Here is a 144,179-nt window from a genome sequence, read left to right as displayed (position 1 = left end):
TATTTACTCATGACGTTTACTATTGTTTGCACAACTTTATGCTAAAAACCACATGTTTAATGCAACATACTTTACAAAGCTAGTTTCTTGTATAATATTTCTCAAAAAAATCTAATATTGTTTTATGAGGGTATATGAGATGCCTTGAATATATCATAAATAGTAAATTAATTTGCCATCAATGTACTATTTTTTTTAGGTAATCTTGCATCAATATACTAATCTTCAACTTAAGTGTTTTTCAGCCAGTACCTTTAAGTTAATCCATGCATAAGGCAATCTAGTGGGTGTATGAAATGCAGGTAAAAAACGTCGCCTAAATCTTCAGCTAGAATAAGTTGCTCATTCTTGTAAGTTCCTTGAACTAACCTATTTCTAGAATCAGTTGGAAGAATATCAGCAGAAACAAGTCCTCCAAGAACTCTTATGTTGCACTACACCATAGCGATCAAGTGGAAAGGAGAAGCATTAAAAAATTTCAGATGTGAACTGATTAACATTTTCACAATAAATAACACTTTTAGAAAGAGACTAATAAGTAAAAAGTGCAGCCACCACACCTATCAAAATTTAAGAAAACTGAAGCTTTGAAGCCACACAAACTGAAATAACTATCTGATTTGCATGAAGTTGTTGAATTAGATACCTCAAAAAGATTTTTCCTCACATCAACATCAAATGAGAGTTTTTCAAAAAGCAAATGAGCTACCTTTTCAAATTCTGTGTTATTACCCAAGATAACAAGGCTAATAGAGGGAGAGAGAAATTGTGTATCAGAACAATGACCATAGAAATTAAGCAGCAGCATTAAGGAAACACAAAATAAATATTACAACTAGTAGCAGCAAAAAAGGGAAATGAGCAAGCAATTTTTTCAAAAGCAGTTCAAATCCTTCAAGATAGGTAGCCTTGTACACACTTGTACAGTTAGCACATTTGGATTGTACACTTAGTGTAAATGCCTTGTACAATACCGAAATCCAACATGTGTACGATCGAACGCATGCATATGGGTGGGTAAACAATGTTTCCATTCTCATGGATTAGGGAAAATGAGCAAAAGTTCACCCTCATTTCGATTCATATTCATCATTAGTAGGGGAGCTAATAGAATTAATTAACATGGTAGACATCAACTAAAATTCATGCAATGAGTGTGTAGTCAAGCAATATGTGTGAGGAATGTCCCCCACGATTGGAAAAAGTAAATGAGTAAGTTTTTCAAAATCACGTGAAATCCCTTAATATACACATCCTTGTACACCCTTGTACATTTAGTACATTGGCCTTATACACTTGGTGTAAATGCCTTGTACAGTTGGACAAATTTGACCTACATACACTGAATGAGTGCATATGGGTGGGTTAACCACATTCCAATGAAATGGCTGAGTGAACAGGGGAAAATCAAACCCAATTTAGGTTCCTATTCATCATAAGTGCGCTAGTAGATTCCAATGAATGTGTACGAAAGGAAATGAGGAATGACTATGAAGAATGTCCCCCTTAGAAAAAAGAAGTGAGCAAGCAATTTTTTCAAAATCAATTCAAATCCTTCAAGATAGGTACCCTTGTATACACTTGTACAATTAGCACATTTGCATTGTACACTTAGTGTAAATGCCTTGTATAGTACCAAAATCCAAGATAGCTACAACCGAACGCGTGCATATGGGTGGGTAAACAATGTTTTCATTCTCATGGATTAAGGACAAAGAGGAAAAGCTAATAGAATGAATTAACATGGTAGACATCAAATAAAATTCATGCAATGAGTGTGTAGTCAAGCAATATGTGTGAGGAATGTCCCCCATGATTGGAAAAAGTAAATGAGTAAGTTTTTCAAAATCACGTGAAATCCCTTAAGATACACACCCTTGTACATTTAATACATTAGCCTTGTACACTTTATGTAAATGCCTTGTACAGTTGCAGGAATTTGACCTATCTACAACTTAACGAGTGCATATGGGCGGGTTAACCACATTCCAATGCCATGGCTGAGTGAAAATGGGGAAAATGAAACCTAATTTAGTTTCCTATTCATCATAAGTGCGCTAGCTCATCCTCAAAGCTCACCGTCTAGATGATACCCATTTCTTCTCTAGACTATAAACCCAACAAGCAAATTATAAAGTGAATAATTTTCAGACAGGTGAAATGCCATTTTTGAGGAGATCTTTTCCATAAGATTCTATGTAAGTTTCTTGAATTTACTTAGGTTGTGCTACATTCCTATGAGCCAAGATGGATATGATCAAAGCCTTATTTATACCCCACCCTGCTCCCAAAAACACTCTGTTATCAAGTTCAAAATTTTTTAAGAACACCCCAACACGAAATCAAAATGGATGTCTTTCTTCAAACCTTGCACTGACCAAACTTCCACCACATCATCAAAGGAACCAACATGATCAAATCAAAAAGTGAGAAAATAATGCACACCCACCGTCATTTGGATTTGGGAATGATGATGATAAAATACATGCAAAGGCTTTTCTGAGTTGCTCACAATCCTCGGCTACTGAAGAAACCGAATGGGGGACATTCACAATTGGCATCATCTTTGAGCATGATGTTTACGAAGGGAGAGAAAGGGGTAGGAGGATAGTGACCCTTTATGCCCTTTATGTTAGATTTTTCAGTTAGGTGACATGGCATTTCAAGTTTACCACTTGTGAAACCCATTAATTTACAACCATCTAACTTGGAAATTTGAAGGGTATATTGGTCAAATAATATCTCATATCCTTTCTATTAATTATGTGAGATATATGGACCAGATCTTAATTTTTGGGCCCAAAACACAATTCTCCCAATAATAAACTCATTAACCCTAGAATTTTATGCATAAAAATTGGTTTATAATAGCTTTATTATTATTATTTTGCATATAATTATATTTTTATAAAAAAATTTCATTATAAAAATGACATTCAAATCAAGTGACACTTTGTATTGAATTTATTAATGAGTTTAACAATTTTTAAAAATAATTTGAAACTAAAAAAATATATCTAATCATTAAAAAAAAAAAAGATCAAAATCGATATTTTATGAATTATAAATTTACTATTTCTGCTATACATACAAATACATATTTTGAATTTAGGTAAATAAATTATAAATTAAGACATAATTAATAATTTAAAATTTTTAAATGATTTTAAATATTTTTAAGAATAATTTTGAATTAAAAAAACTAACCTAATTAATTGCATATTAAATAAAAATGATCTAGAACATTATTTTTGTAATTCAATACTAAATATGTACATGAAATGATAACATGACTCATTTACATGTTAAAAAAGTTAAATATGATTCAATATGATTCAATATTCATTTTAAATAAAATATTGTTAAAATTTATTATTTTAAATTATTATTATTTATTTTTAACCAAAAAAAATTATGAAGATGTTAATATCCTTATGTTTCCAACATACAATAAAATAACATTTTTTTATAAAAAAAATATATATATAATTTATGATTTTATTATAATATTATCATTCATATTTTACTATAAAATTTTTATTTTTATTTTATTTTTAATTATAAAACCATTTTTATTTTTAATAAAACTTGAATTAAATTTAGTTTATATTATATAAATTGAATTTTCAATGTTTTTACAAAGCTTAAAAAAAAAAAAACTTTTCCAAAATAGTTTTTTTTTTTTTAAAATAATCTATTTTTAAAAATAACTTGCTAAACACCCTTGTTTTTATAAAATACTAAAAAACTATTTTTTGTTCTTCAACTTCAAAAAAAAAATTCATAAAACATTAATTGTGGAGATAAAAAACCACGGGGTCTAAGATCTCAAATCTAAATTCATTATATGAGACCAAGTCACATAGATTTACTTAACTACTTTATCCTAAAAACTTACTCTCTAGAACTTACAACTTAATCCACGTCTATAATGCAACAATCTTCAATTGCTTTAGTAAATACACCTCAGCGTAGCTGAAGGGATGCAAGTCTTCAAACAACCCAAGATTCAACACTTTGAATCATTCTTGAGAGATTAGGAATGGTATGACAAGTTAGGTTAAACCTCTCGGTGAATATCTTTGCAAGTGTCCAACCCTAAAATGATTATAATAAGGTTTACATAGGCCTCCAAGCCCTAGGGAATCAGCATCCTAAAGTTTCCAAATTCAATATGCATGATTATCCAAAAAAATATTCAACCATATTCTAGCAAATTCTACACAAGCTCTCAAGCGCATTTACCCATTGCTCAAGTACCTCGATCACTTGAACGCTAGATAAGTGCTTGAGCAATCCCGAAACTTGAGTGTTGTTTCCATTGCTCAAGCAACCTTGACTTTTTAAAAATAGTAATTTAAGCTTTTTAAATTGAATAAAAAAATACCAATCAACTTTTAACTCATTGAACACCTAACTTGCCACTATCCAAACCTTTTTCAGAGAAAGACTCAGGTTGTTGTTCGAGGAAAAATCAGTCTGTGTTTTGGAGGTAATTCAGGCTGCTGTTCGAGGTAAAAATCAGTCCGGTTTTGGAAGAGATTCGGGCTACTGTTCGGGGTTTTATCAATCCAGTTTTTGGAGGAGATTTGAGTTTCTGTTCAGGGTGAAATTAGTTCGATTTTTTTAGGCGATTCAGGCTGTTGTTCGAGGTAAAAATTAGTACAGTTTTTGGAAGAGACTCAGCCTTCTGTTCGGGGAAAAATCACTCTATGTTTTGGAGGCAATTCAGGCTGCTGTTCGAGGTAAAAATCAGTACGATTTTGGAAGAGATTTTAGTTGTTGTGCGTGGTGAAATAAGTCCATGTTTTCGAAGAGATTCAGGCTAGTATTCGGGGTGAAATCAATCCGTGTTTTGGAAGAGATTCAGGTTACTATTCAGGGTGAAATTAGTCCGTGTTTTGAAAGAGATTCGGGTTGTTGTTCAAGGTGAAATTAGTCTGTGTTTGGAAGAGATTTAGGCTAGTGTTCAGGGTGAAACCAGTCCGTGTTTTGGAAGAGATTCAGGTTGTTGGGTTTCTCTTTCTCCATGTTACACAACCACAGACAGTTCACCTAGACTGCCACTCATCCAGTCTTCATTCGCACATCTACCACTTTGAGAAAGACACAATCCACGCCATTGCTCGGAAAGGTAAGTTGGAATTTTGTTCTATTTAAATCTTGATTTATTACATTAAAAAAATGTGTTGATCGTCATTGGGTTGAGGCTTCGATTTATTGTGTCAGTTTGATAGAGTTGGCCTGGCTTAGTTTCAGTTTCGAATTTGTTAGATTAAATTGGAGAGGTTTGAGTTTAAATAAAAAAAGTTTGGGTCTAGTTTAGTTTCAGTTTTGGCCCTATTCATGTACATGTGTTCTTTAGAATGTTGATAAATTTTATTGTGGGTGCTTTCATTTAATTCTTAAGATTTTCAACTTTAAATTTTCATTTTAGTAAAATCCTTGACATGTCATTAAATTGATAAATTGTTGATCTGATTGGTTCCTATTAATTACTAAATTATAATTATGGGTTTTAGATAAAATCCAAGCCATGTTCTCAATTGTTTTTTTTGTTAGTTTGGATAATTTTATTCAATCCCTCAGTTTTAGATTATTCTGTTATAAATTTAATCCACATAGTTGCCTTAGTTGTTAATGTTCTTAATTGGCTCATGTCTTTAATATCTTATGTTCTATTTTTTTTAAACTCAAGTGATGTCTTTAGGATTAATTTATTAGTTTGATTTATTCTTGCCAATTGTTAAGGTTGTCTACAATTTTAATTTTAGCCAAAAATCCATAATTATTAAGTTATTTAGAATTTTTGTCTTAGCTAAAATCTAGACCTATTCTAAGTTATTAAGTTGATAGTTCGATCTACCTTGCTATTATTTAGTGTTTAGAATTTTAGTTTTAGTTAAATCCTTGCATGTTCAAGTTGATAATTTTATTTAGTTTGATTGGTTCTTATTTAATTCCTTACTTTCCAAAGTTTAATACATAATTGTTGATGTTGGCTTCCTTATATTTGATTGAATTGTTAGTTTCTTATCTTTGACACTTATTTTATAGGCACCTTAGGGAATTCTTAAGTTTGAACTTTCTTTTAGAAAATGTTTTCTTTATTAAATTGACATTTTGAGTTGAATCAAATTTTCTTTTTCCATCATAAGTTTGGCTCCTTGATCCCAAATGAAAGGTAGCCAAAAAGAGGATCCAATTTAGTTTTTCTCTTATTTTCAAAACCCTCTCAAGTTAGAAATCAAAAATCTCTATTTTGTGTCTATTGTATGGGATTTAACAAACCATTGGGTCTTTTTTTTTTTTTACTTCCCTTTAAGTCATTTTCAAAAGCATTTAAATCACCAATAAAAGGTTTTAGAAAACATTCATTCTAGCTTTAGGCAAAGAACACCCTTTCTATTAAAATAATGTAACTAATTTCATTTAAGTTGCATTTCTCCTTTGTTGGTTTTTCAAAAATTTGGTTTTTATCCACATAGGTTTGGACTTGTGCTCCCAAACTAATGGGGATACATAGGTAAAACTTACGGAAATTGAATGGGGACTTGATGGAACCCCTATATAAGACAATTTTTCAAAACTCTTCATTGCTGCCAGTTTTCACTCAACCACTGACCCTTTAGATTTAAAATTCGTTTTAGCAACTTTAGAATGTTTTAAAATTTTTCTAAAACTTGTATGATTTTCCTCACTTCTTGAACTTGAATTTAAAATTTCGTTTGAGTTAGAAAGCAATTCTGGAATAGAAGATATAAACAAGTTTTTGGGGGGGCTTCGTTTTCACCCAATTCTAGACACCCGAGAACTTTTTGCAAAAATAAAATACCATACGACTTTTTAAATATGATTAAATATTTTTTGCTTAATTCTAGGCTTCTTGAAATTGATATTAGACACATAAAATATTGAAAAATGTGCCTTTTTGAGGGAGATTATATTCATACCTACTGTGCATGATGGAATTTGGATATCTGATTAGTTGGAGCGTTTTTTGAGTATTATCCGACCCTGAATTTATTTTTCCCGGTTATATAGACACCTTGAACAATGTATGTGATTTTTTGTATGATTTTATGTTATGTAATATTATTTTTTTTTAAATTTATGCATGCCACTATTTTTTATCTAATCTGGACCTTCTGGAACTTTTGGGCGTCTTTGCTACAATTTGACATTTGAATGAGTGTTTGGATTTTGGTATCTTGTTCTAGATGTGTAGGAGTTGTTTCCAGAAATTTTTTGTGATTAAATTCCACTCCAAGTCCTTTTTTAGAAATTATTTTTGTGATCCTCTCTTTACTATATGCATGCTGATGACTCAGTACTTGCTTGAATTGGTATTCTTTTTGGAGTCATTTGATTTATCTTAGCTTGATTTTGGCTTTGGCACTACATATTAAACATAATAAAGGTGTTATATAATATATACTTGTCCTAACCACTCTAGCCTTTTTTTTTTTAGGAATCTTATAAATTATGCATGTTATCCAGGTATGCTCTCTATCACTACTTTTCGGGATTCCATGAACATGCATGTTCTTGTTAGCTTTATTTATGCTTGATGTGATCCTTAGGTGCTTAGATGTATGCTTGATTCGCTATAATTAAATACATGTTGTGTGCTATATTTTTATATTTCTATATTAACTCTGATGTTTTATGATAGCGCTTGAGAATTAGTTCGGGTACACATCCTAATTCTCATTTATTGTGATTTAATCTTGTTTGGCATGCTATTTTTTTAAATCACCTTAGTCTACCTAGGTATCTTCAATTGATCAATTAATTGCCACATTTCCCTCAACTTAGTCAATAGAGACCTTTGTAGGGCTTAGAAAGGTGCTACCTTTTAGAGGTACTTTCCCAATAGGTAACTTGATCCCTGGAGTGAGACTCGGGTTTTTCAAAGACACGCTTTTCCAAAAACTATGGAGTCACTTCTTTAGGGTTTTCTTTCTTGTTTTATTTTCTCTTTTAAAATAAAATAAAATAAGTGGTGACTCCGACTTTTTCGAAACTAATTTTTCACCAAAATAAAAAGCGAGTCTCGTCGATTGAGTGGGGGCGCAAGTGAAAGATGCGGGTCCACAAATTGGCGACTCCACTGGGGATTTTGAGGATCAAGCTTGAACACTAGTTGAGGAAAATGTGGCATTTAATTGGTCGATTAGAGGGTACCTCATTTTTAAGACAAGGTGATCTAATCTACTTGCTTGTTTGGGTTGCTATCTTAACATGTTTGATTGCCTTGAATGATCACTTGATTGCTTGCTCACTTCAGCATGATTCACTCTCACATATGCTAGATAAGACTTTGTTTGTATGATACCTATCTGCTTGGTATGACTGCTTGTTGCATGAAAACCCTTGCTCCTACATGATTGTATGATTGCTTGTCTCTGTTTACCTTCTCACTTTAGATCTTAGGTTTTTCGGATGCACCCACATCCTTCACTGTGCACTTTAGATTATCCCTGAGCGTTGAGAGATGAGAGAGCCTTTGCCATTAAGAAACCCCCTGGGAACATGAGGAAGTGCATGTGTGGAGGTGATAACCACCTTGCACGGAAGCACCCCATTTCCTTGGAAGTGTGCAGAGGGTTGCGTACTGCCAGAGGGTACAATCGTTTCTGCTAGGGATCCTTTAACCCACCCATTTTATTTTATAGAGTCATCTCAACCTTGTAGGTTAGCTTATACCCAATTAGGATTTCATTCCTACACGTGGGTGCATCTGTGGACCTTCAGAGCTGCCTAAGTTACAGTTGGGTTCGGTTACCCTCTCTATAGTCTCATTTTGGTATGATGAAATACGAGTATCAGTTTGAGTATACATAGGTTGTATGCTTGATTACTTTTTAGTTAGTTCCTACAGAGCTGTTCTCCTGTACAGCATCTCACCCAGTGTTTCCCTGTTTATAGGAGTATTTTCGTGCCCAATCTGGATTCGCCTTCATGGAATGGGGTTAGAGGCAGGTTGACTAGAGCATCAGATCAACCAGACCAGAGAGTAGATCAGAGAGATATGGACTCACAGGTAGTCATTGTTGACCAGTTTGTCGTGACCATGGCTTCGATTTAGGAGGCTAGAGCCAGCCTCAGCCAGAGGATAGATGGGCAGCAGACCCAATAGATCCCGCCTCAGGATAGCGCACAGTATGACTCTGCAATACCACCACCACCTCCACTCAATTAGTAGGTTCCACACCCTCCACAGTATGTTTTGCATAGTCAAACTAATGTTACTCCACCTCCTATTGTAGCGATCATTCCAGCCTCAGAGGATGCACATGCTCGTATGGATAGACTTGAGCAGAGGATGAGACATATGAGGGTTTCAGATGGAGCTATCAGTTGGAATGATTTTGATGGAGCACTGGTGGCCAGTTTACCGGCCCAGTTCAAGATGCCAGAGATTGAGAGGTATACAGGCATAGGTTGCCCTAAGATTCATTTAAGGCTATATAGTAGTGTGATGAGGGCCTACGAGTTGGATGAGGCCCACTTGATCATGTTTTTCCCCATGTCCTTGAGTGGTGCAGCACAGCATTGGTTTGCTTCCTTAGATTCATCGCGCTGTAGGACTTGGGATGATTTGGACCAAGAGTTTTTGAGACAATTTGCATTTAATACTGTCATTAACATCTCGAGGAGAGAACTAGAGGCCTTGAGACAAGGACCAGAGGAGTCGGTGACTTCGTTTATTTCCCGATGGAGGGAGAAGATTGCACAGATTGTTGATCGTCTTTTAGAGAAGGACCAGACTAGTATGATTTTGAGGAGCTTACAACCCAGATTTGTCAGACATTTGATGGGATCTCCTCATACGGATTTTGGATTCTTGGTACATGCTCTATATGGTATAGAAGAGGGCATTGCTTGAGGATTGTGGCCCGAGTCTTTCCCTTCTAACTCGAGGGGAAGAAGCCCTCAGAAGGACAGAGACCAGGAGATGTGGGTACTATTAGTTCAGCAAGATCGATATCTTCTAGGCGCTATCAGACATTTGGGTAGACTTCAGGAGCCTATTACCCACAGCGTTATGTTCAGTATAGACCGCCTAGGCCCATGGCTCCTACATATTTACACCCAACCCTAGAGCTTTTTTTTGTTGCACAAGTCTTAAAGAGACCTATCTTATACCCTCGGCCCCGAGCCCCATAGACTACTATTCCTCTTGTACAGAGGTTGACATGATAGTTCTCCCAGCTAGGTATGCCTTTGAGTCAAGCTTTCCAAAAGCTCATGGAGGGTGGTTTGTTGACTCAGTTAGCTCTTAGGCCTGTACCCCAGCCCGTGCCACCGCGCTTCAAGATGGACATGCATTGTTCCTACCATCAGGGTCCAAGGCATGGCACGAATCATTGTTCCGCCTTAAGACATGCTATACAGGACTTGATAGATCAGGGTCTGGTTAACTTGGGGCAGCCAAGTGTAACCACAAACCCTCTATCGACTCACTCTACGCATGCAGTGCCACCACCTCCAGGCAGTATCCATCACATAGATTTTGAAGAGGATGACAACATACACATGATGAGTTGGGATGATGGATTTCCAAAGTCGATTGTTTTGGATGATGGTTATGAGGTTGACACAATGGGTTCTCAGACTTCAACTCCATTCAGTTTGATTTCAAATTGGGTACCATTTGAGTTGACCCCTTGATTACTACCAAAAAGTGCTATTTTGTAGACCTAATTATAATGGTTTTAAGCACCTTTGAGTAGTAATCATATTCATTTAACCCAATTAATTCATTAAGGTCCTTAGTAATTGGTTTTAACCATTTTGTGGCAAGTTTACATGTTTATATCAGCTTATGAATCAATTCAAGCATGCCAAATGATGGAGGAGCTACTTGGATAAGTTAAAGCAAGCTTTTAGCTACACCAAAGCAAGCCAACAAAAGGAGAAAAGCAAAGAGAAGCAAAAAGAAGCAAAGAGGAAAATAGAGGACAACAGCTGCAGTCTTCTTTGGCACTTTTGGAGCACTTCCCGAATTCCATTTTCTACATGCTATATACCATTTCAAAGCTCAGGAAGTCAAGAATCCAACGCTTCAAACCGTGTACGATTTGGAGCTGAAATGAGGAAGATATGGCCTTCGGAAGACAACTGCTCCAGGCTTATGCGAAAATTTCGCAAAACACCTTCCAAATTCGCACAGCCCATGCGTGGTGCGAATTTTCCTCTATTTTTGCCGACTCCACACGAGATCTTTTCTTTTGGATATTTTTGTATAAATTTCCATTCTTCTCCTTGTAATCCACCAATCATAAGATTTCTTAGCTAAGAAGGTTGGAAAAACTTCTCTATTTATATCCCCTTGCATCCGTTGTAACATATATTGATATATAAATATATAAATATAGAACATGCGTGTTACGTTTTACAGAGAGCTCTCTCGTTTCTCTTTTCTCTTTACTATTTTATTTTCTTAGTAGCCAAACAGCCTCTGAGGGCTTTTCCTCAGAGGATGATTGGCTAAAACTTTTAGTTTCTCAAAGTATGGATGTTATGTGATGGCTTGGATGCACTCCCATGGAAATTTCTCGCACCTGGAAGGTAAGGTAGTCGTTTTTCATTAAAGGTTCATTAATGCAAAGTTTGGTTTTTATTTCCTTTGGACAACTTCCAACGGCCAATACTTGATAAGCTTTTGGATTTCTATCCATTAGTTATCTCCTACGAGCTATTGGAAGGTGAGGTTTTCAATTCCAAGTTTTGCATTAATCCGTTAGAACCAATTTCAATGGCCATTGAAAGGTGAGTTTATCACCTGGAATGACTTTGAGTTGCCAATATTTGGTAAGCTTTTGGCTTTAGACCATTAGTTATCTCTTACGAGCCATTCAAAGGAAGTCTAAGGTGAATAACCATTGATGAAATTCACTACCATCTGTTTTGCCATTTTAAAGGATTAAAACTTGATTTGCTAAATCCATACCGGTTCGGGAAGCAAGCATCACCATAGTTGCAACCCCAACGCGAGGAGTCTATCCTGAGATTTCCAATTTGCATAAGAGCCAGAGCATAGCTATCCTATCTTTGAGAAACTTGTTTTTACACCCTTTCATTTTAGTCTTTAATGTTAGCTTAGATTAGTTTAAATCTTTCTAAAACATTTACATCTTCTTTTAAAGCTAACATCCATAAGAAAATCACCTATTTTCCTAATTTGAATATCACTTGTGTTTGCGAAAACCCTTCCCAGTGAACGATCCTAGAACCACTATGCTATAGTAGCTTGGCTACTTTAGTAATAGTATTCAAGGTATAAATTTTGTTGATACGCCTTTAAAGCTAAGCTACCATGAGTCGAATCACCCCTACTACACCTTTGGCTACAGCACGTCAAGGCTCATCAGTCTCATTTATCCTACGACCAGATGATGATGATTCAGAGGGGAGAGATGTACAAATTGTGACCCACAGCGGGAGAGTAGCTCAACCCCCTCCTCTAGTAGCCAGACCATTTGATGGTGCAGTTTCTCATGAGAAGGTCAGGAGAGAGGATGATGAGCTACTAAGGTAGTTACAGAGTACACAAGCCCGCATATATATTTGGAGTTTGCTAACATCTTCTAGTACTCATAGAGATGCATTGATTCGGGCTTTGACCCAGATCCGCATGGAGACCACCACTACCCCGGAGGGATTGATTCATATGATGACGGTCGACAGGACCACATGTATTGTGTTTTCAGATGATGACTTTCCACTAGAGGGTTTAGACCATACACTCCCTCTATATATTACAGTTGGTTGTTCAAGCCACAGAGTTCCATCCGTCCTATTGGACAATGGTTCGACTTGAATGTCTTCCCATTGGCTATTGTTATTGCCCTTGGTTATGCATCTTAAGACTTTGGTGTCTCTACCCAGACGGTCAGATCATATGATAGTACTAAGAGGGAAGTCATGGGTACTTTGATGATAGAGTTGTTGATTGGTCCAGCTATATTCCCTATACTATTCCAGGTTTTGAGGATTCACACATTCTTTAACCTACTTCTAGGTCGACCATGGATTCATAGGGTCGGGGCTATTCCATTTTCCCTTCATCAGAAGGTGAAGTTTATACATGATAGGTAGGTCATCACAGTACAGTCTCCTAGAGATATGTTTGCCTCTTCCGAGCCGGTGCTTCAGATTGGTCATAGTGAGGATGACCTATTTCTGATCGGGTTTACATTTGATGAAATGCTGACTCTTGAGGTTGAGGACTTCTACAGAGATTTTGTAGCTATGTCATTTGATCAGCATAGCAGTACGGTGGTACTCGACATGATGAGAGGTATGTCTTTTATGCCTAGTTTAGGGTTGGGACGACGTCAGCATGGACCCATGGATTTTGTGGTTACTATCGATCATGATACACCATTTGGGCTTAGGTTTGTTCTTATTGAGGCTGACTATAGATACATGGCACGACTGCACAAAAAAAGAGTGAGAGCCCGTTTGGCTGCACACTATTCGATTATCCTGTTCATCCTTATAGAAGTAGTTTGGCAGACCACTTCGTTAGGGGATCAGAGGTTCATCCATATATGAGGGATTTTGGCGTTGTGACTGATATAGAGAAAATGGATGAGCTTCAGCATCAATTTCACCATTTGCAGTTAGGAAATGAGACTTCTGGCGCACCAGTTTCAGTGATGATTGCTCATTCGTCACCAGATCGAGCCAACTTCTTATCTTTGTGCTTTCTAGAGTAGACTACTGATTGTGGAGTAGATGTTGAGCCTACTGGACTAATTGATGGAGTTGTTCCTCGTGATGAGTATCAGGATGAGATGGATATGACAAGTATGAGTCAGATCGTCGAGAGGGTTCAACTTGAGTTTGTTTCACCATTCAACCTATTTGGGGTGTCTGCTATCGAGGTTGCTGAGGAGCTCCGGAAAGTCCTTGCTCTAAAGCTTATGGAGGATGTTGTAGTTGGTGATGATTTGTTTGAGGACACTTTTAGCTCTATTGAGGGAGCGTCCAACTTTGTGGACACATCTCTCTCATTTGACATTTTATCGGGATTCATTTCCCGTCCTGACGATGTTTATGATTTCGCATCTATGGATTTGAGTGTTTTTGAGTATTTGCCTATCTTTTGTGATAGTATTTGTATATCTGCACCCTACTCACTCACTCCACAGATACTTGATATAGATGATGAGATCTCACAGCCTGATTCAAATATAGACTCTTTTAATCATGGCTCAAATCCCATAGATGAGAGAGTTTCACCTGCTACAGGGGATGTTGAGATTGTTGATTTTGGCACAAAGGATCAGCCTAGAGAGTTGAAGATTGGTTCACCCATGTCTATAAATGAGAATGATAGACTTATTCATTTACTCAGGTCATACTTGGATGTTTTTGCATGGTCTTATGAGGACATGTCGAGTCTTGATCCCTCTATAGTCCTACACCATTTGCCTATTTTGCCACATGTTAGACCAGTTAAGCAGAAATTGAGGCGATTGCACCCACGTTGGAGTCTACAAGTGAAAGAGGAAATTCAAAAACAACTTAGTGTTGGATTTATATCAGTGGTTGAGTATCTAGAATGGTTGGCTAATGTCGTCCCTATTCCCAAAAAGGATGGCAAAGTTAGAGTTTGTGTTGATTTCAGAGACCTTAATAAAGCTAGCCCTAAGGATGACTTTCCTCTCCCACATATTGATTTGCTGGTTGATAGCATTGAAAGTCATTCGATGTTGTCTTTCATGGATGGATTTTCGGGGTATAATCAGATTTTGATGGCTCTAGAGGATATGGAGAAGACAACTTTCATTACCAAGTGGGGTACCTACTGTTACAGAGTTATGCCATTTGGGTTGAAGAATGCAAGTACTACTTATCAGAGAGTCTCTAGCACTTTGTTTCATGACATGATGCATAGGGATGTGGAAGTTTATGTGGATGATATGATTGTGAAATCTCGAGGCAAAACATATCACCTAGCTGCTCTAGAGGGATTCTTTGAGAGGATTTAGAAATTTAGGTTGAGGCTAAACCCCAAGAAATGCACTTTTGGAGTGACTTCTAGGAAATTGTTGGGGCATATGGTTAGTGAGCGGGGTATAGAGGTTGACCCAGATAAGATCAAAGCCATACTTGACATGCCTGTGTCAAGGACTGAGAAAGAGATCAAGGGTTTTTAGGCAGGTTATAGTACATCAGTTGTTTCATAGCCAGATTGACAAACATATGTGAGCCCATTTTTTGTCTTTTGAAAAAGAATCAACCAACAATTTGGAATGATGATTGCCAGATTGCATTCGAGAAGATTAAGGAGTACTTGTTTTCTCCTCTTGTTTTAGTGTCTCCTAGTTAGGACGCCCACTTCTTCTATATTTGCCAGTTTCATACATGGCCCTGGGATGTATGCTAGCTCGGCTTGATGATTCAGGGAAGGAACGAGCTATTTACTATCTGAGTAAGAGGATACTGGAGTATGAGATGAGATATGTTATGATTGAGCGTATTTTCTTAGCATTAGTTTAGTCTACCAGGAGATTGAGACATTACATGACTGAGTATTCAATGTGTTTGATTTCTCCACTAAATCCGTTGAGGTATTTGTTTGACAGACCTGCATTGACTGGTAGATTGATGAGATGGCTCGTACTTTTGACAGAGTTTGATATTCAGTATGTTTCTTAGAAGTCTATTAAGGGAAGCATTGTCTCCGATCACTTAGCCTCATTACCGATATCTGAGGATAGACCGATTGATGATGATTTCCCAGATGAGGAGTTCATTGCTATGACTAGCTTATCAAGTTAGCACATGTATTTTGATGGTCTAGTTACCTAATCAGGGTTTGGGATAGGCGTTTTGCTGATATTCCCTCAGAGTGATCATATTTCGAGGTCAGTTCATTTGGTGTTCTTTGATCGACATCCCTCCACGAACAACATAGTTGAGTACGAAGCTTGTATCCTTGGTCTAGAGACTGCATTGGAGTTGGGCATTAGACAAATTGAGGTATTCGATGACTCCAATCTGATACTCAGACAAATTCAGAGTGATTGGAGGACTAGGGATGTAAAGCTTAGTTCATATCATGCTTATTTAGAGTTACTGGTTGGAAGATTTGATGACTTGAGATACACTCATCTACCTAGAGTATAAAAACCAGTTTGTTGATACCTTAGCTACCTTAGTTTCTTCTGTAGACATTCTGACTGATGTGGTTATACGTCCATAACTGATTGAGTCGAGGTTTGCACCTGTTTACTATTGTTTGATTGGAGAAACAGAGGTTTAGGATGATCTACCTTGGTATCATGACGTTTATCAGCTTCTTAGATCTAACACATAACCAGAGGTTGCCACAGCCAAGAATCGGAGGGCATTGAGGCAGTTGACCACTAGATTTGTGATTTGTGGAGAGACTCTATATAGGTGATCGACTGATGGTATGCTTTTATTATGTTTAGATCGAGCCTCTATAGATTGAGTGATGAGAAAGGTTGTGGTTCACACATGAGAGGACACATGTTGGCCCGTAAGATTATGAGGACAGGTTACTTTTGGTTGACTATGGAGACAGATTGTTGTAAGTTTGTTTAGATATGCCCAGAGTTCCAGATTCATGGTGATCTCATTCATGCACCGCTATTAGAGTTACACGTTTTAACCTCGCCATGGTCGTTTTCAATATGGGGTATCGATATTATTAGGAAGATTTCACTGAAATCTTCCAGTGGTCATGAGTTTATCCTAGTTACCATAGATTATTTCACCAAGTGGGTGGAAGCTGCATCACATGCAAGGTTGACATCTACTAGAGTCGCCAATTTCATCAGATCACACATCATATGTCGTTATGAGTTGCCACATGAGTTGATTTCCGACAGAGGGGTACACTTTCGAGCTGAGGTTGACACTTTGCTGCAGAAGTATGGCATCCGACATCATAGATCTTCTGCATATAGGTCATAGACTAATGGGGCAGTAGAGGCCACAAATAAGAACATTAAGAAGATTTTGAGGAAGATGGTTGAAACCTCTCGAGATTGGTCAAAGAAACTCCCTTTTGCGTTGTGGGCATACCGTACCTCTTTTCGCACCTCTACAGGAGCTACACCTTATTCTCTAGTGTATGGTATGGAGGTTGTTTTGCCAGTCGAAACAAAGATGGGTTCACTAAGAGTAGCTCTCGAGCAGCAGATTTCTGAGACAAAGTGGACTCAGGCTAGATTTGATCAACTTAACCTTTTAGATGAGAAGAGATTGAGAGCAGCAGATCATGTTCAGGCATATCAAAGAAAGATGGCCCATGCCTTTAGGAAATGGGTTAAGCTTAGACCATTACAGAAAGGAGATTTGGTTTTAAGGATTCTCAGAGGCTTAGTTGGGGACCCCAGAGGGAAGTTCAGACCTAGTTGGAGTGGGCCTTATGTTATTCGAGAGTTGACTATAGAAGGGATTGCATGGTTGACCGACTTAGATGGAAACCAGTTTTTAGAGCCTACCAATGTGGATCAACTGAAGAAGTATTACATTTGAGACCATGGTTGCAGGATCGATGGCCATCATTTAGGTTAGCCTTACACTTTATCACCCCTATTTATATATTAGACTGTTGCTAGCCCATCGAGCCTCACGTGGTATGTTATAGCCTTTTTCTTTTCTATAGCCCTGCTTATTATTTCTACGCCCAGGTTAGGGCCCTTTCATGTATAGTCATGCTTTGCTAGGAAAGTCTTACAAGCTTTAGACTTATAGGCTTATCTTTCTCACATTTTCTATTACCACCTCACCACCTTGTTTGTTATGTTCCACTATTTTCATATTTTCATCTCTATCTTAGCTTTCGTTATTGGTCGTTACACTTCATATTCTCTTCATTGGGAATGTTGATTCTTCACATATTGATGCATATAGGGTAGTCGTATCACTCTCTTCATTCCATCATGTGGCATTGATTCGAAGACTTTAGTTTGAGAGGTTGTCTCATGGGATAGGGTTTCGTGTGTTCATCAGTGATTTGAGAGAGTTTATTCATTCTTTTTTTTTCTCATTAGAGTACGATTTATTGATGACCAGGATATGCGCAAAAAAAAACGCAGTGATGTGTTTGTACTTGATATCCTACTTCATCGAGCATGTGTTGTTATTTGAGGGTTGTTTACTGGGTTTATCATTGAGGGTTTGTGTGAGTTTTCCATGAGGACTTTTTCACTCCTTAAGTCACTTTCATTATGTAGTTTGAGGTATGAGAGTTTTTTGTGAGTTTTTTTTTTTTTTTTTTAGTTTTATGAGATCCCTTGTTTTCGGGATCAGAGTTGTTGCACTTTATAGGTATGAGAGTTGAGTAACCTTTCACTAAGGTCTCCAAATCACTGTCTTCTTTACTACTCCATCATGAGTAATACGATTTACCTTATTATACTAATATGCATTGCTCATTATTCTTTTTTACTTTCTCACTACCTTGATTTGATTTTCCATCACTGCTTTCCCACTATTTATTCTTTTTTTCATGCCATTCCAACACCTATATACTTTCCCAATTCGACACCTTTCTTCACGTCATTTACATGACTTGTTGATGGCTTGACCACTTCTCATCCTTTCTCATTTCACCATCGATATTCCCATCGACCCCTTTTAAGTTCACACGCTCATGAGATTTTCCTATGCGTTGTACATTATACACGAGGGTATGGGTTTGATCATTGGGTATTTGATCCTTGTTTTCTTTTGTTTCTTTGTCTTCTCACCCTGGCTTGCATTACGTCCCGTGTCTTAAGACCACCCTGAGCCCATGAGATCAAACGTTATCTTTGGACAAATTTTTGTAGATTGGTTGAAGTATAGTCGTTACTATGCTTTCTCTTTTAGGAGATACTTTTGGAAGCATTTGGTTGCTCTCTCTTGTTGGGCATATCGATGTTTGATGGATTTTTAAGTTTGGAGACAGTTCATTGATGATATTGGATTCATCATTTTGTTATGCATCAGATATCCACATTGGGGCATATTTCCCCTTTGCTTTGAGATCCTTAGTCGTGGTTAGGTTGGGTGGCTATCCTTGATCTTGATCATTGAGTTGTTTGATTGATGTTATCAGGAGATTGATTGATGTTGACAAATGTTTGGTTAACGATGTCATGTTCTTTATTGTGTACTAGATATCCATACTGGGGCATATTCCCTTTTCCTTGATGAGATTGTGCATAGATGGATGATTATTGTTGGTTGTTTACCTTATGATTTCGACATCATATATCCATATTGGGGCATATTCCCCTCTCCTCGATGAGATTGTGTTTGGGCAGTGATACGAGAATGGATGATTAGTGTTGGTTGTTTACCTCACGACTTCGACATCATACATTATATTGGGGCATATTATCCTCTCTTTGATGAGATTTTGTTTGCACGGTGGTATAACGATGGATAATAGGTGTTGTTTATTTACTTCATGACCTTGACATCAGATCTTATATTGGGGCATATTTCCCCATTTTCTTTAAGTATCCTTGAGATTGGGACAATGGCCAACTTGGTTTTAGATTGAGTACTAGTAAGGGGCTTTCGATGATTGACTATATCAGGACCTCCATACATGGATTTGTTAAGATAGAGATAGATCACATCAGGTTTCACCCCGAGAAGTATAGGTGGATCTTTTAGCTAGATGCTCATGAGATAGATTGTTTTTGTCATTGATTACCTTGCAGATTGGGTTATCCAGATGAGCAGTATTTTTTATGCACTTTGAGATGTGCTTTTAGATGAGTTGTGATACACACTTCGAGATTTAAATTTTGAGGTTTGTCGCCAGAGCTACTTGTGAGACATAGAGAGTTCTTTTAGTTCAGATTTTTGAAAGGTTTGTCATGATGCATTGGTTTCTGACTCATTGATTTCAACGGATGATTAGTTTATTGGTTGTTTCAGCAACGTGAGCACCTTGGATACTAGGGCATATTTCTCTTCCTAAGTTTAGTAGTCCGACCCTCGATATTTTGAGCATATGGCTTTAAGCCCTTTTGCTTCCTATCCACTTTCAACTTGGTCTTCATTTCTTTTTCATTTAGAGCCTAGAGCTCTCGACCCAAAGTCATTTTTCATTTATGACCCAGAGTCGTTTCTTTTCCATTTAGAGCCCGGAGCTCTCAACTCAGAGTCGTTTTTCATTTATGACCCAAAGTCATTTATTTTTCATTTTGAGTCCAGAGCTCTCGACCTAGAGTCGTTTTTCATTTATGACCCAAATTCATTTATTTTCCATTTAGAGCCCAAAACTCTCGACCTAGAGTCATTTTTCATTTATGACCCAGAGTCGTTTATTTTTCATTTCAAGCCTAGAGCTCTCGACCTAGAGTTTTTTTTCATTTATGACCTAGAGTCATTTCTTTTCCATTTAAAGCCCAAAGCTCATGACCCAGAGTCATTTTTCATTTATGACCTAGAGTCATTCTTTTCCATTTCCAGCCTAGAGCTCTCGACCCAGAGTCAATTTTCATTTATGATCCAAAGTCATTTCTTTTTCATTAAGAGCCCAAAGCTCTTGACCCAAAGTCGTTTTTAATTTATGACCCAGAGTCATTTCTTTTCCATTTAGAGCCTAAAGCTCTCGACCTAGAGTCGTTTTTCATTTATGACCTAGAGTCATTTCTTTTTCATTTATAGCCCAGAGCTCTCGACCTAGAGTCGTTTTTCATTTATGACCTAGAGTCATTTATTTCTCATTTTGAGCCCAGAGCTCTCAACCCAGAGTCGTTTTTCATTTATGACCCAAAGTCATTTCTTTTCCATTTAGAGCCTAGAGCTCTCAACCTAGAGTCATTTTTCATTTATGACCCAGAGTCATTTCTTTTCCATTTAGTGTCTAGAGCTCTCGACCAAGAGTCATTTTTCATTTATGACCCAGAGTCATTTCTTTTCCATTTAGAGCCTAGAGCTCTCGACCTAGAGTCGTTTTTCATTTATGACCTAAAGTCATTTCTTTTTCATTTAGAGCCTAAAGCTCTCGACCTAGAGTCGATTTTCATTTATAACCCAGAGTCAATTTTCATTTACGACCCAAAGTCATTTCTTTTTCATTTAGAGCCTAGAGCTCTCAACCTAGAGTTGTTTTTCATTTATGACCCAAAGTAATTTCTTTTTCATTTAGAGCCTGGAGTTCTCGACCCAAAGTCGATTTTCATTTATAACCCAGAGTCATTTCTTTTCCACTTAGAGCCCAGAGCTCTCGACCTAGAGTCGTTTTTCATTTATGACCCAGAGTCATTTCTTTTTTTCATTTGAAACCTAAAGCTCACGACCCAAAGTCGTTTTTCTCTTTTATGACCCAAAGTCATTTCTTTTCCATTTGGAGCCTAGAGCTCACGACCTAGAATCGTTTTTTTCATCTATGACCCAAAGTCATTCTTTTCCATGTAGAGCCTTAAGCTCACGACAGAGAGTTGTTCCATATTTGTGATTGCAACCCTATGTTCCGAGCTTACTCTCGTCATGTGCTAGGACAAAATCTCTAGTCCTTTTCTTTTAGTTATTCAATATAGTTCACTTCATTCAGCTCATTATTCGTATTTTTACTCACATTCCCTACACTCGTGATCTCTACCGAAGAGGGGCATATTTGTAGACCCTCTATTTTGTTCTCCTAGCACATGTCCTATTAGGTATTTATTTGATACTTTACAGCAATTTCCTAGTGGCCCATTACTACTCGTGTAGCCTATCTTTTCTATGCCACCTTGGAGACTTTGGTTGAGGGATTTACCTAACCTCATCGTGACTCTTGGTAGCCTTATTTAGACTAGATCACTTAGGCACCTTAAGTCCATTTTTAGTCCATTTAGACACCTTAGGCCCATTTAGCCACCCTAAGCCCATTTAGACACCCTAGGCCCAATTAGGCACACTTGGCCCATTAGGCACACTTGGCCCATTAGGCACCCTAGGCCCACTTAGGCACCCTAGGCCTTCTTAGGCCCATTAGGCACCACCCTAGGCCCACTTAGGCACTCTAGACCCACTTAGGCACCTTAGGCCCATTAGGCACCACCCTAGGCCCATTCAGGCACACTTGACCCATTAAGTACCATCCTAAGCCCACATAGGCATCCTAGACCCATTTAGACACCTTAGGCCCATTTAGGCACCTTAGGCCAGTTAGGCTCATTTAGGTCCACTTAGGTATCCTAGGCCCATTTAGGCACCTGAGGCCCACTTTGGCACCCTAGGCCCATTCAAATTTTTTTTTGCATGGATGCATGGTTGCATGACTCGTATGGCTTGCATGTGCTTGATTTTTTATTTTTTTTATCTCTCTCAATTTATTAGTTTTATTCATTTATTTACTTATTTTTAGAAAATTGCATAAGCTTAATGATTATATTAATTTTGTTTTTATTTGTCTATTTATTAATTTATTTTGATAGAAAGTTGCTTAAGTTGGTAATTCATTTTAGTTTTGCATGTGATCTATGTTTTTAATTTCATTTAAAATTGCATATTTTGGATTTTTTTTTAATTCTTAGTTACATATTTTTTTTTTATTATTCTAACCCTTAGTTTTTCTTTTATTTGTATTTTTATTTCCCTTTTATTATTTTTATTATTGGTTTTGCATAGGATTCCACATGCTCCATATGGGAAAGAAAGAGAGTATGCATGGGAAAGGAATGGATCATTTTGGAAAAGAAAATTGGGACAGTCGGCTGGTGATTGGAGAGAGAGAAGAAGAGAGAAAAGAAAAACTCACCAGAAAAGGAAGATGGAGCGTGAGTGAGTGGGATTGAGTTGAAAAGGAAAATGGTGGTCTGAAAGAAAAGGAAAAATGCACCATTAAGGGAGGGTTTGTAGCTGCACATAAGGAAACGTTGACAAACACACATCCAGAAAGAAAGTAGGGGACAGCACCAAAATGGGAAGAAGATTGACAGCAAAAAAAATAAAAATAAAAATAAAAAGATAGGATGAGCAGTCGGCTACATGAAATGAAGGAAATGAGAAGAAAATGAAAGAGATGAGAGGAAAAGGTAAGAGGGTTGACTAGTTTTTTTTTTTTTTTTTTTTGGAAGGGAGGAATCATGTTGGTCTAAAAAAAGATATTAAAGAAAAAAAAAATGAGTTCGTGTGAAAGAAAAGGCATCTAAAGATTTTTTTTAGAGGTGAGGTTGTGTTTTTCAGAGAGAGACTCAGGCTGCTGTTCAGGAAAAAATCAATCTGTGTTTTGGAGGCAATTTAGGCTGTTGTTCGGGGTAAAAATTAGTCTGGTTTTCGAAGAGATTCAAGTTACTATTCGGGGTAGAATCAGCCCAGTTTTTTTAGGTTATTCAGGTTGTTGTTCAGGGTGAAATTAGTCCGATTTTTTGAGGCAATTCAGGTTGCTATTTGGGGTAAAAATCAGTACGGTTTTTGGAAGAGACTTAGGTTGTTGTTCTGGGAAGAATCAGTCCATGGTTTGGAGGATATTTAGGCTGTTATTTGGGACAAAAATCAGTACGATTTTGGAATAGATTCAGGTTGATGTTCGGGGTAAAATCAGTCTGGTTTTTTAAGGCGATTTCGGCTGCTATTTGGGGTAAAAATCAGTACGGTTTTTGGAAGAGATTTGAGTTGCTATTTGAGGTGAAATTAGTCCATGTTTTCAAAGAAATTCAGGCTAGTGTTCAGAGTGAAATCAGTCCGTGTTTTGGAAGAGATTCAGGCTACTGTTCGAGGTGAAATTAGTCCATGTTTTGAAAGAGATTCTGGCTAGTGTTCGGGGTGAAACCAATTTGTGTTTTGGAAGAGATTCAAGCTAGTGTTCGGGGTGAAACTAGTCCATGTTTTGGAAGAGATTCAGGCTGCTAGGTTTCTCTTTCTCCATGTTACACAGCCATGGACAATTCACCTAGATTGTCACTCATCCAGTCTTCATCCGCACAACTGCAACTTTGAGAAAGACACAATCAATGCCATTGCTCGGAAAGGTGAATTGGAATTTTGTTCTATTTAAATCTTGATTTATTACATAAAAAAAATGTGTTGATCGTCATTGGGTTGAGGCTTTGATTTATTGTGTCAATTTGATAGAGTTTGGTTGGCTTAGTTTCAATTTCAAATTTGTTAGATTAAATTGGAGAGGTTTGAGTTTAAATCGAAAAAGTTTGGGTCTAGTTTAGTTTCGATTTTGGCCCTATTCATGCACATGTGTTCTTTCAAATGTTGATAAATTTTATTTTGGGTGCTTCCATTTAATTCTTAAGATTTTTGGAATTTTAAATTTTCATTTTAGTAAAATCCTTGACATGTTATTAAATTGATAAATTGTTGATCTGATTGGTTCCTATTAATTACTAAATTATAATTATGGGTTTTAGATAAAATCCAAGTCATGTTCTCAATTGTTTTTTTGTTAGTTCGGATAATTTTATTCAATCCCTCAGTTTTAGATTATTCTGTTATAAATTTAATCCACACAGTTACCTTAGTTGTTAATGTTCTTAATTGGCTCATGTCTTTAATATCTTATGTTCTATTTTTTTTTTAACTCAAGTGATGTCTTTAGGATTAATTTATTAGTTTGATTTATTCTTGCCAATTGTTAAGGTTGTCTATAATTTTAATTTTAGCCAAAAATCCATAATTATTAAGTTATTTAGAATTTTTGTCTTAGCTAAAATCTAGACCTATTCTAAGTTATTAAGTTGATAGTTCGATCTACCTTGCTATTATTTAGTGTTTAGAATTTCAATTTTAGTTAAATCCTTGCATGTTCAAGTTGATAATTTTATTTAGTTTGATTGGTTCTTACTTAATTCCTTACTTTCCAAAGTTTAATACATAATTGTTGATGTTAGCTTCCTTATATTAGATTGAATTGTTAGTTTTTTATCTTTGACACTTATTTTATAGGCACCTTAGGGAATTCTTGAGTTTGAACTTTCTTTTAGAAAATGTTTTCTTTATTAAATTGGCATTTTAAGTTGAATCAAATTTTCTTTTTCCATCATAAGTTTGGCTCCTTGATCCCAAATGAAAGGTAGCCAAAAAGAGGATCCAATTTAGCTTTTCTCTTATTTTCAAAACCCTCTCAAGTTAGAAATCAAAAATCTCTATTTTGTGTCTATTGTATGGGATTTAACAAACCATTGGGTCCTTTTTTTTTTTACTTCTCTTTAAGTCATTTTCAAAATCATTTAAATCAGCAATAAAAGGTTTTAGAAAACATTCATTCTAGCTTTAGGCAAAGAACACCCTTTCTATTAAAATAATATAACTAATTTCATTTAAGTTGCATTTCTCCTTTATTGGTTTTTCAAAAATTTGGTTTTCATAGGATTGGACTTGTGCTCCCAAACTAATGGGGATACATAGGTAAAACTTATGAAAATTGAATAGGGACTTGATGGAACCCCTACATAAGAAAATTTTTCAAAGCTCTTCCTTGCTGCCAGTTTTCACTCAACCACCAACCCTTTAGATTTAAAATTCGTTTTAGCAACTTTAGAATGTTTTAAAAATTTTCTGAAACTTGCATGATTTTCCTCACTTCTTGAACTTGAATTTAAAATTTCGTTTGAGTTAGAAAGCAATTTTAGAATAGAAGATATAAACGAGTCTTTAGGGGGGCTCCGTTTTCACCCAACTCTAGACACCCGAGATCTTTTTACAAAAATAAAATACCATACACCTTTTTAAATTTGGTGAAATAATTTTCCTCAATTATAGGCTTCTTGAAATTGATATTAGATGTATAAAATATTGAAAAATGTGCCTGTTTGAGGAAGATATGATTTTTTAAATTCGTACCTACTATGCATGATGGAATCTAGATATCTGATTAGTTGGAGCGTTTTAAAAAATTTTTTGAGTACTATCCGACCCTGAATTTATTTTTCCTAAGATATAGACACCTTGAAAAATGTATGTGATTTTTTGTACTATTTTATGTGATGTCTTATTATTTTGAAAAAAAAAAAATTGTTTATGCATGCCACTATTTTTTTACCTAATCTGGACGTTCTAGAACTTTTGGGTGTTTTTGCTACAATTTGACATTTGAATAAGTGTTTGGATTTTGGTATCTTGTTCTAGATGTGGAGTGTTTCCAACAATTGTTTGTGATTAAATTCCACTCCAAGACATTTTTTAGAAATTATTTTTGTGATGTTCCCTTTACTATATGCATACTGATGACTCAGTACTTCCTTGAATTGTTATTATTTTTGGAGTCATTTGATTTATCTTAGCTCGATTTTGGCTTTGGCACTATATATTAGACATAATAAAGGTGCTATATAATATATACTTGTCCTAACCACTCTAGCTTTTTTTTTTTTAGGAATCTTATAAATTATGCATGCTATCTAAGTACACTCTCTATCACTACTTTTTGGGATTCCATGAACATGCATGTTGTTGTGAGCTTCATTTGTGCTTGATGTGATCCTTAGGTGCTTAGATGTATGCCTGATTTGCTAAAATTAAATACATGTTGTGTGCTATATTTCTATATTAACTCTGATGTTTTATGATAGTGCTTAAGAAACAGTTCGGGTATGCATCCTAACTCTCCTTTATTGTGATTTGATCTTGTTTAGCATGCTATTTTTTGAAATCACCTTAGTCTACCTAGGTACCTTCAATTAATCAATTAATTGCCACATTTCCCTCAACTTAGTTAATATAGACCTTTGTAGGGCTTAGAGGGGTGCTATCTTTTAGAAGTACCTTCCCAATAGGTAACTTGATCCCCGGACCTACACTCGGGTTTTTCAAAGACACATTTTTCCAAAAACTATGGAGTTACTTCTTTAAGGTTTTCTTTCTTATTTTATTTGCCCTTTTAAAATAAAATAAAATAAGTGGCGACTTCGACTTTTCCGAAACTAATTTTTCACCAAAATAAAAAGTGAGTCTCACCGATTGAGTGGGGGTATACGTGAAAGATGTGGGTCCACACATGAAAACCCATGAAAATTTTGAAAAACTCACCTCTACTATCCATCTCTTCTATATGTGGTGTGTCATAAAAATAGAGAAAGTAGAGAACAAGAAACAGAGAAAGTAAAAGTTCTCTTATATTTTTTGTATTGATGAGAAATAGTAGATTAGTTTGTTTTAGGAATACAATTGCTCTTTATATAAGGTTGTGGAAAGAGTAGAACATAAAGTTGTTATACCTACATAACTACTTAACTTCTCTAACAACTTATTCTAACAACTCAACCTCTCTAACTCTCTTCCTTAAATTGATGTTGAATCTCTGACTATCTCCCTTGTGTTTCCTCTTACTGACTCAGTTGTGCAATTGTTCAGTGTGCTATTTGAATTATTTGCTTTATCAACTATTGTGTTGTTGTGTTGCTCCATCAACAATATTGTATTCATCCACCAACTTCAATCTCCATACAACCATCGAAATCCATTTCAAAGTCTTTGAAATTTAAGCTAACCATAACTATTGAGGAGGAGACTATTGACTTATCTTTAAGTCTTTCAAATAATTAAGATGAGAAAGACTTTGTGAATATGTATGCAACTTAGTCAATAGAAGGAATATGATTGACAACCAATTCCTTATGCAATACCTTTTCTTAAACAAAGTATAAATTTAATTCCATGTGTTTAGTTCTTAAGTGAAGAATAGGGTTAGCTAACAAAGCTACAGTGTTAAGATTGTCACACCACACAACTAGAAGAGCATTTTGCTTGATTTTCAATTCTATAAGGAGGAACTGAATCCATATCAATTCAAAAGCAACATTTGCTAAACTCCTGTATTCGACTTCAATGGTGGATCTTGAAATTGTATATTGCTTCCTAGAGCACCAAGACACATTGTTATTACTAAGAAAGATACAAAAACTAGTAGTTGATCAACGATCATCAATATCATTTCCCTAGTCTGCATAAAAAAAACAGGTGAGATTGAGAGTGTTTAACCTCTTAAAGATAATTCTTTGGTCAATGGTTCCTTTTAAATATCTTAAAATCCTCTTGACAACTTTCCAATTTGTATCCAATGGTTTTTGCATAAATTGACATACTTTGTTAACACTAAAAACAATTTTTTGGTCTAGTGACAGTGATGTATAAGAGAGCTTCTACCACATTCTTATACTCATGAGCATTTTTTATAGGATCACCCTTTTAAGATGAAAGTTGGAGACCACTTACCATTGGCGTGAGTAGAAGATTAGCATTGTTCATCTTCATTTTCTTAAGGAGGTCATTGATATATTTTCTTTGAGATAAGTGGAATCTTTCTACAACTCACTTCACTTTAATACCAAGGAAGTAATTTAAATCTCTAAGATCTTTAAGAGAAAATGACTTGTTTAGATGAAAAATAAGCTACTCTAACTCTTTATTGCTACTCCCCATTATGATAATATTGACTACATAAACTAGGATAAAGACATATGATATGGTTGTGATATTTAAGAAAAAAGACCGATCTGCTTCAAATGAGGTGAATCCAAGTGAAAATAAAGAATCTTTTAATTTCTTGAACCAAGCTTTTGGTGCTTGCTTAAGACCGTATTAGCTTTATGTAACTTGAAAGCTAGATATTTCCCATAGTCAAACCTTGGTGGTTGGTTCACATATACTTCCTCTTGAAGACCTGCATTTAAAAATGCATTATTAACAACTAATTGCCTTAATTTCCATCCACGAGCGAAAGCTATAGTCAAGATAATTTTGATAGACGTAGCTTTCATAACAGGTGAGAATATTTCAGTGAAATTAAAACCAATAGTTTGGAGATACCCTTTGGCAACAAGGCATGCCTTGTATCTATCAACCAAACCATCTAGATTTTTTTTAAGCTTAAAAACCCATTTGTAGCCCATTGATTTCCTATGTGGAGGAAAAAACACTAAATACCAAGTTTTAACTTTCAAAAAGGCCTCATTTTCTTCAATCATTACTTTCTTCCAATTTTCCTTTTGAAGAGCTTCTATGAAATAAGATAGTTCCTGCATTGATAGGTTGGTAATTAGAGCATTGGGTTTAAAAATATCATTCTTGGATCTTGTGACCATAGGATGAGAATTTAATAGGGGTATAGGAGCAAGTTTAGTCATACCAGTAATATTGATATCAGTTATAAGTTGTGATGATATAAGATAAGAAGAATTAGGTTGAATGTGTTAATTGTGAAGTGGATTATTTTGTCCAACAAGTGTATGACCTGTTGCAAAATTATCTTCTGGTAAAAGTCCAGATAGATTTGAATTGATGGAAACTACTAGTGGATGACCAGAAGTTGTAGGTTGTAAATGATGTAGGATTGGGATTTGTAGAATTGCAACATTTGTGATTACAGAAAAGGGTTTTGTTAAGTTCTTTCTCTTAGCATATGGAAAAACAAATTCATTAAACACAACTTGTCTTGAGATAAGAAGTTTTGGTTTATCATCAAGGCATTTTTAACCCTTATGGTTTGGGTTATAGCTAAGAAATGTATAAGGAAGGGATCTAAAATCAAGTTTGTTAGTGTTGAAAGGTCGAAAATGAGGAAAACAAAAACAACTAAATACTTTAAGGGTGGAATAATCTAGTTTAACTTTGTAGAGTACCTCAATTGGAGATTTCTACATCAAGACTGGTGTTGGTAACCTATTTATTAAAAAGACAACAGTAGAGAATGCATTTGACTAAAATTTGAAAGGAAATGATGCTTGAGCTAACAAGGTAAGTCCTAACTCTACAACATGTCTATGTTTATGTTCAACTATCCCATTTTGTTTTAAAGTATGGGAGTAGGAAACTCGATGAATGATGCCACAAGAATCTAAGAAAGGTGTGAGAGTTCTAAATTCTCCACCCCAATCTAACTGAAAATCTCAAGCTTAGCATTTAATTGATTTTCAACTTGAGTTTTGAAGTGCACAAATGACTTATGAGCTTGGATTTGTTTTTAAGAAAACAAATCAAAGTAAATCTAGAGTATACATCAAAAAAGCTCACATAATACTTATAACCATGTTTTGAAAATATAGGAAAAGGACCCCAAAGATCATACTCAACCAATTGTAATGGTTCTCTATAAGTAGTATTAGAATTTGGAAATGACAATTTATGGTTTTCCCAATTGACAAGTTGTGCAAAAGAAAAGAGTCTTATTTGATGAATATGGTATGTTATATTGCTTTAGGATTTGAGTTACAATTTTTGAAGAGGGATGACCTAATCTTTGATGGCATACATCAAAAGATGAATTAAAAGATCATAAATATACATTCCTAACAGAAGAAGGACAATAATGTGAAAAGATCCTAATCTTCGAAGCTTCTATTACAAAAATATTGGATGAATGATCAAATGCATTACCAGTCTATTGCTTTGTTAGGTTGAATTGATAAAGTCTATTATGTAGATTTTCCCACAAGAGTATATTTCTGGTGACTTGGTCTTTCACAAAACAATAATCATGGTGAAACTCAAAGAAGACTTTGTTATCTTTAGGAATATGAGATTTTTAGTAATTGAAGGGACATGTAAAATATTTTTAAGGTATAGGATTCGAGAAGAAAAAAACTAAATGACCAATATGTGATATGTTGAGACCTTCTTTGTTACCTATGTGGATTTTATTGTTTATATGGTATTCAAGGCCAAATGCCAGATTGTTGAGATCACTTGTGACTAGATATCCATCTCATGGATGTCATTACTTCATATGTATATAGATCTTTAGATAATGACAATGAAAATCCTTAAAGGATTTCAAACACTTCAAACAAATATTTTAAAATCTTGTAGCATATACTTAATTAAGTTACAACGATCATTATATTGATTAAAACAATTTGAATGCATATAATATAATGATCTCAATGAACATTTATTGAAAGAAGGATATGAAAATAATCTTATTAACCTATGTATATTCATTAAGAAATCAATAACTAGATTCACAACTATTGCAATGTATGTAGACAATATAAGGTGGTGTTTGCTTTTTTAACTTTAATGCTAAATGCAATTTTCTTTCAAACTTTAAGTGTTTGTATTTAACTTTTCTTTTAATTATTACTTATTTTTTAAAATTTTCTAATTGAATAGAAAATGTCAAAATATTTGGCTTCTTACTGAATACTAAAAATAACTTTTTGAAACAATCAAAACACAATCTCAACATTACCTCATCCTACTAATACTTAATAAATAATATAAATAAAATAATAGAAAAATAAATAATTTAATACTTAATACTATTAAGTTATATTTAGAGTTAAGTTAAATTAAGTTCTATTTAAATTTAAGTGAAAAAACAAATGCCACTTAAATCCTGTTAGAACTCTTGAAGAGTTCACAATAATAGTTAATTATCTAACAAGTGAATTTAAAATAAAAGGTTTAGGTTTGTAGATTAAGGACTTTCCAAATAGAGTGTTAGTCCATCAATCAACATATATAGAAAAAGTCTTGAAGTTATTTCATATGAATAAATCACTCCCATTAAGTGCTCTCATGTTTTTCATTCACTTGAAATGAATAAGAACTCGTTTTGTCGTAAAGAAGACAATAAAGAATTGTTTGGTCTAGAAATACCAAATCTCATTGCAATTAGTGTATTAATATATCTAACAAATTGTACATAACCAAATATAACGTTATTTGTGAATTTACTCATAGGATATAGTTTTGCACCTACTTCAAGACATTGGAATGAGATTAAGCATATACTATATCATCTTCATGGAACCACTGATATGAGTTTGTTTTATTTAAAAGGAACATAATCATAATTACTTGGATACGCAAATATTGGTTACCTTTTAGATCCTCACAAACTAGATCTTAAACATGATCTGTATTTACTTGTGGTAATACTACAATATCATGGCAACTAATGAAGTAGACAATGGTAGTTGTTTTCATAAATCATTTACAAATATTAGCAATTCATGAAACAAACTGAAGATATATGGTTGATATCTGTGATCCAATATATTTGATAATCATATGGATCATCTTCCATTAAATATAATCCAATAACACTACTTGAAGTTAATGTTGCCTTCAATGTATATATTAAAGGAGGATACATTAAGGGTGATAGGACTAAACATATATACCTAAGTTTTTTACTCTCATGAGCTCCAAAAAGAGCAGTGAAACAATGTTTAACAATTAAGATCAAACGATAATTTAGTAGATCTATTCATAAAAGCATTGCTAATTGTCATACTTAAGAAGCTCATAAATAACATTGGAATGGGTCACCTCAAAGATCTTCATGTTGAGCTACATGATGAAGTGTAATCATGTCAACATGAGAGGAGTAGATTAATAAGTATGTTACTACACTATATAATTTTTTTTTTCTTTCTAGTTATGTCGCATTGGTTTTTACTAGTAAGGTTTTTAAAAAGGCGATGATATTAGTTCAAAAGCACTAAAAAACAATTCTACACTTTTTTTCTTACTAAGGTTTTTCCTACTTAATTTTTTCTCCTAGGGTTTTAATAAGACAAAAAATTGTGCATGTCATTATTTCCCACAATAAACTTTTTAAAGATCCCTGCAATTTTCACAATTATTACATAGACATTAATTATATGATTATGATTGTAACTCCATAAATAAAGCTAAGGTTACTAAAAATTTATAAGTTTATAGTTCATTGTTCACTTCCTTTGAATTTTGTATTTTAATTCTTCTTCTTCTTCTTATTATTATTATTTACTTTTATGACATTAAGGGTCTTTTTATTTATTTATTTTTGTTTACTTATCTAATTTTTTGAACACTAATAACATCAACTCATGAGATTAGTAAAAAATTATATTAATTTCACTTAATTAATCAAAGAAGCAAAATATTGTTAATATGTTAGTATTCATTTGAATATACTTCTTGCTTTTTATTTTTTAAAATAATTTTTTTTATAAAATATAATAACTTTAACATAAAGAAAAGTAAGAATTTGCCTTATCCTAAAAAAATACTTCAATTTTTTTTTTTCGGGTAAATCTTTAGAAGTTTCTATATTTTATATAAAAACTATTATATTTTTTATTTTTTAAAAATAAAAACAAAAAATGTCAATGTTTTCATAACCGGATCGGTCATTGAACTGGAAAAGTTACCGGTTCACGGTTTACTGGTCGGACCGGTGGTCGAACCGCGGTTGAACCGGTGACGTCATAAATATATATTTTTATATATTATTAAAATTTTTTAAAAATATAATTTATAATATTATTTTTTATATTTTTATTAATAGATTAAAAATAGTTTAAAATAAAATAATTAAAATTAGATTTTTTTTAATGATGAACCTTAACAAATTTAAATTAAATATATATTATCAAAGACTAGTCCAATGTAGCATGCATTGAACTCAAGCACGGTTTTGATTTAATAAAAATTAAGATGAATTATTAATAATTAATAATTATTTATACGGAGGAATTCTCTCACTCGAGGCAAAGAAGCCATTTTCAGTTTTCTGTGAAGGTGCCCTCCAGACGACACAATCCCTAAAAGTAAAAGGTAAACCTACTTTCCTCTGCCACTCTCAATCCTCGCAGTTACTAATCTAATCATGTTTTTGATTTTTTTCTTTGCAACCCCTGTTTGATTCCCAAGAAAATCCATCCCCCATTTGATTTCCGGGAAAATTCATCCTCGTTTGATTTCCGAGAAAATCCGTTCAAAACCCCCAAGGAAAACCAACAAAATTGCTATTTTTTTTGCTCCTTGTGTTTTCCGGATCTGTTCTAGGGGTCTCTTTGCTTTTATGCCAATGGATTTAAATTTCACAAACCCTAACTCCACGATTTTTGAGAAATATCGCCAAATTTTTTCGATATTTCATAATTGGGGTGTTAGGGTTTTGGAATTATTTTGATTTCAATCTGTGATTTGGTTGCTGAGGAAAAAGAAGAAAAACAGAAAAATGAAAATTAGGATTTTACTATTTGATGTTTCGCTTTGGTGTTCTGATCGCTTAGGAAGGTGGGAACCTTCGTCTGGTCCTCCTGAAAGTGAAGTGAAAGGAAGAGAATAACTTTGTTTTAGTTTCGTTTCTTTTTTTTTTTTTTTTTTTGGTGTTTGGATTGCTGATAAGTTTGGGGAATTTATTTGGTTGCCTAGAAAGTGGAGGACAGAAAGATATTTAGGGTGCTGAGGAAGTTGGGTATTTCGTTTGGGTACTGCTGCTGAGAGGGGAGCGAGGGAAAAGAACAGAGTTGTTTTTTTTTTCCATGCTGCATTGGTGTTTGGTTTGCTAGAAAAGTTGGGAATTTTTGTTTAGCCAAGTGGAGGAAAGTAAGAGATAATGGCTTTATTATTATTGTTCTATTTTTTTTTTTTTTTTTTTATGTTTCTTTTCCTAGTTCAGGTCTAAGAAGTTTTGGTTTCTGAAGAAGTTGGAGGTTTTTGTTTGATCATCCATTAATTGGAGGAAAGGAAAACAAATGGAGGGTTTTAATTTTTGTTATAATTGGAGGAAAGGAAGAGGAACCTTAGTCATCTCTCCACATCTTTGTATACATTTGCTTCGTATTCCCGTTACGTTGTTAGGGTTTTCTAAACTTGGTCTGGTGGCTGGACAGTTTTCTGTTATTCTACCCACTGTTTGGCTTTTTTGGAAAACTTAGAAAAAGAAAATAACAGCAGAAAACTTTATCTCATGGTTTATTTATTTATCTTTTTTGGATTTCAAGAAAATAAAGTGAAATATCACAGGTAATAGATGTGTCTGGTTAAGATGAATTGAAAGTTTTTGTTTTCTTAACTGTCTTGCAAGTTACAACTACAAGTTTTAAATATGTCTATCCTCTTATCTCTTCTCCAGAGCCACAGCATTGCTATGTTTCTTCAAATTTTAATTTTTGTTTTGAAATTCAGGCATCATGTGCTTGATGCATTGTATTACTAGATTTATTAAAAACTTAGATATGCCAAGCTTGTCAATATATACTCTTTGTTTGCCCACAAAAAATAAAAATAAAAAACCGAAATATGCCAACTTATGTCTCTAGGAGAGAAGATTTTCTGAATGAAGCTTGTTTCAAACTCAAGCTTGACATTTTTAAGACCATTAGACCATATATTATGCCTGTTTCTACTTCTTAAGAAAAAAAATAAGACTAATGTTTTATGCTTGTCAATTTCAGGTGAGGAATTTAATGAATCTTTGAGACATTATCAACCAGTGCTCAGTTGGACATACATCAAAGCTAGGGTCTCTTGTCCTTTTTGAGGTTGGCATTTGTTCTGTTTACAATGGACATGGACTGGTCAGAACCGAAGCCCGAAAGAAGTGATGAACTTAGAGATCGAGATGACTCTCCAACAAGAGACTACCACGATGGAGCTTATGATGATTTGGAGGAAAATGGCATTGAAAAATCAAGCAAGCATCGGAGCAAGGATAGGAAAAAGAGCCGAAGAGAAGAGAAGGATCATAGAGGTAAAGACCGAGAACGATCCAAAGCTGGTGATGGTTTGAAGGAGAGAGAGAAAGAGACTAAAGATTCGGAAAAAGATCGGGTAACAAGTAGAGAACGAAGGAAGGAAGATAGAGATGAACGTGAGAAGGATAGGAATAGGGACAAAGTAAGGGAGAAGGATTATGATAGGGAGAAATATAGAGATAAAGAGCGTGAAAGGGATAAAGATCGGAAAGATCGAGGAAAGGAAAAGGAGCGTGAGAGAGAGAGAGAGGTGGATAAGGAGAGCGACCGAGGACGAGATAAAGAGAGAGGAAAAGAGAAGAATAGGGATAGGGATAAAGAAAGGGAAAAAGAAAGGGACAGGACAAAGGACAGAGACAGGGAAAAGGAGAAGGAGAAAAGTAAAGATAGAGAAAAAGAGAGGGAAAATGACAAGGACAGAGACAGGGATGCAATTGACAAAGAGAAGGGAAAAGAGAGAATAAGGGATAAGGAGAGGGAGGCAGACCAAGATAGGGATAGGTATAAGGATAGAGACAAAGGGAGTCGGAAAAATCGTGACGAAGGTCATGATAGAAGCAAGGATGGGGGGAAGGATGATAAATTGAAATTAGATGGTGGAGATAATAGGGATAGGGATGTAACCAAGCAAGGGAGGGGCTCTCATCATGATGAGGATGACAGTAGGGCAATTGAGCATGAGAAAAATGCTGAGGGTGCTTCAGGACCACAGTCTTCAACAGCACAGCTCCAGGAACGCATTTTGAGGTAAGTAAATCTCCATTGGTGATTCCTGTGCTGCTTATTTTTGGGAGGTACTAAAATAAATTTGGTATTGTTAGAACTGTTGCTGTTTTGTTATGCATTGTACTTGTATTGGAAATATCATAATACTTATGTGCTGTACATCATCTTGAACACAACAAACATTAAAGATTGGATGAAAAACATTGTTTTGTGCTTTTGAACTTTACTGTGTACTGGTAACATTTTACAGTCTCTTAACAAATAGTTTGATTAGAAAAATTGTTGAATCCCACATGAGATGAAAAGATCAATATGGCTATCCTTTGTTTTTGTGTTCTGACTAATGCTATGGCTATCCTTTGTTTTTGTGTTCTGACTAATGCTATGGCTATCCTTTGTTTTTGTGTTCTGTCTCATGCTTTGCTGTTTTATTTATCTGAAGGATCCTAAACCTTCCTCTTAACTGTTTTTGGTTGTTGATAGTTCTTTATCGAAGGACCTGTAAGCTTTTTCTTGTTAAAGCTTTCTATAACCTTTTTTTCCTTCAGAATAATCTATTAGACTACAATCTCATTTAGATCATGGACAGGATTAAACCTTCTACTTTCATCTCAACTAGGGTTTCTGAGTCTCTTTTAAACTTTGGATGCTTCTGTACATCTTGTTTGGTTGTTGTTTCACATAATTTAGTTCTATCTGATCTGCAGCTTGGATTTGCTGATCTTGCCAAATTACTTAACAATTACGGCCTCATCCTTGTCAGATTAAGCATTGACCCCTCTTTTTTTTTTGGTGGGGGGGAGGATGGTTGTTAGATTGAGTATTTATTTAATTTTCATGTTGAGCCTCTCTAACAATCAATGTATGTATGCAAGCTTCTTGTTTCTGCTGTTTATTGGTAGTTTGATTCCTTGGCATGTTGTTGGGTAAAGAGCTTAGCTCAGGTACCCATCGTATGGCTTGCAGACCTGCAGTGGGTAGTTATAAAAAAAAAGGTTCTTATGTGAACTAATTATTGATTTTCATTCTTATGATTGTGGTATCTTGAAATGATCTTTGATAGGAAGTGAGCTTTTCTATCATCAGAATATTAATTAATATAAGTAATTGATTATTTTCTGACCATTCTGGTTTGTCCAAACTCTTACCCTGCAGCTGTGTGGTAATGGCTCTACATTATATATACTTTTGGATGCTCATGTTTTTCTCCTTTTTGCCTGGATTTCGTGATGTTAGCATATGATTAAATGGTAGTTGCAGAGGACCTTTCTTCCCATGTGTGTGTGTATGTGATTGTGTACATACACACACACATGTACATACACACACACATGTTTATGCATGTCATATAAGTTTTTTTTATGTATTCTATCAATCATGAGCAGTTTACTGCTGATATGTGATTATTCTTCTAAGATACTTTACCATATTCAAGCCCTTGCTCCTGGAAATAGCATACAGCATATTTTTGAAGGATTTATATAAATGTGAATATTTTTCTTTATTGCTGTCCTTTCCTCAGAATGAAAGAAGAAAGAGTAAAGAGAAAATCTGAAGGCAGTTCTGAGGTCTTGGCATGGGTTAATAGGAGCCGCAAGGTTGAGGAACAGAGGAATGCTGAAAAGGAGAAAGCCTTGCAGCTTTCAAAGATTTTTGAGGAGCAGGTTATTTGTGTCTCAATAGTGCTCCCTTAAATTTTTTTCTTAAAACATGATTGAGCTTTAATGTTCCAAGATTATATTGAAAGCTCTTTGGGACCAACATGAATTATATACTCAATTTTATTGTATGAATTCTTTCAGGACAATATTGATCAAGGAGAAAGTGATGATGAGAAGCCAACCCGGCATAGTTCGCGTATGGTTCCTTTTACTCTCTAAATTATGATTCCCTAACAATTGTTGGTTATTTTTTTAGGAGCTGCATGAGAGTAACCTGTAACTTGTCTTTGTCCATTGTGTTTGCCTAGCCATCTGAGTGCAGAAGTTGGTTCTGCAATATGGAGTCACTGACATACCAAAATGATATATAAATGAAATTATTTATTGAAATTGTAAAATGTCATATTTTAAGCAAGTGTTGAGAATACACATAAACATATCTATTTATTTATAATAATCAAAGTTTTTGATTGAAGTGCTTCATCAGATTGTGGACTAATTTGAATTTAATTTTTGCTTCGAAAGTCATATGTAGAACACAACTAATCCATTTCCCTCAAGACTTAAAATACCAAATGCTAGAATATGAGTCAGAGCATTTATATTTTTTTATCAGAGTAGGAACATATATTCAAGGGTTGGGTCATTGTTCTCAATGAAAAAGAACATATTCTTGTTTTTTCCCTGCAATAAACATGCTGGAATTCTGAACAGTGAACCTGTGTTGAGATTGATGGAACCTAGTTGAGGAATATATTCACATTTCTTTGATTTCCATTCTTTACATTGTGTTGTGGTTTTGAGTTTCAAGTTGAAGTGAATGCATTATCAACCATGTTTTGTAGAAGGATCCTTGGCCATATAGATCTCACTTTTATTTTGAACACCTGATACCAGAAGATCTAGCAGGGGTTAAAGTTCTTCACGGCCTTGACAAAGTAATTGAAGGTGGGGCAGTTGTCTTGACACTCAAAGATCAGGACATACTTGCTAATGGTGACATTAATGAAGGTAAAACTTATTTAATTTCAATCTTCTGTATTTTCTAGGACCATTGTCACTAAAATACCATTGTATTTTTGGTATTAGTTATCACCCTAAATTGCCATATATTTCATGTAACAGATGTTGATATGCTTGAAAATGTGGAGATTGGAGAGCAGAAGCGACGTGATGAGGCTTACAAGGCTGCCAAAAAGAAAACAGGGATTTATGAAGATAAGTAAGTCCACTTGTCTGTAATCAGCATTTCTGTGTGATCATTATTCCATGAATATCTCTGACTGCTCTTTTGTTCTCATCTTTAGGTTTAATGATGAACCTGGTTCAGAAAAGAAAATACTTCCGCAGTATGATGATCCTGTTACAGATGAGGTTAAGCTCTTTGTTGTTATTGGTGGAACTTATGGCTTAGTAGTCTATTGTAGATTTCTGTACCAACCTTTTAATTGATTTCAGGGGCTAGCTCTGGATGCAAGTGGGCGCTTCACTGGTGAAGCAGAGAAGAAACTGGAAGAGGTATTCGTTCATTCTCATGCAGTGTGTTATAGTGTCAATAGGGAATTTAACCATCCTTATCGTGTAATAATATACATTGTTCCTATTTTCAGCTCCGTAGAAGACTCCAGGGTGTTTCCACAAACAACCGCTTTGAAGATCTTAATACATATGGGAAAAACTCCTCAGATTACTATACTCATGAAGAAATGCTCCAATTTAAAAAGCCTAAAAAGAAAAAATCCTTAAGGAAAAAAGAGAAGCTAAATATTGATGCCCTTGAAGCAGAAGCAGTCTCTGCAGGGTTGGGTGTTGGGGATCTTGGCTCTAGGAATGATGGGAAGAGGCAGTCCATCAGAGAGGAGCAAGAAAGGTCTGAGGCTGAAATGAGAAATAGTGCATACCAGTTAGCATATGCAAAAGCGGATGAGGCATCTAAAGCACTCCGACTGGATCAAACTCTTCCTGTTCAATTGGAGGAAAATGAAAATCAGGTTTTTGGAGAGGATGATGAAGAGCTTCAAAAATCATTGCAAAGAGCAAGGAAATTAGTACTTCAAAAGCAAGATGAGGCAGCAACCTCTGGTCCTCAGGCAATTGCACTTCTTGCCTCCACTACTACCAGCAGTCAGAATGTGGACAATCAAAACCCCATTTCCGGAGAATCACAAGAAAACAGAGTTGTATTCACAGAGATGGAAGAATTTGTTTGGGGTCTTCAGCTTGAGGACGGTATGTTCCACCAACCCTAGCTGTTGAAAGTGTGGTGTCGAAATGTATGCCTTAAGTTTTATTTGCTCAAGATCAGGTTTAGGGGTCACATGAGTAAACCATGCAACAATGTCCTTCTTGAGTCATTGGCTCCTCTGATGCCTATTTGTCTCTGGCATGCCATCCTTTAGTTTATTTGGTCATTTCATGGTCACTTTCGTATGTCATTCTTGACAATGATTAGAGATTATACAGTATGGTACACATAGTGTTGATGCATTATGTTTCTCTCATTGAAAAACACATGATTTCAATTATGTGGATCAAATCAAACACAACTTGATTAATAATCATATTGGATATGTAAATATGAACACAACCCAATTATTAAACAGGTGAGACTACAATCATACTGAACCAACTGACCAAGCTATTTTACAGTCTTTTTTGTACATGTTTTTGGGTTCGGTCAAGGTTAATGTTGGCTCTAGCTCGTGGTCTTTACTTGATTTCATTGATTGGTTGGGGTGTAAGTAAGTTGGTGGTTTTTTGTGTTTTCCTTCTCTTTTTTAGCCTTTTAGCCTTGTATACATCGTGTATGCTTTTAGGTGTAATTTTTTGCTTTCTTAATAAAATTGCATTTACTTATCAAAAAAAAAAAAAGAAAAAAAAAAGACTACAATCATACCATACATAATCCATTTACTAATTTAATGTCCAACAAGTGTAATTTGTGTTGGATAAGCTTGGAAGACACTTATGACCCAACTTTTCTTTTCCTCCCTTATGTAGGACAACCCGAGGATGATTGTCTATAATCAAGTAGGTAGGCCAGAACTTCAATCTTTCAGAATTTGAGTAGATGAACGACAACAAGAAAAGTAAAATAAAAGATAGAAAAAGAAAAGATAGGAACTTTTCCTTTCCTCCCTTATGTAGGACAATCCTAAGATGATTGTCTATAATCAAGTAGGTAGACCAAGGCTTCAACCTTTGAGGATTTGAGTAGATGAACAACAATAGGAAAAAGTAAAATAAAAGATAGAAAACCGAAGATAGGAAAGAGAGAGAAAGCCTTGGAATCTCATTAAGACCTTCTAGAAGTTTCATTTAGAAGAAAGGTAATGGAGTCTCACCATTGAAAATTGTAAGGTATATAGAAAACTTAATATCATTATTCATCGGTCATTAATCCCATTTTACATCAATTAGTCTTATTTATAGACTTTAGAAAACCTAAAAATTGAATGAAATTATGAAAAAGTAAGCCTAACCTATCACCTATGTAGTACTTAGTAGGAATCTTATTTCTTTCAATTAAATCTTCTAAGAAGATTAAAAGAAATCAAAATTATAGAAATTTCTTGTAATGAATTTTTTAACAAAGAAAACTTCTAGATTCTAAGAAGAGAATTTTAGACTAAAAAGATTATTTAAGAAATTAAAAATATTAAAAACTTATTTTAAGGAGAATTCTAAAGCTTCCTAAATTCTAAAACTTTCACCCTTTTTTTTTTTTTTTTTTTTTTACTTCTGTTGAAAACACCTTGAGGGGCCCATCCCCATTATCCTTTAATGTCCAACCAATTCCAAATTTGTTCTTGCTTCCTCTTTCCCCAAAACCAAAATGTGTTTACTATTTTTTTTTTTTTTCATGATAAGTAATTGAGGAATATATATATATACACAATTTTCACGATAAGTAATCAAGGAATATATATATTTTAGATAGATAAGAAGGTAAATATATTAAAAAGGGCCACCAAAAGAGCGACCCACGGTATGCATAACATTTACACCAAACACTAAGTGGCAACAACAAAAGCCAAAGCTACAAAACAATAGTGGTTAAAACAACATCACCTTCAACAAGATCCCAACCAATAAAAAAAAACTAAAAAGAGTTGGAGGAGCATCATTTATAAACATTTTAGTCTTTGACTACAAAAAACAAACAAAAGAAATTGTTAGTCTTTAGAGGGAAAGCTTGTTCCTATCAAAGGCAATTCTATTCCTTACCTTCCAAATTGCCCAAAAGATGCATAAAGGATCCGCTCTCCAAACCTTTCTATGCTTTTTGTCCACAAAATAACCATGGCAACCTAGAAGTGTTTCTCTAACAGACGAGGGAAGCACCCAAGACACTCCTAAAAGGGCAAAAAGCAACTCCCATAATAGCCTTATCTTTACATGGTGGATAAGGAGATGACTTGTGGATTCTTCCTCAATATGGCATAGAAAACATCTATTTGCCAAAGACCTTCCTCTTTTTTGAACTTGATCCAAGGTTAAAACTTTTTCCTAAGTTGCCTCCTAAGTAAAGAACTTGTTGAAAATGAAACTGACCTGGATGAGACTAGAGTGGTGTAAAGACTTCATTGTAAAGTTGCCACTCTTTGTTCTATCCAAAGCACCCTATCTTGCTCATCCCTACACACCCTCAAACCATGCAAATGCGACAAAAACCTTTCCACACATCCCACCTTTCAATGCTTGAAAGGTCTAGAGAAACAAGTGTTACACCCCTCCTTCCCTTGATCATAAGAATTCTAAACATCCTCTACCCAAGCCTCCTTAGAAACTACTAAGGCAAATAAAGATGGAAAGGAGCTACACAAAGGTGCAGTCCCAAACCACTTATTCTTCCAAAACTTGACCTTCTGGCCATTGCCCGCCAAGAAGGAGATCCTACTACTCACAAGATCCCAATCCTTGCTTAGGATTTTCCAAAAACCAACACCATACCCCTTCCTCACCTCTTGAGAACACCATCCGCATCCTTCCCCATACTTCCCATTGATAACTTCATTCTCCCTCCCCCCCTCCCCCCCCCCCCCCCCCCCCCCCCCCTCCTCTTTCATTTGCAAAACTTCAATTCCATTTGCAAAGTAAAGCCTTATTGAGTGTAGAGAGACGCCCCCCTCCCCCTCTTTCATTTGCAAAACTTCAATTCCATTTGCAAAGTAAAGCCTTATTGAGTGTAGAGAGACGCTTCACACCCAATCCTCCTTTCCTTTTGTCTAAGCAAATAATCTCCCATCTTGCTAGATGTGGTTTCCACTCGACCACCACCACCCCATAGAAAGTCCTTATGAGTCTGCTCTAGCCTCAATCTAACCTACCTTGGGATGCACAACAAGGACATAAAGTAAATAGGCAAACAAGATAAGGTACTTTGAATCAGGGTAATTCTCCCTCCTTTGGAGATGTATAGTTTCTTCCACATGGCCAAGCTTTTATGAAACCTCTCTTCCACTCCATCCCAAGCTACCATAGATTTAAATAGGACACCTAACAAAAGACCCAAATAATAGGGAAGGGAGGCTACCCACCTTACAACCAAATTTTGAAGCCAAATCATCTATATCATCTACCCTTCCCACTGGAATTAACTTGCTCTTATCCAAATTTATTTTAAATCCCAAGATGGCCTCAAACCACATAAGCAACTAGCATAAGTAAGTGATTTGATCTTGAGAGGCTGCACAAAAGACAAGGGTGTCATATGCAAACAACAAATGGGAAATTTTAACCCTGTATCCGCCCAACCCCTCTCTCGGTGTTTCATAAAAAGAAAACCCCCACTAACTGTCCTCTTTAACAGACAATTGAGCGCCTCCATAGCAACAACAAATAAATAGGGTGAAAGGGGATTCCCTCGTCTCAAACCTCTAGAGCTTTGAAAAAAGTCAACGCTTTGGAAAAAGCTAAAGTATATAAAGTATGTGGATTAAATGGGTTATATTGATTTATGCCCTAATCGTTTTAGATTGGCTTGTTGACTAAATGGTTCAAAATGGATTAAAGTCCCTAATCCAGGTGCGAGTTTAATAATTGGATTACACAGATCAACATGATTGTAGCTGGAATGTCATTATACTCAACCTAGTCCTTCCAACTTTTGAGTAATGAGTCTTGTTCATGCGTCATGTCAGAAATTTCCACCCTTAAGGTATACACTGGACATGATTCAATATAAAAAGATATGGAGATGATAAAACAAATTATTGGAAAATAGGACAAAAACAAATCAAGAGCATATTAAAAATATTAGCTCCTTCCTCTTCCTAGTAGTACCTGATCTGGTTCTCTGGTCTTCTTCTCAAGCCCTTTTGTAAAATTTGTAGATAGCACAAGTCTCTCTCTCTCTCTCTCTCTCTCTCTCTCTCTATTAATTCCTTTTATTAATCATCTTTGTGAACATCCTACCATGGTTTCTTCTTTAAAAATTATAGTTTTTTTCTACATTAAAATAAAATAGTCATGTTTCATCAGTCAACCATGTGTCCAATGTATCAACCAGTTGTTGGTCATGTTTCCAAAGTCAAAATTTACTGCAAAATTCCAGGCACATCCAAAAGTGCCTGACCTGTGTCCGGTGCAATCAGTCTTAGTCATGTTCCCTTATATATGTCCATGTTATTCCTATTTTTTTTAATTAAATTATAATTTTTTAGTATGCTATAAACATCTTGAAGATTCTTGTATTGCGTTGTATACCCTGAAGTTACAATATTTTCTGTTTATTTTGCCTTTTCAGAAGCCCATAAGCCTGATGGTGAAGATGTTTTCATGGATGAAGATGAAGCACCAAAAGCTTCTGATCAAGAAAGGAAGGATGAGGCTGGTGGTTGGACAGAGGTAAAAGATACTGATAAAGATGAACTTCCTGTTAATGAGAACAAAGAGGAGATGGTCCCTGATGACACTATTCATGAAGTGGCAGTTGGGAAAGGATTATCAGGTGCACTTCAGCTGCTTAAAGAGCGAGGAACACTTAAAGAAGGTATTGAATGGGGTGGGAGAAACATGGACAAGAAAAAGAGCAAGCTTGTGGGCATCTATGATAACACTGGAACCAAGGAAATACGTATTGAGAGGACAGATGAGTTTGGGCGGATTGTAAGTGCTTTTTTCCTTGATAGAGTAATCACTTTATAACCTTTTATTATTATTATTATTATTATTATTTATGAGAAAATAAATTTTATCAACAATAAGAAAAAGGAAGGATGAGATGTCTTTGGAAACAGAAAGAAAAAAAGAGGAAAAAGGTCAAATCTATGTATTAAGAGGACAGATGAATTTGGGCGGATTGTAAGTGCTTTTTTTCCTTGATATAGCAATCACTTTATAACCTTTTATTATTATTGTTTATGAGAAAAGAAATTTTATCAACAATAAGAACAAGGATGAGATGCCATTGGTAACAGAGAAAAGAGGAAAAAGGTCAAATCTGCTAAGCAGCCTACAAAAACCACAAGACCAACAAGCATCTAAAAAATTCAAGTAGTTGGGGTTCCCAATATGAACCTTCAGTGATGTAGCAGTTTACTTAGCCAAATTGTCAGCCACCTGGTAAACTACCCCTTCAGAAAGAGCATGAATCCTCCTTGCTTGAGGGAGTATTCTCCAACATACCCTGCTTCCTGAGGAATGAAATGTAATAATGACCAAGGAGTCTGCTTGTGCAAGAATTCCTGACACCCAAAGTGCAAGCCACTTTTAAACCTTCCTAGGCAGCTAAGTCTAGCCTAGTACATTGCACTATAATTCTGTTATATATTCTAACAAATTTTACATCCTGCATGAGGAGTTGTTAACCAGTTAATATCTTGTATATTACTTTTTTTTCCCCATATTAGAAACAATCATTCAATTGTATCATAATCAGAAGTCATAATATGAGGATTTTATCACATTAATGGAGAACATGTCTTGTTCATCCTACAGGAATGTAATAATTCCAAATTTCCTGGATTGGAGCTATTAGGTAAATGAGTCTGACGTCCATTGTTGAGCTATAAATAGAATAGGAGAATTTTTTTTCTATTATGTTAGTTTCCTATTTCTGTAAATAGATAGGTTTATTAGTTTCCTATTTCTGTAAATAGATAGTTTTATGATTTAGAAATATGCTAGTTTAGGAATAAGTTAGTTTCCTATTATATCTCTTATTTCCTATTTCTTCTCTTGTAATCTCCTATATAAACCGTGTGTATAGTCGATCTAATAGAGAGAGAACTTATTATTTTTCATCCCATATTTCGTGTCATGGTATCAGAGCTGTAGGTTTTTAAGACCTGGGCATCATTCTGGCCTTCATCGCCATTTTTCTGGCCTTCATAGCTGGATTTTTTATTTATTCACGTGTTCATTTACCAGCCTTCATTGCTATTGATTTTTTTGTTTCACGATCTGCCTTAATTCCAAGAGATCAGGTTTTTTTGTGGAAGATGTTGGAAAATTCAGGTACACCTTCATTCTCTTTTTGCATAAATGTCTCACACAAAGTTTATGATGATTCTTGGATAATAGACTCCGGTGCCACAGACCATATGACCTCCAAATCTCAACTTTTCAATATCTATACCCCAAGCCCAAGTAACAAGAAAATTGTAGTGGCGAATGGCTCTTTAGTTACCGTTGCAGGTTTCGGAGACATATACATCACACCTACCTTTATTCTTAAAAATGTCCTCCATGTACCAAAATTGTCGACCAACCTTGTTTCCATTCAAAAGCTTACCCATGATCTTAAATGTTATGCTATTTTTTTCCGTTCTTATTGTGTTCTTCAAGAACAAGGCTTGGGGAGGAGGATTGGACTTGCTAAGGAAATGAGCGGTCTTTACCACCTTGAATCATCTCAGAAAACTAGTAATAATTTGTCGTTATCTCTTCTCAGTTCCTCAAATAAAGATACCATTTGGTTGTATCACCTACGTCTAGGTCATCCATCTTTTAGGGTTTTAAAGGTCATGTTTCCTCATTTGTTCCAAGGATTAGATATTTCTGAGTTTCATTGTGAAACTTGTGAATTGGCAAAACATACTCGTATATCTTTTCCTATTAGCAATAAAAGAAGTTCTCATCCTTTTCATTTGATTCATAGTGACATATGGGGTCCTTCGATTATACCTAATGTTTCTGGGGCTCGTTGGTTTGTATCCTTAATTGATGACTGCACTCGGGTTACATGGATCTTTCTTCTTAAACAAAAATCTGATGTTAGCATTGTTATACCTAATTTCCACTCAATGGTTCAAAACCAATTTGGGGTTAAAATAAAAAGCTTTAGTTTAAACAATGCTAGAGATTACTTCAACCAGATTTTGTCACCCTATTTTCAATTACAGGGCATTCTCCATGACTCATTATGTGTTAACACACCCCAACAAAATGGGGTAATCGAGAGGAAAAATGAGCATTTACTCAACACAACCCGAGCCTTACTCTTTCAAGGGAATGTTCCTAAGTCCTATTGGGGGGAAGTTGTTCTTACTGCCACATACATGATAAATAGAATTCCCTCACGAGTATTAGACAATAAAAGCCCCGTCGAGATACTTAAAAGTTTCTATCCACACTTCAGAACCTCAAATGGGCTCACTTCTAGGGTATTTGGGTGCACTGCATTTGTTCATGTCCACAGCCAACATAGAGACAAGCTAGACCCCTGAGCCATAAAATGTGTCTTCCTTGGTTACTCATCCACTCAAAAAGGATACAAGTGTTACAATCCCTCAGCTAGAAAATTTTACATCTCTGCAGATGTCACCTTCACAGAAAATAAACCTTTTTTCCACAAGTCCTCTCTTCAGGGGGAGATTTCAATGATGGAAGATAGTCCTTATGAGTCCTTTGAACCTCTTGATCTTCCTCATGTCTCAACCCATGGTGATGAAGAACCTGTGTCATCCTCTGTTCCAGCCAGTGTCACTCACAATTTTCCACAGTTTCCTAAGGTGTATTCAAGGGAAAAGGCCATTCCAGAACAAAAGCAGGTCCAAGAATCCAACTCAAACATTGGGAATGAAATCACGGTAAGATCAGACCCACCTTTACATACACAACCTGGTGAAACTTCCACTGACTCGACAGACAACCTAGACCTAGACCTTCCCATTGTTGTCAGAAAAGGCACTAGAGAATGCACTAACCGACCACTTTATCCACTATCACACTATGTGTCTCTTAAGCACCTATCACCAGCCCACAAGAATTTTATTGTGAGTCTAAACACCACTATCATTCCTAACATTGTTTTTGAGGCATTGACAAAAAGGGAATGAAAGGATGCTATGAGAGAGGAGATGAGTGTATTAGAAAAGAATAAAACATGGGAGATTGTTGAACGACCGAAAGGGAAAAACATTGTTGATTGCAAGTGGATTTTCACATTGAAATATAAGACTGATGGATCTCTAGAGAGACATAAAGCAAGATTGGTAGCTAAAGGGTACACTCAAACTTATGGAGTTGATTATTAGGAGACGTTTGCTCCAGTTGCAAAAATGAATACTGTAAGAATCCTGTTGTCACTGGCTGCCCACTACAATTGGCAACTCCTACAGTATGATGTTAAGAATGCATTTCTTCATGGTGATTTAGATGAAGAGATTTACATGAACATCCCACCAGGATTTGAGGAAAACACAGGTAACAAGGTGTGCAAGCTAAAGAAGGCCCTGTATGGGCTAAAACAATCTTCCAGGGCTTGGTTTGGGAGATTTGCAAAAGTCATGAAAGAGTCTGGGTACAAACAAAGCCAAGGTGACCACACTCTCTTCATCAAGCACTCGACTACAGGGGGAGTAACTGCCCTTCTAGTCTATGTTGACGACATCATAGTGACTGGAAATGATGAAAGAGAAAAACATGAAGTGAAGCAGAGATTAGCAACAGAGTTTGAGATAAAGGAACTAGGGAAACTAAAGTACTTCTTCGGTATTGAGGTGGCAAATTCCACACAAGGGATCTTCATCTCTCAACAAAACTATGTGACTGATTTATTGGCAGAAATAGGGAAGATTGGGTGTAAACCAGTCTCTATCCCAAAGGATCCAAACCACAAGTTGGGAGAAGCTAAAGAGGAACCAATGGTGGATAAAAGAATGTACCAGAGGCTAGTTGGTAGACTCATATACCTTGCTCACACTCGGCCAGACATCGCATACTCGGTGAGCGTGATTAGTCAATTCATGCATGATCCAAGAGAACCTCATCTTCAAACTGCTTACAAGGTGCTACATTACTTGAAAGGCAACCCCGGGAAAGGAATTTTGTTCAAGAAGAACAATACTCTTGCTCTAGAAGCATACACTAATGCTGACTATGTAGGTTCCCTAGTGGATCGAAGATCAACTACAGGGTATTGTACTTTTCTTGGAGGAAATCTGGTAACATGGAGAAGTAAAAAGCAGAATGTGGTAGCAAGATCGTCTGTAAAATCAGAGTTTAGGGTCATTGCTCAAGGGTTGTGTGAACTACTTTGGCTGAAGATTATTCTAGATGATTTGAGAATCAAGTGGGATGGTCCTATGAAGCTCTATTGTGACAAGTCAGCTATCAATATTGCTCATAACCCTATACAACACGATAGGACAAAATATATTGAGATTGATAGACATTTCATCAAAGAAAAATTGGAGGAAGGAGTAGTGTGTATGTCCTATGTTCCATCAGAACATCAATTAGCTGATATTCTAACAAAAGGGCTGAATAGTTCAATGTTTCACAATCTTGTATTCAAGCTGGGAATGGAAGACATCTATTCCTCAGCTTGAGGGGGAGTGTTGAGCTATAAATAGAATAGGAGAATTTTTTTTTCTATTATGTTAGTTTCCTATTTCTATAAATAGATAGGTTTATTAGTTTCCTATTTCTATAAATAGATAGTTTTATGATTTAGAAATAGGTTAGTTTAGGAATAAGTTAGTTTCCTATTATGTCTCTTGTTTCCTATTTCTTCTCTTGTAATCTCCTATATAAATCGTGTGTATAGTCAATCTAATAGAGAGAAAACTTATTATTTTTCATCCCATATTTCGTGCCATCCATCAATGATACTAAAAGATTGAAAACAAGTAATTTCTTGCTAGATCTTATCTTCAGCATGTAGATGTGGGTTTGTGTATTCACTTATTGGAATTAAACTTGGAACCCCCTTGTAGATGATCTTGTAATAAATTATATTTTTATTCATGTTAGAGTCACAATTGAAAGTGTTTCCTAAAGGTCAAAATAAAGGAGAGTTGTGTGTGTGTGTGTGTGTGTGTGGCTCCAAAAAACCTGAAATGCATTATATTATGTTCCTTTAGCTCATACATACTTTAGTTTCGACTTTAAACTGGATATGAAGGGTCAACCTGATCTCATCCTCTAAAAATTGAAAGAAGGGGGGAAAATAAAATGGATTCAAACAATCCAAAATGCATTAACTTTTGACCATGTCAATTTTAATGACTTGCAAAAATGGTGAAATGCAAAATCAAGCAGCAGTTAGTATTGGCATGGATCAAGAGCCAATACATCTTTATTACATAGTTTGTTTCACAATACTGAAAGATTTTGAAGCCTTGGAGGGGCCTGACAGTTTTATTCCTTCACGAATTATTTCCAAGAGTCTCCCAGTTTGGTCCCATTTATGATCTTGCCTTTAATATATGGAATTCTGTGCCTTTCTATAGTCCATATTGGTAACATATGTAAGACTATGTTACAAAATATAGTGAAGCATTACTTTGTAAAATAATGAGTTTCTTGGCTTGCTTTAATAGATGACCCCCAAGGAAGCCTTTCGGATGATTTCTCATAAATTTCATGGGAAAGGGCCCGGCAAAATGAAGCAAGAAAAGCGCATGAAGCAATACCAGGAAGAATTGAAGTTGAAGCAAATGAAGAATTCAGACACCCCATCACAGTCTGTTGAGCGGATGAGGGAAGCTCAAGCTCGGTTGAAGACACCCTATCTTGTTCTTAGTGGGCATGTTAAACCAGGGTATGCTTTTTGAACCCTTCATGCTTCATTTTTTTATATTTATTTATGATTCATCAAAGTGGCATGAAAGTGGTTCGAGAGAAGGAAAAAAGTTTTCTGGTAAGATTTTCAGTTGTTGAGGTATAGGATAGCCCTTTATTGGGATGAAGTCTTCATAACTCTTGTTTTTCTGCAAGTTGTCCCATACACTCCTTAGTGTATATCTGTTTTAAGATAGCTCTTTGGAGCACTGCATGGCTTCTTGCAACATCCGCATTTTGGGTTTAGGCATCAAATTTTATGCGCCTCTTGTTGTGCAATGAACTGATCTTCTATATATTGTTCTTATCTGACAAAACTTACTATTGCATCTGGGTTGGCCGTAAGGAATCTTTCTTACAATTACAGCTTTTTGTTTTCCCTTGTTGAATGGCCCTGATTAGTGATGCCAGTGATGGACCTTCTTTCATTTGGTCTAATTTAAAAAATCTATTATGATACTCATTGGGATTATGGTAATGATCTGATCTTATCTTGTTGGAGACATTCATATTGTATCATGATACATTCCATGTCAATGTCATAAATTGGGTATTTGAGATTTGAGAAACTGAATCAAGCTACAGGCTGTGAGATCCCTGTGAAGGGATTTATTGAATTCTAGCCCTGGGATGCACCTTTGCATTATGATGTCTTCCTAATATATGATCGTCATAGTGTATAGTCTGAATGTTTGGAATTCCTTCTGTATTTTTATCTTTTGAAAAACAATCTTGTATACATCTCTGCTAAGCTTGGGTCCACTGATCCTATGAATTCTAATTTATTGCCAAAACTATCAAATAATAAAAGATGATCAAGTCATATAAAAAAATCTTAGGATTATGGCCTGTTGTTACATAATTTGCTTTCCTGTATTAATGTACTCGAATTTGTTTGCTCATCCTTTTCATATGTTCTGTTGGTTCCAGCCAAACTAGTGATCCCAGAAGTGGTTTTGCTACAGTTGAGAAGGATGTCCCTGGGAGCTTAACACCCATGCTTGGCGATAGAAAGGTCAGTCTACTTTTTATTGTGTGTTTACTCTTCCCTCATCATGTTTGCAAGTACATGGGTTTCTATAATATTATATCCACAGAATGGCGGCACACATGTCGCTTGGATGCATTCCGGTTTGTTTATAAACCAATGCACTTTACTGAATCTTCCTAGACTTGAATTTGCTTCTTGTGATAATAGTTTTGATTTGGTTTGAATTTATTGCCCTCATTACAGTGGGGTTAGATTCAGGAGGGTTTGAATTTATTGCCCTCATTACAGAGGGGTTAGATTTAGGAGGAGGGAGAGAAGGGGGGAACCCTTAAATTTTTTATTTTTCAGGGGGGAGCACGTTAATCCGTCAGTGGTAGTGAGGACCATTAGTCTTGTGTTAAAAGTGTATTGTACCATGGCAGTTGGTTCAAACTCCTCAAAGCCCTAGCTTGTGAGTTATTAGACTTTTTTTATTTATTTGTTTCTTTTTTTGTTAGCCTGTTGGATCCTCCTATCTGTTTAACATGGATTGCTGGTGATGTTAAATATACACTACTGGATAAACTTTGGCTCAAAGGAATTCTGGACCTGGGGCATTTTAACCCTCTCAAAGAACCTCATCTGATATAGAGTTCAATTTTATATTTGTCTTTTAGGTGGAGCATTTCTTGGGGATAAAACGCAAGGCTGAACCAAGCAACATGGGCCCACCAAAGAAACCAAAAACCTGAAATTGCATCCGCCGCATTACAGGAGTTGATAGAAGTGGCTGTGAGCTCTGAGGCATTCTGTCTTGAAGAGAGATTGGCTGCTGCTAGCATTCTTAACAGTTCATCTTTGCCCTTAAACTGCAGTGAGTGATTGGACAGTGCAAGTGGCTGATCTTGTTTCTTCTGGGAGCACACTGACCATATTTTTCTGCCATTTGTCCCTCTAAAGAAAGTCCATAGTGGGCAAGACTATGGCTTTATATTTTTTATAACTGTATTTGGGTCTTGGAGAAAATTGAAGATAAGCTATAGAGCTTATTCTATAAATGCAATGCAAAAGTCAGGAGTTGCAAGTTTGTCTGAACCTAGATAAGTCGGTGATTTTTAACATGGTAGATAAGGTCACAGCTGGTAAATTTTATGAATTAATCTTACAAAATGGTATGTTGATGTAAGTACATCCTGATACAATTTTTCAGGACGAACAGAAGTGTTTGTTTGTATTGGCCAAAGCAATTGTTCAACCGGGATTCTAGAAACTGGATTGAGTGCTTTTAACCATCTCTTATAGGCTTATAGAAGGAACTATGATAGATACTTGCACGATCATGGGGTCACACGCTAACAGTTTAAAATAATTTGAGTGATATCAGCCAGCATTTTTAGCTGCGGTTTTGCCCGAACTTACGGTTGTCAAATTAAATGTTCTATTTTTGAATTTTATGTATGTTTTCAATTAAACATAATTGCTTAGGGAAGTGATTCGGTTGTTTTGAAATCAGTAGCTAGAACAGGGTGTTTTCCATGCTTAGTTGACATTGAGTTGATGCAGCTTGTGCTGAGGTTGAGAGTGTTATGCAGTACTTCCGTTTTATGCACATGTTCCCCTTCATGTTAATGTAAGTATGGTTTTTCCACTGGTTTATAATGAATTTTTTTTGAGTTTAGTGTCTAAAGTTCACGTGTAAGGAATTGAGATGAGATGTGCTCGATTCTATAACCTTTAGTTTGTGTAATACATGCAACATTATCTCTATATAATATTATTGCATCATCTTTAATCAAACATAATCATCAATTTATTAGGTGACGAACCATGATTGCATCCATCATGAGAAAATGTGTTTTCGTATAGTTAATACCAACTTTATGTGAGAGACCTCATGTCAACTCGCACGTTATACTGTCACCTCATGTTTCTCATTTTGCCTTCTTATAAATGCCATTTTTGCCTAACAGGATTTATGCCTTTAAGTCTTTAGACTACAAGTTCAAGTATTTCTCATTTTGCTAAGAGTATACCTTTGTATTGATTGCTTCTTTCCATTTTAGTCAATCATTTCAGTATCCATACTCTTCCACTTTTTTGGTTCAAGATCTTCATCATTGCTAATGATATCAATTGCCACTTGAAAAAAGAAAAATTATCAATCACAATGTTATTTTGATCCTATATAAGGTAAAAGGATATTTGTAAGCTATATATATATATAGCATACAAATATCCTTTTACCTTAAAGGATAACTTTTTCAATCTATCTCTTTTGAGCTTATTTTTGTTTTCACCTCTTCAAGGGTAACCATCTCAACTTTAGATTGCTTCGTTATTTTTATTGTCCCTTTTGTAATTCTAAATTCTTCTTGAGTTTCATATGTTCTTCCTTATGTTTTCGTCTTCTAGAGAATTATCATTTGAGTTGACAAATTTATCATGTTTTAGGCATGTCTTGGATTTATTTGTTAACCATACTGTAGAGATATCAATTTATGCTAAAATACTTATAGTTAGGATGTGACATTGTCATTTTCTTTATATCAATGAATACATTTAGTAATTAATTTTCAAGACTTTGCAAGTGAATGCTTCTACAAACTTCTAGTTCACACTGATTTATATAAGGATTAAGATGAGACAAAGTTGATGTATTTCAAGCAACTAATCATCTTTTGCCTAGAACAACCTTTTCTCTCCCTAAAGGCGGGAAAACAATCTCATTAAAATGGCAATTCATAATTTTTTTTCATAACAAACATCAACTATTAGGAGTTCAAGATACCCTATAGTAGATGAAAAAATAAAACTTGTACAAATCTCAAGTCTTCTTGGGGACCCATTTTAATGTGTTGTGTTGGTGCAATTAGTACATATATTGCATAATCAAAATTCATAAGTGAGACATATTTGGTTGTTTTCTAAGTATAAGTTCTGAAGGGGAGTATTTGTGGTAAGTTGTAGGTCAAATGTGGATTAAAGCCATAACATGCATGATAACATTTCTTTGTATGAAAGTAGGTAATTTGATTTTTATTAGTAAGGAACAATCAATCGAAGGTGTTTGATGAGGGATTTTGCCAAACTATTATAAGTCCGAGTGTGAGCAACAAGATGCTCAATACGATTCCAATTGAAATATAATAATAAAAAGTTATTTTGAGTGTAAATTCACTTGCATTATGAATATGTATTGTATTGATTCCTTAATTTGGGGACTTAGATCATAATCGGATTATTTGTGCAAAGAGTCCATCAAATGCAATATGTCAAGTAGAAAATAGGCAAACATGTGACCGCCTAGTGAAAACATCTATTAAAATCATAAAATACCAAAATGACCCACAATATAAGTGAATAGGCCCACACATGTCTCCTTTAAATTCATTTTAAAAACACTGATGACTTAGAGTTGACTTTAGTAAAAGATGGTTTAGTAGTTAACTTGAATAACACATTCAATCATGCCATAACATAAACATTTCTAAGTCTAAGAACTTATGGCTCGTGATTGTATGGGTTTCAATATGCATAATAATGGCGTGATATAACCTAGAGAATAGAGAAATTCTTTTTTATTTTTTATTTTTTTATGATATTCTTTATTTGAAATTATGGTTTAATTTAAAAATCTAAGTTCAATCCACAATTTCAGCACTTGAATTGTGAATTAATGGAAATGATATAATTTTTGTAGTATAATATACTTACTAATGATTTAATGCCACATTTAGGAATTTTAATTCTAGTCTTCAATTTTTATCATAAAAGATCCCTAGTATATCTTGTATAACCAAATAGGCTATACTTAAAAATTTTAAATATAAAAATATGATTTTTTTTCTTCTAGGGATAACTTGTGAGATGTTAGAAATAATCAAAACTTTCTATTATAGACAATCCAAATAGAATACTAATTAAAAAGATATAAGCAATGAGACACAAAGATTTTTACATGCTCCACACTAACTGTAGAGATAAAAAAACTACAAGGTCTAAGGCCCACTAATCTAAATCCACTATATGAAATCAAATTACATAGATTTACCTGACCATTTTACACTAAAGATTGACTCTCTAGTACCTACAATTTGATTCACGTCTACGACACAACAACCCTTTATTGCTTCAGTGGATCACTTTAGCCTCGTTGAAGGGATGAAAGTCTTCAACCTAAGATTCAAAGATCAAATCCTTGAATGAGAGATCAAAAATGGTGTGACACTATAGGCTCACTCCAAAAGATCCTTTCTAAAGAATGAAAGGTCTCTAAACAATCTCAATGTGATTTATCTGCAAGTTCTCCAATCTCTATCCTTAAGGGGTTAATAGAGAGGTATTTATAGGCAAAAACGAGAAAAGTCTCAATTTTGGAAGAATTATAAATCAAATTTGTGTGAAAAATCTTAGTAGAATCTACATGATCACTCGAGCTAACTCACCCACCGCTTGAGCGCCTTGGACGCTTGAGTGGTGAGAATGGCTTGAGCGGTATTTGAGCGCTTGAGAGCCTCAGGCCACTTAAGTGGTCTTGCTATTTTCAAAAAGTCAATTTTAAATCATTTTAAGTTTAAAACAAAACTGATTTTCTTTATACCTCAACAAAGCTTAAATTATCACAAGTCAAATCTTCTTAGACATACTTGTGACTTCTTGGTTGGACGAACAACAACTCTTGATCTTCAATAGAGAGCAAGTCACTATCTAAAAAGACTTCTATAGCCAAACATTAAAAATAACAAAATTTCCAACATATAAACAAGATTTAATGTCCTGGCAATCTCCTTATTTGGCAATTTTGTGACAAAACGTTATTACATAAACCCAACCAAACTCTCATAATGGAGTTTACATAACACACATTAGCACTCAATTAAAATAAACTAAGGAAATATTTTGCATCACTTTGTAGTACTTATCTTCCAACCTTGTAACCCGCACTCATATAGAAAACTATACCAAAGGTAAAGTAGTACGAGAGATAAAATAATGTCAAGAAAACAAAACAGAATAGTTGGAGATTTTGCTTGATGCATTGTGAAAGCATGATTGAGGAAAAGATCTTTGTAGTGACACCAAGGTACAAAACAAAGCTTGAAAGGAACATAATAGAAGCTAAATAAGACACGGTAGATCAGTTATGATGCCTAAAGGTTTATCTCTAGCCAAAAACTAGGCAGTGAAAATCATGGGAAGAAGCTTCTGTGACTTAGAATGGATCTAGAGAGATAGACAATTCAAACAAAAATATCTTGCAAGAAACATCTGTGTGAGGTATTTCTCTAAACTTTCTAAGTTTTCAACATTTGATTTAATTTCCTCCAATATTTCAATTAATTTCCTTTAAGAATTAAAGAATTAAAAGAATATAAAAAATTATTAACCCCCCTGAGAAAATAAAGGCTAATCTTAAAAGAGAAAAACACCCAAGAAGGGGGAAAAGGAGAGGAGGGGTGGGAGGGGGGGTTTAATTAGGTTTTTAGAAAAATTCTTTTTAAACACAACAAATTTAAGCACAAGATAAGAAAATATTAATAGATAGAGTTAGAGAAATCAAACTCAGATTTTATAGTGGTTTAACACTTCCTTACCTATGTCTACTCTCCTCAAGCTCCTAACCGAGTGAGGGGTCCACTAACTTGAAGCTTCAACCAAGCTTCTAATCACCTTTACACTTGGATTCCGGCTCTAATGGGCTTTTACACAATCTCTTCAAGTTTCAACTCACATGAAGGCTTTAACACTCAATTAACAAGTATGAATATCTCAACCTAGCTCAACAAAGGCTCAAATACAACTCAAGGCTAGGATGAATCACAAAGGTGCACTAAAGGATATGCAAATGTAGATTTAATGCTCCAAGAAAAGAAATGAGAGCTTTTAAGGTAAGAACAAGTAGGTAAACAAATAAATGCAGGTGTTCTCTTGCTCATAAATGAAATGGAGCTCTCTATCTATAGGTTTCTAACCTCAGGAGCCAAGAAAACCAAAAAGCAGCCTCAACCGATCGAGCTGGGGGTCGACCAGTTCACTAGCCGTTGGAGCTTTTAATGCTTGGTAGGTGACTGTTACCCTCGACTGGGAAGACAGATCCCTCGACCAGGAAAGAAAGGCTACTAGAAGAGAGAGAGTGTTTTTTGCACCTCTTAATCGAACCTCAACTGAGAAGAGGGAACCAGTCGACTAGTTTCCTAGCCGGTTGAGTCGATTTGGACAAAGCCTTGACCGGTTCACTATTTTTGGCCCGAAAACCTATCTTTTTATGGTTTTTTTTTCTTGTAACACTTAGGCAAGGTCTTTAGGTAAAATTATGTGCCAATTTTGAAACGTTTTGCCTAAGGTTCATTTGATAGAACTCGGATTTTTATGAAAATGTAACTTTAAAGCATAAACTGAGTTTTTCAAAGATGCATGAAATGATATGTAAATCCTAAGTGCACCCATGCATTCATCTTACATAAGTTTCCTATGATTAAAGGTCTTTCAAAAGTCTAGATTTTGCATTCATTAGGTCCTTTGATGAATTTCCAAATTAACACCTGAAATTTTTTATAATTCAAACCAATTAGTAACTTAACCATGGTCTGTTATCATCAAAACATGATTAGGAGAACCCTTGGGCTAATAGTTTTCCTCTTTTTGATGATGACAAACCTTGGCTATCTAGGAGAAGAAGAATCTCCCTCTCAAACCGATCATGGGTCAATAATCAAAATTTACAAAGATAGAACCAAGATAATCAAGACATGCTAGAAAGAATTTGCAATAAGAAACAATGTAAGTCATGAAACATATAGGCATATCATATATAAGTCAAATGTATCACAATTCAATATGTACGATCCAAACAATGATATGCATGTAAGTCTCCTATAGACTCCTAGATCCTAAATATCTCCCCCTTTTGGCAACATAAAAAATGAATAAAGGGAGTCTCTACGAAATCAAGGCTGAGAAGGTGGAGGTGGAAACATAGAACGCAGATAAGCCATCATATCCTCATGCTGACTCTCCAAGCGATCCTCAATACGCTTAATCCTCTGCTGAAGATACTCAAACTGTGAAGTGAAGCCAGCTTGATACTGATCCATGCGATCCTCCATGGAGTAGAACCGTGTATCACTAATTACAACAAACTCCTCCATACGAGTGCCTAGAGAGCTAATCTGAGTAGATAAATCCATCCATGGAGCATGGTCAGGAGCAAGAGGTGCCCGAGAATGTGGTATCTCAGTGTGAGGAGGCTTAGTGAATGACGGCTGAGTAGATGGACCCGTTGTATAAGTCGGCTCAGACATCATCGGCTTAGAGACGGTAGCCTTAAACTAAACACCCTTTGAATGAAGTGGAGGAATTTCAAGCTTGATCTCTCTCTACTAATAACCACTTTGAGGGTCTACTCCACCCTCCATTTCTCGTATCTCGGCCTCCTCCTCAACTCAGGGATGAGCCTGTCCTTATCCCCGAGCCTGTGCTGGTGTTCTCTTTACTCTCCTTACCCAAGAACCATCTGGGGCCTTATCATCCTTCCCATTGACTGATCATCATACGTATCATAAGTGTTAGGGGCCTCAAAGTCTATCTCTCTGCTCAAGTTAACACTGACATCCTTGAATACTTTGGTAAGGAAGCAACCATAGCGGAATACACGAATAGTGCTCTCGTAACATCAAATCATGTGCATCATCATCAAGTACCCCAAATGAATCTATCTTCCTATTAGAATTGAGTCAATAAGGAATGCCTCATAATAAGAGACCTCATCTTAGTGTCTGCCTTGTGGTAGAAAGATAGAGCACAATATATGGTGTAACACTATGCTGATGAGCGCCATGTTGTGTGTCAAGGGTTTGCCTATCCCCTGGGCATCAAGAAGTCCAAAAATCCTCTGAATGGCCTCTCTAGACTCAAAATCCTAGCATAGTGGGCCACATCTTGGACTCGTATACTCTGAGTCCAACCAAAGCAATATCGAAAATATGGTAGATGCTCTCCGGGTCGAGACGGATCTTGACTCCTCTAATAGTAGAAATGATCAGGCTACCTATGCTATAAGCCGTCCTTGAGTAAAAAGCTCACACCAAGGTTAGGAAAATCGGCTCTGAAATAGTGACCACAGGCAACCAACCCATCCTAGTGAATAGACCCTCGAATCTGAAATGTTGAAGTTGGGAAAAATTAATATTTCTTCCGGGAACTACTCGTCTCTGAGCAAAGTGCTGCTTGTACCGCTAGTAGTCCTCCACGAAAATGAATAAAGCGGTGTCAAACCTCGCCTTTCGACGTGCCTTTGGCTGAGACGACTCAGTTGGGTGCTTGCCATGTGCCCTAGAGGCAGCGAACTTTTGCTTAGGAGCCATGTGGAAGAAAAAGAGAGTAGTGGTTGGTAGAGAGAGAGACACTCACAATTGAAACCCTAGGCGTGCAGAAATGGAGAGAGAACGGTGCTGAAGTTGACTATGACGCGTAGGAGGAAGAGAAGGCGGCCCAAATCCGAAACCCTAACCTCCAATCTTCCTAAAATCCAATCCAAAAGGCTTCAGTCGGTCCAAAATGCACTCAAATCAGTTTCTATAAGCCAAAATCAGAGAAACCCTAAAGAAATGGAGGAGAATGGTGTAGAAACTGAAGCATGAGAGTCTCTTAAAAACCCTAAATCTCAACGAACCGGTCGACCACCTAGTCAATGTAGTCAACGTTTTGACTTTTCAATTTTTGTGCACTTTCTCATTTTGTGATCCTCTCATTGCCCTTTTCAGTTGAAATCCCCAATTTTTTATGCCCAATGCCAAGGGAATTTTGATTTTTGGTCGAAATTTGACCATTATCTAAGTATATGCCTATATAATGCATATGACATGAAATTCATGCAATCAGAAGGTATATTCATCAATAATTCATTAAGCAAACATTATATCATAAAGAAATCACCCCTAGTTGTCTTCTAATATCAACAAATTGTTCTTCATTTAGAGGTTTTGTAAAAATATCAGCAAGTTGATATTTTGTGCTAACAAATTCAAGTGCCATGTCACCCTTTTGTGCATGATTTCTAAGAAAATGATGTCTAATCTCTATATGCTTAGTCTCAGAGTGTTGCACAGGATTTTTTGATATACTTATGGCACTAGTATTATCACATTTAATAAAAACATGCTCAAAAGATAAATCAAAACCACTAAGTGTTTGTTTCATCCAAAGGATTTATGCATAACATAAACCGGCTGCTATGTATTCGACTTCATCGTTGACAAAGCTACCGAATTTTGCTTCTTACTATGCCATGAGACAAGTGAGTGTCCTAAGAAATGACAAGTGCCACAAATGTTTTTTCTTTCAACCCTACAACTGGAAAAATCGGCAACTGGAAAAATCGGCATCCAAAAACCCAATTAATTCAAAGTTATCACTCTTAGGATACCATAAGCCTATATCCATTGTCCATTTCAAATATTTGAGGATTATTTTTATGACACTTAAGTGAGATTCTTTAGGATAAGATTGAAATCTAGCACACAAGCATACACTATACATAATGTCGGGTCTACTAGCGGTCAAATATAGCAAATAACCTATTATGCCTCTATACATAGTAGAGTCAATGGATTTACCTTTCTCATCCTTATCAAGCTTGATGGATGAGCTCATTAGAGTCTTCATTGTTTTGGTTTCTTCCATGTTGAACCTTTTGAGAAGATCTCTTATATACTTTGCTTGATTGATGAAGGTTCATTCCTTTAGTTGCTTGATTTGAAGTCCAAGGAAGAAGTTGAGTTCTCCCATCATGCTCATTTCAAACTCACTATGCATGCACTTAGAAAATTATTCACAAAAAGAGACATTAGTAGCACCAAAAATGATATTATCAACTAATATTTGAACTAAGAGCATATCATTTTCTTTGGTTGTTATAAAAAGAGTTGTGTCAATTTTTCCCATTTTAAAACCCTTTTTCCAAAAGAAATTTACTCAATTTTTCATACCATACTCTAGGTGCTTGCTTCAAACCATAAAATGCATTTTTAAGTTTAAAAACATGGTTAGGAAAGTTGAAACTTTGAAAGCCGGGTGGTTGTTCAACATATACTTCTTCATTTATAAAACCATTTAAAAAAGCACTTTTCACATCCATTTGATATAAAACAAAGTCTTTAAAACATGCAAACGCAAGTAGCATTCTAATGGCTTCCAACCTAGCTACGGGGGCAAAGGTTTCTTCATAATCTATCCCTTCTTCTTGATTAAAACCTTGGACTACTAATCTTGCTTTATTTCTAACAATTATGTCATTTTCATCCATTTTATTTCTAAAAACCCATCTAGTTCCTATAACACTTTGATTTGAAGGTCTTGGTATTAATTCTCATACTTCACTTCTTTCAAATTGATTTAACTCTTCTTGCATTGCAATCATCCAATTTTCATCATCTAAAATATCATTTATATTTTTAGGCTCAATTTGAGAGATAAAAGTTAGATTATTGCAAATGTTTCTAAGAGAGGATCTAGTTCTTATCTCACTAGATGGATTACCTATAATTTGATCTTGTGGGTGATTGATGACAAACTTCCATTCTTTAGGAAAGTCTTGGCATGATTCACCTTGCACTTGTTGAGGAGGGGGTAGTGTCAATGATGATCCTTCTTTCTTGGGATCCTTTCCATTTTCTTCTTGTTGTCTTCTACCTTCAATTTGCAATCTTCCCATGGAGGTCTCCAAACCTAAATCATCATCAATACTCTCTCTTTATTGGAGAGAATTGTTAGATTCATAAAAAAATAACATGGATGAACTCCTCTACAACCATGGTTCTTTTGTTAAAAACTTTAAAAGCTTTACTTGAAGTTGAGTAACCAAGGAAAATTCCAACATTTGATTTTGCATCAAATTTTCCAAGATTGTCTTTGGTGTTTAATATAAAAAATTTTCATTCAAAGACTTTGAAATATCTAATGTTGGGTTTCTTGTTTTTCCAAAGTTCATAGGGAGTTTTCTTAAGAATGGGCCTCAATAATACTCTATTTAAAACATAACAAGAAATGTTAACCGCTTCGACCCAAAAATATTTTGGTAAGTTGTTTTCATTTAGCATGGTTCTTGTCATCTCTTGAATAGTTCTATTTTTCCTTTCAACTACCCCATTTTGTTGAGGAGTTCTAGGAGCCAAAAAATTGTGGTCAATTCCATACTCATTGCAATACTATTCAAAATCAATATTTTCGAATTCTCTCCCATGATCACTTCTTATACAAGTAATTGCAAAATCTTATTCATTTTGAACCTTATTGCAAAACTTTGAAAACTTATAAAAGGCTTCATTATTTTGACTTAAAAACAAGACTCATGTGTATCTAGAGAAGTCGTCCATAATAACATATGCATAAGACTTTCCTGCAAAACTTAGTGTCATAGAAGGACCAAATAAATCCATATGTAACAACTCAAGTGGCCTAGATGTGGAAATGAAGTTTTTATTTTTAAAAGAGTTTTTTATTTGCTTTCCCACTTGACAAGCTTCACAAACTTTATCTTTTTGAAAATTTATTTTGGGAAGGCCTCTAACAAGTTCACCTTTGTTGAGTTGGGAAATGAGGTCCATGTTAGCATGTCCTAACCTCCTATGCCACAACCAACTTTGATCATGCATGCTTGAAAAGCATCTATCATGGCCATCATATTTTGAAATATTTATTGCATAAACATTATCACATCTATGGCCCATGAAGATGGTTTTATCATTTTGAATATCTTTGATGATGCAATGAGATGCTTCAAAAATCACTTTAAAACCTTTGTCACAAAGTTGACTTATGCTCAAAAGATTATGTTTTAAACCATCTACTAATAAAACACTTTCAATGAGAGAGGATGTGTCATTACCAATGTTGCATTGACCAATGATCCTTCCTTTTGCATTGTTTCCAAAGGTAACATTTCCTCCATTTTTCTTTGTAAGAAAAGCAAACTTAGATTCATCTCCGGTCATGTGTCTTGAGCATCCACTATCTAAGAACCACTTATCCTTCTTTGAACCCTACAACATAAAACTCAAGTTGATTTAGGTACCCATATTTTTTTGGGTCTTTAAGGGTTAGTGACCTTGGATTTTCAATCCAATTTTTTTTCAGTTTTTGCATTTGAATTATTTTGAGAACCATTTCTTAAAGGGCATGTACTACTAATGTGCCCTCCTCTTCCACAAAATTTGCAAGTAGTGGAAGGACTTGCACTTGTGGATTCCTTTACAAAATAGTTTTTAAAATACTTTTGATTTTTTTAAGATTTGAATCATAACCCTTGTTTGTCAAAAACACATTTTTGGCTAGCTAGAATCATTTCAAAAGATTTTTATCCACAAGAAAAGATTGAAAGAGAGGAGGTCAACCATTCATTTTTCTTTCTTAGAATCTCATTTTCTTTTTCAAGATGAGTTTTAGAAACTTCAACAGTTGAAAATTTTTCTTTTACTTCTCCAAGTTCTTTTTCAAGTTGTTGAACTTTCTTTTCAAGAGAAATATTTTTCAAACTAAGTTTTTCAAAATCCTCATACAATTCTTCAAATGCATCATGTATATCCTCATAACTAAGGTTAGAGTTTACCTCATCAAGTTCATCTAATTGCCATGAAGCACATGTTTTCCACTTCTTTCTCATTTTCTTCTTCAGATGATTCATCTTCACTTTTGTAGAGAGGACAATCATATTTAATGTGTCTCAGTTTCTTGCACTTGAAACACACCAAATCTCTTTTCTCTTCTCATTTCTCCTTGTCACCATGAGAGGAAGATTCCTTTTTAGAAAAGTCTCTTCTAGAAGTGAACCTTCTTCCTTTAAACCTTTCACCCCTCATGAATTTGTTGAACTTTCTTATGATGAGGGTTAGATCTTCATCTTCTTCAACTTCTTCTTCCTTAGTTGTAGCTTTGAGAGCTATGTTCTTCTTCTTTTTGTCTTCACCTTCTTGTTGTTTTTTTTTTTTTTCCAAATTGATCTCATATGATATCAATGACCCTATGAGCTCCTCCAAAGGTAGCTTGGTCAAGTCTTTGGCTTCTTGAATTGCGGTGACCTTGGTATGCCACTTTGATGGAAGTGTCCTCAAGATCTTCATCACCTTTTCGGATTCCTTGTAGGTCTTTCCCAAGGCTTCAAGACCATTGACAAAGTAAGTGAACCTAGTGATCATTTCAATAATAGTTTCATTATCTTTCATAAAAAACAATTCATATCTATGAACAAGTAAATTGATTTTTGACTTTTTCACTTGATTTGTTCCTTCACGAGTTATTTCAAGCAATCTCCAAATTTCTTTAGTCGATTTGCATTGACATATTCTATTATATTCATTTTTATTCATAAAGCATTGCAAAGTATAAACAACCTCAGTATTTAATTGAAAATTTCTTCTATCACGCTCATCCCATTCTTGCTTGGGTTTTGGAACCATGACTCCATCAACTAGTTTTGAAGGAAAAGTTGAGTCATCTTCAATGATGTCCCATACGTCTAAATCGGTTGATTGTAAAAACCAAGTCATTTTAGTTTTCTAATAGGGATAATTGGTTCCCGCAAAAAATGGAGGTCTATTGGTTGCAAAACTTTCATTGTGAGATAAGCTTGATGGATTATCCATTCCTCTTAGACGATTAAGTCTTCAACAAGAGGCGTAACTCTGATACTAATTGAGAAAATAAAGGTTAATCTTAAAAGAGAAAAACACCCAAGAGGGGGGAGGGTGAATTGGGTTTTTTTTTAAATTCTTTTTAAACACAACAAATTTAAGCACAAGAGAAGCAAATATAAAGAGATTGAGTTAGAGAAATCAAACTCAAATTTTATAGTGGTTCGACACTTCCTTGTCTATGTCCACTCTCCTCAAGCTCCTAACCAAGTGAGGGTTCCACTAACTTGAAGTTTTAACCAAGCTTCTAATCATCTTTACACTTGGATTCCGGCTTCAATGGGCTCTTACACAATCTCTTCAAGTTTCAACTCACTTGAAGGCTTTAACACTCAATTAACAAGTATGAATCTCTCAACCTAGCTCAACAAAGGCTAAAATATAACTCAAGGCTAGGAATCACAAAGGTGCACTAAAGGATATGCAAATGGAGATTTAATGCACCAAGAAAAGAAATGAGAGCTTTTAAGGCAAGAACAAGTAGGTAAACAAATAAATGCAGGTATTCTCTTACTCATAAATGAAGTGGAGCTCTCTATTTATAGGTTTCTAATCTCAAAAGCCAAGAAAACCAAAAAGTAGCCTCAACTGGTTGAGCTGGGGGTCGACCAGTTCACAAGCCATTGGAACATTTAATGCTTGGCAGATGACCGTTACCCTCAATCGGATCTCAATTGGGAAGACAGATGCCTCAACCGAGAAGGAAATTCTAATGGAAGAGAGAGAGTGCTTTTAGCACCTCTCAACTGGACCTCGACGGGGAAGAGGGAACCGGTTGATCGGTTCCCTGGCCGGTTGAGCCGGTTTGGACAGAGCCTTGACCAGTTCAACATTTTGGCCCAAAAACCTATATTTTCTGGTCTTTTACTTGTAACACTTAGGCAAGGTCTTTAGGTAAAATTATATGTCAATTTTGAAACGTTTTGCCTAAGGTTCATTTGATAGAACTCGGATTTTGATGAGAATGTAACTTTCAAGCATAAACCGAGTTTTTCAAAGATGCATAAAATGATATGTAAATCCTAAGTGCACCCATACATTCATCTTACATATGTTTCATATGATAAAAGGTCTTCCAAAAGTCTAGATCTTACATTCATTAGGTCCTTTGATGAATTTCCAAATTAACACCTGAAATTCTTTCTAATTCAACCCAATTAGTAACTTAACCATGGAACACCAAAAAATACGTAAGAAATTAATTCTGAATGCAACTAACAAAATATCCTCAATCTTTACATAATTTTTCAAGTGTTCTTAATTTCATGCATTCCATTAGCTTAGTGTGAAAAATTAGTTTTAGAAAAAAAGTGAGCTAAAGCTATCACACCCCAAGACCCAATATAAGGGCATGACAGTCATTTCATACCTCATGCCAGAAGAGTCAAAGTGGGAATTGACTCAAACAATCATCTTGTAATTAGAATGTTACAAAATTTCAAATTTCTTCTTAGAGTAATGAAACCTAAAAGAATACTATAATTCTCAAATCTCAACTTTAAAACAACACATAAACCAAAGTGCTATTATCCATACAACTTCAGATTTAACAATTCAAATAGTCATTAAATTCTAACTTTTAAACTATGTCCAAAAATAAAGTTTAAATTAAAATCCTAACGACAAAATCCCATTTTAACCACACTCCTCAATCAAACTGAGAGTACTTGAAAAAATTTCAACGAAGGGGAATTAACTCAAAGTCTAATAAGGAATATTAATATAATTTCGTGGATTAAACATTTTTAATTATGATTACAAATAGGAGATATAATTTACAATCCTTTTCACAAAACAAACTTTGGAGTTCAAGTATGCTAAAACATCCAAAACTTTATAACCAAACCTTTTCATATTTATGTCAATATAATTTTATATCAAATCCAAATCAAATGCATTCAAAACATTTTTACTCTAGTTATCAAATAATAAATGGTGTCTAGTTAGTGGGACTTTACAAATGGGTAACTAGCCTCAAATTTGTTCCTTTTAAGGTAGACGTAACCAAATACTACTAATACTAATGACCTCTAACTAGACCCTTAGAGGCTAGGGTTTAAAAAAATTACATACACCACTAAGGAATGTAAAGATCAACAATTATATATTATTGACATGCCCAAAAATTCAACTATTATATCCCATTTGAGTAGGACTAAAAAGGTCAACTATTATATTTTGTTGACTCAGACTAAACAAACCAGAGTCCAACACTTTGTTTCATTTATTCAAATTTATAAAAAAACAAAAACATAATATCTCCATGTTTTTATATTATAAACAAAAGAAAAAAATGTTCTAACATATTTTTCATGTAAAATATATTTGATCCATGCATAGAAAGAAAAATAACATTTTACACATTTCAAAATAACAAATAAAAAGAAATGTATTTTCTTTCATAAAATTTGCCTTAATTTCTTTTACCTTATAAAACACTCAGAATCTTGAAAAAGAATAATCCTGAAGAATCTAATCCTCATCTAAAAATAACATAAGATAAATTGATCATATATTCGCTATGGATTAGATCACTATTGATGGAAACCGATAGCAATAGGCATTCTAAATAAAGGCACCATGATATCTCATGGGTTTAAGATAGAGTGTCCTTTTAAGTGATCATGAGGAGGTGTATTCATGAAAACTATGACCATATTAGTTCCTTAAGTGGAACTTGACGTTAGCTCTTATAAAGCTAAGAAGAATCAATTAAACACACAATAGGAGGATTTGTAACTCAAGGATAGTAGAGATAGTCTTGAAAGGTTGATAGTTTTCGCCTTGTTAGACTATGGACACTAGTTCATGGGGAGACTCATTGCAATGGATAGTCAGTCACAAACCCGAGCACATAGTGTCTCGTTGTTATTTACATAAAATACTGAAGTTTAGTTAATTCTCTATAGTGTGATGTTGAATCAACTTCAAAATTGGATTATGAGGGAACCAATTCTCGTATGAGTCCTAGCGGTTCCCGTTCTAAGCTCATATACCTTGTTAGCATGGGTTATGAGGGTCGAATTGGCTTTAGGTTCACTTTCGTGCAGAAGGGCATTTTGGTAATTTATAAGATTGCACAAGGATAAGTGAACAAGGTCTTTGAATTAAGCTAATTAATTAATTAGTAGTCCTTTTTGGGTTAATTAATCAATTAGGACCCAATTTGAGCTAGATTAACTCAAGCCCATATGGGCTCAAGTCGCTTAGCCTAATTAGGAACCATATAAATACCCCATAGGGGTTAGGGTTTCCATCACATTTTGTCTTCCACCATCCAGAGAAAATAGAGAATCCTAGCCTCCATCCTCCCAAACTCCCCATCATTTGTGTGATAAGGAACGAGGTTGGGTTATCGTGCGGAAGATCATGGGTTTATGAGACTTCCAACAACATCGATTTGATTCTTCAACACTTGGATTCAAGGTTTAGAAACATCCAAACCTAAAGGTTAGTATTTTAACATTACAAATTTTTATTTTTTTATTTTTTAAAAAAATGGTATTACTTCCATTGCTTAGATCTAAGATGCCAACACATTAGGCCAAAATGCTCATAAAGTGTGATGAATAGATTAAGGATGGATAAAAGTGAAGTTGGAATATCATTAAATGAATAATGTATTCCAAATTTGTTATATTATGCTATAATTTTAAAGCTTATATCCTAATAGTGGGAGCCCTATAATTAAACTGTGACTCATGTCCTTAGCCAACATCACTCAATTTTTGAAAATCCTTATTTTTCAATCCTTGTTTTTTAAATCATGGATTATCCTAAGAATTTGAATCTAATGGGATTTTTCTTGGTCCTCATGAGTCTTTTAGTATGCTCATTTGAGGGTTAAAATGTTGGAATATCGATGCAAATTAAATTAGGCTAATGACTTACATCTTTTATCTTAACCTTTACTTCAACTCTTTTCTCCTTATTTTACAATCTTCTAAATTCTTTTCAAAACTGAATTTTATGAGACACATCATTAGTCTTTTGAGCCCTTTTCCATACTTATTTGAGTCTTAGAAATGTTTAATTTCATGCAAATAAAATTAGGCCAATTTATTGTCAAATTTTTTTGCTAATTTGCTCATTAACACTTGCTCATATGCATGTTTATCTACTTTCTTTTCTATTATATTTGATGTTATCTTCCTGTGAATTTTTTTTATTAATTTTATTTGTGTAAATTATATCACAACTTATTTTGAAGACTATTTGATGTGGATTTAGGTTGCTAGTTATTGCTTGAATAATATCCTCTACACATGCTTAACATTTCTCTTTCCTTGAATGCTTGAAATAATGCCATGTTTTGCATGTTCCTAATGTTCTATTAAATCTTATTTGCTTAGGGGTTTTTGGTAAACTTTTGATTTTTTTTTTAAAATTTTATACATGTTGAATAATGTAGAGGATTCATGCTTTGGTGGTATAACTCTTTGTAACCTTGTGTTCATTTTTTTCCCTGTGTCCATTTGATGCATTGCTTTCACATCATGTAAAGTTTTTGTAAATTTGTACCATTTGGTGGGTTTTTAATTATTTTTTATGTTTGGAATGTGTTATAAATATCTTAATTATACTAAATAATTTTTTTCCCTTGTTGAATAATTCAAGGTTTTTTTTTGAAGTGCATGTTTTATGCCTTGTTTTTGCATCATGAGAAGTTTTTGTGAATCAATCCCATTTGGCTTACTTTTAATTTTTTTTTTTTAAGCTTGGATTGTGTTATATGTCTTAAATATGCTAGGAAATTTTGGTCTTGCTAAAAAAAATTCTTCTCTAAGCTTATGGAATAAATTGAACATTTGCATGCCTATGTCTTGTCTTGTTATTGGTGTCATAAAAATTTTCCTTAAATTGGACTATGTGGTGCCTATTTGGGCATCTTTGACTCTTGAAATGTACTCTAAACATCTTAAACATATTAGAAAAAAAAGTTCTTAGTAGATAACTCACTTTTAACCTTGTTAAATATTTTTTTTTTCACACTCACATACCATCCTGTTTTTGTATCTACTTATTGAAATTATCCTTGCATGGTGCATTTTTTTTACCATTCTTGATTCTTGTTTTGTATTATATATATATTTTACATATTGAATAAGTCTTGTTTTGATGCATTATCCCTTGTGAAATTATTTTTTCACACATTATCCTGTTTTTGTACCCCTTGCATCCTTATTGAAATTAGTCTTGCATGGTGCATTTTTTACCACTCTTGATTCTTGTTTTGTATATATATATATATATTTTCACCCAGGACAAGGTCATGCGCAATGAACAAATGAATTATGCCATGATTCAAAACAAAGAAGAGGGTTAGAAAATACAGAAGATATCCAACAAAGAAATTTAAAGAGAAGGAACCAAAAACTTGTTAGTTCATAATAAGCTTAAAACCGACCATGTAGGCGGTACAAAATAAAAAACATAAACTTAAAAATAAAACTTAATTAAAACCGACCATATAGGCGGTATAAGAACATAAAATGAAATGAAAAATAAAACTTAAATAAAAACCATCCATATAGGAGGTAATCAAAACATACTTATATTATACATAAGGAGAAATATCTTACAATAGATAGGGGTAGGAAAGCTTGAAGAAAGCTTGGGGCTTGAAGGGCTTTACATGATGAGAGAGAAAGAAGAGAGAAGGGAGAGCATAAGCTTGGGAGAGAAAAATGAAACGTGCTTACAAATGAGGCCCGAGCCTCCTTAAATAGGCAAAAAAGGAATCTTGAATAGTAACTATGAACAGTAGACCCGTGCTTGAATAGTGAATAGTGAATAGTGAATAGTAAGATTCACTTTTATACCGAAATCCCTCGGAAAACCCTCTTTCGGCTGAGAAGACTTCTGGCAAGCTGCTTTATACTGTGTAGACACATGCTTGATGCTGGAAAAGCTTGTTGAAGAGGATAAACTTGCAGGCTTAGAATCATGAAGCTTTGTAATTTCTTATCGGTGGAAGAATACCTTCACAGTCGTCGCCATTGTCAGGAAGGTAGCTTGTGGAATCATCAGACTTTGCATAAGAATTTTCTTGGGAGAAGCTTGAGCTTCCTTCATCAAGGATTTTCTGAAACTCTTGAGGGGTCTTGGCTGCTGCGAGCATGGCTTGTAACTGTTGCTTTTTGAGGAGAAACTGAGACATATCATCACTGGCTGAGATTTGTGAGGGGTTCTTGAGGAAATACTGCTTGACTGCATCAGTAGATGCATCATTTTTCAATGCATCCCACCATTTAGTTTTAAAAGTCCTTCCCAGAGATGGAAAGGCTGCTGATTCGTCTGTGATAATAATATAGTCCCACTGGACTATCCAAGCCAGGCCAAAATTGCTGAAAAAGAATTGTAAAGGGGGAAAAGCTGAAAGTTCTCTGGGAATATTAAAAGAACTTCTGAATAGCTCAAAGCCATCCAGAATGGGCTTAGGAAGAATCTTAATAGTTGGACCAAAATAAGTCCACCAACTGTAGAACCAAAATGGGAAAGAGGAAAGCTGATTCTTAGATGGAAAATAGAACATCCATGAATGATGGAAGTCCCTATTCTGGATCAGAAAAGCATTAAACCATGCTCTCTGATAATCCCAATAATTAAAAACCTTGGCTTAGATGGTTCAGAAAATTCCCTTGAAAGATTAGGATTTCCACCCCATTGCTTGACTGTAAGGATCTTATAGATATGACAGGTGGAGAATGCCAAGCCCATATTGCTGAATTTATCAGCGTTATGCTTAATCTTAACAGAACCAGTTTCTATAAGGACTGCTTCATAAAACTCTCTTGTTTTTAAAATATCACCAGAGGGATAATGAAAATTTTCTTGAAATGCTTTTGCAGCAATCTCTCTGGGGTTTTCAGAGAAAAATTCTCTTTCAATAACTAAAAGAGATTGATTTAAATCATTTTGCCAATATCTTGATTTTGTTGAAAGAGGTGTGGGGTTGGCAGCCACCACAATTTGTTTGCTTGAAAAAGAAGAGCTTGTTGCTAATTCTTTTTGAGAGGGATTAGCCATAGTAACCTGCTTAAAGGTCTGAGACCCTAAGGTAGCTGGATATTGTGTTGCCTTAATAGGTTTAGAATGATCAGAAGGATCATAGTATAAGGTTAACATTTTGTTAGGCATATGGCTGGATTCATGCATAGGTTTAGAAGAATGAAGCTTTGCCAAAAGTTGTGCTTCTTCCTCTTCAACTTGTTGACTCCAAAGCATTTTATGGGTAGAAGGAGATTGGTTAGCTTGACTGGATTGGGGTTTTTGAGAGCTAGAAGCTTGGGTATTCTTTTTAGGGGCCATGATCTCATGAACCCTGCAAAATTCACGAGATAGATGATTAGGGTTGAAATAATCTCCTTTAATAAAGTAACTTTGAAACTTAGATTTTAAAATAATATACCAGTTAATTAAATCATACTTAAAAGTTATATATTTAATTTTTCCAAAATCTTTGAAAAAAATAAAAAATTCTTGATTCAAAATCCCAATTTGAAATTTTGAAATGCATAAAGAAATGCTTAAAATGTCATTATGCATGAACTGGTTGCCTTTTATCTTACTTGGGACATCTAACCCAACAAGGTTAATTTCTTGGTTAAAAGGAGTGATGCTTCCAATTGGATTAGCAAATTCAAAAAGAATTTCCTTATCAAAAAGCTTAGTTCTTATACCTTGGTTATCTACCCACAAGGCATAAATAGAGCTTAAGAAGGGTATTCCTAGAAGGGCTTTTTCCTTAAGGTTCTTAACAAGGATAAAGGTTTGCTTAATACAGATGTCATGGTTACGGATATGAACATCTGTTAACTTATACTTAATGGCAAGTCTTTCACCATTGGCTCCAAATAGAGACTCACTAGTCTCTTCGCATAAAGGAATAGGTACCAGACCTTCTTGAAGGCAATTTTCAGCTGCTCCTGAATCAATCAAAGCAATAATATCAAAGACAAATTTATCTTTGACTACTATAGTAAGGGAGACTTCCCACCTCTGGAAGATAACCCTACTCACAGTATTCAAAAAAGTATTTGTCTCATTATCATTAACATGAGAAGATTCTGGAATATCCATATGGATTTCTTGGTTGCCAATTCTATTGATTTGATCTTGGAGATCAGAGAGACCTAGACTTATGAATTGTCTTAACTCCTTAATCTCCTTTTTATGCTGCTTAACTTCTTCATGAAGTTCCTTAATGCTGACATCCTTGGGAGACTGCTGGTCAAACCTGTTTAAGATATCGTTAAGGTTATAAAGATTAACAGTCTTCTTGGCTTCTACCTTAACAACAGATTTCTTAAAAACTTCATAAAGATTTTGCTTAGTTTTTTCATCTTCAACTTTTCTTAAAGTATCTAAGATGAATTCCTGATCTTGGCTTATGACATTTATGGTTTTAGGACGACAATTACAATTACCCTTGATACAAACATCTTGGTCACTAGAAGATTGGCTAGAAACATCGCCACTGCTATCTAGTTGATTAATATCATCTTCATTATCTGAATCAGTCCTTGATTCAGAGTCTGAGTTTAACATTACTTTACAAAGCATATTTTTTAGGTCATCTGAGACACTTAAGTTGTTAATCTTTTGCTTAACTCTACAATCTTTTTTATAATGGCCAACTTTGCCACATTTAAAACAGATAATTGGCTTGACATCTAAAGGAGTTTCTACCTTTTTCTGGGTATCTTTGTTGACCCTTCTTTGGACATGCCTTGACTGCTTAGTATCATTCATCCTATAGTTGTCATAGGTACCTCTCTTACTGTGGTAAAACTTATCTTTGCTAGGCTTCCTGCTTGGCTTTTGCTTAGAGGGAGGCATAGTTTCTTTTTGGCTGAAACCAAACTGGCTACAGAATGATCCAAATTCATTCTTGTAGATTTTTTGTTCATTCTTCATTTGTTGCTTAAGCTTGAAGTCATTGCACAACTTAATCCCTTCAGCTGTGACAATGCTTATAATCTCACCATAGGTTAGCTTATCATAAGGGATTTGACCGTTATACTGTTCCCTTATCTTGATCCTAATTCTCTCAGAGAAAAACTTGGGTAATCCTGAGATGAATTTTTCTTTCCAAAAAGACTGGTTACAATCTGACCTTAGCATGACTTTGGTTAGGAAGACTTCCTTATACCACCTAAAATCATGAAGCTTGGGACACTTAAGGTTGGTTAAGAGATCTACAGTTTTATCCTTAATTTTTGCAGGATCTCCAATGAAGTGCTTGGATATTGAGTAGATTAGAGTAGCCACTGCATCCTCAATATCTTGGCCATCTTCGTCCTTAACAACTTCATTACTCTCATTGATCCTATAGGCTTTAAGGATACTATTCCTATCATCAAAAGTGAGATAATTATCCCACCAACCCTTAAGCTGACCTGTAAACCCAGCAACAATGGTCTGAGCTACAGCATGATCTGGCAGTCTATTGTTTAATTTATAGGCTGTACTAACCATGGTCATTTCTTGAAGCTTAGTGAGTATGTTATATTCGGTCATACCGTCTATGTTCCATTCATAGATAGTACCACTGGTGTATGAGGCTTGAGTATACTGATTTCTTTCCTCAAACTGCATGTCAGGAAAAGTAGGCCTAGGATAGTAATTCCTAGTCTTAAAGGTTTCCAGGTTGTTAATAATTTGATTATGGGGTTCCTCAAACATCTTAATTAGTTCATCAGTTTCTTCTTCTGAACTAATATCACCTTTAACCATATTGATTCTCTTATCAGGTTGAACAGTCAAAGGAGTAACAAGATTATCCTTAATCTTCTGATTAATCCTATCGACAAAAGCTTGGTTGACTTGGGGATTTTCTTGGAAATCCTTAGAGAATTCATATGGCTTATTTTCATTATTACTACTGGTAACCTTTATACGCTTAAAGGGATAATCTGGATATTCCTCTTGTTTGAAGAGTTCAAACCAGATCCAAAACTTAATATTTTTCTTTTCTTGTCTTAAGTAGGCATAGAATTCTTCTTGGTAAATGGTTCTAATGACCTTAGAGACAGTGCTAAAGAACCAATCATTTCTTTGCTTATTGACTTCAGAATAGAAGTCCTTTCTTAAGAGATCCTTGTTGATCTCAAAGTCCTCATCACTTAGGCTTATTGTGTTAATCATCTGGGAATAGGTAGGAGACATAACAGGGGACTCATCCTGTTGGGATTCCTGAGTAGACTCATTTTCCTCAGAGTAAAATGGTCTAGCCACATTGGTGTAACTTCTGACACCTGTTAGCTTAACGTTCTTAGGATTTCCTGAGCTGGATCCTTCTTCTTCCCTAATGGTTCTAACTGGGATGGAAGAGCTTGAAGCTCTAGAGGGTTCATAAATAGAAACTCTAGGGCTGCTGGAGTGTCTGAAAGATTTGGAGAAGACCAGTTCTCCTCCTCCATCTGGATATTGAACAATTTGTTCAATACTTTCAGAACGCTGTGCTATGGCTGGAACAGCATTAGCAAAATGCCAATTTTCAGGGAAATGAACATCTTTCCACAAGATCTTCTTGGGGATGATGAAATCTGACTTATCTAGCATATCTGAGTGAAAATAGGTGGTCTCACCTTTAGGACTGGTGCAAAGAGCCCCAGATCCAACGCTTGTGTTCATACTCTTATAGGCAAACCTGGTTAAACCTAATCTTGTCCCTTAAACACATGGGAGGGAAGTTGGGTCTTGTTTTGGGTGTTCTTGGCCTATCCTAGGATAGGTAGCAGTGTGTCTGGGAGCGCGAGCCCTGCCGGTTGAGCCGTTGTTAGCCGTGGATAGGCGTTTGTTAGGCTGTAAGAGGGTTGGGGTGACGTCTCATAAGGTTTGTCAATCTGCTATTAGGCTCTAGATCAAAAACCCTAAAATGAGTTCAATTTTCCGAACCATGTCTAGGAGATCCAGTGATTCTCAAGATACTGTTGTAAACAGTGAAGAGATCAATTATCCTAAGATTCAAAATGATTTAGATGATTGGAAGTTACCCAAGGTGTCTAATCAAGAAATTTATAAGAAAGAAACCTTTAAGTTCTTCACAGATTATACCATTAAGACCTCTGAAATGACAGTCAGTTTAGAACAAGACGACCAAGTCATAAGACTTCTAGATAACAGATCCGTTGAAAAGCATAAGAAAGATGGCTATAATTTCATACACTTTGGTATGATTCAAGTAGCAGCTAAGCCTTTGACAAGATTAGGTTTAAACACCGCTATTGTCATGTGTTTAAGGGATAATAGGCATCTCGAATATCGAGATTCTATTATAGGCGCAGTCCAAGCTGGACTCAATGATGGCCCAGTTTATTTCCAGTGCTATCCTAACTTCACAGTTAGATTAAGAGATGCAGACATCTTAGATTCCGTTGTCCTGCATATTAAGACTCATGGCTTTAAGATCAAACCAGGAAACAGTCCTGTTTCTATCATAACCAGGTTTGCCTATAAGAGTATGAACACAAGCGTTGGATCTGGGGCTCTTTGCACCAGTCCTAAAGGTGAGACCACCTATTTTCACTCAGATATGCTAGATAAGTCAGATTTCATCATCCCCAAGAAGATCTTGTGGAAAGATGTTCATTTCCCTGAAAATTGGCATTTTGCTAATGCTGTTCCAGCCATAGCACAGCGTTCTGAAAGTATTGAACAAATTGTTCAATATCCAGATGGAGGAGGAGAACTGGTCTTCTCCAAATCTTTCAGACACTCCAGCAGCCCTAGAGTTTCTATTTATGAACCCTCTAGAGCTTCAAGCTCTTCCATCCCAGTTAGAACCACTAGGGAAGAAGAAGGATCCAGCTCAGGAAATCCTAAGAACGTTAAGCTAACAGGTGTCAGAAGTTACACCAATGTGGCTAGACCATTTTACTCTGAGGAAAATGAGTCTACACAGGAATCCCAACAGGATGAGTCCCCTGTTATGTCTCCTACCTATTCCCAGATGATTAACACAATAAGCCTAAGTGATGAGGACTTTGAGATCAACAAGGATCTCTTAAGAAAGGACTTCTATTCTGAAGTCAATAAGCAAAGAAATGATTGGTTCTTTAGCACTGTCCCTAAGGTCATTAGAACCATTTACCAAGAAGAATTCTATGCCTACTTAAGACAAGAAAAGAAAAATATTAAGTTTTGGATCTGGTTTGAACTCTTCAAACAAGAGGAATATCCAGATTATCCCTTTAAGCGTATAAAGGTTACCAGTAGTAATAATGAAAATAAGCCATATGAATTCTCTAAGGATTTCCAAGAAAATCCCCAAGTCAACCAAGCTTTTGTCGATAGGATTAATCAGAAGATTAAGGATAATCTTGTTACTCCTTTGACTGTTCAGCCTGATAAGAGAATCAATATGGTTAAAGGTGATATTAGTTCAGAAGAAAAAGCTGATGAACTAATTAAGATGTTTGAGGAACCCCATAATCAAATTATTAACAACCTGAAAACCTTTAAGACTAGGAATTACTATCCTAGGCCTACTTTTCCTGACATGCAGTTTGAGGAAAGAAATCAGTATACTCAAGCCTCATACACCAGTGGTACTATCTATGAATGGAACATAGACGGTATGACCGAATATAACATACTCACTAAGCTTCAAGAAATGACCATGGTTAGTACAGCCTATAAATTAAACAATAGACTGCCAGATCATGCTGTAGCTCAGACCATTGTTGCTGGGTTTACAGGTCAGCTTAAGGGTTGGTGGGATAATTATCTCACTTTTGATGATAGGAATAGTATCCTTAAAGCCTATAGGATCAATGAGAGTAATGAAGTTGTTAAGGACGAAGATGGCCAAGATATTGAGGATGCAGTGGCTACTCTAATCTACTCAATATCCAAGCACTTCATTGGAGATCCTGCAAAAATTAAGGATAAAACTGCAGATCTCTTAACCAACCTTAAGTGTCCCAAGCTTCATGATTTTAGGTGGTATAAGGAAGTCTTCCTAACCAAAGTCATGCTAAGGTCAGATTGTAACCAGTCTTTTTGGAAAGAAAAATCCATCTCAGGATTATCCAAGCTTTTCTCTGAGAGAATTAGGATCAAGATAAGGGAACAGTATAACGGTCAAATCCCTTATGATAAGCTAACCTATGGTGAGATTATAAGCATTGTCACAGCTGAAGGGATTAAGTTGTGCAATGACTTCAAGCTTAAGCAACAAATGAAGAATGAACAAAAAATCTACAAGAATGAATTTGGATCATTCTGTAGCCAGTTTGGTTTCAGCCAAAAAGAAACTATGCCTCCCTCTAAGCAAAAGCCAAGCAGGAAGCCTAGCAAAGATAAGTTTTACCACAGTAAGAGAGGTACCTATGACAACTATAGGATGAATGATACTAAGCAGTCAAGGCATGTCCAAAGAAGGGTCAACAAAGATACCCAGAAAAAGGTAGAAACTCCTTTAGATGTCAAGCCAATTATCTGTTTTAAATGTGGCAAAGTTGGCCATTATAAAAAAGATTGTAGAGTTAAGCAAAAGATTAACAACTTAAGTGTCTCAGATGACCTAAAAAATATGCTTTATAAAGTAATGTTAAACTCAGACTCTGAATCAAGGACTGATTCAGATAATGAAGATGATATTAATCAACTAGATAGCAGTGGCGATGTTTCTAGCTAATCTTCTAGTGACCAAGATGTTTGTATCAAGGGTAATTGTAATTGTCGTCCTAAAACCATAAATGTCATAAGCTAAGATCAGGAATTCATCCTAGATACTTTAAGAAAAGTTGAAGATGAAAAAACTAAGCAAAATCTTTATGAAGTTTTTAAGAAATCTGTTGTTAAGGTAGAAGCCAAGAAGACTGTTAATCCTTATAACCTTAACGATATCTTAAACAGGTTTGACCAGCAGTCTCCCAAGAATGTCAGCATTAAGGAACTTCATGAAGAAGTTAAGCAGCATAAAAAGGAGATTAAGGAGTTAAGACAATTCATAAGTCTAGGTCTCTCTGATCTCCAAGATCAAATCAATAGAATTGGCAACCAAGAAATCCATATGGATATTCCAGAATCTTCTCATGTTAATGATAATGAGACAAATACTTATGAATTATGGATATATATATTGAATAAGTCTTGTTTTGATGCATTATCCCTTGCAAAACTTATTGAATAATTTCATTTATAATAAGTTTGTGTATTGTCCATTTTGTGAGCCATAGCATGTTTATTCATATCTAATTCTTTTGGTGGTTATTTGACCTTTTTTGAGTGTTGATGTGTATTGAGATTCCTTATGCATGCTAGAAAATCTTTGTTTTTTTTATAAATCTTTTCCTAACCTTCTCAATTAATTCATTCTTTATTGCATATGCTTGATGTCCTGTTTTAGCATCCCTAAGGCAAGTCCTATATATATTATTGTTTAATTCTCTTGTTGAGCATGTTTATCTCTTTATCTTCTCTACTTGCTAGGCTTGGGTTCACCTTGATATTCTTGGGCACATAGATCATGTATCCACCATCATTCCTTTGTCTTTTGTCACGATGCCTAGTTGAATATGTTTTTTTACTTTTGCTTTTTTGGTATCCATGATTTATTAGTCAATTGCCAGAATTCATTCCACTTGTTTAGTAGAGACATTTTTAGAGCTTAAAAAGGTGTTACCCTATGATACTTTCCCAATTAGTAATCTAACCCTTAAACTTAGACTAAATTTTTCATAAAATATGCCTTTATATTCAAAAAGGAGTCCTACTAAGGTTTTTTTTTTCCTTTTAAAAATAAACAAAAATAAATAATAATTTCATTTTTCAAAAATTAAATTTAAAAAAAAAAATTCAAATTTTCACAAATAAAAACGAGTCTCGCCATTAAGTGGGAATGCACATGAAAAATGTAAGTCCACAATAATTCTTTGTCCGTAGTTATTTTTTTTAAGCATCAAAATGTTTGAATTCCCTTAAGTGAATCAAGTAATATTTTTTAAAAAGATACTTTGATTTGTTCTACAATTTATAGAATAAATTGGAAATATCATATGATATCTAATAAGAATGTTATTAGCCTTTATTATATAGTTGATTGGAAATTATTCCATCCATTAGTAAGAGAAACAACTTAAGACTAGCCACCTAATATAAGTCTTATTTAGGTACATAGTGTTATTACTTATTACTAGTGAACAAAGTAAAATATTCGTTTTATGAAATTCTTTTGAATATGAACTGACTACGCAAAGTATATCATGTTATTCTATTTTTAAATCTAAAATGTCTAATTTAAAAAAAAATTAATTGTTAAATTAAATGAGTTCAGTTACTAATTAATTTCTATAAAAATAGTATATCTCCCTAAATTTAAATCTATATCATATTTGATCTTTTTTATTGAGCTATTTTTCCTTAATAAGCTATCAAATTTACCCTTCTCCATTGTACCAATTTGTAGGTAAAAATGACAATGGTAATGAGTTGTCAAAATAGAAAGTGTGTTTCTATTATAAGCAGCTTTAGAGTTGAAATAAGACTAAATTCAGTTACGGTTTTTAGAACTTTCTATTTATAGTGTTTGGAATAATATTTGAATTTATTGTTGAGATACTTTAATTAGTTTTGGATTAAAAAAATTTAACTTTTGAATTATGTTTCAATTATTGTTTTAAATTTTAAGCTAACTACATGATAGATTTGTTAGTTAAAATCATTCACATATTGGATTCTCGAGTTTGACATGAAATGAACATGGTGCCCTTGGCCTCCGGCTTTGCGGTGTCATTGAAAGGAAATTTTCAAGTGATCATAATTATTTTTGTGAGCGATACACCATTTGAGGTTCTACCTTCAATCAATATCCTTGCCCAGAATTTGTAATAAGCTAAACTCACAGTCACAGGGTCTGAATATATTCAATAGAATGAATTGAATGAATGAGATATGTAGTGCAATTTCATGAAAGACCCAATGAGAGAGGAGTTGATGGACGAAGTTAAAGGACACGGGCAGAGTGGCCTGCTTCACATATCAATACAGCGTTGTCAGGGTTTATCTGGCTGGCCAACGCAGGCTGCAGCTTATAATACTCGTCCCTCACAAACGATGCCGCTTCAACTGCACGACTAGCATCTACAAAGGCGATACAGCACCCTCTGAACCCAGCCCCACTGAACCGTGCTCCATATACTCCAGGTGCCCTCACGAGTATCTCATACAGTTGTATCAACGGTTCAGCACCTGAACAATCACACTGTCCTCATCATTTATAACATCTTAAGATTATGAGTATTTATAACCACTAAACAATAGGAGAACTTATATTGCTCCACTTCTTAGGATGGTGTCAACATGGACAAGTATGTCATTGAAATTGTTTTGAGAAACCAACTTTTTAAAAAACTGAAGCTGTTAGCATTTGGAATGCTCTAAGACGACCACACCACCAAACCCCCCCTATCACATATCATGCTCTAACAAAAAATAAATAAATAAAATCATGAAATACTAGAATATCAAAAACCTCCAATTGGAATCTCTAAGTTCATCAATAAAGGAAAGACCACATAAGATTACGGGTGCAACTTAAGCAAATAGGGTTGGGTTTACAGTCAACCAAAGTTCAACCTGAACTTGAAGATTGCTTGCCTAAGCCTGACTCAACTCAATAAAATAATTTGTCAGTTTACTTATTTATTACTCAAAGAGCAAAAAGGGAAATTTGAAAAAAAAATGGAGAAAAGAACGGCTATAAACAACGAAAATCAGGACATACCACATTCATAGTTCTTAATAGAACTTAGACCAGAGCTTGTGATAAGCTTTCCAAAATCTTCCAAATTTCCAGAAGCCCATGCTTCTAATCCTGAAATAATTATCACTCATAATCAATAAGATGCAAGTTAGTAAAGCGCTAAGCAACAGGGGGCATCTCTGGCACAAGAAAAGTTGAGAGAAGCTAGTGAGAGCACATCGAAAGAGAAATACCTTTGATAACCCGCATATTTTCTGAAAAATAATGCTCTGCTCTTCTAGCTAATGTGGCTTCTAACTTCCCCTGCCAAATTGTGGAACACAATTTACGTTTAAGAAGACTGCAAACTGATAACTTTGTAACAGAATATGGAAATAGAACTCAAATTAATCCAAATCAAATGCTTGTATGTATTTTAACAGATAATTTGTTGTGAAAGAATGAGCCTGCTGTATAGCCCAAAAGCAGAGCAATAACCGACCCATCTTATGATTGCGTCCAATGTTTTAAAAGGCTAAAGGCGGTCTTGAGGCGTTTTGCCTAAATGAGGCGAGGCATAAGCCTTGAGGTGGAATGAGCCACAAGCGTCAATTTCAACAAATAAATAATAAAAAATTATCAATTTTTTTTTTTTAAAGAAAATACTCATAAAATCACAATAAAATTGAATAATAAAAAAGACAAACTTTATAATGATAAAATTAATTATTTTTCATTGTTAATAATTCTAATTTAGTTCCTTTTTCTCTTGTAATATTTAGCTCTCTCCCATGGTTTATTTTTCATTGTTAATAGTTCTAATTTAGTTCCTTTTTCTTTCATAAATTTAGCTCTCATGGTTTTACCAAATAATTTTCAAAATTACTGTTACTATCACTAGGATCCTTCAAGAAATATAACAATATCCAATTGTAATAATATCATCCTCAATTGTGTTAATATCCACCCATCCATCTTCTTCATCCACCAATTCTAGTGGCATCTTTATTTTATCCATCAATAGTTAGATTATATATGAGATCAATCAATGGGAGTGCCAACAAGTCCCTTACTCTTCTCAATCTTTTTTTCCCTTCCATTTTAAAAGTTAACTGAAGTTAAGTAAGCCTTTTTTTTTCTTAAGGGTTTAACCAAGTGGGAACCCAATACAAAATTCATGAAATCTATATCAAAAGTCCACAAATGCATAAATGATAGAAGCCATTATAACTCATTGAATATTGACACTTAAGCCTATTATAAAATATATACCAAAAGTCCATAAAGGCCAAAAACCCTTTGGATATTTGAGGTTTAGGCCTCAACAGCCTTGAGGCTATAGCCTCAAAGCTATAAACCTCGAAAGGGCAGCTTAAGCCTCAATTACCTTAACTGAGGCTATAGCCTCAAGTCTAATTTGTAGAGCCTCGCCTTTAGCCTTGAGGCAAGCCTCGCCTTTAGCCTTGAGGCAAGCCTTGAGGCAAGCCTCGAGGCAAGCCTCGAGGCAAGCCTCGAGGCATAAGTCTTGAGGCATAAGCTTCAATAGCCTTTTAAAACATGAATTGCATCTAAAGATACATTCTCCAAAAGACGGCAAACCCATATTCTTGGTAAACATGGCATATCTAGTAATTGCTACAAACACAACAATTCCTATGCTCACCAAAGCTCATTACATGATTAATAATCAGGGTTCAACTCTCCGTAAACTAGAGTTGACCAATAAATACACATACTCTCTCTCTCTCTCTCTCTCTCTCTCTCTCCCTCCCTCCCTCCCTCCCTCTCTCCCTCTCTCTCCCTCTCTCTCTCTATCTCTCTCTCTCCCCCCTCTCTCTCAATCTCTCTCCTTTTCATTGATTGCCTATTATTCACCCTTTTTCTTGACTAATAATCAGAGACAGTGGGCCAGGGGGAAACCTTCGATCTCCATTGGTGCAGGTTCAACAGAGACCAACAGCGGAAGGCCGGTGGGCCCCACTGAGGGAGGTACTTATTGTGAAGAGTAGCAACATAGCCAGCACCAAGCACATGCATGCCTTTCTCTTTATTACTTGAGGCATGCAGCTCTTACTTGAACAATAAAATTGTCTACACAAAGAGAAACTGTTTGACTTCTTAAAATCTTGTTAACAAAGACTTACAATCTAAAATGTTCAAGAAAAAAATTAAAAAAAAAAAAAAATACAAGCTATTTATATTTACATTATTGTAAAAAAATTTACTTAGATGCCCAGATCTTTTTTGAAAAACAAAACCAAAAATTATACAATATCCTCTCAACTATTATTTGATGGTGAGAAACATGAATCCTTTCCAATAATTACCATGAAACCTTGCTGATGATTTTAAATAATCCCAAGGAGATGTATGTAAAATTTTGTGCATCTATTTATCTCATTATACGTATTAATGTATATACATCTATTTATTAGAAGGCATGCAATAATTGGAATGTGTAAATTGTAAATGAAACAGAACTGCCATGAATATTTATCTTCGTCAAAACATAAACTAAATGTTCATATGAGGGATTACCTTATGAGCTTCATATGCCTCTGGTTCAACTATTTGATATAAAAAGAAAAGCAATCAGGTTATTTTCGAGCAACAAGTGTATGAAATCCAAAACATATTAAAAAGAGGATCAGAAATATACTGACCATTGGACAAAAGAGGCTCCAGTTTATCATTCCCAGAAGCACTGTGGAACCAAATGGAAAAAAAGTACCATAAATCTATTATAATTAATAGTCTTAAATGGATAGCTACTATGCTATAAATATTTTAATTCTAACTTGAGAGAACCCTTCCTTCCCTTGCACATAGAGAAGACAGCTGTAACCTTGAAATGAAAATTCCAGATGGAGTGAGGATGAACAAGAATTTGCATGTTGTATATAAAAAAAAAAAACCCAAAAACAAGGAAATGGCCCAAGCATAATGGGTATATCAGTATACCTATGCATTAAGAAAAAGATTACTCTCACATCCTTCCCAAATAATCCTGCCACTTGTATATAGGGGAAGAAGGTTCTAGACAGTGTTCCAAGTTGTTAAGAAACTGCAATCAGGACTGCTTAGAACCTACACTGGAGCTTGGTAGAAGCTGTTAAAACAATCTATAGATTTGCGGGTTTAAGGATTGGAATATTTTGGAAAGATGTGAAATATTATGAAACTCAAAGAGAGAAGGAAAATCTAAAAATTCCCCCAAAGTGTTATATGTTGTAGCAGTTATAGGAAGGTTTGGTAGAGTCTCCAAGAATCCAAGGGATTCTAGAGTTTTCCAACGAAGCCTATAAATAGGTAAAAACCCACCTACCATGCCACCCTTGAGTTGACAGCTCCAAGGCATTTTAAGATGTTTGGCTTGTGAAGTTTCTACATTTTCCACTCCTCAGTATTCAGATTTCGCATTAGCTAGATTTTGTCTAGCACATGTTGGGGAAATGCTGAATTAGCAACAACAAACATGACTTTTCTTTAGGTTATACATTAAGTGCCCCATGGATACTTAGTAGAAACCTAAGTCCATGACATTACCCTAAATATATTTTTGATAGGGTTTTAGTTGTGTCTGAATATACTGATTCAGTTAAAAAATTCTAATGATACATATACATACATGTATATGTATATTGATAGGCAAACAAAAAAAAATATTTATAATGCGCACCAAAGTACACAAGTCATATACAAAGGAAGCCAAGAAAGCAACAAAAAGGGCAACAAATAACAAATGCCCCATCAAGACGAACCTAACCAATCTAGAAAATCTGCCATGGTTAGGGAGCCTCTATCAATGTACACCCTTACCTATAACAAAAGATTACAAAGAAAGGATAAAACAAGCGAATAAACAGACATTTCTTTGCTTTCAAAAGATCTTTAGTTCCTCTCCTTCCATAAAGTCCAAAAAACACATAATGAGATAACCCTCCAAGCCTTGTTTCTCTTTTTACCAACAAAAGAACCATGCCACCACAATAGAATCTCTTTTACCGACCAAGGCATCACCCACTCTACCCCAAACAAGGAGAATGCCAAACTCCGTAAGTCTCAAGCTCGAATGTGGTTAACAGTCACTTCCCCCTCCACACAGAAAACATCAGCTCACCAAGTGCCATACTCTTCTCTGCAGTTTATCCAATGTCAAAACCTTTCCCCATGAAACTTTCCACACAAAAAACTTTGGTTGGAACCTATGAGTTCCAAATAGCCTTTGAGGGGAAAGTAACTACTCTTTCCTGCCTCATAAAGGAGTAGAAGGATTTGACTAGAAACTGGCTCTTCTCAGCATCCGACCAATCTAGCCTATCATCTTCATTCCTTCTCACCACTTTTCCTTCAAGTCTTGAGAGAAACTTCCTTTGTAACTCCCAATCATTTAGATTTCTTGAGAAATAGGGATTTGAAATCCCTCCATTTTCATGGGGGTCCCAACCATCCGCCCCCAAACTTCCTTTGTCAAGGAAATGGAATATAAAGAGGAAAAGTATTCTCTTACAATTGAATCACCATACCAAATATCATTCTAGAACTTCAACCTTTTACTATTTCCCACATTGAAAGAGGTTCTTCAACTAATGATTTCCCACCCACTCCTAATGGCCTTCCACAACCCAACTCCATAGCCATCCCTAATTTCCCTTGTACACTAATCCCCCTCCTTCTCCCTATACTTCCCAACAACAACCCTTTTCCAAAGTGACTCATTTTTAGAAGCAAACCTCCACAACCACTTTCCCAAAAGCACCTTATTGAGAAAGGAAAGCTTTCTAATACCAAGACCTCCATCAAATTACTCTATACAAGCAATATCTCATCTCACTAGATGCAACTTATTCTCCGAAGAACCTCCACTTCACAAGAAGTCCCTTTGAATTTTCTCAAGCTTTAGGCTTACTTTTGTGGGCTTGACAAAAAAAAAGACGTTTGATAGACAAGCAAGTTTGAAAGGGTGCTTTCGAGAGCAAGCCTCCCACCTTTAGAGAATTACCATCTTTTCCACATGGTCAACCTCTTTTCGATGAAGTGAAAGCTTATATGACTAAATCCATTTGGTCTAAACATACCAAGCCTAAACTAGTATTATTATGTGAGACTTAGAAGAAAGCAAGATCAAATGATGTGCACCTTTATATGTATTACCGTCCTATGTAGGGTTTGCTAGAGAGAGAGGAAGAGTCACATGGCCCACTCATATTGGTTTGTGAAACCCATCCAATTCATAAAGTCTAACCACAACATTATGTCAGTGTCAACCTCTTCTAAAGTAGTTTTCTATTATTCCTCATGATGTTTTCTATCAAGTTCATTTTCATATGTTTTATGCCACAATATCCATATTTTAGATACAAACATCCATCATTTTTTGTCCATGCTACATGGGTTTCTATTAAATAAGTTGTCTTTCATTGCTTTCACATTCTTACGATGCCCCAACAATTTTTGAGTTTGGCTTTGTAACAACTCACTCTCAACTATGTAAATATTATCTGCTTTAATCCCAAAGAGTTCCCACAGCTTTAAAACATGTTTACATGGTTAAGAGGAACTCATAGATATATAATGCCAAGAAGTTTCTCTCTTATCCAATGTGGGATATCATAGTTATCCCCTCATATAGTCGTGAAGTCTTCATTGTGTCCCACAGGATTGTAGGGCCAAACAGAAAACACCCCTTACAGGACCAAACAAACTCTCACACTGAAGTTGAAGACTAGCTCTGATACTATTTGTAACAACTCACTTTCAACCATATAGATATTGTCAACTCTAGACCAAGAAGTCCTCACGACTTTAAAACAGGTCTACATAGTTAAGAGGAACCCCATATATAGATAGTACTAGGAAGTTTTTCCCTTTATCTAATGAGAGCTATAACACATAAGTTCAACAAATAAGTCAATTGTTTCATTTGTTTTCATTGCAAGGAGAGATTTAAATTCCACATATTATAACACAAGAGTACCCAATCATAATAAGTTTGAGAAGCAAAAATTTCCAACTTTTGTTTATCAACTCAGCTCAACTTTTTATTTCACCTTCACATTTTGCTAACCTCATCAATGATAGTAATTTTCGCATCTTAAACCACATACTACCATGAGTTACTTGCAAACATCAAACTATCACCTTTGGCAAAAAAGTAATTAAAATCTAGTGCCATAAAATCTATTTTGATAAAAGAAAAGGAAAATAAAAATATGTCATAGCTAAGAGGTACATGCATGTAAAGGAGGATTAAAGCAAGACCACCATCAAAAAGAACTCAGACTCAATTTGTTCTCAATGACAAGGGTCAAGAATCATACTGCAAAAGAACTCTCGCAGCCTCTTCACATTCAGCAACTCGGTTGTTGTATCCAGGATTATTTGTCAAAGCATGCTTCAAACCAGAAAGTGCCAAGAGTATCTTGAATGATTTCAACATGTCAGCTTCTTGGTTCTTTAGCAACTTTGGACGTACAAGTTTGTGTTCTTTGGTCTACATAAGATAAACTGGATTCTTGAGTGCTTGCATATGTAAGTTGTTAGGAAATAACACATAATAAAGATAACCTTAATAAAAACATACATATTTCAAAAGTCTAGAACAAACAAACAATACAGGAGTCCAAAATCTAATTAAATATGTTACAATATTCATTAGGCAATTTCCTTTTTTTTTAATTACATTTAAGAGGTAGTAAAAATACATAGTGTAGCAATGTTAGGGATGATAAAAGAATACTATAATCAGAACAATAAAATTAAGAATAGCATTCTATAGCATGAAAACTGTTACATGTAAATCAAACCATGGCATATGGAATTCAAGCAAATCTATGAAAACAAGTTCAGAATAAATTAGAAAATCAAGTGAGATTACCATTCTACATCATGGAAATGATGCATTTAAATCAAATCATGGCATCAATCCAATTCAAACCTATCTAAAATGATAGGTTAAGAATAAATTCTCTTCACCACTAGATAAGTGCAGTAGTTTATCAATCATTCATCCTTATTTTCACTTAAAATTGATCAAGGCATCCCCATATAAAAGGATGAAAATGGTCACAAAAGCTGCTGAATCCAATCTTGAATCAAAAAATTAGTACTTTTCACACTTGAAGAGCTAGGAAGTCGATATAGGAGGATTGGGGAGGACGGGAAGAGAGAGAGAGAGAGAGAGAGAAAGAGAATAAAAATGACGAGATGCCCCTTAGAAAGGTAAAGAAAATTGAGAAAATAAAATAAATAAATAAAAACTGCTGCGCGTTAATAGAAGAAGGAAATATCTTAAGCAAGAGCATAAATCCTTATCTGCAACTAAGAATCTCTACCTTCCAAAGAGGACTAGGATTAATAATCAAGAAAGCCCCTCAATGAGAAGGTCTTGTTACACTCGAGCCAGCAGCCATGTTTCAACCTTCTCAGAAGGATAAAATCTCAGCATCAATGGTCATGCCAGTATTGAACTAATTGAAACAGACTAGTAATAATTCCTCTCCATAATCTCTAATAGCCCCCATTATGCAGCAAATGTAGGCTATCCAAAGTACATTCATTAAAACTCGATACATATGCCAATGCCTTCCTACAGTAAAAGTTTCCTTTTTCCCACGGTAATCCATGCAAGCAAATTTTGAGTCCAAAGATATGAGACTCAACATATGCCGAGAAACTCTTGGTGACGAACATCAAAATGGGTGAAAAACATATTTTATTCATAGCTCTTTTAAGGACCTAGTTCCATCTCCAAAAAAAATCCTTGAATTTTGATCAACCATGTTTCCCAGAATCAACCTGGCTTTAATCTAACTTTTAGTATTTGATAATATTTGTTAAGCTTCAGGGAATCCAAGGTGAATTTGGTTGGTTTTTCTTTAGGTAAATATGTTTCTGAGTCTGACAGACCTGATAGAAGTTCTACTTTGGATAGTTGTTTACTCTCTCCCTCTATCACTTCTGTTACCCTGTAGTTATTCAGTTAATCTTTCATGAATTGTACTGCATATGTTTATTGAAACATATTAAGCTTATAAAACAACTTCATTTTAATGCAAACAAACCAAACTCAATAATTGCCCATAAGATACTAATCACTATACCTTCTAGAAAATAGCACAAACTATTGTGACCTGTGAGATTCTCATAGGGTTATTAATGTAGCATGCACTTTAAAACTGCATGATGCTCCAATTATGGGTCACATAAGACCAAGTAGAATAATACCATAAGTTCGAGATAGAAATATATGAGTCAACATCACAAAAGCAAAACCCAGCTCCACAAATTAATGAATGTATCTTTTGTTTATGAGATTACAAGGATATTACTAAGCATCCACGTCACTACAAGTAAAAGAAGCCACAATTTACCTTGCAGTTCATAAAAGTTAGACAACCATAGCTTGAAAGCAATATAGCTGATTGATCCAATATCCCATTTCTTAGACCCAAATATCCATTTTCAATCAGCCTACATGCAGAGAAAGTAAGACTTAGAAGACCAATATTTTAAAACAAGAGAAAAAGCAACATATTGGTGATAACACACATTTTAGTGAAGATAATACCCAGTTTCCCTGCCAATTATTACCAAAATTTGCTAATGATGACTCATCTAAATGATAGAAACAACAACTGAATCACCTCATCAAGAACCGGACAAAGTAGAGGAGTAATCCATTTAAGAAAATTACAAACAACTCTGTTTATTGACCTAAATATTATAATACTTTTATATGCATATGAAACATTTAGAAGGTATCAGAACTGAAGCATGTACATTTCTGTGATCATATTTGTCAAATTCAAGAGCTTCATCTTTGCACTTAAAACTACTCATACTCAAATTTTATACTGACCTACATAAAAAAAATGCAAATTCTCTTAGAACCTATTTTATAGATGACAAATTTTATGCTTAAGAAATATTAGAAGACAGTCTGACCCTAGATCAATTAAAAGTTATCTTAAATTCAAGTAAAAGTTTCAATTTAGAAAATGAAAAACGTTTCAGCCAAAATCACATTTTTCTATATAGGCTGCAATCTTCAGGAAGGTATTGCTCCTTCCGGCATGAAGTCATGATTAAAAGGAATCCACAACCTGTTACTGATGATTGATGAGAACAAGACGTCAGGAACTGAATCCTGATTCTGCATGACCAGAATCAACTAACAAAATTCAAAATCTTTTCATGTAAAAAAAACAATCTTTTTTTTTCACGAGATCATCTTGTGAAGGATAATTGTTCATTTAGATCATTAAGTCTTTTGGGTTATAACCTTAATATTGTTTTATCTTCTCCAGCTTTTCCACCCCAGTTCACACAAAGTTGAAAATGATCTTTGGGCTTTGACATCACCAAACATTCAGAAGCATGAAGAAGATTAAAGCATACAACAGCCTACACTGAAACCTGTATTTCTTAGAAGGGAAAACAAAAAAAATACCCCCTAGTGAGTTACAATACACAGAAAGCTAGAACTTCCCAGAGGAACTCAAAAGCCAAAGCAAAATTTCACCAAAAATCCCCCCTACAGTGCTTTTGTAGCATAACATCTCTTGCTGTCTAAGCAAAAATTGCTCACACCTATATATAAGCATTGGACTCTGGTTTTAATTTCAACAGATCAGTATACTAGACCCAGTGATATTTGACTTGGCCATAATTAATCTAGTTACTCAATAAGTAGATCAAAATGTCAAAAGAACCCACCGATCATATTCGATATTTTCCATAGGAGATACCGTTAAGTTGTTTGCATTTTCCAAAGCCAACAGGTAAGCAATTCCAGTCTGTTAAACATGCAAGTATAAATAACACAAAAATTCCTGAAATTAAAAAGATAGTAAAGTCTCAAAAATGGCTACATACAGTAAAAAAGTGGAAATTAAACAACATACTGATTGATGAAAACCCATCATGCAACCGTTAAGACAAAATGTTTACAATAACTTTTAACATAATTGTTTACAGTTTGATATTTAATATGTTTACTAAGTAAATTTTTAACATAATCATTATTACAATTTTCCCAGATTCAGAACCTCTAGTTCAAATCCTAATCAAAGAAATCTTACATAACATGTTGATAGCATTCAGAATTTTGTTTCACTGCCATATAAAACTTCAAAACTCACCCCTCATCCTAGTGTCAATACCTACTACTGCAGCTTTGTTAATAATGTATTTCACTTTAGTTAACATTTCTGAAATTAAACCCTACAAATTAATATTATGCTAAAGCATTGAATAAAAAGGAATCCCTTAATTAAAGATTTATTGTTTAAAACTTTCAATATTTTTTTAGTATTGTTATGTTTAACCCATGATCCAGGGCTGATTATGTGAATATAATTGACCCATAATCCTAAGCTGATTGTGTATGATTAATAGATTCCTTGTGAATATAATGGGACCATGACTGATAGATTCCTTCTGAATATAATTGAACCATGATCCTAGATTGAATATGTTTCCTTTGATATAGGGGTTTACCATCTATGTGAACTTTTTCCCTGTACATACTTACATAGGAAAATACACTGGTGTATGATCTTTCTCTGTTTGTCTCTCAACTCTCTTCTCTTTCTTTGCTCAGTTTGATATTATTTTCTTAACATCAAAGCAGTTCTGATTTTGAGTAGTTTTCTGCCTGGTTTGTTTCTTTTTCTCCTAAAACTCAATTTTGGCACCTTCACTTTTGTTTTCAATTTCTCTTTCTTTTATCCTTGAAATCATTCTGAAAATTGGAGTTAATGGAAAGTGAAATTCAGATTCTCTTCAAACTGTTAGTATGAAGCTAACCAGTGCCAACTATGTCTGTTGGCCATATGTGATGAAGAAGTTGCTCACAGGATCTTATATCTGGAGCTATATGGGGCTAAAAAAAAAACCTACAAATTCTGAAGTAGATTATTATGCAGTATGGTTTTCCAATAGGGAGGTAAAAAATTCCTAAATTATCACTTGGATTAGTAACTCTGTGGAGCAATCTATTAGAGTCACTTAGTCCTGATATTTGTATTCTGTGCATGAAGCATGCGGAATCAATTGATCACCTTTTCCTTCATTGTTCCTTGATAATTGGGTTGTGGCACATATTATTTCAGTTAGCTAAGACGGATTGAGTCCCCCTGAGGAGCATCTTTGACATGATGTCCATCAAATTTAATGGTTTTGGTTCATCTAAGAGGGCAATAGTTTTGTGACAAGCTACGAGCATCGCTCTAATTCGGGTTGTGTGGTGGGAAAGAAACGAGAGGATTTTTGTGGATAAAGCAAGGAATTCAGAGTATCTTTGGGATTCTATTGTTTTCCTTGCTTCTCTTTGGGCTTTCTGTTCCAAGGTTTTTAAGGGGACTCCCCTTAATGTGTTACAACTTGATTGGTTAGCGGTGTGTACTCCATAAGGAATGGTCCATTATAGAGAGTTCGCTTGTTTTACAGTGTAATTTCTTGTAGTTTAGTTTTCTTTGGCGGGAGGATTTCTCATCCTTCTTATTGTACTTCTTTTTTTCTATCAATATATCTCTATGCCGTTTCCAATCAAAAAAAAAAAAAATCTATTAGAGTCACTTGGCTAAATTCCCTACAGCCAAGGAAATTTGGGATTATTTAATTAGGTTGTATTGTCAAAATGTTGGAAGTTAGCTGGAGCTGAAAGTTAGGAGTTTATAGTTTCTTTTTTCTGTTTAATAAAATTCAGATTTTAAATTTGAATTGTTTAAGATAGGGAAATTTGTTTGTTTCCGTATTTTTAGGAGTTAGTTGTTTTGTTTTGTTAGCTAATGTAGTTGAGAAATTTGTGGCAAATTTCAAATTTCAGTCTATTTATTTGATATAATCAGTTTCAAATTTCAATTTTCAAAAAAAAGAGAAATCTTTCCATTTCAAAATTTTCATGGTATCAAAGCTTTGGTGTAATCAAAGTTTCTGATGGTGAAAACTGCTATGGTCGGAGCTGGCAGAGGCTCGGCAACTACAGGGAATGCAATAGAGAGCATTCAAAACGACTCTGCTGCATTATCTAATGAAGCAGAACACTCTTGTGCTGTTTCATCAAATTCTCTTCAATTGACTGTGAACAAGTTGAATGGAAAAAACTACTTGGAATGGGCTTAGACGGTGAAGCTCGTAATTGACGGAAAGGGGAAGCTTGGTCACTTGACTGGTGAGGTGAAAAAACCAGTAAACAATGATCCACATCTGAAGAGTTGGAGATCTGAAAACTCCTTGGTAATAGCATGGCTCATCAACTCAATGGAGTCGAGTATTGGAAAGCCATTTCTGTTCATTCCAATAGCAAAAGAAGTGTGGGATGCTATTTGTGACACTTAATCGGATTTTGGTGCAACGGAAGGTTTGTTTCAAAACGAAACAGAAAAACACTCGAAAACAAACACCAAGATCATAATAGGATCTGAAAATTAGAGAATAATTCTGAAAAATTATATTGAACTCCTCTCTAACAATTACAATGAGCCTTTAAATAATGTTTGTAATGCAAAAATAAAGGAAATAATTGAAATAGGAAATTAGAATTAGGAAACCAAGGTAATTGGAAACTAGGAAAACTAGGAAAGAAATAAGAAACTAATGATGAACCTACAATAGAAACTAATAATGTAGAAAATAGAAACTAATGATGTAGGAAACTAAAAATAAAAACTAATGGAAATAGAAACTAATCTAAAATAAAAACTAATCTAAAATAGAAACTAATGATGTAGGAAGCTAAAAATAGAAACTAATGATGATTGTGTGATGCATCAATCCCCTCCACTTGAAGAAAACTCGTCCTCGAGTTTTGTGGCTACAAAGAAAACTCATCTGGGGGAAAGTATTCAAAGATATCAACAACGTTGAAAGTATTGGAAATGTTCATATGAGCTAGAAGATCAATCTTGTAAGCATTATCTCCAATCTTCTGAAGAACGCGGAAAGGACCAATTTTCTTGTCTTTAAGTTTATTGTACGTGCCGGTAGGAAAAAGATTTTTGCGGAGATGGACCATTACTAGATCACTTTCATTGAACAACTTAAGGCGTCAATGTCAATCTGCAACAGTTTTGTAACAAAGATTAGCCTCTTCTAAATTCTTCTTCACTTCTTGATGAATCTGTTGAATACACTCTGCGAACTCCTCAGCGTTAGGATTGACATCATGAGAAAGGGGAAGACGAATCAAATCCACTGTATGCCTTGAAACACTAGTGTAGACAACTTCAAAAGGAGTCTTCTTAGTAGAATGATTAGGCCTACTATTAAAAGCAAACTCAATTTGTGGAAGGGCAACATCCCATTGCTTTGGTTTATCTCCACTAACAGATCATATCATATTGCCAAGAGTGCGATTAGCCACTTCAGTTTGCCAAATGGTCTAGGGATGGCTCGTGCTACTATACTTCAAAGAAATGTCAAATAATTTCCTTAGAGTTCTCCAAAAATGACTAAGGAATTTCACATTCCTATTTGAAGTTATTGAACGAGGAACGCCATGCAGGCGAACAATTTCACGGAAAAATAAATTGGCCACATAAGAAGTGTTCGAAGTCTTTTTACAATGAAGGAAGTGAACCATCTTAGAAAACCAGTCAACTACAACCAAAACATAATCAACTCCACATTGAGTTCTTAGGAGGCCAAGAACAAAATCCAAAGTTAAATCTTTCCAAATTGTCTCTAGAATAGGTAAAGGAGTATAAAGACCGGTATTTTGAACTTGTCCCTTGGCTTTTTGACACACTAGGCAACTCTAAACAAAACGGCCAACATCCCGTTTGAGTTGGAGCCAATAAAATCTCTCCTCTACCAAGCTGATTGTTTTATCTCGGCCAACATGTCCTCCTAGTTCGCCAAAATGCAATTCCCTAATCAAATGTTCACACAAAGAAGAACGACGGATACATTATTGTGTACCTTGAAATAAAAATCCATCCTGAACAAGAAGGTCAGTAACAAATTCCTTATTGTTGCCTTGCGCCCATGTGCCACCAAAATCCTCATCAATAGCACAAGTATCCTTCAAATAATCAAACCCCACCACCTTAGTACTAATTGTAGCTAGTAAAGAGGCTCGTCGACTCAATGCATCAGCTACTTTATTTTGTTGGCCAGATTTATGTTTGATAACAAAAGTGAACTTCTATAAAAAGGCAATCCATCGAGCATGCATTCGATTCGTTGTCTTATGAGAATTGATGAACTTTAAAGCTTGATGATCCATAAATGGCACAAACTCTTGATGAAACAAATAATGCTCCCAATGCTTTAAGGCCCAAACAACTGTATAAAATTCAAGCTCATAAGCGGACCACTTTTGTCGAGGTTCACTAACCTTTTCACTAAAAAATTCCACTAGGTGACCCTCTTGAGATAAGACAGCCCCAATTCCCATAACCGATGCATCACATTCAACCTTAAACACTGTCTCAAAATTAGGGAGTGCACAACTTTGCTTTTATCGATTCAAAGTTGTCTTCTTGCACGTTGCCCCATTGGAACTGGCCTTTCTTCAAACAATTGGTAATGGGCGCCATGATTGTACTAAATCCTCGAATAAAATGCCTGTAAAAAGTAACTAAATCATGGAAACTTTGCACTTCACGCACAGTTTTAGGAGCTGGCCATTCCCAAATAGCCATTACCTTCGTCTCATCAACTTGAATACCATCCTTTCCCACTATAAATCCAAGGAATAAAAGATGGCTAGTCATAAAGCTACACTTCTTAAGATTGATACATAATTTATTAGCTTGTAAGGCTAAGAGAACTTTATTGAGATGTGATAAGTGCTCTTCCTCGTCCTTGCTGTAGATGAGAATATCATCAAAATAAACCACCACAAATTTTCCAATAAATGAACAAAGAACCTGATTCATCAATCACATGAAAGTGCTTGGTGCATTTGATAGCCCAAATGGCATCACTAGCCATTTATAAAGGCCATCTTTAGTCTTGAAAGCCATCTTCGAATACGAATTTGGTGATAGCCACTTCGTAAATCAAGTTTGGTAAACACCACAGCACCTTCTAACCTGTCAAGCATGTCATTAAGACGTGGGATAGGAAAGCAATACTTGACCATTATTTTGTCGATAGCACGGTTGTCCACACACATGCACCAACTACTGTCCTTCTTTGCAGTGAGTAAAGTTGGGACTGCACAAGGACTCATGCTCTCACGAATCAAGCCTTTATCAAGCAACTTGTTAAGTTGTCACTGCAACTCTTCATGCTCAGTTAGACTCATACGATAATGTGGCAAGTTAGGCAAACTAGTTCCAGGTACTAAGTCGATGTGGTGTTGAATATTTTGCATAGGAGGTAACTCATTAGGTAATTCATTGGGAGATAAATCAGGAAAATCAGCAAGTACCTCTTGAACCTTGGTGGGGATATCAATAGTTGCTTCAAATTGACCCTTAACCACCAATGCTACAACAAAATTTGGCTCCTTGGCTTGCTTAAAGAAATCTAGGCCTGTTATGTTGGTGAATAGCAGCTTATCTTTCTTAGTAATCGAATTGTTTTCTGACGATTGAGACTATGGCATCAAAACAATCTTCTTGTCAAACCACCAAAAAACAAAAGTATTATCTTAACCCTTATAAGTGGCATCAACATCATAGTGCCACGGCCTCCCCAATAAAATATGACAAGCGTCCATATCCACCACGTCACATACGATCTCATCTTTGTAATACTTTCCAATCGATAAAGGAACTTTGCAAACTTCTAGCACTTCAACTTCCAGGCCCTTCTTAATCCATGCAATCGTGTACAAAGAAGGATGTTTCTCAGTCTTCAAATTTAGTGCTTTCACCAAAGCCTTGGAAACAACATTCTCGCTAGTTTTACTGTCAATGATCATTTTGCACACTTTATCACGAATAGTGCATCGAGTCTAGAATATTTTATGTTGTTGAGAGTCGTCCAACTTTTTTGGGGTAAGCAAAAGTCGTTAGACAATGCACGCCACTTCTTCTCCCACATCTCCTTCTGCAAACTCAGCACCCTTGTAGATATCTGATAGGCCTCCTATACGTTATGTGTATAATAGAAAAGGGAAGAGGAATATACTGCCACCTGGCAATTAGTTGTAACAGCCTTAGTGTAGGCTAGGTCACAGTTGGATACAGGCTGGGGATGGTTTAAATAGGAAAAGAGGGGGAATTACAGAGGGGGGAATATTGTGGATCTGGTATGGGAGTGATAGCCTCTCGAATAGCTATCTGAGGACCAGTTGGGACTCTTGTTTCTTGAAATTCTTGAAATTCAATAATAATTCTCCATTAGATACCTATCAATTTGGTATCAGAGCATCGATCCAGATGGCTCAGAAAAGGAATGAAGTTCGGGTGGATTGTCTAGAGAAGGAAGTTGGAGAAATCAGAGAGGAGATGCAGCGCTTACCAGGAATGGAAAAGACGGTGATGGACCTTGCCCAGAATGTAATGTGAGTTCTGTAGTCGCTGAAAGAGACACAGAAGGCAATGGCGGCGTTATCATCGGAGCGGGACACGACGACTGCTGCTCAACGAGAAGATCGTGCAGGATGGATCCCTGGAGTTGGGGAACCTAGTGAGGGGGGGGGGGGGGGGGGGGGGGGGGGGGATGGCGTCGGATGAGACGAGGTGAGGCGGAAATGGAGAATGGCGCAGCAGCCGACAAGTGGAGATGCCTATATTTACGGGAGAGAACCCAAACGGCTGGATCTTTCGGGCCGATTGATACTTCGCGACGTACAGACTCACGGAAGAAGAGAAATTAGTCGTCGCCGGGATGAGTTTAGAGGGGGACGCACTCTCTTGGTACCAGTGGACTGATTCGAGGGAGGCGTTTGGGAGTTGGGAAAATTTGAAGAGGCGGTTGTTGCTTCACTTTCGTCCGACTCAAGAAGGAAGCCTTTGTAAGCAGCTTCTGGCAGTGCGACAACAAGGGACAGTGGCAGCATACTAGCGGGAATTCGAGATTTTGGCGACTCCATTGAAAGGGATTTTAGATGAGGTAATGGAAAGCACGTTTATGAATGGGCTGCTTCCTGAGATCCAGGCTGAGCTACATCTTCTGCAACCATATAGGTTGGGCCACTTGATGGAAATGGCCCAACAGGTTGAAGATAGGAATTTAGCCATGAGAGTGGCCCGTGAACCAATGGCCCAAAGAGCACCAAAATGTTGTCATCTGCAAATCGAGGTGATTGGAAGATTGGGGAAAATTTTCAAACTAGGGCAGTGGCTGTCAGCAAGAAGACGATGAGCTAGCGACGTGAGATTCCAATAAAGAGACTGACGGAATCGGAGCTTCAAGCCCATAGAGAGAAGGGGCTCTGTTTTAAGTGTGAAGAAAAGTTCTCCCCTGGTCATCGCTCTAAGAAAGAATTACGGGTTTTATTGGTGCACGAAGATGAGGAGGAAAACGATAACCAGTTTGACGGCAGAGCAACCGAAGAACCCGCACTCATCGAGCTGAAAGACGCTGTGGAATTATCTCTAAATTCCGTGGTCGGTTTAACTACGCCGGGAACTATGAAGATCAAAAGGACAATCGGGTCAAAAGAGGTAACCATCCTTGTAGACAGTGGGGCTACCCACAATTTTTTATCCCTTGAATTGGTTCAACAATTAACACTTCCATTAACTACAACAACTAGTTACGGGGTGATGATGGGAACCGGGATATCCGTGAAAGGGAAGGGCATTTGTAGAGGAGTTTGTATTTCGATGCAGGGGCTCACCGTAGTGGAAGACTTTCTTCCACTTGAATTAGGCAACACTGATGTGATTCTAGGAATGCCTTGGTTGCGGACTTTAGGAGATGTGAAAGTAAACTGGAAGATGCTAACAATGAAGATCAAAATGGGGAAGGCAGTGATAGTGTTAAAGGGAGACCCGAGCCTTAGTCGAACTGAGGTATCTCTTAAAGCAATGGCTAGAGCACTGCAGCACCATAGCCAAGGGGTATGGGTGGAACTCTGTCAGACTTCCACCACTTCGGATTTGAGTGAAGGAGTACAAGAGGTCCCGAAAACAGTTAAAGAAGTATTAGCTCAACATCAGCAAATTTTTAGGCCAATAACAGGGTTACCACCAAGTCGTGATATTGACCATGCCATTCAATTAATTCCGGGAGCATCTCCGATTAATGTCCGACCCTACCGATATCCACATATTCTAAAGAATGAAATAGAGAGATTGGTGCAAGAGATGCTTGAGGCAGGGATTGTTCGGCCTAGCTTAAGCCCATTTTCTAGTCCAATGTTGTTGGTGAAAAAAAAAGATGGAGGATAGAGGTTTTGTATAGATTACCGTGCCCTCAACAAAGTTACAGTCCCGAATCGGTTCCCCATTCTGGTGATTGATGAGTTACTTGACGAACTTCATGGCGCGACCATTTTTTCGAAACTAGATCTCAAATCGGGCTACCACCAAATTCGAGTCCGGCAACAAGACATCCACAAAACGGCATTTCGCACCCATGAAGGTCACTACGAGTTCTTGGTGATGCCTTTTGGGCTAACCAATGCACCAACGACTTTCCAATCGTTAATGAACCGTATATTTCGACCACAGCTTCGGAAATTTGTGCTCGTATTTTTTTATGACATATTGGTCTACAGCAAAGACTTGAAGGAGCATTGTGACCATTTGCAAAGTGTGTTGTGGCGAACCATCAACTGCACGTCAATGGAAAGAAATGTTTCTTTGCTAAACCACAATTGGAATACTTGGGCCATTTGGTTTTTGCCAAGGGGGTTACTGCTGATCCCAACAAGATTTCAACCATGATAGAGTGGCCCACACCCAAATCCCTTAAAGAATTATGAGGATTTCTCATATTGATTGGATACTACCGTCGATTTGTAGAGGGATATGGAGCTATTTCTTGGCCTCTCACTCAGCAACTCAAAAAAGATGCTTTTAATTGGAACCTAGAGGCTGAGGCAGCCTTCCAAAAATTGAAAACAACTATGACAACAATTCCTGTTTTGGCTTTGCCCAACTTCAGTCAACTCTTCATTGTAGAGACAGATGCCTCGGGGTATGGTTTGGGTGCCGTTTTGATGCAAAGTCATAGACCAGTAGCTTATTTTAGCCAAGTCCTCTCAGCAAGGGAGTGACAAAAGTCCATATATGAAAGAGAGTTAATGGCTATTGTCTTAGTAGTTCAGAAGTGGCGTCATTACCTGCTTGATCGCCACTTTATTGTGCGAACGGATCAAAGTAGCTTGAAGTTTCTACTAGAGCAAAGAATAGTGAATGAGTCGTACCAAAAGTGGGCCGCAAAGCTGTTTGGGTATGATTTTGAAATTCAGTTTCAGCCGGGATTGGAGAATAAAGCAGTTGACGTCTTATCTCGCATCCCCATTTCTATGGAGTTAGCTGCCCTCATGGTTCCCAGTCGCATAGACACTTCGTTGATCAGTTCACAAGTTGAAGCTGACCCGTACCTTGCTAAGATTCAACAGAGGCGGCTGGTTGATCCGGATGCTTATCCTAGGTATTCCTTGGACCATGGCATTCTCCTCTACAAGGGACGCCTAGTCCTTCCCAAGGCCTCACCCCTTGTTCTAACACTTCTTCAAGAGGGCCATGCTAGTGTGGTTGGAGGGCATTTTGGGTTCCTGCGGACTTACAAACGACTCACAAGAGATTTCTTTTGGGTTGGCATGAAAAATGACATCAAAGAGTTTGTGGAAAAGTGTCTAGTATGCCAACAAAATAAGGCCCTAACTTTGTCACCTGCTGGGTTACTACAACCACTGCCTATTCCAGACAAAATATGGGACGATGTGACGATGGACTTTATTGAGGGGCTTCCTAAGTCTAAGGGTTATAACTCTATTTTAGTTGTTGTGGATTGATTGAGCAAATATGCTCACTTCTCACTGCTCAGGCATCCTTTCATAGCTCAAACGGTGGTTGTTGTCTTTGTTCGGGATGTTATCAAATTACATGGATTTCCTCGTTCCATTATTAGTGATCGTGACAAAGTATTTCTTAGCCGATTTTGGACGGAGCTATTTCGGTTGCAGGGTACTTCTCTCTGCCATAGTACCACATATCATCCGCAAACGGATGGACAAACGGAAGTGGTCAACCGTTGTGTGGAGACATACCTTCGATGTTTTTCATATAACAAGCCTAGATGTTGGTCTACATGGATTTCATGGGCAGAATACTGGTATAATACCACATTCCACTCCTCCACTAACACAACACCGTTTCAAGCAGTTTACGGGCGAGACCCACCACCGTTGATACGTTTTGGATCAGATTCCACCTCTGTTCTGGCAGTGGATCAGTTATTGCAAGAGCGTGATCTAATTTTAAATGAATTGAAGGATCATCTCTGCTATGCCCAATCCAAAATGAAGTCATCTGCAGATGCTCATCGTCGTGCAGTTCAATTTGAAGTTGGGGATTTGGTCTATATAAAGCTTCGTCCATATCGTCTTCATTCCCTTGCCAAGCGACCAAATGAGAAGCTCTCCCCACTATATTTTGGCCCTTACAAAGTGGTGCAACAAATTGGTCCAATGGCATACAGGTTAGAGCTTCCTTCTTCGACAACTATTCATCCAGTGTTTCATGTTTCCCAGCTCAAGCGGGCTCTTGGTTCAGCTGATTTATGTCAGCCACTTTCCCCTATTCTTGCTGAGGATTTGGAATGGCTTGTGGAGCCTGATCAGGTCTTAGATATTCGCCAGTCTCCTAATAACAATCAACCTGGTATTGAAGTACTTATTCAGTGGAAAGGACTTCCTCAGTTTGAAGCTTCATGGGAATCAGTTGACACAATTAAAGAGCACTTTCCTGACTTCCACCTTGAGGACAAGGTGTCTCTCATTGAGGGGGGTAATGATAAGCCTCCTATATGTTATGTGTATAATAGAAAAGGGAAAAGGAATATACTGCCACCTAGCAATTAGTTGTAACAGCCTTAGTGTAGGCTAGGTCACAGTTGGATACGGGTTGGGGATGGTTTAAATAGGAAAAGAAGGGGAATTACAGAGGGGGGAATATTGTGATCTGGTAAGGGAGTGATAGCCTCTCGAATAACTATCTGAGGACCAGTTGGGACTCTTGTTTCTTGAAATTCTTGAAATTCAATAATAATTCTCCATTAGATACCTATCAATATCTTCCTCAAGAACCTATTCCTCTTCATTGCCACCTTCTTCTACAAAGTTAACAAATCGTCTATTCGTGCAATTATTTGAAAAATGGTCTGGTTGGTTGCACCAGAAACACTTCCCTAGATTTGGACACGCATAAGGGTCATTATTGATTCATTGTTGTCATTGGTTTCAACCTTTAGTATTAGATCGAATAGGGGTTAAAGTTCCACTTCAATTCTGCGTCAAATTTTGAGTTGAAGGGGCATCTTTATTGCTATTATCATTGCTACCTGAAGTTGTTGACCCCTTTGGAGCAGAAGAAGCTTCTTGGGTTGGTCGACGAAAGTTACCCTAAGTGTGCACTGTGGACCTATTGATTTGACTTTCCACTTTCATCACCAAGTTAACTGCATCTATCATGGTCTAAACCCCTTGAAAAGCCAGTCGATCTTGAATGACTAGCTTTAGGCCCTAATATAACGAGCAATTAATTGATCCTTTGTCTCAGACAAATTAACTCGGGCATTTAATCAATAAAATTCCTCCGTGTATTCGTTCGCAGTCCGGTTGGCTTGTTGACAATTTTGATATCACTGGTATAAAAATTGTTCATAATCCAAAGGGAGAAATCATCCTTGTAATAACCGTTTCATCTTAGGCCAAGTACGAACACATTGTTTTCCTTGTCGTTGACGATTATATTGAAGTTGTTCCCACCATGCAGAAGCTCCACCTTTCAACTCATTTTTTTTTTTTTTTGATAGGAAACCACACATGAATATATTGATAGAAAAAGAAGTACAAAAGGAGGATGAGGAATCCTCCCGCCAAAAGTAAAACTTAACAACACGAAAAAATAACAATATACTAGGTCGTCCCATTGGAACTATTGGAACTACACACTACTAGCCAATCAAGTTGTAATACGTTAAGGGGGATGCCCTTAAAACCCGTTGAACAAAAAGTCCAAAAGGATGCAAGGAAATGAATGGAGACCTTTCAACTTATATGCCACAAGCTTCACTTGATTTTCTTCTGAAATATTCGAATAGTTGGTTGTTCCTTCTAAGCTACAACCTAGCACAAAGAGCAAGCATAGTACAAGAGCCGCCATTCATGAATGTAGTTTCTTTCATCGGAAAGGTCATAGGAAGGAAGACTCAATGTTCCAAACTATTGAAAAAAAATTCAAATTCTTGGGCAGCAACATCCTTGCAAGATGAGTGGGGATCATGAATGTAGTTTCTTTCATCGGAAAGGTCATAGGAAGGAAGACTCAATGTTCCAAACTATTGAAAAAAAATTCAAATTCTTGGGCAGCAACATCCTTGCAAGATGAGTGGGGATCATCACACTGCAGTTATAGCATCACCTGCCAACAAAAATCCAAACCAGCTCCCACATTGACTTTATTGTTGAACAACTACAAAAGCACCTCTCTACACTTGGTGTGTCTTCTTAATATCTTTCACTATAGGTTTGTCCTTATAAACTCCATGTGTATCTTGATCTACTTGAGTGACCCAGTTTATCTGTTTCAAATTGCTCTTCTCACACTTCTATCTTTTGTTCTAATCACCAATGGCACTTCCACATCATTGGAAGGTGCTACACCAATTATTTCCTCTAATTTGTCTCTTCTTGATGTTTATTGTATTCCTCAACTCTCCTAGAACTTGATCTTTGTAATTAACTGTCAGATTCTGGTTACTTGATTCATTTCTCCTCCACTGGTTGTGTTGTACAATATCCTCAATCCAAGAAGCTGATTGGAGCAAGCCATAATGTGGGATTATTGTATGTTTTGAAAGAGTTGCATGATCTAAAGGTAGATGCCTCTTCAGTTGATCTGTCTTCTTTTCATTTGAATCCTAAGTCTTGTGTGTTTTGTTTAAGGAATTCTCATCTTGGACACATTTGTAGTTCTCTTGTAAAGTATTCAGTTTCCATTTATGTTTTAGGAAATTTAGATAATAATATTTCTGCTTGCAGTGGCTGAAACTTTGTAAAATTTACAACTTCTTGTTTTAATAAAAGTTCTGCTTCCTCCTATACTCTCTTTAATCTTGTCCATTCTAATATGTATGGACTTGCCCCCATTGCCTCTAAAGCAGGATCTGGATACTAAGTCCCTTTCATTGAATTCAATCATGTTGGGTTTACCCTCATGAGACATGAATGTGCATTCCTTTCTATATTCAATGCCTTTTATGCTATGATTCACACAATACTCGATTGTCATTAAATGTTTTCAATGTGATTTGGGTAGGGAATATAATAATGTTTATTCGTTAAAGTCTAGTGATACAATTCGCCAATCTTCCTGTGGTAAAACTCCTGACCAAAATGGTGTGAAGGAACATAAACATAGGCACATCATGGATAACACAACTCATTCTTTTCTTTTTCCGCTAGTTCGCCCGGTATCCTTTAGGGGGAAGTTGTTCTTATTGTTATGCGACAAATTAATAAGATTCTTTTTGTTGTCACTTCTAGTATTTTCCACTTGAATGGCTTTTATGGGATGTTTCCTGCCTGTAATTCTTTAAAATTGTTTGGATGCACTAGATTTGTTCTTCTCTGTAAATCTTAACATACCAAAATAGCTGCCCAATGTACTATGTAATTTTTCTTAATTATGGTGAGGGATGAAAGGAGTATCACTTTGATCCTGTTGCACAAAGGTTGTATGATTCTAGACATTGTTTCCCTTGAGCATACTCCTTCATTCTTTAAACCTTTTTTTTTATATAAGTAAACATAGAGAATATATAAATTAGAAAAAGGGAGCCTAGAGGACAACCCAAGGCATATAGGAAGTATACAATAGGCACCATAAGGCAAAGAAGAACAAAAAGGAGGGGATACTGTTGAGAGAGAGAGAAAGAAGAAAAACCTTAATTCTCATTCATATAATGTCTACTTACAATTGAGAGATATATATATACAAGGCTAGGAGTCCTAACTACCATACATGTGACCTATATTAACAAGGAAAGATAATATACTATAAATACATTATATTCAACACTCCCCCTCAAGCTGGAGCATATACGTCATATGCACCAAGCTTGTTACAAATATATTTAATCCTAGGACCTCTGAGAGATTTAGTGAAGATGTCTGCTAGTTGATCATTTGAATTGACAAAACTTGTAGCAATACATCCTGATGCGATCTTCTCTCTAATAAAATGACAGTCAACTTCAATATGCTTGGTCCTTTCATGAAAGACGGGATTGGATGCAATATGTAATGCGGCCTGGTTATCACAGATGAGTTTCATCTGTTCATCCTTTCCAAATCTCAACTCCTGAAGAAGATGTCTCAACCATATGAGTTCACATGTTGCCAAAGCCATAGCTCGATACTCGGCTTCAGCGCTAGATCTGGCCACTACATCTTGTTTCTTACTCTTCCAAGATATTAGATTACCTCCAATAAAAACACAGTACCCTGAAGTGGAACGTCTATCTGTGGGTGAGCCAGCCCAATCTGCATCTGTGTAACCAACAACTTGAGTATGACCTCTATTCTGGTACAATACACCTTGGCCTGGTGTACTTTTGATATATCGAAGAATACGGATTACGGCATCCCAATGGCTATCACATGGTGACTGTAGGAATTGACTAACAACACTCACAGGAAAAGAAATGTCTGGACGAGTAATGGTGAGATAGTTCAATTTACCTACCAGCCGTCGATATCTCCCGGGGTCTCCTAAAGGCTCCCCCTGTCCTGGTACAAGTTTGACATTCGGATCCATAGGTGTGTCTACCGGTTTACAGTCTAACATACCGGTTTCTTCCAGGATGTCTAAAGCATACTTCCTTTGGGAAAGGACCACACCAGAACTGGATTGAGCTATCTCAATTCCCAAGAAATACTTGAGTTTCCCCAAGTCTTTGGTCTGAAAGTGGGTAAAAAGATGTTGCTTTAGTTTCTGAATACCATCCTGATCACTGCCTGTAATGACGATGTCGTCCACATAAACAACCAGATAAATACACTGCCCCAAGGAGTTATGATGATAAAAAACTGAATGGTCTGCTGTACTGCGAAGCATGCCAAACTCTTGAACAACAGAACTAAAACGGCTAAACCATGCTCGAGGAGATTGTTTCAAGCCATATAGAGAACGGCGTAACCTGCACACTAAACCAGACTCCCCCTGAGCAACAAAACCAGGAGGTTGCTCCATATAAACTTCCTCGGCAAGATCACCATGAAGGAAGGCATTTTTAATATCCAACTGATAAAGAGGCCAAGAACACATAGCAGCCATGGAGAGAAGCAAGCGGACAGAAGCAATCTTGGCAACAGGTGAGAATATGTCACCATAATCAGAACCATAAACTTGAGTATAGCCTTTAGCAACTAAGCGGGCCTTAAGGCGATCAACCTGACCATCAGGACCAACCTTAACTGCATAGACCCAACGACAACCAACTGTAGATTTACCAGAGGGTAAAACAACAAGATCCCAAGTGCCATTAGAGTGCAGAGCAGCCATTTCATCCACCATTGCCTGTCGCCAGCCTGGATGGGAAAGAGCTTCATGGGTGCTCTTTGGAAGAGAAACAGAGGATATAGCAGAAACAAAAGCAGAATAGGGTGAAGATAATCGATGATAACTCAAAAAATTGTAAATAGGATGAGGATTACGAGTAGAGCGAGTACCTTTCCGAACAGCAATGGGTAAGTCATTAGGAGAAGGCAGAGCCGGGGCAGGTGAAGTCGAAGGGATAGGAAGTGAGTCAGCAGGTGCCTCAGGAAAAGGGAGAGGAGCAACGACACGAGGGCGACGATGATAAACCTGAAGTGGTCGAGGGGGCATAGCATCAGGTGGGGAGACAATGGGAATGGGCAAGACTTCAGAAACAGGAAGAGACTCAGAAGTGGTGGAAAAGAATGGTGAGTCCTCAAAGAAGGTGACATCAGCGGAGATAAAGTATCGATGAGCCTCAAGGGAATAACAACGATAACCCTTCTGAAGTCTGGAATATCCCAAGAAGAGGCACTTCATGGCTTTGGCGGAAAGCTTGTCCTGTCCAGGAGTGAGAATATGAACAAAGCAAGTACAACCAAAGACACGAGGAGGAAGGAAATAAAGTGGTTGGTCAGGGAAAAGAAGGGAGTGAGGAATCTGATCGTGTAAGACAGAGGAGGGCATACGATTAATCAAATAACAAGCGGTAAGAACAGCGTCCCCCCAAAAACGAAAAGGAACGTGACTATGGAGGAGGAGAGTACGAGCTGTCTCAACAAGATGTCGATTCTTGCGTTCAGCTACCCCATTTTGTTGAGGAGTATGAGCACAAGAAGACTGATGAAGAATCCCATGATGAGACATAAACGAAGTAAATTCGGCTGAAAAATATTCCCTGGCATTGTCACTGCGTAACACACGAATAGAAATATTGAACTGGGTTTGGATTTCAGTATAAAATTTCTGGAAAATAGAGAATAACTCAGCTCGATTTTTCATTAAAAATAACCAAGTACATCGAGAATAGTCATCAATGAAAGTGACAAAATACTGAAATCCTAAAGTAGACGCAGTCCGACAAGGACCCCAAACATCAGTGTGGACAAGCTCAAAAGGAGACTTTGCCCGATTATTCAAACGCTTTGGGAACGAGACACGAGTATGTTTCCCAAGCTGACATGACTCACACGGAAGCGACGACAAAGTGGAAAAACGAGGAACCATCTTCTGGAACTTGGAGAGACTAGGGTGGCCCAGACGATTGTGAATGAGGAGAGGAGCATCAGTGGAAATGCAAACTGCAGGAGATGAATCTGAGGTGAGGTGATAGAGGCCTTGAGACTCACGTCCTATGCCAATCGTCTTCCCCGTACTCCGGTCCTGCAAGGTCACAAATTTATCAGAAAAGGTAATAGAACAATTAAGAGTACGAGTGATTTTGCTGATGGAAATAAGATTAAAAGGACATTCAGGAGTATAAAGGACAGAAGTGAGAGGTAGAGAAGGCAGAGGAAGGGCCAAACCAATACCTTTAGCCACAGTTTGAGAACCATTAGCTAAGGTAACAGTAGGTAAATCAGAGGTAGTAGTAATAGAGGAGAAAAGATCCTTATTACCAGATAGGTGATCAGATGCTCCAGAATCTAGAATCCAGGGTCCAAGAGAAGATGTGTGGGTAAGGCAGGCAGAGGCATTACCAGGCTGGGCAACAGAGGCAATAGAAGCCTGAGATGTCTGAGATGCGGAGGAGCTCGGAGGCTGAGGCAGCGGAGAATCAGAGGACTGGGCCATATGGGCAGTGCGAGGAGGTCTTCCATGTAACTGATAGCAACGATCGCGAGTGTGGCCAAGTTTATTGCAATAGGTGCAATGAGGACGTTGGCCTCTACCTCGGGTACCACTGCGTCCTCCTCGAGAGGTAGTTTGAGAAACTAACACAGAAGAATCTGAAGCGCTATCAGATGGCAAAGTCTGAGTGGACGAGATACGGAGGAGGCGAGCAAACACATCATCCAAGGACGGAACTGATGAACTACCAAGAATCTGATCACGAATAGGCTCAAGATCCGGACGGAGGCCAATAAGAGTAAGAACCATGAAGAACTTGTCAAGCTGTGTTTGTTGAGCCCCAACATCAGGAGTAAGAGGCATCACAGTCAAGAACTGCTCTTTAAGAGAGGCAATCTGACCAATATAAGTAGATAAATCCAAGTCCTGTTGGCTGAGATGGACAATAGCAGAAGCCACCTTATAAAGACGCTGGATATCATTCGTGTATAATCCTTTGGCCTGAGTCCAAAATTTAAAACAAGTTTTATAAGCCTGAAGATGAAGAAGAATCCGGGGATCAACCGATTGCCATAATACACTACATAACTGTGCATCTATCTTCCTCCACTGTACGCGGTCAACCTCAGGGATATCTGCCTCCTGGGTAACCAAGTGATCCTCATATCCTTGACCCATAAACCAAAGTTCAACAGAGGCAGACCAGGAAAGATAATTTTCACTGCCAACCAATTTCTCTGAGGTAATCATAGGAGATCCAGAGATAACAGAGGTAAAGATCTGATTTTTGGTGGTCATATTCACGTATTTGGATCGAAGAGAGCCCTAATACGGCTTCAGATTGCGGCGTGGCACCACCGAAAAAGGGAGACGGCCTCAGATCGCGACGTGGTACCACCAGAAAGGTAGAAGAACACTTCCCAAGGCACGTGCAGGGATTGGGGTGGAGAGAAAGTAGCCGGAACTTCGCCGGAAAGGCTGTTTGGAGGGCTGACGGAGACAAAAATCCCCAAAAGAGGTACGTGCAGGGCTCGGATGGGAGAACCAGGTAGGTAGGGATGCTGGTCGGCGGCAGACGAGGCTGGAGGAGGAGGCGCGTCGCCGGAAAAGGCCTCACGCGCCCTCACGCGCCGGCGCGTGAGATGCAGTCGCCGGCCGGAAAATGGCGCGTGGCCGGCGCGTGGATCCTCTTTTGGTGCCGGTGCCTTCACAAAAGTTGGAGATCTCCTCCAGGCGCTCCTTCTGGTATGGTCGGTGTCGGAAAAATAGGTCGCGCGGAAAAGTTCGCCGGAAAGTTCGCCGGAAAATTTCGCCGGCGGTGAGTGGTTTCTAACGACGTTCCGACTGACCGGAAAGTATTGGGAGATGGGGAAGGTGACCGGAATGAAACACGGTCACCGGAAGGTTGCCCGGAGTTGATGACACGGGAAACAGGAAAGAATTAGGTTTTCTTCCCTGGCTCTGATACCATGTTGAGAGAGAGATAAAGAAGAAAAACCTTAATTCTCATTCATATAATGTCTACTTACAATTGAGAGATATATATATACAAGGCTAGGAGTCCTAACTACCATACATGTGACCTATATTAACAAGGAAAGATAATATACTATAAATACATTATATTCAACAGATACAAAAAACCTCACCCGCCCTCACCTAAAACCCAACCGATCAAAAAATTCAATTAAAGGTAAAGGTCCAACATCTATATACAACTTTGTCCAAAACCAAAAACTATACACAAAAGAATACTTCAACCTATGAACTAAAAACTCTTCATTGTCAAACGCTATCCTATTTCTTTCCTTCCACACAGCCCAAAAAAGGCATAAAGTAGCCAACTTCCAAGCTTTTTTGAGCTTCTTGCCAACAAAGGACCCATACCATCCAAGGAGAGTCTCCCTTACCGAGCAAAGGAGAACCTAAGTCACCACGAAGAGAACAAATACTAACTCCCACAAAACCCTAGTCTTCGTGCAGTGGATTAAGATATGATTAGTAGACTCCTCTTCGACTAGACAAAAGAAACATCGATGAGCTAGGGTCCAACCCCTCCTCTTAAGTTGATCCAATGTTAAAACTTTCCCCCACGAGGCTTCCCAAGCCAAAAAAACCCACTTTAGGAGGTACATAAAGACTCCAAATGATGTTCCTTGGAAACCGAACTGTATTTCCTGGCTCCACTGCACTGTAAAGAGACTTAACTGTGAAAATCCCACTTTTTGTCTCTTTCCAAACCACCCTATCCTTCATTCTGCGCTAACCCTCTTCCCTTGAATTGTCATGAGCAACCATTCCGCCAAGACTACCTCCCAATCATTGAAAGCCCTAGAAAAACAAGGGCTCCAACTCCCCCTCCCCCCCCAACCGAAGAGTCCCAAACCTCTGGCACCCACTCCTCTTTTGAAACCGCCAAAGCAAACAAAGAGGGGAAGGTGTAGCATAAAGCCTCATCACCACATCATGAATCCTTCCAAAATCTAACTCTTCTACCATTACCCACGGAAAACACAATGTTGTTGCTCAACAAAGAACCTTCCTTCCTAATCTCCTTCCAACACCCCACTCCAACACCCTCTCTTCCTTCACGGGTATACCACCCCTTCTTCCACTCCATACTTCCTACCAATGACTTGTTTCCAAAGAGCTTCCCTTTCTACCATGAAGCGTCAACTCCATTTACCCAAAAGGGCTCTATTAAGTGTAGAAAGACATCTAACACTCAAAGCACCCTTACTTTTATCTGAGCATACCACCCACAAAACAAGATGAGTCTTCTGCTCCAAAGCACCCCCACCTCAAAGAAAATCCATTTGGATTTGCTCAAGTCTCAATCTAACCGATCTAGGCATACGCAGAATAGACACATAGTAAAGAGGCACACTAGTTAAAGTGTTTCGAATGAGAGTGAGTCTCCCTTCTTTAGATATATATTGCCTCTTCCATATAGCTAATCTCCTCCAAAACCTCTCCTCCACCCCGTCCCAAACCATCGTTGATTTGTGAGGGGCACCCAAAGGAAGCCCTAAGTACGAGGAAGGGAGCATCCCCACCTTTCACCCAAACTCAAGGGCCAACTCCTCCAAATTCTCCACCCTCCCTACTAGTAGGATCTCACTTTTGTCCAAATTAATTTTTAAATCAGAGATGGTTTCAAACCACATCAACACCCAGCTTAGGTGAGCCAGTTGTTCCTCAGAGGTTTCATAAAAAACCAACGTATCATCAACATACAGCAGATGGGTGAGTTGAACTCCCCTATCACCCCTCCCTTTAACCCTGTAGCCTGTCAAATAGCCCCCACTAACTGCTTTCTTAATCAAATAGCTTAAGGCTTCCATACCTATCACAAAAATATAGGGCAAAAGGAGGTCCCCTTGTCTCAACCCCTTTAAGTTGTTGAAAAATCCTGTCGATGTGCCATTAACCAGAACTGAGTAAGTTTCTATAGAAATACACCACTTAACCCATCCTACCCGTTTCTTTCCAAACCCCATTTTCTGTAACACCTAGAGCAAGAAATCCCATTTTAAGTGGTCATACGCTTTCTCTATGTCAAGCTTGCACAGCACCCCGCACTCATTGTTTTTCAGTAGAGAATCTACAACCTCATTAGCAAGTAACAATGCTTCCAAAATTTGCCTCCTCTCAACAAAAGCATTTTGAGACGAGGATACCACCTTACCCACCACTTTCTTCAACCTATTAGCTAACACCTTTGTTAACAACTTGTACAGCCCTCCCACCAAACTAATAGATCTGAAATCTCTTAGGTCCTTAGCACCTCCCTTTTTTAGAACCAAAACCAAGAAGGTAGAATTCAAACTTCTAACAAACCTCCCATGCTCGTGAAATTCTCGGATAAACCCCATCACCTACTCCTTCACAAATTCCCAACTAGACTGCCAAAAAGCTAAGAAATAACCATCTGGCCCCAAAGCTTTGTCCCCACTTAGATCAAAGAGAGCAGAGACTACCTTTTCAATAGAGAAAGCCTCCTTTAGTTGTCTCTTCCCCTTCTAATCTCTCGAATACCAACCCATCCAAGCTTGGACACCAGTCACTAGGATCCGACAACAGGTGCTGGAAAGCACTAACAACACCCCCTTGTATCTCATGCTCATCACCTAACCAGGTTCCGTTAATTTTAATCTTGGTCAGGTTACTCCTTCTTCTATGACAGTTTGCCATCCTGTGGAAAAAACTTGTAGTCCTGTCACCTTCCTTCAACCACACTTCTCTAGATTTTTGCCTCCAAAAGATTTCCTCCATGAGGACCCATTTCTCATATTCCTTCCTTGCCTCCTTCCTAGCCTCCACCCCCTCCACCGATAAGGCTCTAGACCTCTCCTGATTATCCCAGAGATTCACCTGTTGTAACTCCAAACTCTTGTTAACCTCCACCTTCCCAAACACCTCCTTATTCCAGGTTTTCAAATTACTTTGTAGGGCCTTCAACTTTGCTGCCATAATGAAATTGCAAGAGCCCCTAAAAATAAACCCTTGCCACCAGTTTTTCAACATATCCTTAAACCCCTCTTCCTTCAACTACATATTCTCAAAAAAGAAAGGAATAGGGCCTTTCCTCGCCCCTGCCCCATCTAGAAGAATAGGTTATGATCAGACACTGGTCTAGAAAGAGTGCTTTGCAACACCCCACTAAAATGATTCTCTCAATCCACAAACACCAAAAACCGATCCAATCTTGACATAGTTTGCCCATTTAGCCCACCATTTCAAGTAAACAAACCCCCTGCAAGAGAAGGTCTCTCAAAGCTAACTCGTTAATCACCTCCAAGAATCTTCTCATTGCAACAGCCAACCTCCCACCTCTGCTGTGCTCGCTAAGGAACCTTATCACATTAAAGTCCCCACCAATGCACCAAGGGTCATTCCACAACCCATGGATAGCCCCTAACTCCTCCCAAAAAAGTTCTCTACATCTCATCAAAATAGGACCATAAACTCCCGTAAAGACCCACACAAAACCATCCTCATAGTTTCTAAAACGACAAGAAATTGAGAACTATACCACCTCCATGCCAATCAAATCTAACACTCTATTATCCCAAAAAACCACCACCCCTCCGGTTGCTCCCCTTGCATTAACTGTACCCCACTCCAAAAACCTCCCCACACTAAGGTTGTGCACCACGCCAATGGACATCTCCCGGATCTTAGCCTCCTGTAGATACACTAGGTACGCCTTCTGAGCCCTAATTAAAGCCTTAATAACCTTCCTCTTATTGTTATCATTAACCCCTCTAACATTCCAAGATAACAATTTTAACATCATTTACAACTTGACACTTTATCTCCTCCTCCTTTGGTCGTCCCACTCTCTCTGTCTCATCCATTATAATTTATCAACCACTTTAACTTCTTCATTTCTCAGTCGAACCTCGTAGTCAAACAAATACCCTTCCTCTTAACTTGTTCCCTTCTATTTTTTATCCTAAGAATCAAACTTAATAATTCCCCTTCAAGCCCTTCTATGGAGAAACCCAAAAATTTGTTGAACTTCACCAAACTACTCTCATCCCACTAGTCACAAAGTTCTCCTGCTTCTTGACTAACCCTTGCATCCACAGCCTTTTCTGCTACATCCCTCACTCTCCCTTCATCCATAACCTTCTCCCCTCCTTCTGCCACCTCCCACTCACTACCGTCAGCCAAGACAATGGTCAAAGGATCCAGGGATCTCTCTTCTTTCGTCCCAACCAACCCACCCAAGCTAGAGGACCCACTCACCACCAAGGCCCTGCCAAAATCAAAAGAAGAAAGGGTAGAAGAGAGGAACGGAATTTCAACAAAACCATGAGGAAGATTGTTGTACCTGGAGGCCTCTTCCAACAGCGCCTCGTTCGTAATCGCTGCCCTAGCGATCTCTACCTAAGTCGACTCTACTTGCGCAAGCATTGGGTCGCCCTCAAAGAGACCAAAAACTAACCTTCTACGATCTTCATCCTTGTTCTAAGACTCCTCCTGAGCCCTAGCTTCAAACTCAACAGCGAGATGAGTTATTGCTTCTAAAGGGCCAACGACCACCAAGCCCCCTTTACTAGGCCTAGCACCCAACTCCCAGCCCTCCTCTTGGTCCATTAAAGGGCCTTTTAAAGAAAAAGGCCTAAAGTCCACCACCTTTCCACCCTTCTCCTTCAAAAAGCCTAGCTCATTAACAATTTAGGTCTCCTTTAAGCCCAATCCTGCCTTCCCTTTCCTTTCTCTATCCAATCCACCACTACACCCACCCAACGGCTTAAAAAGAGCCATGTTTGCCCCTACACCTCGTCCCCTACTCTCAAGGATCAAATCCCTGCCCCCCTTTTCCAACCTAACCTCAATTCCCAATACAAGGGATGCAACAGAAACAGTAGAATCAACACCAACTCCTTTTTGCCTCCCCTCAAGCATCGACACGTCTTGTACTCCCTTCTAAACCTCAACCTGCACCACCCTTCCTCTTTGAGAATTGCAAGAGTCAGCGCATGGACTCTCATCACCTTCTTCCCTACCTCTAGAACCACCAGCCAAGCAACTCTCAATCATCGGCACCACCCGAACAAACCAAGGATGGATTTCCCACCATAACTGAATAGCAAAGCAACCCGATCCCACCACTATCTCCAAAGAACTAGGTAGCTCCTACCATCCAACTTCACTAAAGTCCCGGCCCACTGTAACTCCGTAAAGAAAGTTGTATCTTCATCCACTGCAATAAAACATCCACAACCATCGCTTATCTTTTTGAACACCTCTCTACTCCACATGTGAAGAGGAAGACCCACCACCCTCACTCAATCCTTCCTAGTACAAATTCCTTGCCAAAAACACCCCACGTCCAAGTTCCATCTTGCCAGATGCAAAAAATTCTCCTTGAGTCTCCTTTTCCCTCTAGCAAGAACTCATTCAACTTCACTCAAAAGACTCAAACTCAAATAGCAAAAGTCCTCTACCCAGGAAAGCCACCCTCAATCTCCCCTTTAACAACTAGTGGTGACTCACCCAACTCCTAAAAAAATCCAACTCAGGGGCAGGAACAAAATCCGCACCCCACCAACCTACCAAACACCAATCCGGGTGATCCTTCCTTCCTAGCAGCTCCCTTTCTCCCAACTCCAACCAAACAGAATCCCCTGGCCTTGGCTTTGCAATCTCCACATAAGTCTTTGACAACAAACCCTTCTCCCCAAAAGGAGTCACTAAACCACCCAAGTCCAGAAACCTTACCAAAGGAAATGACTCCAAGGTCTCGCAACTTCTCAGCCAGAATGTTCCAGCCACGTAACAAACCTCTCCCTTCTAGGAAGATAACACAATATCTCTTTAACTCAAGATCGCAAACTGAACAGAGAAGAAACCTTCCCGCCTCATTCAAAAGTCGCTCCAACCTATATTTTCTCCCCCCTCCTCCCAATCAAGAACCCACCTTCTATTTCCATTATCCCTACAACAAGCCTCAACTCCATCTAACAACCAACTAAAACTAACTTCCCCAAACCTAATCCATGAAGTGATACCTCTACATCCCTCCCAGATGCACCCCTTCAACTTTCCACCCACCTCCTCAACCTGCAGCTCAAAAGACTTGGGCTCTACTGCAAACCAGCTCCTTCCACCCCTTAAAGCTTCACTCATCTCTCTTCATCCTTTGAATGTGGAGAATTACAAAGATTTATTCTTTATACCTTTTGCCTCCTGTACTCTAAATAAATCTTATGTGGTTTATATTGATCTTTTCCCCTACCTGCCCCTCTGTCTTCCTTTTCTTCTGCAACTCTTCCTTCTATTATTTTTTTATTTTTTTTTTTCTGATAAGAACTCTTCCTTCAATTATCCATACTTAATCTCGCAGGAACACAACTGTCTCTTTTGCAAGTAGGTTCGTTTACTTGTGTTGGCTAAATCTTCATCATGTTTTAAATATAGAATCTCACACCTTCTCACTATCTTAAATGATTTCATAAGTGTCCTCATTGCCTTCATTCTTCTAATACTTATTACTCATCTGATTTTTTCTCATTGTATTCTTCTGTTTATTATTTTTTTTGAGCCTCATAATTACAAAGTGTTGAACTCTGATCAAAAAAAAAAAAATAATAATTACAAAGTGTTGAAATTCTACCATATGAAGTTCCTAATAATCTTAGGAAATCTCCCTAATCTTAGCAAATATCATTCCCTATGAATTTTTATCTTTCTTTTTATTTATTCTATCCTAAATTATTGCGATCCTGTAAATATATAGGCTATCATTGACTTAGTATTATGCCTAGACAGAATTTGTAGTTCCTTATAATATACTATCAATTGTGTATATATCCCTATGTATTATGAGTTATTCATCATCAATGAAATCAGCTATACTACGTGGAATCAGAGCAGACTAAGGCTTGAAACTCTTCTCTGATTTTGTTTTTCCTCTAGCTCTATTCACTCAAACCTCTTCATACTCTACCCCATATCCTTCTTTGGGAAAATGTCAGACACTCTGAAATTTCCCTCTGCTGCCAATCCCACAACTACTACAATTTCAGGGTCCTTTTCTTTGGAAAATCCCACTTTACAGATCACAACTTCAAAGCTGAATAGATCCAACTTCATGGAATGGTCTAAATCAGCCAAAATCTTCCTCAAAAGCAAAGGGAAAATGAACTTCATGTTAGGAACTTCCTCTCCTCCTGCAGATGATCCTAAATTCAAAGCCTGAGATGCGGAGAATTCAATGGTGATGCCCTAGTTGTTACACTCCATGCAACCAAAAATTAACAAGACTTATCTCTTGTTGAGTACCACAAGGGATTACTTGGGAATTAATCTATTTGACCTACTAAAAGAAAGGCTTGGCAGATCAACTGTATGACTTGAACGTGAGGATTGTTTCCACCAAATAAGGACCAAATCTGTCACTGAGTATTATGATATTTGAAAGGGACTTTGGCTAGAATTAGATTTGTATCAAAATGTGGAAATAAAATGTGTGAATGATAGAGAAATTAAAGGGTATGATTGAATGAGAAAGAATGTTCAATTTTCTAGTTGGACTCAACTCGGAATTTGATGAGGCTTGTGGTAGAATTTTTTGATAGGAAACGACAAAGGGATATATTGATAGAAAAAAAGAAGTACAAGAGAAGGATGAGAAATCCTCCCACCAAAGAAAACTAAACTACAAGAATACAAAAATAAGAAAGTACACAGTAAAAACAAACAAACTCTCTAGATTAGACCAACCCATTGGAATTACACACCACTAACCAATCAAGTTGTAACACATTAAGAGGAGTCCCCTTAAAAACCTTGGAACAGAAAGCCCAAAGAGAAGCAAGGAAATAAATAGAATCCCAAAGATACTCTGAATTCCTTGCTTTATCTTCAAAAATCCTCATGTTTCTTTCCCGCCACACAACCCAAATTAAAGCGATGCTCGCAGCTTGCCACAACACTAGCCCTCTCTTAGATAAACCAAAACCATTATAATTGATGGACAGCATGTCAAAAATGCTACTCGAGGGGACCCAATTCATCTTGGCTAATTGAAATAATCTGTGCCACAACCCCATCGTCAAAGAGCAATGTAGGAAAAGATGATCTATTGATTTCCCATGCTTCATGCACAGAGTACAAATTTCAGGACTAAGAGCTTTGTAAGGTCTTCTCAATTGTAGCAAGTCATTAGTATTTACTTTCTTGTGTGCCACTAACCAAACAAAGGACTTGACTTTGAAAGGTACTTGAAAATTCCAAACGAACTTAGTAGGAAAAACAGGAGGAGAACCAGAAAATTGGGATAAGGCTAGAAAGAAAGATTTGACTGAAAAAAGCCCTAAAGAAGATAAAGGTCAGGATCTGGCATCTGAAACCGAAGGTGATAAATGCAAACCATCAAGTGACCGCATGAGGCCTTCTAAATCTTCTATCTCAGAATCTGAAAGGTTACGGCAGAAATTAAAGTTCCAAGAGAAAGGACGAGTAGAACCGAGAATTGAAGAAATAAGAATATTTTTATCTGAGACTACTCTAAATAGTCTTGAATATTGGGATCCCAAAGGTTGGTCCCCCTACCACAAATCTTCCCAGAACCGAATTCTTTCCCTATCTCCTACCACAAACCGAGTAAATTTGGAAAACTCCTAAAAGACTTGTGCAATAGCCTTCCAAGGACAACAATGTGACCATCTGACTATAGTGTTAGCATCCCAACCATTAAAGTATGATCCATAAATGCTTAAGATGACCTAATGCCATAAAGTTGAACCCTCTCTAGGGTACCTCCACAACCATTTCCCTAAGAGAGCGAGATTCCTTAGAGAAATCTTCCCAAATCCCAATCCCCCTTTTACCTTCGGATAACACACTACATCCCAACTAACTAGATGATCTCTTTTACCTTCCCCAATCCCTAACCATAAAAAATCCCTTTGAAACCTCTCAATTTTTGCAGCCACTGAAGCCGGTATCTTAAACAAGGAAATGAAGTAACAGGGCATGTGGGTGAGGCAAGATTGGATAAGAGTTATCCTTCCTCCAAAAGATAAATAAGTCTTTTACCACCCATCTAATCTTCTCGATATCCTCTCAATCACTGGATCCCAAAAGCCACAAGCCTTGGGATTCCCTCCCAAAGGAAGACCTAGATAGAGTATAGGCCAACTAGAAGCCTTGCAATCAAGCAACTTAGCCAACCTGGAAAGATGATTCTAATCAAGATTGATGCCATAAATATTACTCTTGTCAAGGTAAATATGTCCAAACACTAACAAAAGACTCTTGAGAATCTGCAATTCTTCCTCCCTAGTGTTAGAAAAGAAAATGGTATCATCTGCAAATTGCAAATGGGACACCCTAGTTTTGGTCCTACCCACCCTGAAGCCCTCCAACAAATTTCTTTCCTTTGCTCTCAGTAACATCCTGCTCAGTACATCTGCGACTAAAGTAAACAAAAAAGGGAATAAAGGGTCGTCTTGTCTTAAGCCTTTAAAAGCCTTGACCCACTCTTTAGTGTTTCCATTCACCAAGACTACATAAGATACCATGGACAAACAACCACTCATCAATTTCCTCCATCTAAGACTAAACCCCTTCTTCTCCAACACGTGATCCAAAAAATCCCAACTCACATAGTCGTAAGCCTTTTCAAAGTCAATTTTGAAGACGACTTCTTCCTCCCCTGATCGTCTTTTCTCATCCACTATCTCATTGGCTATGAGAACCATATCCAATATTTGTCTCCCTTGAACAAAAGCGCCTTGAGTAGAATGGATGGTTTCATGTAGTACCCCTCTTAAACGCCCTGAAAGCACTTTGGCTATTATCTTGTAAAGACTAGTGATCAAGCTAATAGGTCTAAAGTCTGAGATTTTCTTTGTCAAGCTTTTTTTGGGTAACAGAACTATGAAGGAGGCGTTAGTGCTTTGATTGATAATCCCGCTTCTGTGAAACTCTGCAAACACTCTCACTAAATCCTCCTTGATCACATCCCAACAATCTTGAAATACTGTAATGGTAAAGCCATCAGGCCCTGGCGCCTTATCCCTATCCAACTGAAAAATGGCTTTAGAAATCCCTTCTTCAGTGAAAGGGGAATCCAACCTAGACGCACTCTCTTTCGATATAGGAGACCAATCTAAACCTTCAACACTCCAAGACTCTCCAGTAGGACTCGCGTTGAGCTTTTCAAAGTAAAGTAAAATCTCCTCTGTGATTCTCTCGGAATTATTCAACACTAGGCCACTTTCATTCTCCAACACCTTGATAAATTTCCTATTTCGCCTGCCATTAGCCACTTTATGAAAAAACTTTGAGTTACAATCCCCTTCTTTAACCCATTTCACCCTACCTTTTTGTCTCCAATGAATTTCTTCCCTCAAAATTAATTCCTCTAGCTCCCCTTTTCTTAAGGTTCTTTGAACTAAAAGTTCGGAAATGAGACCCCCTACTTGCTCAATGGCATCAAAGTTAGCTAAATCATTGAGGATGTTTTTTTTCCTTTCATTTAGCTCTCCAAAAGAAACCTTATTCCACTCTTTCAAATTAGCTTTAACAAATTGCAATCTCCTCATGAAGTTGTGACCTTCCCACCCATTTCCTTGAAAACCTTTCCACCAACTTCTAAAGCTCTCCTTGAAATTAGAATGTTGCAACCACATATTCTCAAACATAAAAGGTGTTGGGCCCCACTTGAACGGGTTGGTATCCAAAACAATCGGCCAATGATCCGATGTCCTTCTAGGAAAAGCTTCTTGAAGGCTTTGAGGAAAGAATTGCCCCCACTCATTTGAGTAAAGAAAATGATCCAATCTCTTACACACAGGAGACTCTTGCATGTTTGACCAAGTGAAAGATGCGTTCCGTAAAAGTGGATTAAGCAATTCACATTCTCTTATAAAACCATCAAAGTCCTTCATGCTTGAAGTTAAACTAGAACCACCCAATTTTTCTAAACTTCTCTTTATGACATTAAAATCACCGCTCACACACCATAACGGAAAAGATAGGTCAAAAATGTCTAAAAGCTCCACCTAAAAATCCTTCCTAAGTAAGGGGCTGTTTGGGCCATAAACTGCGGATAGCCAAAGAGGTCCGTATCCATCCAAAGCAAACTTGACTGAGACCGAGAAGGATCCTATTACCACCTCCTCACTGCGCAGTTTTTTAGAGTCCCAAATAATCAAAATCCCACCTGAAGCCCCGCACACCGGAAGAGCAGCCCATTCCTTATTCCTGACCGTCCAAACACTACCCACAAACCTTCTGTCACACTCCACCTTTTTTGTTTCCTGAATCATCACAACATCCGGATTCTCTGACCTCAGAAAATCTTTAGCCACCCTTCGCTTATTCCTTGAACCCAAACCCCTGGTATTCCAACTGATTATTTTCATGGAGAAACCTCACAGACCCTAAACCACCAAACCAGTTCCAACAGGTCTCATATACCTGTGGAGCATCTACTCTTCCTCCTGGAATAAACCTTAATATCCAGAGAACTTAAAACCTCACGCACTTTATCCATTTTCTTGGGAGACAGGCCATCTATTTGGAACTCGCCACCTTGGCTAACTGTAACCAGGTTGGAAACCTCCTTAGGCAAAATGGGTTTAGACTTACTGGGGTTAACACTCTCGAACATCAGGTTTGAAGAAGCAAATTGGACCTCCGCCTCATCACGGACAGGATTGCCATCATATTTTTGATAAAAAGTGCCTACAACATCTTTTTTAGAAAAAATTTCAGAAATTACTCGATTTTCCATAGGAGACTGAGAATGAGAGACTGAACTAGGAAGATCTGGACCAAAGGGACTCGACATAGGAAGTGCCAAACCACAAGAAGGGGTAGAAGAAGACTCGGGTGACTGAGAAAGAGAAGACAGGCATACCTCCAAGTTTTCCACTACCGGCATTTCACAATTCCCCTTAAAGCTGAGCCCTTTACCTCTGATTTCTGGATTAGAAGGTAAAGAATTGTGATCGAAAGGGAGTTATGCATAGGAAACCAGAATATCTGACGCCAACCTCTACAAATTCCGCATTGGCAGCTCAACACTAAATCAAAATGATTCCAAAGGTCCTCTTTCAATAAATTTATTCAAAATTCTAGTATCACTCCTGAGAACACTGATGTTGAAAATCCTGCAGTAGCTGAAAATGAAGCACCTCCTATAATCTAAGTGTCAACATATTCTAGGAGAAAGCAGCCCAAAGTTTCTTTGCAAGATCCAACTATTGACTCTAAAACAGGTAATGGAAAAGGTAATCAAAATCTCACCCTAAGTAATGATCTAGATTTACCTATTCCTCTCAAAAAAAGGAACTACATCTTGTGCAATTCATCCTATTTCTCAGTTTGTGTCCCTACAGAACCTCTCACCTCAATATAGGGCCTTTACTACACAATTGACAATCATGCAATTCCCTGCAACCATTGAGGAAGCTCTAAGCTTGGAACTATGGAAGGAGGCTATGAAAAGAGAAATGAAAGCATTAGAGAGAAACAAGACTTGGGAGATAGTGGTTTTGCCAAAAGGATGCAAGACTATGGATGAAAATCGATTTATACCATTAAGTATAAAATTGATAGCTCAATGGAAAGGTACAAGGCAAGACTTATGGCAAAAGGTTACACAAACTTATGATGTTGATTATCAAGGCACTTTTGCCCTAGTAGCTAAGATGAGCATCATCCAGATTTTATTGTCTCTAGCAACAAATCTAAACTGGTCATTGCAGTAATTTGATGTAAAGAATGCATTCCTCCATGGAGACTTGGAAGAGGAGGTATATATGAATGTTCCACCCAGTTTTTCTTATAAAAAATGGTGTGACAAAGTCTGCAGGTTAAAGAAATCTCTATATGGGCTTACTCAATCTCCAAGGGTCAAGTTGGAAGGTTTACCAAGTCCATGGTGAGAAGAGGTTACAAAAAAGTCAAGATGACCACACGTTATATATCAAACATTCTACTCATGGAAAGGTATTCACCCTAATTGTGTACAAAGATGATATTTTGATTACTGGAGATGATTTAAGTGAGATTGAGAAACTAAAGTCTTATTTAGCAGCTGAATTTGAATTAAAATCTACTAAGTCTTAGATTCTTCCTAGGAATTGATGTAGTAAGATCAAAATAGGGTATTTTTATATCCCAACAAAAATTGTGGTGGATTTACTTAGAGAAACAGGATTAGTGGGGTGCAAGTCAATAGAAACACCAATTGTGGCCAACCACAAGCTTGAGGACATAAAGGAGGAACCTCTTGTTGACAAAGGATTTATCAGAGGATGGTGAGGAAGCTCATTTATCTCTCACACACCAGACCTGATATTTCTTATGCAGTTAGTGTTGTGAGTCAATTCATGCATTCTCCACTAAAATCTCACTTGGAATCGTGTATAGAACTCTCAAGTATCTCAAGTCTTCTCTAAGCAAGGGAATTTTATACTAGAATAATGGAAATCTCCAATTAGAGACCCACACTGATGCAAACTGAGCAGGATCCCTAATTGATAGGAGATCTACTACAAGGTATTGCCCTCTACTTAGAGGTAATCTTGTCACTTGGAGGAGTAAGAAGCGAAGCAATCAGTGTTGGCTCAGTATAGTGCAAAGGATGAATTCAGGGCAATGGCCAAGAGATTTGTGAGTTACTTTGAATTAAGATAGTGCTTGCAGATCTTAAAGTAAAGACTCAAGTGCCTACGATGGTATTTTGCAACAATAAAGCCTCTATAAATATAACACATAATCCAGTGCATCATGACAGAACCAAACAAGTAGAAATCAAACGACACTTCATCCAAGAAAAAATGGACAATAAGCAAATTTGTACTCCTTATGTTGCTTCAACTAAGCAATCGACCAACTTTCTCACTCAATATTTCATCAATTCTTGGACAAGCTTGACATGCAAAATCCCTTTGCATCCACTTAAGGTTGAAATTTTACCATATAAAGTTCCTAATAATCTTAGGAAATCTCCCTAATCTTAGGAAATCTCATTATCTATAATTTTGTTCCTTTCCTTGTATCATATCCTAAATTTTAGTGATCCTGTAAATACACAGGGTCATGACCCTAGAATTATGCCTAAACAGAATACGTAGTTTCCTAGAATATACTACCAGCTGTGTATATATCCTTCATTTTCATTTTTTTTTTTCACTTTTAACAATGAAGTACTTCTTTTTCTAGAAGAGTAAACAGGATTGTACAAGGACATGCAATGGGAAATAACACCTTAAGCAACACCAATTGACCTTTTGAAAACCAGGAGGAATCAGTTTGCCCATTTAATCTTCTTGTATTCTATGCCCTAATTTCACCAAAAAGAAAAAAATGAAAAAGGCCAGGCATTTAGATTCTTGAATCAGGAAGTTTTGAAATGCTATCAAAACCACACAAAAATAGAAAATAAAAAATAAAAATACTGGTTCAACCACAAGAAATGAACTAGTGATGTATTTAACCATATTTCACAAACCAAGCATTTCTTGGTTGCCTAAGATGCTAGAATAAAGCCAGAACATGAGTAACTGAAAAAGGAAGCATCAACTTACAGCAGCAGAAGAGCTAAGGCCTGAACTGTCAAGTCCCTCGGAGCCATTGATGAACCCTATAATACCCTGAAATAATTGAAATGGAAGATTATATACCTGGAATCAAGGGTCCCATATTTCCAGAAATGACAAAATATGTTACATATTAACTACATCCAAAAAACAAAAAAAAAATATTCAAACAACATGTCCAAAAGAGTTGACATTACTTCAATGAAGGCCAAAAAACTTTCTAACTGGAAACCTTGAAGAAACAAAACTAAACAAATATAAAAACTACAAAGGACTCCAGTATTTTGGAAAGGAAAGTTTCTGGAGTTCCTATATGCTGGTCCCACTAAAAGTTTGAACTCAAACTAGAAATTCACAAAAAATAAAAATAAAAATTTGGAAAACATGAAGTAGAAAGGAATTTTCCATGTTCTAAAAATAGTAAATAGTAAACTGGGAACAATTAAGCTGTAATAACAAACTCATGACTGAACCAAATAATCCATATATGCAAAATTACTAATATACTCCTGCTAGGAATATAATAAAAATCCTATACAATGAAAATCACAAATGAACCCAGTTTTCCATTTCTTGTCAATGTGATCAGCATTGGTTTGAAGAAGCATAAAGAAATTGAACCCGAAAACCAAGAATCAAAAATGAACATTTTCCACTAGATTTGGTTAAGCAAGATGCCCATTCCTAAACAAACATGTAAAATGGATAGAAGAACTTGCCAAAATCATCTTGTCCTAATTATATGCTTCCAAAAAGACTAAACAGAGCCATAAAGATCTATTTACATGTGGTATATGGGAACATTAAGGTATTTAAACTTGGGCTTTCAATATATGGCACAAGGTCATCATATATTGATAATAAAGTCCCAAAAAGAACGATGGGCATATCACCAACCTGGGAGAGATGATTCTCTCTACTTTGTAGAGCATACAGGGCTCCTCTGGCATACCTTCCCCAATCACATTCTTCCTTTGATTTGGATGAACCATTTGTAATGATCTTGTCATTTTTCAAAGCACTATGCCTTGGGTGCTGAATTTCATCAACTCTGTAGAACCAGAAAAAAACAAAAAAAAACCAAATCTAATTTCATTATATGCCACATGATAGAAATAGTGTAAAATCTACCAACATGATCCATAGCTAATCTCTATGAGGATGATTACATTACAAGTTGCATTATCTGGGAATATAATGATAAGTCCAGAGCTTCCAGCTTCTATTGCAGGTTGTTTCATGAGTGCTAAAAGATGTCTTTAGTTAATAAATAAATATAAATACAAATAAAATAATTCAATCAAACAAACCAATATCAGACACCGCATTAGACACTAAAATGCGAACTTAATCAGAACGCAAATAATTGAGAGATGCTATTGTAAAGTGAAACAGATTCCTTTTATTGAATCCACTTAGCCAACATAATACAGGCCATATTGGTACAAACTACTCCCTGTGGAACAAAGAAAAGTATAGGCATAAATTTAAAAAAAAAAAAAAAGAGGAACTCTCCTGTCAACCATGAGGAACTCTCCTGTCAACCATGGCACGAACTGTTTACACAGAGAGAACCAAATCATGTTCTTTCAACTTCCTACCTGGGAGCTCAACTCAAATATTCACCTACTTTTCTTTTTTCCATAAGATTCACAAAAAGGTGGCTGTTTTCTGTATTTCTCTCCAATTTCATTTGACAAACCTACTATACCAGCTCAAGATCACCTCCATTGTTGGTCTAGGACAATTCATGCTACACCAAAAGGCCAAATCAATCACAGATCTTGGGCCACTAAGCAGTGGAGCAATAAATAATAGATAGATCCGACACCTCTGTTGCACATGCAACACCAGTTTGTGAGAGACATTCTTCTCATCAACTGGTCAACGGTCAAGATCTTCTATTATTACTTTTGAGATTGGAAACTTGATATTTGCATTTCATGAGTTTTATAAAAATAAAATAGAAGATTTGAGTGAAATATTCCTTATTTGGCTAACTACCATTAGATATCGCCAGTCCTTCCCCAACTAAGCTCCTAACAACAAATTTGATCCACAAAAAGTAACCAAACACCTCCAGCTCCCAATCATGAAGGTTCGTGATGAGATTAATGTTACAGAATTTCCCTGTTTCCAACTATTAACAATGATCCACTACTTTGCCTTCTCAGTTTCTAAATACCATAAATCTCTGGAAAGCCCACATCTTCAGCAGGTTATCATCATACCACAAAACATCTCAAAACCTCACCCTTTGCCCATCCCCTACTGCAAAATGAGTAAGTATCTAAAAAATGTCCCACCATCTCCATACTCTTCCGTAGTCCCCTCATGCAGACCCCTCACTTTCCCTGAGCAACAATTCCTATTCCCTAACCTTCATGAGTTATACCTCCACAGTGCGCACATCTTGAAAGTCATTTTTCTAACAGTGTCTTAGTTAGCAGATTCAAATCTATCTTCTCCACTGTGACAGAGCAAGGGTTTTATGGCATCTTCTATTCTCCCTTTTTGGCGTGTTGTGGGTGCTCCCTTCTTCGGTTAGAGGGACACGTTTAAGATGGCAAGGTTCTTTTGTGGGTAAAAAAAGGAAAAGGGCATGGTAGGCACCCTTATGCCTTTTTTGAACAATTTGGTAGGAAAGAAACAATAGGGCGTTTGAAAATGAGGAGTGGGTAGGTTCAAGGGCTTAAATTTTCTTTCCTTTGTAATCTTTGGGTGTGGTGTAAGTTGCATATAGTTCCTAGTCCTCTTTCCACCATAGACTTTGTGGACTGGTTGGGTTCGGGTTGAGGGCAGTTGTTTTTTAGTATCCCCCTCTGTTTTATGTGATGCCTTTAGTTGTGTTTTGAATACTTCCTAATGTTCCCATATATTTTGGAGTGTTCTTTTGATGTTTCTCTTTTATAAATTTCTACTTTTTTTTATAAGAAACAACAAATATATATATTGATAGAAAAAAAAAGTACAAAAGAAGGATGAGGAATCCTCCCCCAAAGATAAAACTAAACAACACAATAAAAGAACAAGAAACTACACTATGAAAACTACTCTCTTGGCCAGACCATCCCGTTGGAACTACACACTGCTAGCCAATCTAGTTGTAACACATTAAGGGGAATGCCCTTACAAACCATGGAACAAAAAGCCCAAAGAGAAGCAAAGAACTGAAAGGAATCCCATAGATTCTCTAAGTTCCTAGCTTTGTCCTCAAATATCCTAACATTTCTTTCCCACCACACAACCCAAATTAAAGCAATGCATGCATTTTGCCACAAAACTATCCCTCTCTTGGAAATGTCAAAGCCTTTATAATTGATGGACATCATGTCGGAAATGCTTCTCGGAGGAACCCAATCCATCTTGGCTAGCTGAAATAATATGTGCCACAACCTCATTGCCAAAGAACAATGTAGGAAAAGATGATATGTTGATTCTCCTTGCCTCATACACAACTTACAAATGTCAGGACTAAGAGCTTTGTATGGTCTTCTCAATTGTAGCAAGTCATTAATATTTACCTTCTTGTGTGCCACTAACCAGACAAAGGACTTGACTTTAAAAGGAACTTGAGAATTCCATACAAACTTAGTAGGGAAAAGTGGAGATAAATCGGGTATTTGGAACAAGGCTATAAAGAAAGACTTGACTGCAAACAATCCTGAAGAAGATAAAGGTCAGGATCACGCATCTGAAGCCGAAGTGGATAAATGCATACCATCAAGAGATCGCATGAGACATTCTAGATCTTCTATCTCATAATCTGAAAGATTACGACGAAAGTTAAAAATCCAAGAGAAAGGACGAGCAAAACCAAGAATTGAAGATATAGGAATATTTTTATCCGTGACTACTCTAAATAGTCTTGGATATTGGGATCTCAAAGGCTGGTCCCCCCACCACAAATCTTCCCAAAAGCAAATTCTTTCCCCATCTCCTACCACAAACCGAGTATACTTGGAAAAACCCTGAAAGACTTGTGCAATAGCCTTCCAAGGACAACGATGTGACCATCTGACTTAAGTGTTGGCATCCCAACCATTGGAATGTGTCCCATAAATGCTTAGAATGACCTGATGCCACAAAGTTGTACTCTCCCTAGGATACCTCCACAACCATTTCCCTAAAAGAGCGAGATTCCTTAAAGAAATCTTCCCAAACCCTAATCCCCCTTTTATCCTCGGCTTACACACTACATCCCAACTAACAAGATGATCTCTTTTACCTTCCCCAACCCCTAACCAAAGGAAATCCCTTTGCAATCTCTCAATTTTTGCAGCCACTGAAGCGGGAATCTTAAACAGGGAGAGAAAGTAGCTAGGAATGTGGGAAAGGCATTAGTGGATAAGAGTTATCCTACCATCGAAAGATAAGTAAGTCTTTTTCCACCCATCTAATCTCCTCGAGATTCTCTCAATCACTGGATCCCAGAATCCACAAGCAATTGGATTCCCTCCCAAAGGAAGACCCAGGTAGAGTATAGGCTAATCAGAAGCCTTGCAGTCAAGCAACAAGGCCAACCTACAGAGATGATTCTGATCAAGGTTGATGCCAAAAAGATTACTCTTGTCAAGATTGACCTTAAGCCTAGAAATTTGCCCAAACACTAACAATAAACTCTTGAGAGTTTGCAGTTCTTCTGTACAAGAGTTAGAAAAGAAGATGGTATTATCTACGAATTGCAGATGGGACACCCTTGTTCTATTCCTAGCTACCCTGAAACCCTCTAACATATTTCTTTCCTCAGCTCTCAACATCATCCTGCTCAACACATCTACGACAGAAAAGGGGATAAAGGGTCACCTTGCCTTAATCCTCTAGATGCCTTGACCCACCCTTTAGCATTTCCATTCACTAGAATAGCATAGAAGACCGAAGACAGACAACCTCTCATCCAATTCCTCCATTTAGGACTAAACCCCTTCTTTTCCAACACGTGATCCAAAAAATCCCAATTCACATGGTCATAAACCTTTTCAAAGTCAATTTTGAAACTCCTTCCTCCCCTGATCGCCTTTTCTCATCCACTATCTCATTGGCTATAAGAACTGCGTCCAAAATTTGTCTCCCTTGAACAAAAGCACCTTGAGTAGAATGGATAGTTTCATATAGTACTCCTCTTAATCGCCCTAATAGGACTTTGGCTATTACCTTATAGAGACAAGTGATCAAGCTAATAGGTCTAAAATCTAAAATCTTCTTTGTCTAGCTTTTTTTGGGCAAAAAAACTATGAAGGAGGCATTGGTGCTTTGATTAATAATCCCGCTACTGTGAAACTCTGCAAACACCCTCACTAAGTCTTCCTTGATCACATCCCAACAATCCTGAAACATTGCAATGGTAAAACCATCAGGCCCCGGCGCCTTATCCCTATCTAACTGAAAAATGGCATTAAAGATCTCTTCTTCGACAAAAGGGGAATCCAGCCTAGAAACACTCTCTTCTAAGATAGGGGACCAATCTATGCCTTCTACTCTCCAAGACTCTCCAGGAGGACTCAAGTAAAGCTTTTCAAAATATAGTAAGATCTCCTCTGTGATGCTCTCGGAATTATCCAACATCAAACCTCTTTCATTCTCCAAATACTTGATGAAATTCCTATTTCGTCTGCCGTTAGCCACTTTGTGAAAAAACTTTGAATTGCAATCCCTGTCTTTAACCCATTTCACCTTAACTTTTTGTCTCCAATGAATTTCTTCCCTCAAAATTAATTCCTCTAGCTCCCCTTTTCTTAAAGCTCTTTGAGCTTAAAGATTAGAAGAAAGAACCCCTTCTTGCTCAACGGCATCAATGTTGGCTATTTCATCTAAGATGCTTTTTTTCCTTTCCTTTAGCATTCCAAAAGAATTCTTATTCCAATCTTTCAATTTTGCCTTAACATATTGTAGCTTCCTCATGAACTTGTGACTTTCCCAACCATTTCCTTCAAATTCTCTCCACTAACTACTAAAGCACTCTTTGAAACTTGGATGTTGCAACCACATATTCTCAAACCTAAAAAGGTGTTGGGCCCCACTTGAAAGGATTGGTATCCAAAACAATCAGCCAATGATCCGATGTCCATCTAGGAAGAACTTCTTGAAGGCTTTGAGGGAAGAAAAGCTCTCACTCATTTGAGTAAAGAAACCAATCCAATCTCTTGCACACAGGTGACTCTTGCATGTTTGACCAAGTAAAAGGGACGTTCCCGTAAAGGAGGGTCAAGTAATTCACTATTAGATAGTGTATAGTTATTTAGGTTATTTACTTTTCCTTTTTCCTTTCCTTTCCTTATTGTATTGTGGGTCCCACTAACATGTATATATATACCCAAGTCCAATGTGTATTCTTTATAGTTTTTCAATAACAATAATTAGGGATTCTCCCTTTTTCTCTCTCTCTTCACATGGTATCAGAACCTAGTGTCACGGACTTAGTCGTTCACTAAGCTCGTGCGGCACTTAGACAAGCCAAGACGCTTGATCTTGCTAAGTCAGCCTTGCTCCCAATACTTAGCTCGCTCGGCTAAGACCCTCGCGACTCAAAAGCTTAAGAAGCTTGGTAGGCAACTCCTTAAAGAATGGAAGCTCTTTATTACTCAAAGAAGCTTTTACAAGTGCTTGGAAGCTCACTTGCTTGGTCAGGAAGTGATTTGGGTGGTGCCTTGGCCAAATGAGGCCCTCACCTATTTATAGGCACCAGGGGAACTCTCTAGAACCTTGGAGGGTTCCTTACAAATCAAGAATATTCTAGAACATCCTACCCTATTCTATGTACAACCCTATGTACAAGAATATATAAGAGATTCCTAGAAGTCTCTAGAAAGCCTTGGACTCCTCCCATGCCTTTCACCATAGTGTAGAGATGTGTGGACATCTCTAGGCATTTCTAGAACCTTCCACACTCTTCCCACCAATGACTTAGTGTAGATGGCTCCAGGAGTCTCCAGAAGCTTCCCTCCTCCTATATAAGCCCATGGGGAGGGTCATTTGAAGCATCTTGTGACACTAGGGAGAAAAAAAAAACCCTAATTATTTCCGGTTTATCTGTGAATCCATTCTGGGAAATCTTTCAATGACCGTGTTTCATTCCGGTCACCCTTCCCATCTCCTAAAGCTTCCGATCAACTGTATCGCCGTCAGAAAACCCTCACCGCCAGCGACTTTTTCCGGCGAAGTCCTTTTCCAACACCGACCATACCATCAGGTGCGCAAGGAGGAGATCTTCAACTTTTCTCAAAGCACCGGAGGGAGAATCCCGGCCACGTGTGTCTCTTCTCTGGCGGCTTGAATCTCACGCGCCGACGCTTGAGGCACTTTCCGGCCACGCGCTTCCACCTCCAGCCTCACCTGACGCCGTCTAGCCACCCTCCATTTGCGCTTGTGTCATCTGAGCCCTAAAAGTGCATTTTTTGGGGTTTTTTGTCTCCGCCACCCTCTAAACCTCCTTTCCGGCGACCTCCGGTGACTTCCTCTCCACCCCGAGCCTTGCACGTGTCTTAGGAAGTCCGCGATAAGCCGTATTAGGGCTCTCTTCAATCCAAACGTATTTCATTCTCTAGATAAGTAGATATGGCTACTAAAAGTTTAACTTTTTCCTCTATCATATCTGGATCTCCTATGATTACTTCGGAGAAATTGATTGGGAGTGAAAATTATTTGTCCTGCCTCTGTGAAGCTTTGGTTTATAGGTCAAGGTTATGAGGATCACCTTGTTACGCAGGAAGCGGATATCCCTGAGGTTGACAGAGTACAATGGAGGAAGATAGATGCACAGTTATGTAGTGTGTTATGGCAATCAGTTGATCCTAAGATTCTGCTTCATCTTCGGGCCTACAAAACATGCTTTAAATTTTGGAATCAGGCGAAGGGGTTATACACGAATGATATCCAACGTCTTTATAAGGTGGCTTCTTCTATTGTCAATGTCAGACAACAAGATATGGATTTATCTACTTATATTGGCCAGATTGCCTCTCTTAAGGAGGAATTCTTGACCATGATGCCTTTTACTACTGATGTTGGGGATCAACGAACACAGATTGACAAATTCTTCATGGTTCTTACGCTTATTGGCCTCCGTCCAGATCTCGAGACCGTCCACGATCAGATTCTTGGCAGTTCCTCTGTTCCATCCTTGGATGATGTGTTTGCTCGCCTCCTCCGTATCTCCTCCACTCAGACTTTGTCATCTGATAACACTTCAAATTCTTCTGTGTTAGTTTCTCAAACTAGCTCTCGAGGAGGATGCAGTGGTAACCGAGGTAGAGGCTAACGTCCTCATTGCACCTACTACAATAAGCTTGGCCACACTCGTGATCGGTGTTATCAGTTACATGGGCGGCCTTCCCGCACTGCCCACGTGGCCCAGTCATCTGATCCTCAGTCGCCTCAGCCTCCCAGTTCTTCCACATCTCAGGGTATTTCCCTCACTGATAGTGAGTATGATGACTATCTCCGCTATCAGGCCACCAAGTCAGCTTCTGTTGCTTTTGTTGCCCAGACTGGTAATGCTTCTGCTTGTCTTACCCACACATCTTCTCTTGGACCTTGGATTCTAGATTCTGGCGCTTCTGATCACATATCTGGTAATAAGGATCTTTTCTCTTCTATTACTACTACCTTTACCTTACCTACTGTTACTTTAGCTAATGGTTCCCAAACTATGGCTAAAGGTTTTGGTTTCGCTCATCCTCTCCCTTCCTTACCTCTCCATTCTGTCCTTTATGCCCCTGAGTGTCCTTTTAATCTTATTTCCATCAGGAAAATAACTCGCACTCTTAACTGTTCTATCACTTTCTCTGATAAATTTGTGACCTTGCAGGACCGGAGTACGGGGAAGACGATTGGCATAGGACGTGAGTCTCAAGGCCTCTATCACCTCACCGCGCCTTCCACTCCTGCAGTTTGCATTTCCACTGATGCTCCCCTTCTCATCCACAGTCGCCTGGGCCACCCTAGTCTATCCAAGTTCCAAAGCGTTTGAATAATCAGGCAAAGTCTCCTTTTGAACTTGTCCACACTGATGTTTGGGGTTCTTGTCAGACCGCGTCTACTTTAGGATTTCAATATTTTGTCACTTTCATTGATGACTATTCTCAATGTACTTGGTTATTTTTAATGAAAAATTGAGCTGAGTTATTCTCTACTTTTCTGAAATTTTATGCTGAAATCCAAACCCAGTTCAATATTTCTATTCGTGTGTTGCGTAGTGACAATGCTAGGGAATATTTTTCTACACCATTTACTTCATTTATGTCCCAACATGGGATCATTCATCAGTCTTCTTGTGCTCATACTCCTCAACAAAATGGGGTAGCTGAACGTAAGAATCAACATCTTGTTGAGACAACTCATACTCTCCTTCTCCATAGTCATGTTCCTTTTCATTTTTGGGGGGACGTTGTTCTTATAGCATGTTATTTGATTAATCGTATGCCATCATCTGTATTACACGATCAGATTCCTCATTCCCTTCTTTTCCCTGACCAATCACTTTATTTCCTTCCTCCTCGTGTTTTTGGTTGTACTTGCTTTGTTCATATTCTCACTCCTGGACAGGACAAACTTTCTACCAGAGCCACAAAATGCATCTTCTTGGGATATTCCAGACTTCAAAAGGGTTATCGTTGTTATTCCTCTGAGACTCATCGCTACTTTCTCTCCGCTGATGTCACTTTCTTTGAGGACTCACCGTTCTTCTCCACCTCTGAGTCTTTTCCTGTTTCTAAAGTCTTACCCCTTCCCATTATCTCCCCACCTGATGCAGTGTCTTCTCGCCCACTTTAGGTTTATCATCGCCGTCATCGTGTCGTTGTTCCTCCTTCTTTGGTCGAGGTACCTGCTGACTCACTTCCTATCCCTTCGGCTTCTCCTGCCCCGGCTCTGCCTCCTTCTGCTGACTTACCCATTGCTCTTTGGAAAGGTAATCGATCTACTCGTAATCCTCATCCTATTTACAATTTTTTGAGTTACCATCGATTATCTTCACCCTATTCTGCATTTGTTTCTGCTATATCTTCTGTTTCTCTTCCCAAGAGCACCCTTGAGGCTCTTTCCCATCCAGGCTGGCGACAGGCAATGGTAGATGAAATGGCTGCTTTACACTCCAATGGCACTTGGGATCTTGTTGTTTTACCCTCTGGTAAATCTACAGTTGGTTGTCGTTGGGTCTACACAGTTAAGGTTGGCCCTGATGGTCAAGTTGATCGCCTTAAGGCCCGCTTGGTTGCTAAAGGCTATACTCAGGTTTATGGTTCTGATTATGGTGACACTTTCTCTCCTGTTGCAAAGATAGCTTCTGTTCGTCTATTGCTCTCCATGGCTGCTATGCGTTCTTGGCCTCTTTATCAGTTAGATATTAAAAATGCATTCCTTCATGGAAATCTTGCTGAGGAAGTTTATATGGAGCAACCACCTGGTTTTGTTGCTCAGGGGGAGTCTGGTTTAGTGTGCAGGTTACGCCGTTCTCTATATGGCTTGAAACAATCTCCTCGAGCATGGTTTAGCCATTTTAGTTCTGTTGTTCAGGAGTTTGGCATGTTCCGCAGTACAGCAAACCATTCCGTTTTCTATCATCATAACTCTTCGGGGCAGTGTATTTATCTGGTAGTTTATGTGGACGACATCGTCATTATAGGCAGTGATCAGAATGGTATTCAAAAAAGCAACACCTTTTCACCCACTTTCAGACTAAAGACTTGGGGAAACTCAAATATTTCTTAGGGATTGAGATAGTTCAATCCAGTTCCGGTGTGGTTCTTTCCCAAAGGAAGTATGCTTTAGACATCTTGGAAGAAACCGATATGTTAGACTGTAAACCAGTAGACACTCCTATGGATCCAAATGTCAAACTTATACCAGGACAGGGGGAGCCTTTAGGAGATCCTGGGAGATATCGGCGACTTGTAGGTAAACTGAACTACCTCACCATTACTCGTCCAAACATTTCTTTTCCTATAAGTGTGGTTAGTCAATTCCTACAGTCACCATGTGATAGCCATTGGGATGTTGTAATCCGCATTCTTCGATATATCAAAAGCACACCAGGCCAAGGTGTGTTGTACGATAACAGAGGTCATACCCAAGTTGTTGGTTACACAGATGTAGATTGGGTTGGCTCACCCACAGCTAGACGTTCCACTTCCGGGTATTGTGTTTTTATTGGAGGTAACCTAATATCTTGGAAGAGTAAGAAACAAGATATAGTGGCCAGATCTAGTGCTGAAGCCGAGTATCGAGCTATGGCTCTGGCAACATGTGAACTCATATGGCTGAAACATCTTCTTCGGGAGTTGAGATTTGGAAAGGATGAATAGATGAAGCTCATCTGTGACAACCAAGCCGCTTTGCATATTGCATCCAATCCAGTCTTCCATGACAGGACCAAACACATTGAAGTTGACTGTCACTTCATTAGAGAGAAGATCGCATCAGGATGTGTGGCGACTAGTTTTGTCAACTCAAATGATCAACTAGCAGATATTTTTACTAAATCTCTCAGAGGTCCTAGAATTAAATACATTTGTAACAAGCTTGGTGCATATAACATATATGCTCCAGCTTGAGGGGGAGTGTTAAATAGTGTATAGTTATTTAGGTTATTTACTTTTCCTTTTTCCTTTCCTTTCCTTATTGTATTGTGGGTCCCATTAACATGTATATATATACCCAAGTCCAATGTGTATTCTTTACAGTTTTTCAATAACAATAATTAGGGATTCTCCCTTTTTCTCTCTCTTCACATTCATAATCTCTTATAAAACCATCAAAATCCCTCATGCTAGAAGTAAAACTAGAACCACCCAATTTTTCTGAACTTCTCCTTATAACATTAAAATCACCGCCCACACACCATAATGAAAAAGTAAGGCCAAACAAACAACACCATAAATTTCTACTTTTTACCCATCAAGAAAAAACAAACAAACAAAACCCCTCCCCCAATTCTTAGGAGAGCACACCACCATTTCCTCCAAGCCTAATTTTACTCTCATCCTCTAGATCAGCCCATAAAAAATCTCTTGACAGCTTTTCCAATCCCTTACCAAAATTGAGTTGATAACAACAATAAGGTAAAAGGGAAAGATGGACATTTTGCCTCCTCCAGCTTGTCAATCTTCCACCAATCTCTCCACAACTGAATTCCACACTTCCTTAGTTTTATGATCTCAATCTAAGATTCAAATTGATAGAAGGCAGAAACCCCACCTTTTGTCCAAATAAGTGTTGCCAAATTATGAACATCCCACACCAGTTCCAGAGACATAAGTTTGCTCTTCACTAAATTTGCCATGAAATGTGAAACAGAGTAGCATGCGTCAGAGATATCTCATTTAGTCAATATCTACTTTGTTTCCATAAATTAAGTGAAAAACAACCACTCCTACATCTGACCCAGAAACTCTCCATATAAGCACCTTTACTACTGAGTACCTCCATCACAATGATGAAGTGGAACAGAAAAACCCCTATTGAAGGACCCTCAAACTCTTGAAGAAGCCGATCAAGGTCCCACTAACAAGGACAAAGGATTGAACAGCTGAAATGATCGATTTTATTCAATCAATCCATATCTGTTATACCCTACCAATGTAAGCAAGTAAAAGAGTAAACCTTAATGATCATACGCTTTCTCACTATCTGGTGCACTCAAACCCCAGCCCTTAAAAGGGCATCACGTGATCCTACTATCAGCCTTCTTAAAGCCTGTCACGTTCTCTAAACTAGAACTAGCACAATTAACTTATAAATCCTAATACCAAACTAGTAGGTCGAAGTCTTTTAATTTCTCTGCACACTGTTTTTTAGACAAACATAATAAAAGAAGCATTCAACCAAGGTTTGGTGTTTTCCAACAGCAAGCTAGATCCCCAATGTTGCCCCACTAAAATGGATCAGGTATTGGTTAGGTGGCTAGAGTTAGAGGCTTATAATGGCTGTGACTGCATGAGTATACAACATCCCAATCTACTTCATCCAACTTGAGAAGAAGGGAGGTTTTGTGACTTCTTATTGGACTAATGTCATCCTAAAAGTGACACATATCAGCAGTAAAATGTTGATAGAACTCTAGAACAATTGTGATCATAGGCTTCTGGCTGCATTCCTGCATACTTTGATAACATTGCTAATATGTCAATATATGTCTCGATATTTGGACAGAAGTTTTTGGTATTTTAAATAACTGCCCTAAACAATGGATATACCAACAAAAAGATTGACAAGGCAATAAAAATATAGGACATCAAAAAAATAGTGCTGTCATTGTGCATGTATTAGATTATTTCCTCCTTGAAAGTTTAATATTTTCTTCCCAGTTTGCTTTTTTTGGTTGTTAATATTATTGATTTTGTACACTTTGTTTTTATGAGATATAAAATATATATACAATATACATGCATACATATACACACACATATACACATAACAAGAAGATGCACCAAAAAAAAATGGATAATCTGATTACAATACTAACCTTGTGCTATTGAAATATATTACATGAGCAATAGGAAAACAACAACAGAATAATGAAATACGCTCCCATACCTGAACCTAACTTCTCCTTTAAACTGTCCTGACTGCAGTAAAACCTATATAAGAAGTTTCAACTGATTAGAAAGAAAACAATAAGGAAACTGATCAGAGGAAACCTACATGAAGGATTGCTTTAGGGATGAGATTTGGTTGCATTTATTTTATAACTTCATAAAAAATAGTTAATTCTCCAAAAATAAGATCATAGTTTAATGGTATGCTTCCCACTAGTATAACCATAATCGATATAGCTAAGGCATTTTTAAGGAGTCCTATCCAACCCAGTCATGAAATGTCCTCTGACAATCTAGGATTCATGCTAGAGGTCCTTTAATGTGCCAAAAATAGGAATAATTATTTGACATTGAAAGTTTGGCTCAAAGAAAAATTCTGGATCATGTTTTAGACAAACTATGAATATAACATATTTTTTATATCTTATATTGTTCAAGTGCATATATAATATAATAATATAGAACATTTTTTTGAGCTTCTTATACACAGTAATATAATTTAATGATTGCAATTCTTAGTATAGAAATTTAGATAAATTAATCAAAATCATTTGTTTTTCATGTCATATTGCTATATATAAAAATAAAAATATATAAATCTATTGTTGTCATTGGAATGTTCTTGTCTTATTTAATACACTTCCCGTGTCCCTTGTCCATATCCATCCTACATTATAGCAATCCAGTTAGAAATTACTGAGACATCCCTAAATTTTCATGATGTTGTGAAGGAAAAAGACAAACTTACCTGAGAGTCACCAGACGGAATAAATCCAAGTAGTATACCTTTATTAACTGTCACAGCTGAAACAACTCCACCCTGCAAAAAGTTAAAAATCAAATACAAAGAACACACTTTGAATGCTTGATCTAGAATCCACAGGATTCAGAAATCCCTAATATTTATTAGCATGTCTAAACAAATAAATTCAACTCATGAAATGCCCTAGTTGAAATGTGACTAAGTAGGGCCAAGGCAAACAAATGTTGCTGCAATCTTGATCAACCATTTCGATTTAATTTTCTGGGAGATCGATACCCTTTTCACATTGACTATAACCAAAATTATTTGGAGATATGTAGGAAATACCGTGCAAATGTGGGACAATATTGTGGAGTTGAAGAGAAACATCCAAATACATGTCTTATTCTTTTCAATAATCCATACAAAACTCTTAGTCAATAATTGATTTTTATTTTTTTTTTGATAGCCCTTAATCAATAATTTAATTTATACAAATCTTACAATTCCTTGGATTCACCAAGGAAAAAAAATACCAAACTAACCTGATGATCAATATGAGCTCCCAATGGACAAATCCTATATGGAGAGACCACCACTCTAACCTCCTTAGAATTTCTCCCTGCCATTTCCGCAACCACCTTTCTTACTCGATCCAACTGAAAAACAATAATGATAATAATATAATAAATCCCTGCCATTGAGGTTTTTGTTGAGTTGTCCTTAATCGCATAAAAACATACATATTCCATTTCCTGATTCAATTGCTCTAAAATTGCAAATGCACCATCATGGAAACTAACGAATCGCCACTAAAATTATGAGGTGAAAAAACCCATGTTGCAATAACAAAACCCAGAAAAATTCATGGCAGATTATGGAAAATCTTCGTAAACAATGCAGATCTAAAGCAAACCAAAACAACCTATGAGGAGTAAACCACATCAGATCGACAATTACCTCTTCTTGCGAAGGCCAGGACACCCCCTCCATGATCCAAACACACAGAGAGTTAGCTTTTCTCAGGAATTCGGGGACTGGTATGAGAGGGGGAGACGGTGAAGTAGAAGAAACGAAGATGGTGGTTACTAAAAAGCCAAAATCGGTTGAAATGTCCGTGATTTCATTTTATCTTATGGGACGACGGTGGGTGTTCAAAGCTTTTCATTTGTCTAAATACTGTACGATGTTTACCGTTCAAGTTCGAAATTACTTTCCTAGAAAAATAAATTCCATCAATTTTAAATATTTTAAATTTTTGTCCTTTTTTGTGAGTTTGTTGCTATATTTATCAAATCGACTCCCCATCTGACTTACAAAATAAAATTTAAGACAAAATATAAACAGTAGAAAACAAAAGGAAAATTATTTGAAAGAGCTTAAAAAAATAATTAAGAAAGTAAAAATGTCTGTCTTGGAAAACCATAAAAGGGAGAATTGTGTGATTGAAAATATGAATTTACCCCGACCGCATCAAGCAGCGGAGCGGAGCCTAGTGGGCCTAGGATCATCCCCTATGTAACCTCACCTCGAAAGTCGCAAGGTGAAGAACGCGTTTGTTTTCTCATTTTAAAAATAAAATAAAATAAGAGGAAATTTTTTTAAAAAATCGCAAATCTTAAATCTTAAAGTTATGTTTAGTTCTGAAAAACGTTAAGGCTACGTTGGACTCTCGAAAAGTTTGAAGGAAATTTGGATAAAAAAAAAAAATTAAAAGAAAAAGTAAAATAAAGGAAAATAAAAAAATTAATTCAAGTAATAAATTACTTTTATATCCTTTTTCAAACTTTTCTCACTTGTTGAACTTTTTTATATATTGATAAATAATTTTAAAATACATCAATTTCTTAATAATTTTAATTATATTTGACTTTTTTATTAAAAAAATAATTTTCTTATATTTGATTATCCTATTAAAAATATTTTTTTTTAAAATCAAATATAATTAAAAATTTATACTTTTAAAAATTATTTAATCTTGATATGAATGTGTTAAGATACTTAAATGGGTTTGAAATACCAAATAAAAATAATTTATTGGGTTTTAATTTTTTTTTTTTTTTGACTTTTTATTTCCTCTTACTTTTTTATTGTATTTTCTTTCCCTTACATTTTCCCTCAATTTTTCCAACAACCAAACATAGCCTAAAAGAAATTAAATGTTTTTAATTAAAATAAAATGGAAATTTTATTTTGGAGTAGTTGAATATTTAAATTATCTAAAATTAATATAAAATAAAAACTTTCATTTAAGTAATTTTTAAAATGATTTCAAATTATGTTTTCTCTAAATAAAAGTATCCTGCAACATATAAATTTTCAAATAAAATACCATAAATATATTTTTCCCATTTTTTATGACTTCATTTTGATTTTTTTTATTTTTTATTTAAAAAAAAAGTAAAATCTCTTATAATTATTTACATTTTTTTCTCTATTAGCTTTTTATAGTATAGTATTTTTAAATTTTAATACTAATTTTTTACAATTGATATATAATAAAAAAATTCAGCAATGAATAACAACTTAATTTGATATATTGTGGAAAATGTGTTTATTAACAATGATAATAAATTATTATCAATATAAATTTTTGTGAACAATAGTGATAAATTTGTATTTGTATTATACATTAATATATATATATATATATATATATATATATATATATATATATATATATATATATATATATATATATATATATATACTTTACACGATCAAGGACAATGAGTAGATGATACAAATTGTTTCATTAAGGATCTCTACACCCTACATACCCCAATTCCTCATCATCGTATGTTAAAAAAATTTCAACATAATCTTGAAAAAATAGATTACTTTATGTTATAGAGTAATCCCCTCATTTTACCCTTGACACATATAGATTATTATTTAGGTAAATTATCAGAATTCATCGGCTTATAGTCTCTACTTTTTCATCTAGAGCTTTTTGAAGGATAAATTACGAAATTTTGATGTGATCATATAAACTTTTGATTTTGTAGTTAAAGATTTTATGATTATTTGAACTTATCCTTAACTATAAATTAAAATGAAATTATTAAATCAATGTTTTAAAATAAAGTAAAATAAGTTGTTTCTTTAATAATGAATGAGTTAAAATATTATTCTTTTTTTTTAGTATATTATAATCCATAAATTAAAAGTAAAATTCAAGTTTATTATAACTACCAACTTCATAATTCAAACGTAAAATAAGATAAATAATTTTTCTTAATAATAAACATATTGAAATAATTATATATATATATATATATATATATATATATCTTATAAATTGAGAATTAATGTAAGGGTTTGAATTTTCATATTATTATTAAATCCATGCTAAAATAATATTTCTTTTAACATCTCAGGAATCATAAATTAAAACTAAAATTAAAATAACATGAAAATTAAGATTTGAGTTTATTATAGATATCAAATTCATGCTTTAAAATAAATAGTAAAATGGATCTGTAGACCCCCCTCGGATAGAGGGGTTTTATTCCATTCTTTTTATTATGATTTTGTTGGCCACCCCGAGAAGGAGTTGTCCTTGGGCAACCAAAGAGGGGACTGGAAGTGAAAGAGAGCTACTGATGAAGGAGCTGTCCTTGGGTGGCTAGACGTGATGGAAAGCAAGAAAAAAGGAGTTGATGCGTGAGTTGTTTCAAAAAGAGGAGACATAGTTGAGCGAAAAGGTGGCTAGTTGTAGAGAGACAGGGGCATAGTTGGGAAAAGGGCGGATTTTTCTGAGGCAGAGAAAAGGCCTTTTTTTTTTTTTTAAGGGTTATAGAGAGAGGATTTGAAAAAAAATTAGAGAGAGCTTGAGGAAGAGAAAAAATTAGGGGATCAACTAAAAAAATTTGAGGGGGAAAAGGAAACGCATGTTCTGTCTCTAGAGGAGCCACCATTCGCTTGAGGAGTGCTTTCCAGGTATGATTACTATATCTTATCATCTTCTCATTTTTACACGGTTTGACTCCCATTCTCAACTATCTTTCTGGATATCAATTTGCTGCTTCGACGTGTATAAAAAGAGTCATTTGGTTGTCTGATCGCTCAGATTTTGTCGTTTATTGGATCAAAACAAAATTTATAACCTAATTCACTATTCTATAGCAATTTGTACCCGATCAAAAAGTGGTTTTAGTACAAACTACTGTAGTATAGTGGTTTTTAGGTATCGTCCACAAGGATGGATTATTCTCGGTAATTAAGGCTTGAATGAGATGATAAGAAATGATTGTGATAAAATGAAATTG

General features: G+C 36.6%; 2 protein-coding genes across 3 annotated transcripts; one reads left to right on the top strand and one right to left on the bottom strand.

Annotated features, from left to right (window-relative positions):
• Positions 1 to 33,299: 33,299 nt before the first annotated feature.
• LOC100266959 (SART-1 family protein DOT2) lies at positions 33,300 to 53,046 on the top strand. 2 transcript variants are annotated; one of them, XM_010658376.3, is made up of 13 exons: positions 33,300 to 33,480; positions 35,109 to 36,155; positions 37,657 to 37,798; positions 37,937 to 37,991; positions 38,693 to 38,806; positions 38,921 to 39,017; positions 39,103 to 39,169; positions 39,254 to 39,313; positions 39,406 to 40,024; positions 44,544 to 44,905; positions 50,566 to 50,786; positions 51,737 to 51,821; positions 52,454 to 53,046. In XM_010658376.3, the coding sequence occupies exons 2-13, from the start codon at positions 35,218 to 35,220 to the stop codon at positions 52,526 to 52,528; spliced, it is 2,835 nt and encodes a 944-aa protein (XP_010656678.1). In that variant the 5' UTR covers positions 33,300 to 33,480; positions 35,109 to 35,217; the 3' UTR covers positions 52,529 to 53,046. The 2 variants fall into 2 exon arrangements, with proteins under 2 accessions (XP_010656678.1, XP_059596865.1); XM_059740882.1 differs by lacking the exon at positions 33,300 to 33,480 and adding an exon at positions 33,511 to 34,257.
• Positions 53,047 to 81,205: 28,159 nt separating this feature from the next.
• On the bottom strand, positions 81,206 to 141,073 carry LOC100261773 (galacturonokinase). Its single transcript, XM_002264492.4, has 14 exons — positions 140,869 to 141,073; positions 140,454 to 140,567; positions 139,915 to 139,986; positions 139,165 to 139,208; positions 126,532 to 126,685; positions 125,623 to 125,688; positions 91,872 to 91,951; positions 90,527 to 90,626; positions 88,475 to 88,647; positions 84,818 to 84,858; positions 84,693 to 84,721; positions 82,409 to 82,478; positions 82,197 to 82,286; positions 81,206 to 81,661 (listed from the first exon to the last, which is right to left on the bottom strand). Exons 1-14 carry the CDS (start codon positions 140,899 to 140,901, stop codon positions 81,417 to 81,419), a joined length of 1,311 nt encoding a protein of 436 aa, XP_002264528.1. The 5' UTR covers positions 140,902 to 141,073; the 3' UTR covers positions 81,206 to 81,416.
• Positions 141,074 to 144,179: the final 3,106 nt, after the last annotated feature.

Source organism: Vitis vinifera, chromosome 11 (genome assembly GCF_030704535.1).
Source record: "Vitis vinifera cultivar Pinot Noir 40024 chromosome 11, ASM3070453v1".
Taxonomy (NCBI): Eukaryota; Viridiplantae; Streptophyta; class Magnoliopsida; order Vitales; family Vitaceae; genus Vitis; species Vitis vinifera.
The sequence above is the reverse complement of the archived record's forward strand: the minus strand, read 5'-3'. Positions and strand labels throughout refer to the sequence as shown.

What these genes read in the sequence shown, in the direction of transcription:
- LOC100261773 (XM_002264492.4), bottom strand. Translation starts at nt 140,901, where the DNA reads ATGGAGGGGGTGTCCTGGCCTTCGCAAGAAGAG. An exon ending in CCTGGCCTTCGCAAGAAGAG is followed by an intron (nt 140,568 to 140,868) that starts GTAATTGTCGAT and finishes ATTGTTTTTCAG; the next exon opens with TTGGATCGAGTAAGAAAGGT. An exon ending in AAATATGCGGGTTATCAAAG is followed by an intron (nt 82,287 to 82,408) that starts GTATTTCTCTTT and finishes TAATTATTTCAG; the next exon opens with GATTAGAAGCATGGGCTTCT.
- LOC100266959 (XM_010658376.3), top strand. Translation starts at nt 35,218, where the DNA reads ATGGACATGGACTGGTCAGAACCGAAGCCCGAAAGAAGTGATGAACTT. An exon ending in TAATGGTGACATTAATGAAG is followed by an intron (nt 38,807 to 38,920) that starts GTAAAACTTATT and finishes TTCATGTAACAG; the next exon opens with ATGTTGATATGCTTGAAAAT. An exon ending in AGTGGGCATGTTAAACCAGG is followed by an intron (nt 50,787 to 51,736) that starts GTATGCTTTTTG and finishes TGTTGGTTCCAG; the next exon opens with CCAAACTAGTGATCCCAGAA.